The sequence below is a fragment of the Gobius niger genome (genome assembly GCF_951799975.1).
Source record: "Gobius niger genome assembly, chromosome: 15".
Classification (NCBI taxonomy): Eukaryota; Metazoa; Chordata; class Actinopteri; order Gobiiformes; family Gobiidae; genus Gobius; species Gobius niger.
In genome coordinates this window covers 16,908,587-17,017,516 of record NC_136866.1, presented here as the reverse complement: position 1 = coordinate 17,017,516, position 108,930 = coordinate 16,908,587, and the positions used below count along the sequence as shown (strand labels likewise).

At 44.8% G+C, this 108,930-nt stretch overlaps 5 protein-coding genes across 6 annotated transcripts in view; 3 read left to right on the top strand and 2 right to left on the bottom strand.

Annotated features, from left to right (window-relative positions):
* Positions 1 to 19,961, top strand: part of capn3b (calpain 3b) — a 25,657-nt gene extending 5,696 nt beyond the window's left edge. Inside the window, exons 2-22 of the mRNA XM_079572871.1 lie at positions 1,527 to 1,596; positions 1,719 to 1,837; positions 2,750 to 2,883; positions 2,968 to 3,136; positions 3,413 to 3,496; positions 3,568 to 3,659; positions 4,988 to 5,065; positions 5,163 to 5,323; positions 5,426 to 5,595; positions 5,673 to 5,684; positions 8,300 to 8,508; positions 8,587 to 8,623; positions 9,043 to 9,132; positions 11,159 to 11,236; positions 11,316 to 11,373; positions 12,178 to 12,242; positions 12,526 to 12,594; positions 19,154 to 19,232; positions 19,370 to 19,486; positions 19,551 to 19,609; positions 19,825 to 19,961. Of these exons, the coding sequence (XP_079428997.1) occupies positions 1,527 to 1,596; positions 1,719 to 1,837; positions 2,750 to 2,883; positions 2,968 to 3,136; positions 3,413 to 3,496; positions 3,568 to 3,659; positions 4,988 to 5,065; positions 5,163 to 5,323; positions 5,426 to 5,595; positions 5,673 to 5,684; positions 8,300 to 8,508; positions 8,587 to 8,623; positions 9,043 to 9,132; positions 11,159 to 11,236; positions 11,316 to 11,373; positions 12,178 to 12,242; positions 12,526 to 12,594; positions 19,154 to 19,232; positions 19,370 to 19,486; positions 19,551 to 19,609; positions 19,825 to 19,851 (1,977 nt within the window). The 3' untranslated portion in view covers positions 19,852 to 19,961. The remainder of the gene's footprint in view (positions 1 to 1,526; positions 1,597 to 1,718; positions 1,838 to 2,749; positions 2,884 to 2,967; positions 3,137 to 3,412; positions 3,497 to 3,567; positions 3,660 to 4,987; positions 5,066 to 5,162; positions 5,324 to 5,425; positions 5,596 to 5,672; positions 5,685 to 8,299; positions 8,509 to 8,586; positions 8,624 to 9,042; positions 9,133 to 11,158; positions 11,237 to 11,315; positions 11,374 to 12,177; positions 12,243 to 12,525; positions 12,595 to 19,153; positions 19,233 to 19,369; positions 19,487 to 19,550; positions 19,610 to 19,824) is intronic.
* Positions 19,962 to 24,547: 4,586 nt separating this feature from the next.
* LOC306975178 (uncharacterized protein) lies at positions 24,548 to 45,753 on the bottom strand (the record flags this gene model as incomplete). The annotated part of the gene is made up of 22 exons (XM_079572609.1): positions 45,606 to 45,753; positions 45,392 to 45,436; positions 45,190 to 45,307; positions 45,048 to 45,109; positions 42,173 to 42,373; positions 40,754 to 41,764; positions 39,310 to 39,613; positions 39,157 to 39,205; positions 38,700 to 38,833; positions 38,246 to 38,306; positions 36,782 to 37,397; positions 34,824 to 34,873; positions 34,615 to 34,751; positions 32,114 to 32,248; positions 30,272 to 30,388; positions 29,462 to 29,653; positions 29,138 to 29,200; positions 28,592 to 28,711; positions 27,941 to 28,012; positions 27,803 to 27,874; positions 25,490 to 25,633; positions 24,548 to 24,604 (listed from the first exon to the last, which is right to left on the bottom strand). Exons 3-22 carry the CDS (start codon positions 45,295 to 45,297, stop codon positions 24,548 to 24,550), a joined length of 3,705 nt encoding a protein of 1,234 aa, XP_079428735.1. The 5' UTR covers positions 45,298 to 45,307; positions 45,392 to 45,436; positions 45,606 to 45,753.
* A 42-nt stretch (positions 45,754 to 45,795) lies between these two features.
* churc1 (churchill domain containing 1) lies at positions 45,796 to 48,543 on the top strand. The gene is made up of 4 exons (XM_079572866.1): positions 45,796 to 45,949; positions 46,105 to 46,240; positions 48,241 to 48,311; positions 48,379 to 48,543. The coding sequence occupies exons 1-4, from the start codon at positions 45,911 to 45,913 to the stop codon at positions 48,466 to 48,468; spliced, it is 336 nt and encodes a 111-aa protein (XP_079428992.1). The 5' UTR covers positions 45,796 to 45,910; the 3' UTR covers positions 48,469 to 48,543.
* Positions 48,544 to 52,514: 3,971 nt separating this feature from the next.
* ttbk2b (tau tubulin kinase 2b) lies at positions 52,515 to 66,567 on the bottom strand. Of its 2 annotated transcripts, none has more exons than XM_079572678.1 (16): positions 66,379 to 66,567; positions 64,803 to 64,938; positions 63,717 to 63,864; positions 62,708 to 62,781; positions 62,492 to 62,632; positions 61,800 to 61,904; positions 60,557 to 60,622; positions 60,399 to 60,491; positions 60,029 to 60,154; positions 59,401 to 59,555; positions 59,106 to 59,304; positions 58,146 to 58,360; positions 56,247 to 56,493; positions 55,699 to 55,869; positions 54,353 to 54,939; positions 52,515 to 53,391 (listed from the first exon to the last, which is right to left on the bottom strand). In XM_079572678.1, the coding sequence occupies exons 2-16, from the start codon at positions 64,869 to 64,871 to the stop codon at positions 53,103 to 53,105; spliced, it is 2,685 nt and encodes an 894-aa protein (XP_079428804.1). In that variant the 5' UTR covers positions 64,872 to 64,938; positions 66,379 to 66,567; the 3' UTR covers positions 52,515 to 53,102. The 2 variants fall into 2 exon arrangements, with proteins under 2 accessions (XP_079428804.1, XP_079428805.1); XM_079572679.1 differs by having other exon boundaries at positions 52,515 to 53,388.
* Positions 66,568 to 73,990: 7,423 nt separating this feature from the next.
* Positions 73,991 to 99,149, top strand: mideasa (mitotic deacetylase associated SANT domain protein a). Its single transcript, XM_079572665.1, has 12 exons — positions 73,991 to 75,455; positions 89,059 to 89,295; positions 91,769 to 92,114; positions 92,209 to 92,272; positions 92,341 to 92,480; positions 93,533 to 93,636; positions 93,962 to 94,037; positions 95,155 to 95,243; positions 96,585 to 96,725; positions 98,249 to 98,362; positions 98,519 to 98,706; positions 98,885 to 99,149. Exons 1-12 carry the CDS (start codon positions 74,154 to 74,156, stop codon positions 99,078 to 99,080), a joined length of 2,997 nt encoding a protein of 998 aa, XP_079428791.1. The 5' UTR covers positions 73,991 to 74,153; the 3' UTR covers positions 99,081 to 99,149.
* The last annotated feature ends 9,781 nt before the right edge of the window (positions 99,150 to 108,930 follow it).

Sequence of the window (108,930 nt, the reverse complement as noted above, 5' to 3'; positions counted from 1 at the left end):
TGTTGATGGAGGTTTAACTTTTACACGTGATACACACTCAAACAATTGTGAGTAGAAATAAAATGGTAAAAGTGCCACACCCAAACTGATTGTCCAAATATTATATTTAACCACATTGAACATATATAATGAATGAATGTAAATTGGGTATATTACAGCAACACGAACGTCCCAAAGTAAGTCTGAAAGTCCAGTCCATCCAGACCAGGACATTCCACTCAGAGCAGATGACCACTGTTCAGCTGCTGCTCTGGACATGACCTCACATGAGGTGTCAGCTTTCTCCACTCATTACAGAACACTGTGGCAGGGTCACCAGGTGCTCCTGAGGTCATCCCAATGACTTCGATGGATGGGCCAAAGTGCAAGAAACAAGAAATGGCTTTTTCAATCAGTTTTGACGTATAGTACACAAACAATCAACAAAAGTCCATTTCAAGAATTGTTTTTTCATGTTTTGTTCTATAGCAATGCGATCGTATGTTATGATATTTGTAGCATACTTGTGAGTATGTGAGTTACGTGGCGAGCGGGGTTCTGAAGTATGTCAACGTTGTTGTCCAAGGTCGCTGTCCAAGGTGCTGAAAACAAAGCAACGCGTCACACTGATGTAGTTGATATAGCCTGGCCTTAGCCACCCGTAAACTCCGGTCAATTATCATTTCCCTACATGTACGTCTGGGCCTGTTCTCAGTGGCTGCGTTACATCGGTTGAATTTCAACCTACCATTCAGCGAGCGGGGGAGGCGGGCGTTGTAGGAGACGTCAAGCATTTGCACCGGATTTGCTGATTGTAGTTTGGCAATGGCAGCCGATACGAAAGTAAAGGAAGCTCTTCAGTCTGTTCTGGCTCGGCTCCCAAATATCCAGAAATTGAAATTGAAGGCTCCTGTCCCCAAGAGTTACGATAGCTTGCTTCACTCACTCGGGCACATTACATTCGTTGCGACTAAGCGCTAGCGATTGGGTAAAATGAGATTCAATCGTTTTAATCTTTAAAAGGAGTTCACCCCTCCCACTTGAAAACGGAGCTCAATTGTAAAGATCCAGACCCTCTGTACGAAATGAGTGCGAGGGTACCAGGCTATAGAGGACACGAAAAGTAGCGTAACCCTTATGTTTCATTATATGCTTTTTGAGTTTGGGCAGAAATTGGATTTACATTTTAAAACTGCTTTGTGTATGTCAAAGATCAGTAACAGTTTTTTAGTTTTTATGTAAAATTGAGTGTTCATGTTTTCTCCCCAATGTCATGTTAAAGGCATTTTCTGCCCCATTGACTTTCATTATAAAGTCACTTTTTAATCACTCTGCCGTCACACTGTAAAATCATGCATTCAACATTATTTTTGTTTTTTTCTGCTCAGAGGTGGTAACATTTGTGATTTTACAGTTCATAGTGAAATGTGAGTTTTTACAGTAAAAATAGCACAGTGTAAAGAAGGCTCAATTGTCCATTGTTTTCTAAACGCTGTGGTCCACTGGACAGTTGCTAAAGTCTGTTATTAATGTGCTTTGATCGACAGGAGATTTGTGATGACCCTCACTTCATCATCGATGGAGCCGGCAGGACAGACATCTGCCAAGGAGAGCTGGGTATGTCACTGTTTGTCAGACCCAGCCTTTGAAGAAGCAACATAAGTCTTTTGTAGAATGAAGAGGAATATTAGAAAGTGCCTGCATTTGTAGTTGTTCTAACTGGTCGTGTGTGTCCTCAGGTGACTGCTGGTTGCTGGCGGCCATTGCGTGTCTCACTCTGAATGAGAAGCTTCTCTACAGAGTCATCCCTCCAGACCAGAGCTTCACGGAGAATTACGCCGGCATCTTCCACTTCCAGGTCTGTGACACAGAGCCACCATGGTGGGACCCACTAATAGTTGTGTTCACATGACATCCCAACAAGCCTATAACTTAAAACGGAGTTAGTGGGCAAGAATAATAATACTGCAGTAACTATGGTTAGAGTCAAAATGCTGATATATTTTTTGATATATATATATATATTTTTTTCATGTTGTTTTTGGCCTCCGTTATTACTTGGTGTATCCACATGAAACATAAACAGTCTCAGGGCGCGATCTTTCACCTGGGGCAACAACAGTGTTGCTCAAGACGTTGGTATCTTGCGCACAAACAACGATGCGCCAGTGCTTTCACGGGTCGCCTGAGGGCGTGGCTTAGAGATAAAAGGGGTCGGCTGAGGCGTGGTGTGCTGCAAGCAGTGCTGACTACGAGCCCTTCCTCTGTACTCTCCTCTTCTTTACTGTAACATTGCACGCAGTTTATTACGACCTGTAGAAGGTAAAGCTAGGGGAGGGTCGACAGCTGTACATCAGCATGAGATTCCATCCAGCTACTTACTGCCCCAGGTATGAATCTGAAGATTTCACACAGTGCCCTCATCTGCTCAAAACTCTAGTCAATAGTCTGCTTTTAGAAACGAAAGATCAGGCCCTCACTGTTCAGTGTCTTCTATGGCAGCAAATATAAACCAGGGGTTAATTATTTTCTCATGAAGGTGTCCAAAAGTGGTGACAATATTTAGTAGAAATGTGGTAGGTTTGTCAGTCCAATCACTTCAAAAATAATGATCAATTTCAACATTTGTCAATTTTCATTTTGGAGATTTCTTTCCAAAACAGTTCCCTGTTACAAGCCTTTTGTAACAACGCAGCAAAAGTGTTGAATTGCTGACTGTATCTGCTGTTTCATCAGTCCCTTTTAACCTGTGCTGTGTTTGTGTGTTCAGTTCTGGCGTTACGGAGAGTGGATCGATGTGGTGGTAGATGATCGGATCCCCACCTGCAGGGACCAGCTGGTCTTCACCAAGTCCTTCAGAAAGAATGAGTTCTGGAGCGCGCTGTTGGAGAAGGCCTATGCCAAGTAACTCTTAACTCTCACCTGCCACCCTTGGGTGCTAAACTCTCTGTATGTGACCTCCTGCCCCCTCTGCCCTGTGTACGTCAGGCTGCACGGCTCATATGAGGCTCTGAAGGGAGGGAACACTCTGGAGGCCATGGAGGACTTCACTGGAGGAGTGACCGAGTTCTTCGAGCTGAATGAGGCTCCGCAGCAGCTGTTCTCTATCATGAGGAAAGCCCTGGAGAGAGGCTCGCTCATGGGCTGCTCCATAGACGTCAGTACAACGCTGTCACAGCAACAAAGACTGCTGATCATCCTGTGCTTGTTCATAGGTTTCCTCTTTGGCTGAGATGGAGAGACTGTTGATCGGTCTGCGCTTGTTCATAGGTTTCCTTTGAGGCTGAGATGGAGAGACTGTTGATCGTCCTGTTCTCGTTCATTGGTTTCCTCAGGTTGAGACGGAGAGACTGCTGATCGTCCCGTTCTTGTTCGTAGGTTTCCTCTTTAGCTAAGATGGAGAGACTGCTGATCGTCCCGTTCTTGTTCGTAGGTTTCCTCCGTGGCTGAGATGGAGAGCCGTATGGAGCAGGGGTTGGTGCGGGGCCATGCCTACTCCATCATCGCCCTGGAGGAGGTACAGAGTAATAACCTTTACCATGTGGGGATATTAGGATGATCATTAAAATGAAATTCTTCATCTCTTAGTGTGACGAGGTGGACAAGGACACCAGAATCCAGCTCATCCGCCTAAGGAACCCCTGGGGGTGGGTGCTGTGGAAGGGCCCCTGGTGTGCAAAGTAAGATCTGTGTTAATGTTCTCGAAATTAACCTTCCTTTCCTTAGGAGATGTGCAGAAGGCATCGCAATTTCACTATTACGCTGCCCATACACCAGCCAGTGCCTCATAGTACAGCACACGGGCACCAACACATTAAAAAGTGGAATCATCACTCTGTTACACATCTGATCACTGTGTTAGGGGTAGCTTAGCTCATCTGTACTTTTAGAATCTCCTTTGTCCGTGTTCCATTGCCAGTCCATTGCCAGGAGAATGATCCAGGCAAACACATATGCAATAAAACACATTACTTCAAAGTTCAATCAATGATGGAATCCAAAAACTTAGCAGTTGTTTTTGCTAGGTGTTGAGGTTAACCAGAACATAAACCCAGGCTTTTGATTGGCTAGAGGGTCCGCTTGGCCAGCTCATTATTCCTGCATCTGGCAGATTTCTAATTGATTTTGATAATGACAGACTTTTTCCTGAGATGAAAAAATCTGATTCCACTGTATAGTACAGTAAATGGCTGTAAACTGCAACACCTATTGTGATCACTAACATTTAAAATATCCCAACTCACTTCATACCTGTACTCAAGCTAGACTCCTGTAATTGTAGATTGCTCCGGAATTGTTTTGCTGATTAGTGACAATTACAATTTGCAAAGTTGTTGAACAAAACAATCATGTCCAGAGTAGTGCGTGTGGGCCTTCTGACTTAGCCCTCAGAAGGTTCTACCTGGTCCACTGGACTAACATTTTGCCAACTGTTTCTATATCAATGTAAAGTCATTTCTTAAATGTGTTTAAGGTTTGATAGGGTTGTGTGCTAGTTTTGAGAATTGTGTTGGATCAGTGTCCTAATCCTGCTCTCATAGTGTTCACTGTTTGAGTGAAAAGTATGTTCGCAATTGAATTAGTGTCTTTTCGATCAAGAAAAACTGTAAACGTATTCTGTTGTTATAGTGGACAATCTATGTGGCTTAAAAATAGGCTGACAAACGCTATTTTGCAGCATTGATATTGTAAGAAATGTTGTAATTTGAGGTCAGTATCGAATCGATGGACACTGGAAGCTCACCACAGCTCCGCCTTCTTTACGTGGTATCAACAACTGATCAAATATTTGGTTGATTTTAACCAACTGATTAAAATCATAGGAAATCACTGTCATCATCAGAAAAATAACCTGATTTTATGTATGTTGTATGTATTTAGTTTATTCCTAGTGTTTTATAATTGCCTCCCCTGACTGCACGTACAGGTGTGCACTGCAACCCAGAGGCAACTAAAATGTTCTCACTGAAACAACCCTTTCCTGTTATGATTTGGTACATTTTTGTAGTTCAAAGGAGTGGTCCACTATCTCCATCGCTGAGAGGGAAAACCTGAAGAAACAGACAGTGGAGGAGAGTGAGTTTTGGTGAGCAGTTATGCAGATCAATAATGGACATATGTAGATATTTTTTATTACTTCAGTAACCAATGGCATCTGAGTGTTTTTCTTCTCTCCCATGCAGGATGTCTTTTGAAGACTTTAAACGTTACTACACGAAGCTGGAGATCTGTAACCTGACCCCGGATGCGCTGCAGGGCGAGGAGAGGAGCAGCTGGACTGTGTCAGTGAACGAGGGCCGCTGGGTCCGGGGCAGCTCGGCAGGGGGCTGCAGGAACTTCCCAGGTAAAATGTTTCAATCCAAACATTAACCACAATTTTACCCATTTTCACTGTAGCTTCAGTCCCTGATAAAGTCGATTATATTCTTATGGGGTGTCTGCGCAGACTCGTTCTGGACCAACCCTCAGTACCGGCTGCAGCTGCTGGAGGAGGACGATGACAGCGCGGAGGGGGAGCGGCTCTGCTCGTTGGTGGTCTCGCTGATGCAGAAGGGACGGAGGATGCAGAAGAACCAGGGCCCCAGGTTCCTCACCATCGGATTCTCCATTTACGAGGTCTTTTCAGCGCCAATGCACTGCCTAATCTCAGGTGGTGGACAGTGTCATATTGAAATGTGTTTTTGTCTCCACAGGTCCCTAAGAAGGTATGGGCATGAGACAAGTACTGAACGGATAAGTGCCTAGTTCTTCCGTAAACTACGCAAAAGTATGTGATTATATTGTACAGAAACTGATTCAAGATGACCTGGTTTGTTGCTATTAGCAAATCGCTAAAGGTTGCGATTATGCCGCTGACCTCGCACTAGCATGTGAAGTGTTGGAGAGAGAGGAGGCTCTGCTTCAGCGACACACAAAACGGGATATGGCAGAGGTCCAATGATTTACCACATGAGCTACGCCATCAAAGCTCGTTGGGGGCCAGTGGTGCTACACACTCTGCCTCTGTACATAATAGTTTTCAGCATTATTTCTTTGTTCCAAAATTAGACCACAGAAATTCAACCGTGACACTAGGGTTAAACAATTATTATTATTTCTTTTATTATTTTTAGTTCAGATTAGTTTATTTGAGCTGTTTACATCAAGTCATAACTATACAGGAAGCTTAAAGGGAGTAGGCTACCCCATATATACCAGTGTGGTATCAAAAAAAAAAAAAGAAGTTTATATACTACTGGTATCAAAGAAAATAAAGATCGAAAGAAGAACCTATTATACAGTGCCTCTCGTAAGTATTCATACACCTTGAACTTTTGCACATTTTGTCATGTTTACAACCCTAAACATAAAGATTTTAGTTTGATTTTTTTTACTGAACGTTCACACACAAGTAACAGACAACTGTGAAGTGAAAGCAAAATGATACATGATTCTGTTATTTTTCAAAAAATAGAAAAGTGAAAAGTGGGGTGTGTATAAGTATTCATACAGCATTTTCTGAGTGCATTAAATTGCCTTTATAACATTCCTAATGACTCCAGAATGTTCACACCTTGGCCTGACCATTAAATAGTGGCCACCTGTGTGTAATCTACTCTCAGTATAATTTCAGCTGTTCTTTTAGGCCCTCAGAGCTGTGGTCGGAGTGTATTGGTCACTAAACAACATCATGAAGGCCAAGGACCACCAGAGAGGTCAGGGATAAAGCTTTGGAGAAGTTTAAAGCAGTGTTAAGTTATACAGATTTCCCAAGATTTAAACATCTCCCGGAGCACTGTTCAATCCATCATTCAGAAATGGAAAGAGTACAGCACCACTGCCAACTTACCAAGACACAGCTGTTCACCTAAACTAACAGACCGAACAAGGAGAGCACTGGTAAGAAATGCAACCAAGTGCCCCAAGATAACTCTGGAGGAGCTGTGAAGTCCTGCCGCTGAGCTGAGGGAATCTGTACATGGGACAACTATAAGTCTTACTCTACACAAATCTGGCCTTCATGTACGAGTGGAAGAAGAAAGCCATTATTGAAAGGAGGCCATAAGAAATCCCGTTTGAAGTTTGCTAAGAGTCATATGGAGGACACAGCTCCATGTGGAAGAAGGAGCTTTGGTCAGATGAGACAAAAATTTAACTTTTTGGCCCAAATGCAAAACATTATTATTATTATGGAGCAAACCTAATACTGCTCATCGTCCTGAGTGCACCATCCCCAGTGTCAAATATACGGGGGGGAGCATCATGCTGTGGGACTGCTTTTCCTCAGCGGGGACTGGGGAGATTGTAAGAATAGTTTTGAAGATGGATGGAGCCAAATACAGGGACATTTTGGAGGAAAACCTGCTGGAGTCAGCAAGAGAACTGAGGCTGGGGCGGAGATTCACCTTCAGCAGGACAATGACCCTAAACACAAAGCTAAATCTTCAACGGAATGGTTCAATAAAAACATATGAATGTGTTAGAAAGGCCCAGTCAAAGTCCTGACCTAAATCCTATTAAAAATCTGTGGAATATTCTGAAAACTGCTGTTCACAAACGCTCTCCTTCTAATGTGACAGAGCTTGAGTTGTTTTGTAAAGAGGAATGGGCTAAAATGTCAGTCTCTACATGTGCAAATCTTGTAGAGTCAAACCCCAAAAGACTTGTGCTGTTATTACAGCAAAATGGGGTTCCACAAAGTATTCATTCATGCTGTATGAATACTTATGCAAGCCCCACTTTTCACTTTTCTATTTTTTGAAAAATAACAGAATCATGTATCATTTTGCTTTCACTTCACAGTTGTCAGTTTCTTGTGTGTGAACGTTCAGTAAAAAAAAATCAAAATAAAATCTTTATGTTTAGGGTTGTAAACATGACAAAATGTGCAAAAGTTCAAGGTGTATGAATACTTTCGAGAGGCACTGTATCTTCAGAGAGCTGGAATGGTAAATGGTCCCATTTATTCTGCACTTTTCAATATCTCGAAGTGCTTTACCCACTCACACTCTCATTCATCTACCAGTGTCACACACTGGAGGCCAGGTGGGTGAAGCGTCTTGCCCAAGGACACAACGACAGTGTTCACTTGTGGTATTCGAAACCGCTGGGACGACCCGCTCCACTACCTGTGCCACTGTTCCAAACGGGTCCCATCCCTACATGACACAAACAATAGGAAACCCCTGGGTAATAATGTGGTACTGTACTGACATGATGAAATAATGTGAAAATGATCTGGTGAAAATGTGATTGTTTCTTGTCAATGCGAGATACAGCTGAAATATACTTGTGCTTCAGTACAAAGAGACCAGAGCTGAAAACATATTGTGTTGTCCAGATGCAAGGGAAGCATCAGCACTTGGACAAGGACTTCTTCCTGTACACCGCGTCCAAAGCCAAGTGCAAGACCTACATCAACCTGCGGGAGGTGACGGAGCGCTTCCGCCTGCCCCCGGGGGAGTACGCCCTCATCCCCACCACCTTCGACCCGCACCAGGAGGGAGAGTTCATCCTGCGCGTGTTCTCCGAGAAGGACAGCCTGTCGGAGTGAGTGCACGGGGCTCGGGGTGTGGGTCAGAGACGAAGGTTCACTCGTTACTGAGAGAGTGTGTTCTGTCCCCGCAGAGAGGCGGACGACACCATCGGAGCGGAGCAGCTACAGGTTTGGACTCAATCACCTGCTTTCTTACCGTTACTTGTTTCAACCCCGCCCTGAACACAACCATTCTTTTTTCCTGTTCTTCATGTGCTCTCTCCATTCAAACAGTGTCTCAAACATATTTCGACTACTCTTTATTTAACAACATTCTATTAACGTTCATCTCCTGTGTTTCTGGCTCTGTCCCGCAAACATACCTAACCCCACCCTGTCCTTCACCTGTCACTGACCTGTCACTGACCTGCACCGAACGACCGCACAAAGAAAGTCAAGGTAGAGTTTGCATGGGACTAAAGTCTAAAGCAGTGTGTCTCAACTGGTGGATCGAGGCCCAACACCATAAAACTATACCCTCTGACCACTGATGCTCGCACTGTTTACCTAACTACTGTGTCCCGGTGTGTTTTGTCCGCCCTGAGCAGCCCATCGTGTTCGTGTCGGACCGAGCTCACGCCAACAAAGAGATCCAACATGAAGGGATCAAAGGAGAAGTGAAGAAGAAGAAACCAAAGGTTATGCATGTTCCATATGATGAGTGTGTTTACATGCACTGGTGTGTCCCGGTTGTTAGCCATATTCCGTTTGAGGGCAGTTTTGCGGAGATGATGTTTATATGCCACACTCAAATCTCCTGTTTATTATATATATATAACATGCTGGACTTGTGTTTTGCTCATCCACTATATCCTGAGCGATGGCGGACTGTGGGTAATTTGTTAGCACTGGGGGGAAGGTTAATCTGTTACTTGCCATCCCCATGATCAGGGGGTTAGGGTTAGGAACTACAAATGTGATGTAAGTTTCACTCACACAGATCTCTCACATATTTTTAGAAACTAGAAGGTCTTGGCTTTCAAATGAGGTATCACACTGGCAGATAGGCTGTAAGCTCTCCAGTCAATACGCTTTGACGTTTGGATATGCATAATTGCTAACCCTAACCCTAAGGTGGAAGGCAACAGGTTAAAGTCCAGACTCATCTTGAGTTTCGCTTCTTGGTTTTGTGAACGCAGCTGTTGGAAAGTGCGGAGGGAAACCAGACGCCTTTAAACAAAGGGCGACATCATGACATTAAATACAAAGTTTTGTTTACGATGAACGGCACATGAAACTCTGATCCATGCATTTATCACATCCAGACTCGACTAATAGCGTCCTGTACGGTCTCCCCTCCTCTGATTTACAAAAACTGCAATATGTTCAAAACTCTGCCGCCCGCCTCCTCACCCACACCCGCTCCAGAGACCACATCACCCCCGTCCTCCAACAGCTTCACTGGCTCCCCGTACAACAGCGCATCCATTACAAAGTTCTGCTCATCACCTACAAAGCCCTCAACAACCTGACCCCCCCCATACCTCACAGACCTCCCACAACGCCACCGCCCATCCCGTCGCCTCCGCTCTGCCGACTTAAACCTTCTCAAACCCATCACCAAATCAAAACAACGAACCTTGGGGGACCGAGCCTTCGCCATCGCCGCCCCCACCCTCTGGAACTCACTCCCCGTCCACATCAGAAACTCAGACTCACTGGCCACCTACAAAAAACTGCTCAAAACACACATGTTTCAGCTCACCTGCAACCAACAATAGCTCTGCCATCTTTGTTTGTTTGTCTCATCTGTAAAGCGTCTTTGTGTCTCCTGAAAAGCGCTATATAAGACTTATGTATTATTATTATTATTATTATTACATGTGGTTTATAACGGGGAAATACCTGCTGTTTCTATTTTCTTTGGGAAACTGCGTTTGTACGAACAACGACGTAACCAGAATACAACAATGGAGTACATGGAAACACACTCAATGTTCAGTTTAAAGTAATATTCAACAAGTCTGTGTAGGCTCTCAGTCATACAGGAGTTCTTGAGTCATCTTCTGTAGATGAAGTGCAGAACGTTTCGCCTCTCATCCAGCAGGCTTCGTCAGCGTCACTAAAGTTGAGCTCAGCCCACAGCCCAGATACAGACGTTCCACACTTCAACTACAGAGTACAGAAGATGACTCGAGTCAAGCAGATAGTTGTGTGCGATCTTTGACCGGGAGTAGCTCCATGGACACTATTTATGTCTTGCAGAAAGGAGGAGGTTAAAGGAGACATTTCAGAGGAAACACTGTGATTTACTGTCGTCATGTTTACGGTGGTTGTATTAGTTTTAGAGCAGGGGGACACATGGTAGGACTTCCCCAAAGTGGTGTAGAACTCTGCCAGGGCAACACTGTCCGACACACCTAATAAATCAAAGATAGGGATGTTTTATGATTACTGCGATTATAAAAGGACATGGTTCACCATAAGAATTTTAGAAGCTATAGTTTAAACTTTAAAATGTACAAGTAAGCAGTTTTTATACCATAAAGAGTAGATAGTGGCCTAATCATCTCAGCGATAAAGTTTGCTATATTTTGTTTTATTTATTAATTTGGTCAGTAATCATGAATAATTGTTAAGATTTCCTCTCACCTCCGCACGTGAACGTGACTGCATGTATGAACGATCCCGGTCATTTTAAACTTGTTCAATGTTTGTTTCCAGCGTAAACTGCTTGAGCCGGAAGAGGAGACTGAGGAGGAGAAACACTTCCGAGTCATCTACCAGCAGATCTCAGGAGACGTGAGTGGACCATCCCCATGACAACCATGTTGAAATTAGTGCATTTCACAAAGCTCTTTGCCCTCCTCTTCGGCTCCAGGACATGCAGGTGTGCGCCAATGAGCTGCAGACCATCATGAAGAACGTTCTGTCCAGACGTGAGTTTTCTGCATCAGCAGCTGGTTTAGCTCTCTCAGTTAATCACTGACCGAGAGCATCAGAATGAGCTGACACATCTACAGCATAAAGGTGTATGTTTTATGAGAGCTGGACCCCAGCACAGGCCACACTAAGACTCTACATAAAAAAAAAACAAAGATCTTGTGTTTGATCCCAGAGGGATGGATGATCATAGGTTTCCTCTCAGAGGTATTTTGAGTTTTCATAGATAATGCACTAACCTGGAGACACACTGTGTTTCTGCAGTTACTTACGGCTGTATGTTTTGAGCCACTTAAGAATGTATAATAATGATGATACTCTTCTACCATGCAGTGTTGGAGAGTAGAAGTGAAGAACAAGCTGCTGTGTCATAGGTGAACCCCTCTGTCAGCTCTATAGAGTTCATGGGTCCGAGCTTGACTTGGGTGTTGGACAAAGTGCCATACTGAGCCTTGAGATAGGCCTATGTCTGGACCATGGAAAACGAAATGTGTCAGGCATGTTGTATGTTTAGATTTTATGAGTCTTACCAAAATGTACCAGTCTGGTCACACTGAGGTCCTCTGAGCTCTGCGCCCTTTAACCCCGACACGGGACGGGCTTAGACAAAAAATGTCCTTCTGATAAACAACCCCTATAACATGGACTACTGCAGGACTGGAGTACTGTAGTCCTGTATACTGTAGTACGGTAGTCCTGTAGTCAGTGGGCTGCCTGTTGAGGACAGAGATACTATGCAAAACAAATGCTCCCGTTGGTGTAGATCCTTTGGATGAAATAATGTTTGACTGTGTCCACAGACAGTGAGATCCAGTCGGACGGCTTCAGTCTGGAGACGTGCCGCAGTATGATTGCTCTCATGGATGTATCCTTCTGATTGGCTCAGAGCTGGTCGCCCTCGTGTCCTGCTGTGGCTACAATAGGAGCTCACCACCACAGAGTGTGAAATAAGTCAATCTTCATTGTATTTATTTATTTGTCAGGACAATGTTTAAATACATTCATCTGAAGAACAAAGCTCTTTTCCATCTGTAGTCATTATCTCTGCCCTTGGTCAAAAACAAACCCAAGAGTCGCTCCAACAGTTTCACCGTCACGTGTGTGGGACTGTATCGTTCCAGTGTTTTCCGTAACGGCTCCGCACTCAGACAGATGGAACAGGAAAACTCAACCTCCAAGAGTTCAAACATCTGTGGAAGAAAATCAAACAGTGGCAGGTGGGTGTTTTCGAGTCTAAGCCCTTCGTCACATCACGGAGCTCGACCAGCACCGGACACGCCCTCCAAACAACCACCACTGTACTAGGCACAGGCTAAAGAGGACAAACTAGATGTTTCACAGTCTATTCACTACAAAATAAGACTTTGCATAAGTATAGCTACCCTTGATTTGAGTAGGTACATAAAACAAGTATTTTTGCACTTAAATTAAGAAGGGTTTGAGTTCCCAAATTATCCTGGAGCTCTGTTGTCGGGGGCTTCGTGCCCCTGGTAGGGTCTCCCATGGCAAACAGGTCTAAGGTGACGGGTCAGACAAAGAGTAGTTCAGAAGCCCCTTATGAGAGACCAACAGGTCCGGTCAGAACCATGAGGCCGTCCTTCTGTGGACCCACCACCTGCAGGAGGAGCCATAAGGGGCTGGTGCAATGTGATCACGACCCGGAAATGGAAAAGCACAAGAAAATGGATGGATGGAAATCTCTTTACTCCTGTATTAGATAATAAGGGCCCGCCTGGCAAATCAACAGCGTTGCTCAATACGAAGATGGTGTCTGACAAACAGCGGTGCACCAGGGCATCGTCATCCACCTGAGGGCGTCGCTTAGAGAATGAAAGGATCAGCTGAGGCGTGGTGAGCAGGCAGCGCTGACTACAGCGAGCGCCTCCTTTCCTCATCGCTCTCCTCTTCGCTCTCCTCATCGCTCTCCTCATCGCTCTCCTCTTCGCTCTCCTCTTCGCTCTCCTCTTCGCTCTCCTCATCGCTCTCCTCATCGCTCTCCTCATCGCTCTCCTCTTCGCTCTCTCCTCATCGCTCTCCTCTTCGCTCTCCTCTTCGCTCTCCTCTTCGCTCTCCTCTTCGCTCTCCTCATCGCTCTCCTCATCGCTCTCCTCATCGCTCTCCTCATCGCTCTCCTCATCGCTCTCCTCATCGCTCTCCTCATCGCTCTCCTCATCGCTCTCCTCTTCGCTCTCCTCTTCGCTCTCCTCATCGCTCTCCTCATCGCTCTCCTCATCGCTCTCCTCATCGCTCTCCTCTTCGCTCTCCTCATCGCTCTCCTCATCGCTCTCCTCTTCGCTCTCCTCATCGCTCTCCTCATCGCTCTCCTCATCGCTCTCCTCATCGCTCTCCTCATCGCTCTCCTCATCGCTCTCCTCTTCGCTCTCCTCATCGCTCTCCTCATCGCTCTCCTCTTCGCTCTCCTCATCGCTCTCCTCATCGCTCTCCTCATCGCTCTCCTCATCGCTCTCCTCTTCGCTCTCCTCATCGCTCTCCTCTTCGCTCTCCTCATCGCTCTCCTCATCGCTCTCCTCATCGCTCTCCTCATCGCTCTCCTCTTCGCTCTCCTCATCGCTCTCCTCATCGCTCTCCTCATCGCTCTCCTCTTCGCTCTCCTCATCGCTCTCCTCATCGCTCTCCTCATCGCTCTCCTCATCGCTCTCCTCATCGCTCTCCTCTTCGCTCTCCTCATCGCTCTCCTCTTCGCTCTCCTCATCGCTCTCCTCATCGCTCTCCTCATCGCTCTCCTCATCGCTCTCCTCTTCGCTCTCCTCATCGCTCTCCTCTTCGCTCTCCTCATCGCTCTCCTCATCGCTCTCCTCATCGCTCTCCTCATCGCTCTCCTCTTCGCTCTCCTCATCGCTCTCCTCTTCGCTCTCCTCTTCGCTCTCCTCATCGCTCTCCTCTTCGCTCTCTCCTCATCGCTCTCCTCTTCGCTCTCCTCTTCGCTCTCCTCATCGCTCTCCTCTTCGCTCTCTCCTCATCGCTCTCCTCTTCGCTCTCCTCTTCGCTCTCCTCTTCGCTCTCCTCTTCGCTCTCCTCATCGCTCTCCTCATCGCTCACCTCTTCGCTCTCCTCATCGCTCTCCTCATCGCTCTCCTCATCGCTCACCTCATCGCTCACCTCTTCGCTCTCCTCATCGCTCTCCTCTTCGCTCTCCTCATCGCTCTCCTCTTCGCTCTCCTCATCGCTCTCCTCATCGCTCACCTCTTCGCTCTCCTCATCGCTCTCCTCTTCGCTCTCCTCATCGCTCTCCTCATCGCTCTCCTCATCGCTCTCCTCTTCGCTCTCCTCATCGCTCACCTCTTCGCTCTCCTCATCGCTCTCCTCATCGCTCTCCTCTTCGCTCTCCTCTTCGCTCTCCTCATCGCTCTCCTCATCGCTCTCCTCATCGCTCTCCTCATCGCTCTCCTCATCGCTCTCCTCATCGCTCTCCTCATCGCTCTCCTCTTCGCTCTCCTCATCGCTCTCCTCATCGCTCTCCTCATCGCTCTCCTCTTCGCTCTCTCCTCTTCGCTCTCCTCTTCGCTCTCCTCTTCGCTCTCCTCATCGCTCTCCTCTTCGCTCTCTCCTCATCGCTCTCCTCTTCGCTCTCCTCTTCGCTCTCCTCTTCGCTCTCCTCAACTCTCTCCTCATCGCTCTCCTCATTGCTCTCCTCTTCGCTCTCCTCAACTCTCTCCTCTTCGCTCTCCTCTTCGCTCTCCTCATCGCTCTCCTCTTCACTCTCCTCATCGCTCTCCTCATCGCTCTCCTCTTCGCTCTCCTCATCGCTCTCCTCATCGCTCTCCTCATCGCTCTCCTCATCGCTCTCCTCTTCGCTCTCCTCATCGCTCTCCTCATCGCTCTCCTCATCGCTCTCCTCATCGCTCTCCTCTTCGCTCTCCTCATCGCTCTCCTCTTCGCTCTCCTCATCGCTCTCCTCATCGCTCTCCTCATCGCTCTCCTCATCGCTCTCCTCTTCGCTCTCCTCATCGCTCTCCTCTTCGCTCTCCTCTTCGCTCTCCTCATCGCTCTCCTCTTCGCTCTCTCCTCATCGCTCTCCTCTTTGCTCTCCTCTTCACTCTCCTCATCGCTCTCCTCTTCGCTCTCTCCTCATCGCTCTCCTCATCACTCTCCTCATCGCTCTCCTCTTCGCTCTCCTCTTCGCTCTCCTCTTCGCTCTCCTCTTCGCTCTCTCCTCATCGCTCTCCTCATCGCTCTCCTCTTCGCTCTCTCCTCTTCGCTCTCTCCTCATCGCTCTCCTCATCGCTCTCCTCTTCGCTCTCTCCTCATCGCTCTCCTCATCGCTCTCCTCATCGCTCTCCTCTTCGCTCTCCTCTTCGCTCTCCTCTTCGCTCTCCTCTTCGCTCTCCTCATCGCTCTCCTCATCGCTCACCTCTTCGCTCTCCTCATCGCTCTCCTCATCGCTCTCCTCATCGCTCACCTCATCGCTCACCTCTTCGCTCTCCTCATCGCTCTCCTCTTCGCTCTCCTCATCGCTCTCCTCTTCGCTCTCCTCATCGCTCTCCTCATCGCTCACCTCTTCGCTCTCCTCATCGCTCTCCTCTTCGCTCTCCTCATCGCTCTCCTCATCGCTCTCCTCATCGCTCTCCTCTTCGCTCTCCTCATCGCTCACCTCTTCGCTCTCCTCATCGCTCTCCTCATCGCTCTCCTCTTCGCTCTCCTCATCGCTCACCTCTTCGCTCTCCTCATCGCTCTCCTCATCGCTCTCCTCATCGCTCACCTCTTCGCTCTCCTCATCGCTCTCCTCATCGCTCTCCTCATCGCTCTCCTCTTCGCTCTCCTCATCGCTCTCCTCATCGCTCTCCTCATCGCTCTCCTCATCGCTCTCCTCTTCGCTCTCCTCATCGCTCTCCTCTTCGCTCTCCTCATCGCTCTCCTCATCGCTCTCCTCATCGCTCTCCTCATCGCTCTCCTCTTCGCTCTCCTCATCGCTCTCCTCATCGCTCTCCTCATCGCTCTCCTCTTCGCTCTCTCCTCTTCGCTCTCCTCTTCGCTCTCCTCATCGCTCTCCTCTTCGCTCTCTCCTCATCGCTCTCCTCTTCGCTCTCCTCTTCGCTCTCCTCTTCGCTCTCCTCAACTCTCTCCTCATCGCTCTCCTCATTGCTCTCCTCTTCGCTCTCCTCAACTCTCTCCTCTTCGCTCTCCTCTTCGCTCTCCTCATCGCTCTCCTCTTCACTCTCCTCATCGCTCTCCTCATCGCTCTCCTCTTCGCTCTCCTCATCGCTCTCCTCTTCGCTCTCCTCTTCGCTCTCCTCTTCGCTCTCCTCTTCGCTCTCCTCAACTCTCTCCTCTTCGCTCTCCTCTTCGCTCTCCTCATCGCTCTCCTCTTCGCTCTCCTCTTCGCTCTCCTCTTCGCTCTCCTCTTCGCTCTCCTCATCACTCTCCTCTTTGCTCTCCTCTTCACTCTCCTCTTCGCTCTCCTCTTCGCTCTCCTCAACTCTCTCCTCTTCGCTCTCCTCTTCGCTCTCCTCATCGCTCTCCTCTTTGCTCTCCTCTTCACTCTCCTCTTCGCTCTCCTCTTCGCTCTCCTCAACTCTCTCCTCTTCGCTCTCCTCTTCGCTCTCCTCATCACTCTCCTCTTTGCTCTCCTCTTCACTCTCCTCTTCGCTCTCCTCTTCGCTCTCCTCAACTCTCTCCTCTTCGCTCTCCTCTTCGCTCTCCTCATCGCTCTCCTCATCGCTCACCTCTTCGCTCTCCTCATCGCTCTCCTCATCGCTCGCCTCATCGCTCTCCTCATCGCTCTCCTCTTCGCTCTCCTCATCGCTCACCTCTTCGCTCTCCTCATCGCTCTCCTCATCGCTCTCCTCATCGCTCTCCTCTTCGCTCTCCTCATCGCTCTCCTCATCGCTCTCCTCATCGCTCTCCTCATCGCTCTCCTCTTCGCTCTCCTCATCGCTCTCCTCTTCGCTCTCCTCATCGCTCTCCTCATCGCTCTCCTCATCGCTCTCCTCATCGCTCTCCTCTTCGCTCTCCTCATCGCTCTCCTCTTCGCTCTCCTCATCGCTCTCCTCATCGCTCTCCTCATCGCTCTCCTCTTCGCTCTCTCCTCTTCGCTCTCCTCTTCGCTCTCCTCATCGCTCTCCTCTTCGCTCTCTCCTCATCGCTCTCCTCTTCGCTCTCCTCTTCGCTCTCCTCTTCGCTCTCCTCAACTCTCTCCTCATCGCTCTCCTCATTGCTCTCCTCTTCGCTCTCCTCAACTCTCTCCTCTTCGCTCTCCTCTTCGCTCTCCTCATCGCTCTCCTCATCGCTCTCCTCATCGCTCTCCTCATCGCTCTCCTCATCGCTCTCCTCTTCGCTCTCCTCTTCGCTCTCCTCTTCGCTCTCCTCTTCGCTCTCCTCAACTCTCTCCTCTTCGCTCTCCTCTTCGCTCTCCTCATCGCTCTCCTCTTCGCTCTCCTCTTCGCTCTCCTCTTCGCTCTCCTCTTCGCTCTCCTCATCACTCTCCTCTTTGCTCTCCTCTTCACTCTCCTCTTCGCTCTCCTCTTCGCTCTCCTCAACTCTCTCCTCTTCGCTCTCCTCTTCGCTCTCCTCATCGCTCTCCTCTTTGCTCTCCTCTTCACTCTCCTCTTCGCTCTCCTCTTCGCTCTCCTCAACTCTCTCCTCTTCGCTCTCCTCTTCGCTCTCCTCATCACTCTCCTCTTTGCTCTCCTCTTCACTCTCCTCTTCGCTCTCCTCTTCGCTCTCCTCAACTCTCTCCTCTTCGCTCTCCTCTTCGCTCTCCTCATCACTCTCCTCTTTGCTCTCCTCTTCACTCTCCTCTTCGCTCTCCTCTTCGCTCTCCTCTTCGCTCTCCTCAACTCTCTCCTCTTCGCTCTCCTCTTCGCTCTCCTCATCGCTCTCCTCTTCGCTCTCCTCTTCGCTCTCCTCTTCGCTCTCCTCATCGCTCTCCTCTTCGCTCTCCTCATTGCTCTCCTCATCGCTCTCCTCATCGCTCTCCACTTTGCCATTGAGACCTACACATTTCTTCTTCTGAAACACTGAAGTGGCACCAAGAGCCCTCCACACCTGCAGCACAGTGGAGGCGTCACAAGAGGCGCAACAGGAAACAAAAAAGAAACAAACAAGGAGGTATCCAGGCAAGACTCTCAGCTAAACCACAAGCCTCTAACCCGACGTTTGTTCTGGCTAATGTTCGTTCACTGGAGAATAAGATGGATTATATTGGTCTACTACGCTCTTCAGAAGATGGTGAACGTTTCACCAGCGCGAGGGAGCTGCGCAGGAGGAAGGGGAAGGAGGTGGAGGAGCTAACCAGTGCAGAACACCATGCTCTGAAGCAGGGACAGACCCAGGTGGCACTGCACCGTTTCAGAGGAGTTTTCCCCGACATCCAAAAACATGCTGCTCAGGACTAACTCAACACCTTAACCACAATTAAACAGAAGCACTTACTTATTTACTTGAAGTCCCAGGCAGGGCGCTGAAGATTTCACAGAGCTCCATCCGTCTGCGTTTAGAAACAAAAGATCTTATTTTAAGTGCAAAATCCTTCTTTCTCTGGTGACTTTCTTTCCTTTGTCAACTCAAAACCACTCAAATTTAACTCAAATCTTAGTGATTTCAACTCTCATCAAGATATTCTTTCCTTTTCTTCTTATTTGCCCAAACGTGGATAGTGTAACAGTAAGAACTCAAACTTAACACTTTGCATTATCTGGAAAAGGTATGTTTCATCATTAAAAGTGGTCCGGAGTCCAGAGATTATTCCAGGGAAAGGCTGCGTTTAGAAGTGCTCCAGTAAAACCATGTTGTGTTGAAGTTACTCTTTCACTTCAGGCCATCTTCAAAAAGTACATGAAAGACAAGCAGTGGAGCATCAGCAGCCTCGAGATGAGGAACGTGGTCAATGAGGCCGGTGAGGCGCGCAGAACCTCAGCTGGACAATTACTGTACCTTTACTGTACCTTTACTGCACCTTTACTGCACCTTTACTGTACCTTTACTTTAACTTTACATTACTTTACCTTTACTATCTCTTCTATCTCTGGGCAGGATTCCACCTGAATAACCAGCTGTACAACATCATCGCCCTGCGTTACGCCGACGACAAGCTCAACATCGACTTTGACAGTTACATCTGCTGCTTCGTCCGCCTGGAGGGCATGTTCCGTAAGTCACACGTGTTCTTGTGATCTCAGTGTTATGAAACTACAGTGAACACGTGTGTCCTCAGGGGCGTTCCAGGCCTTCGACAAAGACGGAGACGGACTCATCAAACTGAACGTGCTGGAGGTGAGGGACAAGGTTTCTCTTTCTTTCTTTGTCCCTGTTAGGCAGGGTCTGTAGTAGAGGTCCACCCATATGTCGGCCCGAAATATGGGAGGAAAAGGGTGCAGCCTGTGCAGAACTTTGAATTGGAGCAGTCCATGATGAATACAGACTGAAGATAAGTAGACTCTGTTGACCAACATGTTTTTAACAAAAGCTGTATCTTTCCCTCTCCACAGTGGCTTCAGCTGACTATGTACTCCTGAGCCCCTCCTCCTGAGTCCCTCCACTTGAGCCCCTCCCCCTGATTTCCTCCTCCTGAGCTCCTCCTCCCGAGCTCCACCTCCTGAGCTCCTGATCTCCTCCTCCTGAGCTCCTCTTGAGCTCCTCCTGAGCCCCTCCTGAGCCCCTCCTCCTGGATTCTCTCTGTGAACATTTATTCACAGAAACTGCTGCTCCACTGAGATGAGAATCAGAATCGTTGCACTTTTTCTTTATAAGAATTCTAATTAAAGGTGATGTGGTATGCAAAATGGCTTTTTGTGAGTGCGGTTTATTATGGACTTTTGATTTAGTTGATGAGTGATTTACGCATGCCCGGGAATCCTGCTGTGCCTTGGTGCTAGTTAATGTAGAGTAAATGCAGAGGACGAATATCCCTACGGGGACAATAAAGTAAACCTTAACCTTAGTTATGTGCAACTGCAGAACTTACACACCAACTTCCAATTTGATTTGGTGCTGTAATTTATTTGGGGGGAGTTTGGGGGTATTTTTTTCATTTCTACATCATCAATACAAACCATTTAAATGCACTAATATTCCCGCAATTTGTATTACAGCTGTTCCAGAACCAACAGCAGTGAGTAAAACTATGGTGAAATGGTTCCATTTGGGTGTGCACTGAGAGGCTCCAGTAACTTCTCAGCCACTAAGCCTGATGTTACACTAACATTACACGTCTCGGAAAACAATCCATCGCTACAAAACCCTCCTCATGAAACAGGGCGGTGCTTTTCTCTCCATAGCGACATTTGCACCACAGTGTTTTTGATTCGAACCCCTGACCTTCTGATCATGAGATGACCCGCTCTACCATCTGCACCATTGTGAATGCTCACTCCAGCCACTAGGGGGCACCGACATAAAAAGAAATCAGGACATAAACAACACATTGTAGCCACGTGGTAAATGGTAATGACTAAATGAGATGAAGTATTGAGACAGTATCTATCACAGAAAGCAACACCTCGGTCGAGCTGTGTCACAAGCGAATCCTTTTAAGAAAAGTCAGGTGACCAACACTTTCACTGTGTTTTTGGGGGTGCCAGTTGAACCAAAGCAACAACACCTGGCTCATTTTGTGAATCTGACCCGATATAATAGGCGGTTGTGAGTTTGATTCTGATGATGGTCTATGGTGGTTTAGTCATTTGACATCCACTGGTAAACAAAAGCAAAAAATATGCCTGCTGCCCATTATTGTCACAAGCACTATCCTCTATCATGGTCCGTGACGTCATTTTCAGATGTTTATCACTGATACTTCTCATTAATTGTCATTAATTTGTTTCTATTCTCATTACCCAGAGCAGTTTTCCTCTTTCTAAAGGATCACTCTCAGTCCTGACGATTTGGTTCACAATCCTGAACGAGAACAAGTTAGCTCAGTCAGTGTTGAGTTCACTTTTTTCAGGCTCACTGCTGCACTGCTTTTTCACCACCAGGTGGCGCCTATCCAATGAAGCCCACCAACACAGTGTGATACAGTGTGACACAATTTTGAAAGTGTGTGACATACACTTTGAAGAATCCCTTACCCATCACTAGCACATGGTCAGTCTGCCCCAGGGCGGCTGTGACTGCAGTAGTAGTGAGTGAGTAATGACTACAAGCTTCTAAAGTGCAATACAAGTGTAAGCCGTTCTTATAACTTATGAGGCCACAGTCCTGTCTTTTATTTTAACAGCTCATTATAATCATTCATTTATTCAAACATGTTTTCTCTAAAGTATTTTCTGTCGGAGCTAAATTTCGGCCACGATCCAAAATGTATCTGTTTCAGCACCTTGGACAGTTCCTTTTTGGTCCACTTCACTGTAAAACTCCACGGACACTATATTAGAACATTTGCATGGTTTTGAAGCAGCACATCGTGAAGTGAGGAACAAAGAAATAATAATGTCAGGTTATTTCACAGTTTTAGGTCTTTTAGGTCATTGAATTAAATGTGATGTTATGTCGTGAATAAAAACTTCATATTATTGAGGTAAAATGTCCATGTCTGCGCCATGACTAATGCCAACACTAAACAAAAGGGTTTGGACTGTGTCACTTACAAAGTTTTTCGTAGAAACTTTCATTGTGTCCACTTGCACTAAAGCATTCATATTCATATAATTTAGTTTTTTTTATAAAGATTCCAGTCTTCACGATCACTGATTAGCACTGCTTAACACGGTGGCACAGTGGTTAGAGCTCGTTCTTCACAGCTATAAGGTCCCGGGTTCGATTCCCACCTGACGGGACCTTTCTGTGGAGTTTGTATTTTCTCCCCATGTCTGCGTGCGTAGGTTTCCCCAACACTAAAAACATGTACAATAGGGGTGAATGCGATAAGTGCGTGAATGAATGGTGGTGGTCGAGCTTCTGTCGGCCCACCGGCCCAGCACCATAGCGTGGGGCCGGGGGGACTGCATAGACAGGATGGATCAAGATTAGGACAGAGGGCAGACGCGGCGTCTTGTTTACTGCATACTTGCTCCAACACATTAAACATGCTTATAAATGTGTAGTAGCAGATGGGACAGTGCTCCTAGTGGAGACACATAGTATTGCACATTACAATCTTCTGCCAAATCAAATTGTAATATGAATGACATTTCTCACGGTCATGCTGTAATGTCCCGCGCTTACAGGCAATAACCGGCCGACGTGTAACTTCAAGGGCTTTTAATGAAGCTGCCAAGAGTACAGGCTGCTGTTCTGGCCGATCGCTCAACACACACCGGACACAGCCAGAAAACATGCAGAACTAACTTCTCCAAGAGCACACTCTCACACATGCTCACAGCGCATAGCAGGTAAACGACAGCAGAACAACAAAGTACTACAGCTATTACAATATGTTTGATGTAGGCCTACTTGATGTAAACTGCTGTTTGTTTACCATGTAACTTTCAAGGCCTGTTTTCATACTGAAAGTCAAGATCAAGCAAGCCCTTCTGCTCCACGGGAGGTTTCGTCCTCCCCGAGCTCGCCTTAGGACACCTGCGTTACTGTTTGACAGGTGTACCGCCCCAGTCAAACTCCCCACGTGCCTCTCTGTTGCAATCTAAATGCAGATCTCAGCTAAATAAAAAGACTATGACTTAGGCAAAACCCAAGGCGATTCAGTTTGTTGATTGATGATAGAATGAATTTAAGTATGTGTGTGACATTAGGAGTAGTAACTAGTTAGGGCTAAATATCACAGCAAGCCAAACAAAAATAGGTAAAATAATCAACATGTGAGTAATATTTTCATTGAAGCCATCTTGAGCTATTGTGACCCTGCCCGGGCGGTCTGGTTGACTAGAGAGGCGTCCCGCTGTCATCCACCGATCCCCGCGCCACCTGCAGTGCTACCTGCAGTTCTGTTGTCACTGCCTCAATGATTTGACTGTGAGGAACTGTGGTTTGTCTGAAATGGTATACTGCTACTTCAAAGACAGAACTCACAGCTGATGTCAAAAAAAAAAAAAAAGCCCCACGATGAGCTGAATGAGTGAATAAACATGCAACAAATAATAATCCCTTTATTTCCCTTTTTAACCGGTGTGAACCTCAGCTATTTACAAAATCAGAATCTTTTGCTCCAATTCGGCCCAAATCTTCTTTTTGGAACCTGGTTATCCCGGGGCTTTGTGGCTTTTTCATCATGTTTTTGTCCGTTTTTTATTCACTCTTTAGTTGTGTTTTCGTCCCTTTTATCGCCCAATTATTTCTCACATTTCCAATTTGCTAGCTTTTAAATGAGGAGTGGCCTGCTCACATTTAGCCTCAAGTTTAGTTTAGTATATATTTTTTCACCACATTAAAAGAAGACATGAAACAATGCACGGCTGATGAATGCATTTTAATGGAAATAAATAGACTCCTCTTCCACCATCACAACCTATCTGTACATTCCAACAGGAAAAGACATGATTTAACACAACCATGAATGAGGATTTCTCCAAAAATACTTCCTAAAAACAGTGGCACTTTGGTTTGCCCTGAAACGTTTGACAGGACTTAGGGTTATACGCTTTAATTTGATGATGGAGCCGAGTTTTCTCTCATAAACACACAGGAGCAAAGGCAATCCAGCGTTCATCTCCACCGAGGAATGTGCCACGATTCAGTCAGGACTTTCCGACAGCAGAAGAGCCTTCAGTGGATGTTCTCTTAATGATCGCGTTGGGGAAATTCATGGGGGAAAAAGGCAAAAAGACCGGGAAACGCTAAGGACCAACTTGGGCCTGATCCGCCGCAACATGAATGATGTTTTTCAGTAAAAGTAGCACATAACATAACACTCTCTAAAATACTGAATAATCTAGGTTTAGTCTCTCACTTTGTTCATATTTTGGCAGGATCCTGGTGTAAACATGGTGCGAACATATTAACGCCTCAAGGGGAACGTGAGACAAAAAAGGTTGGGAACCACTGATTTAAACAATCACTTTGTCACTTTGCCATAAATGCAGTGACAGTAATAGAATGGGAGCATAATCTGTCCTTTAAACTGGCTACAATTCAGACCTCACTGTTAAATGAAGTGGAGATGTAGCGCCTACTGTGGGCCACTGAGATCTTTGCTTCTCCAAATATAGCGTTCTCTGCAGTGACGGAGACGTTCAGATGCACTGAATGCAATGAATGAATCCACAAATCAAAATGAAATGAAGAAGATCACGTCCACAGCATGTGAGGTTTCTGTCACTGTTGGATCTCGCTGTCGTCCTCCACGTGGCTCTTCATGTGGCCTGGCAGCTCCTACAGCAAAAACACAGACAACCCTCATTATGTTTCTGACAGAGCACTTTTCACACACATGAGACTGGGCCGGTCTTTGGAGGTCAAAGTTCAAAATCTCCTGGTTAAAAGTGATTCATTTTATCTGTGGTATGAAATCTTCAAAACTGACGCAAGGCAAAAAAGTAGATTCAAAATAAATTGTACAATAAAAAGTGCTTCTTTGGCCTCATAAGTTGGAGGCCTTTTGTTTTGTCCACAGGCGTCCGTCAGTGGGTCAGTTGTTTCAGAATAAACCGGTCAAGATGACTCTGGGAGTGTATATCGGCAATCCACACTGTGCTACATGTGAACACTTTATTATGCTGTAATGGATCTAACAAAGGTTATTAATTATATTTTTTCAGGGTTTACACAGGCAGATCAAATCAAATCCAATGCCAAAAGTGGCACAAATTTCATTTTTTAAGATTTGACAACAGGGGGACTGGACAAAACGGGAAAAATGTGGTCAATATCAGTAAAACTGCAGTTTTGTTTTCAAGGGGGACCACAACATTTAAAACTGAACACACTACAGTACAACACAGGACAAACGTTGTATCCATGAGCCAATTTCCACCTGTTGTCCCTCACTCGCTCTCACACTCTCATTCATCCTGGCCCATTGTACATGTTTTTAGTGGCAGGGGAAACCGAGGGAAACCTACACAGAACATACAAACTCCAGGGATCTTTTTATCAGAACAGGCTGTGAAACCCACAGCCTGGGTTTCAAAGTTTGGTGAACATTTTAGTCCTGCCTGAATACGCTGATGACCAAACCAGCAGCGCTCGGTGAGTACGGCGCAGGTATTTACTCGAGGGCAGGAGGCAGGGAGGATGTTGTAAAGGGGGGCTAGTTACCTGTTGTATGGTCTGCCTGCAGAAAAAGGCTGAACAGTTCCTCCAGCGGCACTTGACCGTCTGCAGACCGGGGTGGCTGTGGTCCCTCAGCAAGTGGTCCACCAGATGCTCCGCCACGCCGAAGATCAGACTGCAGTTCTGCCACTAGAGGGAGAGACATAGGATGAACTTGCTACAGAATAATCCATCTCAAAATCAGTAGTATACATTTCTTTTAGAGGAATTTGGCCTCCGAGTTAGTTATTTGGCATCACACTTTTTAATGTTGAAGGCATCATGATAACTGTTCCAGCATTTTCTGCTTTAAAAACCACAGTAGCAGAAACAGAACTCACTGACATGATTTCAGCCAGATCAGCGTCAACAGGGCTTTCCAGCTAAAGTGTATTCTTTGAAAGCCTGACTAAGCACATGGCTACTTAGTATGCTTTACAAAAGGACGTACTTCAGCTGTTGGAGGGATACTACCAGAGAGTTCTGACGACACTGCAAAGGTAATGATGTTTTTAGCAGGTGCACAGCCTCCTCCGTGAGAGGATGAGCATAGCCACAGTAGCTTTAGCGGAGCGTTATGAAAATGATGATCAGAATTATGTTTACAGATTGTTTGGTGGGCCAGACCTGGCCCCCAGGCCGCCAATAGGCCTGCTTTATTATTTTCTAGGGCTGTAACGGTATGAAAATTTTACCTCACGGTTATTGTGACCAAAATTATCACGGTTTTCGGTATTATCGCGGTATTTAAAAAAAAAAAAGTGTGTTAATATGTTTAGAAAACATTGATAGTCCTACACAAACTGAAATAGTTTCAAAAAAGTTTAACAGTGCTTATTACATTTAAAAAAAAAATACAGACAAAGCTTTATCAAAAGTGTAACTTTTAACATCAAAGTAAAGGAATTATAACGATGTGTTGTTGATCGTTTCGAGGGTCTTCCATGTGCTGTTTATAGCGCCATAAACGAAGAAGAATATTTTTAAACAAGATAAACCCTCTATATCAGGAAAATTGTTCTCAGTTTGTGTCCTTCCAGTGAGCTTTCGCTTTGCATATTTGGGAAAATGCCATCAGACAGTGATCATTGTTAAATTCATAATACTGCGGCGAGAGTGAATCTATTGCAATCGGCCACTGGGAGCCCCGTAATGCATTGTGCCATTGTGCGGAGGTATCCGGACAAGGCTTATGCTGGCGGTGGCGCTGCAGCCACACTATGGGGCGACTCGTTACATTCTCCCTCAAAGTCCCACATCAGCATTTCAGCTAAAACGCTAAGTAACGTTAACTTACTTGCTATAGAGGGAGACGGTCACGCACGTGAGTCAGAGGTTCATTGATGCATTTAGCAGACACTTTTTCCTGCACGTTCCGCAAACAGGAAAACTGTCTTTTATCAACTGTCCTTCAGCTTTCTTAAAATACCCAAAATATGCCCAGAATTCAGACTTGGTCCTCTCTGAAGGCTCATAGATCCTGCGCGATGTCGTCTCGGACATGATTCCAGCTTCGAGAAAGTTTTGTTTTGGTTGTGAGCTACAGAGTGCGCCTCTGTAGCTTCAGCAGAGGAGACGGCGGCTCATAAGGCTCACTTTGCCGACACCGCGGGCGCGGTAATCCACAGCGGTAAAATATTTTTTCAAAAACAAGACGGTAATTATTATGGCCAACATTTTTGCCGGGGTTTACCGCTACACCGGTAACCATGACATCCCTATTATTGTCTAGTCAAAAGGTAAATTTATTTAGATGATTATTTATTTAATTTATTCTTATTTGTAGCTTTTAGCCAAAGGGTGGTTGTTCACAGTTATGAAAGGATGTGTTGACATACCAATGGGACTGACTTTCCTAACTCTCCAAACATATTTGGAACATCTCTGTTTTCCAGAAGCAGGAGTTTATAAGCACTTTCAGTCATGTAAACCAGAGCCCTTTGACCCTTCAGTGGTGTCTGTGCAGCCCTTGTTGTATTTTATTTGAAAGTAATCACTTAGAGTATTTGTAAGTGAAAAGACATCGTTGTGTTCAAAATGAACCTAATATACTAACAAACCTATACATTTTATTGCAAAAATAATAAAAACAGTTTCACCTTCTTTTTCAATCTGAAATAGTTCTTCCTAGCTGCGAGTTCACCCTCAATAAAAGGCTTGAGATGCTCGGCACAAGTTCCATATTACACTGAAGGACAAAGCTCATTTTCTTCCACTACTAGACAAAACCTTTGAGGTTTGGTTTCACATTATAATACAAATGTGAGCCGTTTTAGTCTTGTAATCACAGCCATATTTAAAGTATTTAGCAGTACTTACCCAGCAGCGGAAGTTCTTCATGAGGTTGAGTTTGACGGCGTGGATAGATCCGTTGTAGCTGCCTGTGTACATCTGCAACACAAGCGTTTCAACACGTGACCATGAGCTTCACTCACTTCAGCATCATCAGACACTCACCACACTCCTGTGAATGGCCAAGCACATGACCATGTCCCGGTGTCCTCCATACACCTGCAGCCGGTCGTGAGACTGGACACAAGACACACATGTACTTCAAACAGACATGTCCGCCATGTTTGGGGCTGAGACTCTTTCTTTTGGATAAAACAGTCATACAGTCTATGTTTTGGAACAGAGTGGAGTGAACACTTTTGGGCAGGATTGCAAATTGGCCTGGAGCGCCCTTGGCAACAACGAGAAACGGAAAAGAAAATATTCAATTTAATTTTTAGCTAAGGGCATCCTGGCAAATCAGTGTAGCCATAATGAACACACAGAGGTATCACATGCTCAGAACAGGTGATGACTTATGGACAGTTATAGGTTCATCATGAAACTACCAGAACTCCAAAACATATAACTCCAAGGAACAACAACCTGACGTGCTGTTGAGCTCACACCATCCGTCCCCTTTAATCACTGGCACAGTTAGTTTGGCAGTTGGAGAAAGTATCTAATTCTTCTATGTCCCAAATCAGCTCAACTTGAACCACAATAACATTTCAGTGCAGTGTACTGTAGATTTAAAGATAGATTAAAAAATAGATTTAGAGTAGACTAGAACAGCACTAAATAAAAGACCATTTCGCACAATGGCACAGTATGTACCTGTAGTTCGTAGACTCGCACCAGTTTGTCCAGACAGGCTGTGACCATCACTTTGCCCAGGATTACGATGGAGGTGACTGCGTGGCCGTGGCCTTTGTAGATCCGCGCTAACTCCCCGCTCTGAAGGCAAACAGGACACGGCACTAATTGGCTTAACCCACAAAAATCCCACTCTCACACTGTATCACATCAAATAATCTACGATAAAGCTTCAGAGTTGGTAATGAGCAGACATCCATCGTGGGGAAGACAATCTGGTCACTGAGGTCACAGACTTCAGTAAGATGTACACAAACGTATGACATTGTGCAGTTTTACGTAATTGAAAAATCATTTCTAGCTGACTTTGTAGTGTGGTCTGCAGAGGCGGGTCGATCTCCAAGACATTACTCAGATACAGCTTTTTGAAGTCATGTACATCTTTGAGTAGATTTAAGTAGTGCATCACTTTAACTTGAGAAATTATTACTTTTTACTTGTACTAGTGTACTAGTGCTCTTACTTGAATGTTATGGTCCTATAACCTGGACAAATGAGAATACTCACGTAGATGTTATGTGCATGGACAGAGGTATCACTGGAGCCGCTGAAGACCAGGTCGTTCACCACCTGCAACAGCATTTCATTAGACACACTGTCCTGTTCTCCTGAACAAACCAGCCGCCTGGATGATAGTATACTTTAGCTTTAGAGTTACATTTCCGTCTCAAGATTAAACGGTTAACCGATGAATATAAACCATTAAATTAGAAAACGTGCATCCCTATTATAAACCAAATCCACTCGACAAGAGTAAAGACAGTAAAGTGCTTTACAACAGAAAAGTGTCGGCTTACATACAGTGAAGTCAGAACTTTCTTTCCTCCATACCTTTAGGCACAGCACAGTTTTGGAGTGGCTCTGCAGTGTGCGCAGCAGCAACCCGCTCTTGGCGTCCCTCACACTGATGGTGCTGTCGTAGGAGCCCACCAGCAGCACCCTGCGGGCCCCCTCCTGAGCTGAGGCCAGGCAGCTCACTCCCCGGGGCCCGTGGCACTCAAACACATCCAGCTCCTTCAGGCTCTGCACAAAACACAGCTGTCCTTAGAGACGAGGCCAGGGCAAGCTGGCAACACACAGGGGTTCATTTCCACATGTTGTGCTACACTAACAATTAATGTGGTGACAAAGTGGGGGGGTCGGCGTAAGGCTTGCTACGTACTAATGTTATACTAACACCAGCTTAAGTTGGGCTAAATCAACTTTTTCAACAGCATATGATGTTGTGTCTGTTTTAGTGAGGGCTGTGCTCTCTCCTCTGGCCAATCAGAGGCCAGCAGTCTATTCATGTCACATTAGCACCAGTTCAGCGCTTTGGCCAGGGGCTGGTCAGCCCAGATTAGTCCTGGCCTGGTCAGTGGGGACGCTCGCCAAAACAGGTAGACCAGGCACTTCTGTGAGCTATTCTGCCATCCAACCATCACTCACAAACACCTGGCACTCCCTCCCCATCTCCCACCCTGGCACTACCCAGGCCCACCCGACTCAGCCTCACAGAGCAGATGAGGAAAAGATGAGCGACATAAGGGGGAAATAGGCCGACCGAGCTAACCTAGTGCTACGCTTACTGTTTGAACTGTAACCACACACTTAATCTCTTACTCATTCATCAATCGTGCGCTGGAAACTGTTGCTGCTGACCTTTAAATCGAAGCTGGTCACGGTTCCGTTGGCGAGGCCGGCGTACAGAATCGTCCAGGACACGTGCAGACAGAGGACGCGGTCAAGTAGAGACAGCTGCTGCAGGCACCTCTTCGACTGAGCAGAGGACAAGACACATTCAGGAGGAACACTCTGAATCATCCTAGACTCCAGAGAGGATCCCATTATATATGTTTTCAATGGTAGGTGAAACCAACACAGACAAGGGGATTGGACACTGGAAAATCCCTGTGAAAGTGGGGAGTCTGTAGGAGCTACTAGTGGAGATGTTGTTCCAAGAGTGGAACGGAAACCTCATACGGTTTTGTAATGTCCAACCTGTGTGTGGATATGCTTGGACTTTGGGATAGTACTTTTTCTACAAGCTACATACAGTACTTTTACACAATAACAACCTCAAAAACTAACATTTTATTGTGAGAGCGAGATGGCATTAAGGTTCCAAGCGCAAATAAAGGAGTGGGGCACGATTTAAACCTCTCTTGAATGCACTGGAGTGAATGTTTCACTGCACAGACCAGACGATAATTACTATATCGACTTATCACTCCATAAGTACAATGAAGGACGATAACATTTTTAGTCTCGATAAATGCATGATAAATTCACATGCTGTGTGTGCGCTGTGTGTGCGCTGTGTGTGCGCTGTGTGTGCGCTGTGTGTGCGCTGTGTGTGCGCAGTATCCATCGAACCCGCCCCCCTGTGCGTAAAGAGAGAGTTTGGAGAGAGGCGGGGTGTAAACAAAGTGCCGTGCTACTACGGAGCGTCGCTGATTCCGACACTTTCTGTGAACTTTATCGCGGAGCAAGAGGGACTCGTGTGAAAACACTTGGAATTCCAGCAAAAAAGAACTCATCACAGAGAGAAAAACAACATGAATGCAACTGCGGGTATGACCAACGAGATTGAAGCGAAACCACTGCCCAGTCAGTGCATCAGAGCTAATCAGAGCTACTGTTAGCGAGAGGAACCCGACCGCTTTAGCCTCTATCTAAATACAAGCGCGATTGTCCTGATGACTTTACTCTGTATGTAGGTGTTCAAAGGTGTTCACAGGTGTTCGCCCTGTTCAAAGTGCGAACACGCGGTTTGACAAACAGGCAACAAGCGCCTTCACTCCCACAGCCATGTGTACATATGGCTACTGTAGTAATACATCTGAATCCATACATTTAATATACATTTTATTCTAACCAGGTTTAATTTAACTCAGAAGTGAGTTGCAAGGAAATATTTAACTAGAATAATGTAGATGAAATAGCAATATTAGTTTTATTGACTATTTAAAAAATCGTGACAGGCCTAGTTCAAACACAAGACCTAATGAGAGTGATGAGTGATAGGTTATGCAAAAGGTTGAGAAGCACAGACACATAGAATGTCCTAGAATATTTCAGCCCTTCTAGTTTGCACTTTGTTTGGTATAAGGTGTTAATACTGAATGCCAAAAGTTAAATTAATTTCAGTTAAAATAGTTGCTGACATTTTTATTTTTATTGCCTACTGTATTTGCATTATACTCAATATTATCGTTTATAGCGATATTTTCTGAGACGACATATTGTCCTAAAGAAAAATGTATCGTGGCAGGCCTCCACAGACCACCAAACTTTGGCCATATACACTTTGATATGGCCCTTGATGAAAACACTCCTGACCTTATAGGGAGGCAACCAACCACTGCAAAGCACAAGTTCTACATAAAGAATCACAGTCGAGCATTAGATAAATGGCAACTACTGAGGAAATTAAGAAAAAAAACACAGATGAGAGTCATCTATTTGGTCTAAATCTTTTGGTAATTGAAGACGTTTGTGGACCTTGATGCTGAAACAGCGGATGGTCTGGTCACTGGAGCCCGTGTAGAGCTTAGGAGGTAGCGACAGCAAAGTGGTCACCAGCAGACAGTTGATTTTACTGGAATGGCCTTCGAACACGCCCACACACTCGTTGGTCTGAAAAACAGAAGGGGAATTAGGGAGTTTACTCAGGGCATTCCAGGACAAAGTTTACTTTTCATACAAAAGGGCTAATAAGAAGGGGCTAATCTAGAGAATGGGAACGATGTCAGAAACAGAAATGGCTACATTACAGAGGCTATTATGTCAGAAAACCCAAACCTCACTCCTCTGCAAATAAAGACACACTTACACAATCGTTACAAATGTTTTATAGATGAACCCTGACCTGTTCATGTGTGATCAGAGCAGCAGATCCCGGAGCCTGTGTCTCCTCTCACTGTGTTGGTAAAACATACTCCAGACCGGCTCATGTTTAGAGAAATCGAGTGCCGTGAGTTAGTTTTGCATTTGCAGGTAATCTAACACTTTTTCAAATCAGTAACGTGGTTAGTTTGGGTCCCGATCTCTCCTCTTTTCATTCCTTCTTCTGCTGCTCAGACTCAGACTGACAGACTGTGCCCTCCAAAACTTTACAGCAAGTCAGCAGATGGCAGAGTTTTCAGCGAGCGCGTTCACATCGTGGAGGTACTCACATTATTTTTAACTTACTGAGAGGAGGAAAGAGGAAAACCATGATGAAGCTAGCCCTCATAAACAACAATGCTTGGCTTTGGCAGGATCTGTCCTTCCAAAGTAATTAACAAGCTCATAGCTTTATGTTGTTGAATCAAGATGAGTATCTGTGGTAGTAGTATCTGTGTTTATTATTACTAATTCAATGCACTTTGTAATGCGTAAGTTTTTAAGAGCTCCGCTGTTTACATAAAGCGACCGAAGCTAACCTTTTATAAGTCGACTATAAGATAAGATAAGATAAGAACTTTATTGTCTGTCCCCAAAGGCGACAGAAATTCGTCTTTGACAGGCTCAAAAACATGCACACACACTTCCATAAAAACACAGGCACATTTAAAATCAACATAACAATAATGAACAGCAGGACTATGATTTGTGATCATTCAAAGTGGAGATTGCCTTTGGAACAAATGACTTTTTATAGACGCCTTTGTGGGCCAGTGGGACTTTAAAACGCCTGCCTGATGGAAGTAACGTGGCCTGTAGTTCAGTAAGTAAGTAAGTAATCTTTATTTATATAGCACCTTTCACAGGCAAAGGCCACAAAGTGCTTCACAACACAGTTAAAAGCAGAAATTACATACAATCTAAAAAGGGGTCAAAACAACACAGAAATCATAGCAGCCCAAAAGTAGCTAATTAAAAGCTTGAACAAATAAATGTGTCTTAAGTTCGCTTTTGAAAGAATCAACAGAGTCAATAGAGCGCAAAGAGGGTGGAAGATCATTCCAGAGCCTGGGAGCAACAGCCTGGAAGGATCGGTCACCTCTAGTGCGAAAACTCGTACGTGGAACCTTTAGCAGATTCTGATCCACAGACCTCAGAGCCCGCGCAGGGGTGTAAGGCTGGACCAGAGCACTGATATAAGAAGGAGCCTGACCGTGCATGGCTCTGAAGGCTAGAACCAGAACTTTAAACTTGATCCTAACAGCAAGTTCATGCTCATTATTGTTGCCTTTTGCTGTAATTTGTCAGCACAAAATAAAGCTCAGAAACAAATTTATTGTGCTATTATTGAATACATTTACTGGTATCGGCTTTTTTAGGTGGATCAGTTTGTAAAATGGAGAATTCAGAAAAAAAGATATAAAAATGAACGCTATTATAGATGTTTATTATTGGTAGCACATGGGTCTCTAATGCATTGCTTTCATGATAAAGTAACGCAGTAATGTAACAAGCTACTTTTCCAGAGGAGAAACGAGCTAATCGAGTGACTTTGAAAAGTAACGTTACCCAACACTGGTCGTGACCAATGCCCGCTGGCTGCTCTGCTTTATGCCCACGATAATACAGGCATTGCTGTAGTACCTCCATATCGCCACTCGTCCCTCATTGAAAATCATTGGACTTTAGTGTTTAAAAAGTAGAAACCAGGCGTTGAAGTTGTTTTTAACATGTCTAGACTAGGCTAGATATTCCCCCTGAGACAATTACAATTAAAGAAACCAGGCTGTTTTTCGTAGAAGAATTTTAGAAATCTCGTACTTAATGAGGGTCGGACTGTTAGCATTGGAGCAGCGCGAGCTACACGTCACGCAAGGGCCGAGTCTACAGTGAAGATCCCGCCCTTATGTCCTTTTTAGGAACATGCTCAGTCAGACCTGGGGAGGGGGAGTCTGTAAATCCACCATGATTTCCCCCACGAACGTGGTCATTGTGGTAAACGGGGAGGAGTGAGCAGAAGCTGTCTATTATATATACAGTCTATGGTCGTGAGAAGGGGTTCACGAGGGCGGGGTCAGATGTGAATGTGAGAAGTGGGTTTGGCGTCTTGCCCGTACCTTGAGGTCATAGGCCCGTGCGGTGCCGTCTCCTGAGCAGGTGTACAGCCGGCCCTCGTAGACCTGCAGCCCGGTGATCGGACCAGAGTGCTTCTGAAAGGCTGCCAGGCAGGGCTCCTCCTCCTCATCAGCAGGGCCTGAACACAAGGGAACTAAACATAAAGGCATTCAGGGAAGTGGACAGCGGGGAGCAGTACTGCCAGGCTTACTTTGCTTTGCACTGGTGTCATCTCTGGGCAAAGAGGCGGCTTCAGAGCTCCTAATATTTAGAAAGGTCAGAGTTTATACAGGAAACAGATTCTTAAAGCCATTTTCAGACCTAAACACTACATTTTAAGACAAATGAGACAAATGCTCACAAGTTGTGTAATTTCTCAAGATTTGTATCCATTCCAGTTGACACAGTAATAGAAAATATGGGCAAAACTTTATAGCAAAACCTGAAGCTGAAATGGTTTTGGACCAAGAAATGTAGACTCATTTTTTCAATTCATACTGTGCTCAGACCATCCGACCAATTGCTGACAAAATGGTAGATTTAAATCACAATGTGCTCGTGATATTGTACTATACGTCATGACTCTGAGTCTCGATCTCAATCCGACGCCAAACAAGCCGTTCACTTAAGTTGCAGCTGCACTGATAACGTGAAGAACTGAAATGCGTTATTTATTGAATCATTTTGCGATCAGGGCAAATTCACCTGAGTGCCCAAAGATTTAAGTGAGTGCTGAAGCCCCGCAGCATTCACAGGATCACTGCCTAAGCATACAACCACATTTTCATCTAGTTACTCAATTATGAGCAAATTAGTTCTCAGAGCTCCCATCTGGCCCTTAGATGGTCTCCAATTTTATTTTTACTTTAAAGGTCCTATATCATGCAAAATCGACTTTTTGGAGCTTTTAGCCATGTTGTTATGCTATTTCCTTATCAAAAACACCCCCAGAGTGGTTTGTGGCTTCATTCACGCAGCTCTCAGTAATCGTCCTGAATTGTGCTCTCTGAGCAGCTGCGTCGCCCTCTCCTGGTGAACGACTCAGTGTTCAGTTGTGTCGTCACAGCGGAACGGAAGCGCTCGACGTCTGTAATGTAATGTCTTAATTCTATGCTTACGGCCTGATTTTAATTTGTAAAGCACCCTTTTCATTATTTCTGTTGTAAGAAATAAATAAATAAAGGAAAAGGAAAAAAAAGAAAAAGAAAGGATGTGCCCGAGGTGCTTCCAGGTCAGCTGTGGCCAAAACAAACACATCCCCTGAGCGTCTGAACAGATCAGTAATGTTTGCGCTGCAGCTGTGAAGATGGAGCTCGTTGTCATCTATTCTGGACACACCTGTTCTTTATTCTTACCTAACGATAATGTCACGGAGAAAAAGAAGCGCGTTTGGCTACGTGGACAGGAGTATATACAGTCTATGGTTCAACCTTCCTAAAGAAGAGGCCACTCCCGTCAGAAGTTGTTTTTCTCTCCGGGATTCAGCGACTATCACCAAAATATTGTTTTTCTGTGACTGTCTCTGATGGATGTTTGGTGAACCTTCACCAGAACCAAAGTGGATTAACTTTTATAACCAACGCGAGTCCCATAATGTAAACAGCGATGGACCAGAGCGGTGAGTCAATCCAAACGCGGGTTAGCTTGTGTGTTAGCATATTAACATGTGTGTTAGCCATTTATGAAGCTGTGTTGCAGATGTCAACTCCTTATAACTGCATTGTGAAGTATCTTCACTTATTGCTGTTTATTTATATTACGGTAACGTATGTGCGGAGAGAGGGGCCGGAGTTAACTGAATCGAAGCATTGTGTCTTCCGGGTTTGAAAAATACCTCCAGAAAACACTTATATTTATCACAAAAATGAGTGCTCAGTAGCGGTAGAGGTACAATCATTCATATAAATGCCTATACTTAATTTTGGAATGGCTAAAATAGCATGATATAGATCCTTTAATGAAAAGAAGTTGATTGTAAAAACATGCTTTATGTACATACATGGTTGCACATTATAAGATGGACCCAAAAATATAAGACATTGTTTTTAATCTAAGCTTTTTAATTTGATTTGAAGACTTGCAGGCCCTCACATGTCGAGATGAATTTGGGCACTTGGGAAAACGTCACCAGTGAGCACTGAAGTCTAACCTAAGCGTGTGCTGACTCACCTGGGCTCCTCGCTCCTGCTTTCGGCTACACCCCCCTCCGCCACGGCCTTCCTCTCCTTAGGAGACGCTACATTCCCGTTTGGTGCTTCCTCTTCTGATTCAGACTCCTCTGCGGAGGAAGAGTCCTCTGAGGAGGACGCCGCACACTCATATTCATCCAGGTTGATCACCTCGGCCTTCCTGGGCTCCACCACTTCCAACCCGTCGCTGTCATTGCCCTCCTCTGTCACTGAGCTTTTGTTCGCTTCTTTAGCCGATGTATCCAATGGTGTGGACTCAGAAGGCCTGTGAACTGGGGCTCCTGCTTTCCCTACCAGTTCAACACTGTCATTTGCAGCCACTGAAGACTTTTCTGGAGTCTTAGTGTCCGGTGTAGCTGTGTTCTCTGGCTGTAGCGGGTTGGGTAGAGTGGTCTCTGTGGGGGGAGCAGTGGAGACGGTTGGTTGTGGCATCTCTGGGGGAAGTTGAATTGTAGGAGCGGCACGTGGCGTGGTGTTCTGAGGAACATTGGGCAGGGTTTGATTAGCTTCCTGTGTTGGATGGAAGGCGCCGGCGAAGGAGGGAGTGGTGGAAGGCGGGGGGCCAGTAGAGGTGCTCAAAGGTCCGACAAATCCATCTGCAAGAGGAAAAAAACACAAACTGTAAACTTTCGTTCATCTTCTTTGATTCCAGTCTCCTGAGCACTTATTTATTTGACAGGGACACTGTACATTAATCAACATTTCTGTAAATGTACCGGAATTAGCCAAAAGGCTATTTTTCATCCGTGGTCCCTGGACAGATGTAAATAGTCTCCCTAAGACAATAAAACTTTCAAAGTCAGTGCAATAAAATACAAAGTAGGACACAGTCATGACTATACAGGTTAAATACAAATACAAAACAGTGCAAACAATAAAAGAATCATATGATACATATACAGACAGGGGTTAATGACTGCATGATGTAGTTCCAGTCTTTGGCCACAGTTACAGAAAAGGCGTTCTGACTAAAGGCACTTTTCCTAAATGAGACTATACAGTCTCCTCGAGCTGCTCCTCTGGTAACCCGCTGTGAAGATGTGGGGTTTCGGATGCTGACAAACTGACTGAGTGGAGGAGATGATTAGTTGTGGATTAATTTATGTATGAGGCAGAAGTTTAAATACTTAATGAGATTTTCCCAGCTTAGAGGTTTGTGCTTTTGAAGGATGTTGCAGTGATGATACCGGATTGTTTTTTTGTCCAGAATTTTTATTGTCCGTTTGTAAAGTGACTAAGGGTTTTAGTGTTGTTTTGTTTGCTTGGGACCAAGTTGTTAAACAGTAGGTTATGTGTGATAGGACCATGGAATTCAGCTTTTTCCTCAAGGCAAATCATATAAACTCCATAAATGAGATTTTCGCAGTTTTGTTTTAAAAATAGTTTTTCAATAAAATTCTTATTTTGTTTGGTTTTGTTAGTTTTTCCACATGGCGACTTTTACCTTTCATTCCGTGCAGGATGTCGATGCGTTGAGCTCGGAGACTGTTCAGTTCAGAGACGTACTGCAGCCGAACAAACAGAACAAAGGTAGTAGTCAAAATATTCACTCAGGTATAAGTACTGTGTAGGTACTACTTGGGATGCAACACTCATGATATCATATTGAATTCTTTATTTAAAATATGATGATGAAAGATTGTAGATGTGCCGCTAATAGTATGACAAACCTAAGAACGGGGGGGACAATTATTCATTAACAAAATAAATAAATTGTAAGGTATTTTTGCTTGTTGAACTTGTATTTCTTGTTCAGCACATTAATGTATTGAATCGAATCAAAATCGCGAATGGTGACAAAAGTGAATCATTGCATCCCTAGTTACAACTATAATAATAACAATATCACTTTAGCTGCCTTTCAGGAGTGTTCTGTTTGCACATTTGTATATAGTGACCTTTTCTCTGTGGATTATATAGGCCTGGAGGGTGTTGCGGGTTTGGACGATGGCTTGGTCCAGCTCCTGCAGACGGAGATTCAGCTCCTCCTCCTTCAGAGACACCGAGTACAGCTGGTCCAGAGGGCACGGGTCTGCACAAGGGAACGGCACACAGAGCAACTGGTTCAATAAGACCCCACCATTCACAGAACAAAGTACAGCAGTGGAGAGGGACATTCATGAGACAAGAAAGTCTCTTGATATTGTTTAATATCGGATATTGGCAGATACTCAAACCCTCAGAATCTCTACAAAATATGACCTCAGAAAATACTTCCAAGTACCACCAGAACTAAAGCGGGTAAAGCACGTCTAAACCAGAAAAGCACATTAATCATACGATATACAAGTCTAGAACTGCAGATGAGCCTAAGTACCACGGTCTGAGAACCAGTGGACGAGGAAGGTCATTTACCTGCATTTTGGGACTTCAGCTTTTTCAAAGAGGGACCGTGTTCTTCTGTCTGTGAAAGGACATAGACATTACTCCTCTCACATGGTGTAAAGCGGAAACTGAACAAAAAGCAGAAGAAAGTCTTTGGAAATGTGTTCATTGACATTGACTCACCTTATAGCTCCGCTTCCCGGTGGGTCGGTTCCCTTCAGGAGCCTCTGCCTCTGGCTCCCTCTTGATCGGAAGCTGCCTCTCGGTGTGTGAGGTGGAATGCTGGTCTAAAGGCTCGTCTGCTCTGTCTGGAGTCTCCAAGCTCCAAAGAGCAGGGAAAGGTGGAGCAGGAGCTGGGCCCTGAGCCCCAGGGAATATGTCAGGGAAAGATCCCCACTGAAAGCCCTCTAACAGCGGAGACAAAGCACCCTCTACAGGGGGAAAAGCGCCTTGAGCAGGTTGGGGTCTGGGCAGCTCAATGCCAAACCTGAAATAACACAAGTCAGTAAAAGGGAGCATGTTTACTCCTACGAGTGCTCAGCTGTCACTGGCAACATGTTAAAAACATTATGTTGGACGTACTTCACTGGAGGCAAAAATGTGTTCATTAAGCCAGAGCTGATGGCTGATGTTAAATAGGAATCAACAGAATTGGGGTTCTGTTAAGCCCAGTCACAAGCCACGCGTCGCTTCTGTGCATATCGCCACAGAATAAATTAAACAAATGAAGGGCATTGATAATAATAGCTTTGCGCTGATTAGTCTGACAAAAGGAAAAAGGCAGTTTTTTTCCCATGTGTCTTTGCACTGTCAGACTAATTAACATTTGGCTCATAACGTGTAACTTTTATGTTCATTATGTATTGCAATACCGCAGTATCGCAATACAAATTGATGCATCGTCATGACAACAGCTTTATCCCCCTGATGCATTTGGACCGGTCTTCCTCTCATGCCATGGGAAAAATCCCAAGGTGTGTACTATGTTATCCCATCTATGTATTGTGTCTGTGTGTATTGTGTTATGCCTTGCTTTAGCTTCACTGCAACATCAAAGAAAAGAATGGGACACACTAAGTTTGCAGCAACTGATGCTCTTTCTCATCCAATGTACTGTCGTGCAATTTTATTGTATAATGACAAATAAAGCGCGCCTACCTGTGTAAAGGCTGCGTTATATGTAGCTGGTGGTGACTTATTTTGTGTTTTCATGTGATCAAGTGGAGCTAATCTTGGCTGCGTCTCATGGCCCAAAACACATTCTCCAAAGTTAGCTCCTCTCATCCTCATTGTAATGGTCATGCACAGCTTTGTTGAACAGCGGCAGTAGTCCATTATAAGCAGCTAACATGATGTTTTCTGATGATAATGTTGGCGTTTTCTGACACCCTGACAGTTTCCGAGGCAAGGACAGCATGCGCAGTTACTTAAACCCTATCCCATTTACATGGATGGTTACATGCAGCTCTAATCGGACTGCAATGGGCCCAGACCAGTCACTGATCGGCTCAGAGGGAAGGTCAAATCTGTCGGTTTACATGGGTTTGGACGATCCTGTTCTAGTCTGAATAGGTGAGTGATGCGACTTTCCCTTCATCATGTAACCGCAGTGAGTGTTGGTACTTACCTGGGATGCCCTCTCTTCCCGGTCTTCACTGAAGAAGCCGCCCTGGCTGCACCGCCCCTGGCTGCTCCGCCCCTGGCTGCTCCGCCCCTGGCTGCTCCGCCCCTGGCTGCTCCGCCCCTGGCTGCTCCGCCCCTGGCTGCTCCGCCCCTGGTTGCTCCGCCCCTGGCTGCTCCGCCCCTGGTTGCTCCGCCCCTGGCTGCTCCGCCCCTGGCTACTCCGCCCCTGGCTGTCCCGCCCCTGGCTGTCCCGCCTCTGGCTGCCCCGCCTCTGGCTGCCCCGCCTCTGGGCGCCCCGGCTGCTCCACCTCCGGCTGCTCCACCTCCGGCTGCCCCACCTCCAGCTGCTCCACCTCCGGCTGCTCCACCTCTGGTTGAGAAGGCTACATTCAGTCCATCCACTTTGGAATCTTGTAGTCCTTCCCCACCTCCATTCTCACTGCACACCTCTCCCCTTGGCCAGTGGCTCACACCGGTCACGCCGCTAGACCAAGGCATTTCTCCATTTCCATTTGCACTCACGGCTTGGCCGCCTGTTTCCCCATTGCCACTTTCCTGTGCCTGGAGATTTTGCTTCCGAGCTTCTCGATCTGCTCTGCACGGTTCCCTCAAACCCAGCTCCTTCCGAATTTGCCGGATCATGACGCTAACATCCACCTTGCGTTCTGGAGATGTACTCTTTTCCTTTTTTACAGGTCCATTGTGACATGTTTGAGCACCTTGGTTTGGCCCTGACTGAAATACAATAGCCCCGTGTTGAGAGAGGTAATCACTGGGGAAATCTATGTTTGCTTTTCTTGGTTCATGGTTGTAAAGATTGTTTCCATTATTGGCAAATGGGGGCGCATGCAGAGGGACAGACCTGTCGGGCTCCTGCTTGCTTTCCACCTTGATAACTTTCTGCAGCGTGTTGGTCGCAGACTCTACAGTTTTGATTTTGAAGTTTCCTTTTAACTTTTTGCGTTGAGAAGACATCTGCTTTTCCTTCTTCTTGTGCTTTTTTTGAGCCTTCTTCCTGTAAGAAAACAAACAATAACAAAGATAAGGTAGCAGGTAACAGCATATACAGCATCACAGATAGATAAAGTTGTCACGTTGAGGTAGCGTGGCACTGCTAGCATGGAGTGTGACCTTTTTCCAGAGTGCTACACATCTTCAATGTGCCACAGTTTGAGAACCACGGTACTACAGATACACATAATATTATTAAGATATAATAATACATTTTTGTGTGTGTGAGTCGTTCTGACTGTTCTAGAGTCTAGTTTCTGGCTTGAAGTGTGTCTTGAATCTAGACGAACACTTCAAGGCGGGAACTAATTTGTTCAAACGGGACATGGAGTGTTAGTATTCCGACTTTATATGACACAACATTCCAAGGTTTTAAAAGTTCAATGTAAACAGGCCTTTATGGACAACTCACTGCTGTCGTTTGAGTTCCTTGTTGTGCTGCAGGATCATCTTTACAGTGTCTGGGCTCAGGCTCTTCAACATTTTAACTTGCTTGACGTTCCGATTCACCAGCATCTTCAGCTTCTGGGAGTGCACCGGAGAGGAGATGTGCGCAGCAAACTCATGCAGGTTCATGGGAGAAGATATGCACACCTGGCACGAGTGACCCGCACTTGGAAAACAGGATTTGGTTCACATGATTGACATTTGAACTGCTAAACAAGAATCACATGCACTTCTGGGTTAGCAGAACCCAGGGAAAGTCAACCAGACAATAGAGGTATAACTATTAATAACTACTAATAATTATTTCGACATTATACACAGAGCTTAGATTTTAGGCCTGAGCCCGAGCCTGGCCAAGCCCGACCTGTTGGGCTGAGATTTCACGCATGACAGTGATTTTTAATGACAAATAAAAATCTAAGCTTGGATACAAAATGTGAGTATACTTATTATAAATAGTGGAGTTCTCCCGTAGTTCAGCCTTTTTCCTGTGGCGAGGGGATTGATGCGTACACGTGTGCCGTGCGCGCACCTCTCACACACGGTGCTGCTGAATGAACTGCACAGAGTGCGCTCTGACTCAGCATTACAGAAATAATTATTGAGGTTGGGTTTGTTTTGGGCTCAGGCAGACAGTTAAAGTTAATTGCTCGGTTGGGCTTTATGCCCGCTGGCCTGGGTCGGGCTGGATTTTTTGGGGCCCAATCTTAGCTCTAATATGCAGTAAGGCCTTCAATTATAGTGTATAGAAGAGTGCATCTTCTTAATACTGCATTATTTTTAAGACATTCAAGACTCTTTATATTGCTTTATCCATTGTGGCATTGGTCTCTTACAACGCCACAAACAACTAGGTGTCAATCAAGGTGGGTGAAGTGTCCTGCCCAAGGACACAATAACAATGTGCACTTGCGGGGCCAAATGCCTCGTGACTGTGGATACTTAGTTGGAAAATTATTTTATGCAATGCAGTGCTTGCAATCTGCTAGTCTCAACCATTCAAATTGAAACCTTGATAGGATTACGATTACAGGCTCAACCTATGACCAAAGTGTGGACATATTCAGCAGATCAATGTTACATCTATTTTCAATACGATATGATTGCTGCACAATGTTTTTCATTTTGATTTGAACATAAACACAATCTACAAACATATAGGTCAATATAGTAAAGAATAAAAGAGGACACGAGCCATTGTCTTAACTGGTGTTGAAATATAATCGTGGCTTTAACTCTCCGGGGAGAACTCCTAAGGGCAATAGTTGTCTTTAAGAACATGAGGCTTTCTGCTATTTCAGGTTGGACACACATTTAGGCCCCGTCTACACGTAGCAGGGTATCTCACAAGCCGAAGATATTTTCCTACGATCTGGCCTATCATCCACACAAAACCGGAGTTTTCTGTCGATAAAAACGAAGGTGAAGATTTGGGAATTCTCCGGTTACGCGTTTGAGTGTGGACATAAATAACCGGAGTATTCGACCACGTCACTGCCAGCATGCTGCGCATGGCCTGTGTTTACATCAGAAACAGCAGGTGTGTTTGAGATGAGCCAGACGGACGCCGTTTTTACAGCCGACTGCAGACGCACGGTGCATGCCGGTTAGATTTCTGTCCGACTTGCTCCAGACGGGCTCTGATGTCACGGGCACGTGGGGCACGGAAAGATCGTGAGACCCCAACGAGAGCAGCCGACTTGATCAGCCGCTGCATCTCTCCAGAGGCAACTGCAGCGGCTCCACGGCCGCGTGCATGACGGGAAAACGCCCACCTGTCCGCGGCTCACGCTCAGGTGATTGGATACAGGTCTGCTGTGATCAGAAACGTGCTCCTCGCCCCCTCCCCTCTTTAGATCTGCACAAATAAACTATGACTGAAACTATTAAAGTTATGCATCGCCCCCTAAAATAGAGCTCATGTTTGATGCTTTTCAGAACAAACTAATGATTTAAAAGGACGTGTTTTATCTCACGAACTTGAACAAACAAACATATGGGAAAGTTTTCTCTGATGAAGAATGATGTCTCTGGAGAAAAGGAAACAGAGCAAGAGGCGAATTACTTTTATTTAGGATAAACTTTAAATGAACGCGATATCTGAACGAGACGCTGCGTGATCTGAGGCCACTCTCGTTGTTCTCTGCATGTGGAGGGTCAGATTGGCTTCAGACTTTTTTCTTCGCCCCCGTTGCGCCGGCTACTCCCGCCGATCATCCAGGCAAGCCGCAACGGCATCTTAAACACACCTAGTATCTGACGCCTCCAAAGCTCAAGTACTGCTTCCTGTCAAAGCGCGCAGGTGAAGGAGCACTTAACAGGCAGTTATTTTACGCCAAATAACCGTCCGACATCCGACATGTTCCTCGAACACATAACAGCGCGGGTGCATTTCTCGGCATGCAGTTTGCGGCGTAACACCGGGACGCGCTTCTGCAGAACTTTGAGATAAAGTTGTGAGACCAATGCCACTGTCGTGTTTGGAGTTATAACATGCCAGGTCAGCGATCAGCGGTGAGTCTGGTCAAGAAAGTTACTCGCTGTACTCGCCTATTTATCTGACGGAAGATTACAAAAATGTCAAATGCCTTTGTATTTGTCGTCTCACAATTGTTCGGCAGGTCTGTAAAGCTATAACGGTGAATTTGGGACTACAGTGTATAGCTGCATAAAAAAGTAATGTATGTGCTGTGCAGAAACATGTGGAGCGATTTGAACAATTTATGATGAAAAAGAATATTTTTTCTAGGCGGAGGGCGGATTTATAAATGCCCTGCTACGTGTGGACTAGGCCTTAGACTCTTACATCAAGCTGCAAATCAAAGTGGTTATAGACTCACCTTCCCAAAAAATTATCCAGTGCTGTGTGATGGCACATGCTGTGCAGATGTTGATGAGATTCCTGGAAAAAAATACAACAAGAGCCCCGATAAGCCTAAGATACCATAAATAAATCTATAACATGAAACAGTGGAGACTCACATGTTTTAAAAACCAGTTGCGACACAGGGGACAGAAGACCTTTTTCTTCTTTTCGCCTGGGCTTTTCACAGGGGCCTCCATCTCAGCTCGAGGTGGAACTGTGGCCATATTTCCACAGCTGAAATAATATAGTTTTGTTATCAATAATAATTGCAGTTTAAAAAGGAGAACGGGCCAAACAACGATAGGATTGAGCACTAACCTGCAACATATAGCAGTTCAGCCTGTCTTCAACGTCTGTCAAATGCTAAAAATAGGGGAAAAAAACAAATGCACATGTGTGTCATCTTTACTACTACCGGGAGTCTTAGTTGGCAGAGCTCTATGTTACCGACAATACGCGTTTAACACGTACAAGCTGTAGCAAACGAATAAAGTGTACACTCCGAAAGTTTTTAATTAGGAGAACAACATACAGTTCCAAAGTTCCAGGAGAAAATTCACATGTTTGCAGGACTTCAACGCTGTTTGGGCGCCATGTTTGTGACGTAAATCACGTTACTGGCCCACGCTCCAGCGCTAGCCAATCGCAGGCCTCAGAATATAACGGAAGTCCGATTTCGGCCATTTTTACAGATATATAAATAAACATGCTCGGATAAATCAACAAGTGTGGGGCTCCATGGTTTATATATACATCTGCTTCTCCGCATTTAGGCACTTCTCGTTGCGGAAGAGGAGCGTTTGGCCAATTTAATATTTTTAAACCTAAAATACAACAATGTGCAACGGCTGTGTGCATAAACAGTATCCAGACAGGGTAAGAACGAAGAAAAGAGTAGAGATCTGTGGTTGTTACTCGTGTTTACATTTGCTGTTATGTCGTTTGTTTACTCCATCATGTGATGTTTCATGCACACGTTTAAAACAGTGTTTAATGTTGATGTGTGGATTGTTGGTGGTTCTGTGTGCCAGGGGAACACGTGCCTGGAGGACGGCTCTTACCTGATGAACTACCAGGGCTGTGCCAACTGCCACCAGAGGGACTTCGTGCTCATCAGCAACAAATCCACAGAGGACGAGGATGGAGAGGAGATAGTCACGTATGACCGTAAGAACCTTGGATCAGTGCTTGATTTCGGTGTCATTTTTGGAAATCATACATAAATATTGAACCACCCATTTAAAAACTAATACATGGATTCTGATACTGGTCATGTTAGTTTTGTGGTTGTGGTGATAATGGTCATAACCGAGCACATTTTCTCCAGTTCAGCTTTACCCAAATCTAAAAGCTTCTCGACTGGAACTGACAGCCTATAGGCCAGTGTAATGCCTCATTTGAAAGCTAAGACCAAACTGATTTCTTTTGTCTCGTGTTTTTTGTCATGTTTCTGTAACTTTATGGTGCATTTTATTGATGGCATTTTGAATAAACATGTACAATAGGCCCATTGTTGTGCCATTCACCAACAATCGTTGCCTCATGTTGCGGCGTGACAATGCTCCATGTTGCAAGGATCTGTGGACTACTCATACTTTGCATACTCACCGGGCATGTCACCTATTGAGCATGTTTATGGAAATGTTTATGATCATGTAATGCTATATACACAGTAATGCTACTAAAAACTAGTCTGCAAGCTCACAATCCATAAAAAATGCTTACATTGACAAACAAATAAATGTCACTACTATAATAGAAACAACAAGAAAGAGCTGCTGCACCAGTTTATTGGCACCACAGTGACAGGGCTGAGCGGCCGCCTGTGTGGATCTTTTTTCTTTGTTCAGTTTTTGACCCAGCGTGCAGATTTAGGCTCAGGATGTGCATGTGTCCTCACTAATTTTGCACTATTAGCATAATAGAAACTGGGTAAAGGGCCTGAGTGAAAATAAGTCGTAGTAGAAAAAGTAGTGCCTAAACTAAAAGAAGAAGAAGATCTTTATTTATATAGCGCCTTTCACAGACATAGTCACAAAGCGCTTTACATGAGACAATTGTACATTCACTCCATACTCGGTGGTGGAAAGCTACGTTTGTAGCTTCAGTTTCCCCTGGGGGAGAGTGTCAGAGGCGCTTTCGCGACTGCACATGTCTGCGCCAACGGACCCTCTGACCACCACCATACATTCACTCACACACATCATTCATCCTGGCCTATTGTGCATGTTTTTAGTGGTAGGGGAAACCGGAGTGCCCGGAGGAAACCTACGCAGACACGGGGAGAACATGCAAACTCCACACAGAAAGGCCCCGTCCCTGGTGGGAATCGAACCCGGACCTTCTAGCTGTGAAGCGAGAGCACTAACCGCTGCGCTACCGTGCCGCCCGATCATTAACCATTGACAACCGTCCAAATCGATCAGTTTAATACGTTTGATTATAAATACAGTAAAAATTGTAAAACAATAAGAGTTGATATTTAGAAGTTTGTTATCTTTCTGCACATCATTTAAACTTTGCCTGGTCCCATAATTCTGACCATTTTCTATCCAGAAGGCAGCGGCCATGTTGTTTTTGGTAATACATTGGGCCGGGATAGTGCATGTTAATAAACACACATGGTGAATGGTCACATTTATATATCAAGGAACGACCCTCCCATTCACTCTCATACACCAGCGTCAGTCAGTGAAGTGTCTCGCCCAAGGACACAACAACAGTGCGTCTCTGCACCACTGCCATACATTGTCCCACACTCACACACTCATTGTACATGTTTTTGTTGGAGTACCTAGAGGAAACCTATGCAGACACAGAGAGAGCAACACAGAAGGCTCCATCAAGCACAAAATCGAACCTGGGACCTTCTACCTGTGAAGCAGGAGCACTAACCGCCGAGCCACCGTCCTTTCAAAGCTGACGGCTGTTTTCTTCAAATGCCGACAGGACAAGCCACAACATGTCTGTCACTGCAGCTCCTGTCGGCTGAGCTCAGGAGCGTCGTCTGCATTCTGAACACACAATGTTCTTCCATACCCAAATATTGGGTCCTCTGATGAGAAAGGCATCCTAGTATATTCAGCCAGCCTTTATTGGGAGATATTTGTTTGTAATATTTCTGTTTTCTAAAAGTAACATAGTATTTTGTGGTCCTTTTTCAACAGATGTCTGCAAAAACTGTGAGCATGTGATCGCGCGGCATGAATACACGTTCTCTGTGGTGGACGAGTACCAGGTAAATGTGAAATGTGACTGACAGCGTGTGGAGTAACGTGTGGTGTAACCGCGGTGTCCTGTTGCAGGAGTACACCATGCTGTGTCTTCTTTGTGGGAAAGCAGAGGACTCCATCAGCGTGTTACCAGACGACCCCAGGCAGTCCTCTCTGTTTTAGAAAAGACTTTTTGGATAAACACCTACAGTATTTTTCTAATATTGATTTGTTTTAGGACTAGGGGTCGGCCATATTCTCAAAAATTAATATCTCAACATCTTTACCATTTAAAAAAAAAAAAAAATCCAAATTTTTTCAAACAACCGTCCCCCATTTTTCCATATTTTGTCCCTATTCTTGTTTTCCCCATTCTTTATTTTTTACACTTTTACTTATTTCCCCCCATTGTTTTTTGTTACTTGGAATGACCTCCGATTAAAAAAAAGGTGAAACTTCAGTAGAATTTCAATATTACTTTCAAAGTAAAGTTAGTTTTAATGATGTTTTTCAGTTAAGGTATTTTTGTGATTTTTACACATAACATTTGTCTAAATACTGAATCATCTATGTTCAGTCTCTCGCTTTGATACAGTTTTGACAGGATCCTGCAGTTAGGGGGTACTCTGAGTATAAATTAATCTTCAAGAGGTACTGGGACACAAAAGATTGAGAACTACTTTTGTAGACCAGGGGTTCCCAAAGTGGGGGTCGGGACCCTTTGGATGTTTTAAAGATTTTTTTATATTTTTTGTTTCATAACAGTGAATTTGATGTATTTTTGATTGAAAGCAGTATTATATTGTATATTTTAGTGAAATCAACCCAAATGTTAAAACAAACTAGATCAGAACAAACAAGAGTTCACCAGATTTAGTTGGTCTGGTCATTTTGGGGGTAGCAGTGGAAAAGTTTGGGAACCGCTGTTGTAGACGATATATTGTCCACCTCTAAATTTATATCTGACTTATAAATCACTATTTTTCAAGTATTGATATTTTTTACTATGTATGTTTTTAGAAAATATATAGTAGTGGGTAGGGCTGCAACTAACGATTATTCCGGTAATCGATTAATCTACCGATTATTTTTACGATTAATCGATTAATCGCTTGGCTGTGAAAGGTGCATGGAAATGGTATTTTTTCAATTTTTTCAATTTTTTTTTATCACATAGAGCTAAAGTGGCGGCGCTTGAGGACATGTTGATGGAGTAAACTTAAAGTAAACGTTTGTAGGAGGCTCTTTGTGCTAATTCTGCTTTCTGATTGGACGAGACAAAGACAGATATTTATGAAATTTACAATGTACAAAACACTGCAGACCCTAACTTAAAAAACAAAGTAGGTTTTCATCCACATTACATAATTTTCATGTCTTTTTTGCTCTATTTTAGTCTGTGTTTACTAGAAAACGATTAATCGATTACTGAAATAGTTGACAACTATTTTAGTAATCGATTAGTTGTCGATTAATCGATTAGTTGTTTCAGCCCTAGTAGTGGGGTGTTTTTACATGAGAACTGGGACACAGCATTTAACTGTAGATTCTGTGAGAATTTAAGAAAAGGCATTTGAACTTGTGGAATCATTGTGAAGATTAGGCTTTTGTTTCGATGTTTATTCGTTAAGAGAGAAAACTGTCCTAAAGCAGGAAAACGAGGTTGTTCAGTGTCTTCCCTTTAATGTTCACATTTATCTTCATTTCGGTTTGATTTCTGTTTTGAAATAATAATAATGTATCATGTGTAAGAGCTGATGTAAAGTGTAAATGGTGTTGAAAGGAAAAAGCACACAGCACACGTGGTCTACATTATCTTGTATTTTCAGGAGCAGTTAATAAAAATACAGATGCCTCAGCGATTTTTAGAAATGATCAAATAAAAAATAATTTAAAAAAAACATTGCGATGACACCATGCATAGCCTACGATATAAAGTATGAGTGCAATACATGTCCAGACTACGATTCCTTTTGCATGAGCGGTAAAAGCAGACAAAGTGATATGGAAATGAACCGCTCACTTTAATCTTAAACCCAGTGATACAGTCGACATGCCTGGGCTGTCAGTGCGCTCGGGTCAGAGCGCTAAATAAAGCATGTGCACGTGTTACCGACTTCTAACAGAGTTTAAAGAGTCCTTGTTCTAACGATCTAATCCTAGTTTAGTCCACATCCGAGTCCCGTTTTAGACCAGACTGATATTATGAAAGTAGTCGGGCTCGGTATCGCAATACTTGTGTTTGGCATTTTTTATAATCACTCTTTTGTTTTCCAGTCAGTTACACAGCACTTTGTTACATTTTGTGCACTTTTCAATCTTAACACTTCAATAACTGTCAAATGGCATTTTGTTAATCGATCATGATAAAAGTGTATCGTCCCAGACTTTAAGTAGTCAGAGTTTCCACAGGGCATTAAAAGTCATTCAAAGGATTGTGTCGAAATCAAGACTTTAAAAGAGATGTAAAAGCATTGAATTGGATTCAAAATTTCGAATTTTTTACAGAAAATGATGCTCTAAAAAATATACAGTTGCTCAAAAGTTTTTTTTTCTACTGCCTGGTGAAATATTTGCACATCTTAAAGGAACAGGCCACCATTTTTACATACTGAGATATGTTCTTACCTGAGCTTAGACGAGTTGATGCGTACCTGTCTGGTCGTTGTGCGTGCACTCAGTCACGCAAAACAACCAAAGCTGTTGTTAGCATTTGGCCTCTGCCAGCATATTCCTAAAGCTCCAAACGGGGGTGAAGTTGGAAGCTACCACGCTTTTCCACGGGGACGCACAAAGACCAGACAGGTACGTATCAACTCGTCTAAGCTCAGGTAAGAACATATCTCAGAATGGAAAAACGTTGGCCTGTTCCTTTAAGAAATGATTTTTTTCTGCGTTTGTGGCATTAAAGTGTAGTATTTGAGCATTAAAAAAACATTAAAGCCTGTATAAGCCCTGATGTAAAACCCGCCCACCATCACTGACAATGTGAACTCAGAAAGATCAGCTGAAGCTGCAGGAGATGACTTCTTCATTTGTGAACTCCACAGTCCTCCATCATGCCGCTGCAGCACAAGGTAAGGGCTCTATTGCTTTTATGCTTGTGTTTTTACGCTTTAAGATAAAGATTTGTGTTCAGGAATATACACACATTTCAAAGAAAACAACCGTCAGACTCGGACACACGACATGTTTCAGAAGTCTAGCAGCTTTTAGACATGGCATGTACAGGAAACCCACTTTGTATTACTGTAAATAACTGCCGTTTCCATTCAGTTTGGAATAATCGTACAGCCCTAATCCTCACCCACTTAAAACAGATGGAGTTTCCGGAACGTTTAGTGTCAAGAGTTTGACGAAGCACTGTGAACTTAATCTTAGCCTTTAGTGATGTCTTTATTTTATTGTCGGCAACACGTGGACACCGGATGGTTCTCTACTGTACTGAGTGCTATTGCTGTGATCTCAAAGTTTCTAATAGTGTTGTTGTTCTAAATCATTGTCTATACAAATCTACATTGAGTGTTCCTTCACATGTTTTTGGTCTTGCTTTAGGCCTAAGTGGAGTGTTCTAGTGAAATGGGAGGTCACATTGGCAACATCAAGTTTTTTTTTTTTTTGTTCCATCCAGTTCAAAAGCTGCATTCATGTGACGTCATGGACACGTCAGGAGCTGCCAGGGTAAAGATAGCACTTCACAAAACAAATCCACATGTGTTGTAACGTAATATAGTTCTATGGTAAGAACGTAGTCAAAGTTCCTGTTCTGGTCAGTGCGAGATGAGGGGATTTACTTTGTCCGGATGATGTTGTCGCTCTTTCCTGTGAGCCATGGAGACTCTGACGGAGCAGAAACAGACTCGATGTCCACGGAGCCTCTCGGAGCAGAGAGGAAGCTGATGATCCCTCCTCAGTAACTACAGGAGTCAGGGCTGGGCAAACAATCGAAATCATGGTTTAGGTTTACAGCTCCTAGTTTTGGAGTTTGGGGGTGAGACGATGGAAGATTTTTGTGTGTGAAACTGCAGGAAAGAATTTGATATTGTACCAAGTTTCTCAAAGTGCTACACTGAAGTCATTATTCAGTCACTCCATACTCAGTGGTGGTCAGCTACTGTTGTAGAGGCTGCCAGTCTGTGCCATCGGCCCGTCAGTCCCACCAACCACTCACCCCAGGATTCCACATCTCCCGCCTGCTCGCTCAGCTCCGCTCCTCGAATCTGGAACACGGAGTATGTGGAATCTGGGGGTCACTCCCTCACTCATCCTGACCTATTGTACATGTTTGTAGTGGTAGGGGACAGACACGGGGAGAATGTTTAAACTCCACAGAAAGTCCCCGTCCAGGAATCGAACCTGGGACCTTCTAGCTGTGAAGCACGAGCGCCAACCGCGGTTTGAGCTGAGGTTTGTATAAAAGATATATCTGAGTTCATGAATCAGCCACATTTGTATCATGAAAACTAAAATTGAATTAATTGAGATGGATCAATATGATGGTCCAGCCCTGACCGCAGCGCCTCGTTTACAGCAGTGTGTGGGACGGGGCGAACACGCGGGGTGTGAACCCGGCCACAGTCATCGGTTTCCTTTGTTCTGTATCAGTCGCTAAGGCTCAGTGTGTGCTGGGACACGCTATGGACACAACAGTAAGTGATGATTGTTCCACGCTGTGATGTCCGGACAGCACATGAATGCAGCACATTAATACAGCTGGAGCTGGGATTGTTCAGAGACAAATAAATAAATAAATACATTTTATGATCCATTTACATTACATACAGTACATTCCCGTACACATGCCGTACTCTGCTCCATCATCGCCCGGCTTTGGCCTTCACCTCCACAGCGGGACTCCTGCCCCACTGTGTGCCCGCCGCGGAGCCTCTGTCCTGGGGGTGCGGCGGCGGGGAGCCCGTGTAGGAGCGCCCCGTGGCCGGTGGAGGAGGGGAGGAGCTGAGAGAGCGCTGCAGGCAGGAGGAGGAGCTGCGAGGGCGTGGAGGCGGGCTGAGCAGCAGAGCGCCTCGGTCATGAACCAGAGCCGTCAGACTGGACAGGAAGTCAGCGTCACTGGTGCTCGAGGCGCGGATCCGGAGGCGACGCCTTCTGCAACAGAAGCACGCGTCATTCCTTTCAGTTACTCTACAGCACAGTCATGGAAGGTGAGAGCAGGAAAAAGACTGATACAGGAGTGAAATGACAAATGACCTGGGAATGTGACGCACACAGAGCTGGCATAGGGCTACGGTTAAACCAGTCTGGTTTCAGATAAACAGTTTAGCTTCTACCGGTATCGAAAAAAATGAAAGTATCCAAAGCAGGAACCGAAAAAAATCTATCTTTTGATCCAAGTTTTGATGCTGTTGGTCCAGGGACAGGATTAAAGGAAGTGACTTGGTTGTTTCAGCTCAAAAATGATTTAAATGATTTACCCCCAATTTTTCCCATTCCAAATAGACAAATCTGATGCACAGACTTTTTCTGATGCCGCCAACGAGGGCGTGGGTCCCAGACTGATATAAACAGATACAGAGGGAGATCATTCTGGTCGCACCAAGCTAAGCCCTATATCTTCTGTTCAACTGATACTGATTTGGAATTTCACATTATGTAGAAATCCTTTCTTGTCCAAGATGGAACTGAAGCATAAGTCATTTGTAGAGCTAAGGTTCGAAAACAAAATGAAAGCCTAAGTTTAGTGATTCTGATTGTAAAACCCCAAATCAATCAATCATAATTGCACTATAATAAGTGGCATTAATCATAAAATCTTCATGTGTTCTGTTAAAAAATGTCTGAAAACTGCCACGTCCCGTGAACTGTTACCTTGTTTGCATGCCTGAGTGTACCAAGACTCCTGGGGGTACTTGAGCACTATTTCAATATTTGTGTTCAATAAAAGTTATTTTCAGTAAAAGTTTGAATGTTCGAAATTTAGACTATTAGAGCAGGTATTTTGCTTTATTTTGAACACATCACTCGACTAATCATTAGTAATCTGGAGGTGGGGGCACATGGAGTAGAAATGACTCACAAAGGATTGGGAACCACTGCTCACATGCTGTACCTGAAGTTGTTGTCGGCCCCGGGCCTCACTGGGGGCCTGCCTGGAGGAGGTCTGGGCATGAACTTGGTGTTGAGCTGCTCTGACCCGAAGGTGGCGCTGACGGGCCGTGGGATCTTACTGCGGCTGCCGGAGCTGGAGCTGAGGGACAGCGGCTCCTCCCTGTCCCGGGGCAGGGCGGAGGGCAGGTTGTCACAGGACAGAGAGGGTGAGGGGGAGTGCGTGGGCGAGCCGTGGAGGGGGCTGCTCCAGCGCTTGTGCAGCTCCTTCGTGGGGGAGTCCAGCGGCGTGCTGGGGTCTCGCACAGGGATACGGCTCAGTCTGGGCGAGGTGAGCGAGTCTCTCCTCCTGAGCAGAGCCGGAGGAGGGGACGAGGACACGGTGCTCTCCACAGCCAGAGGATGCAGCTGGGGTTCAGAGGAGCGGTCAGGGAGGCCAGAGTCGCTCTCCGGGTCCCGCTCTGTGGTCAGGTGAGCGGGGGTCAGGTCCGGCCTCCTGCCCCGCTCTTCTTCAGGCTGGGCCAGAGGAGCCTCCAGGGGGATGGCATCGCTGCGGTCCTGCACCGGGGACTGGGACACTCCGCTGGACGACTGAGACACAGATACAGGATTAGGACGACAGCCGCGCCGCAGGGACATGCACAGTACGCTTTGAAAGAGAATGTGCTCCTACACTGGAACACCAACATAAGGTCTTTTATTTCTTTGGAAAAACACAAAAAAAGTCAGCAGTTTACAGATTACAGAAACTATATCAATCACAGTTCATCTTGGATAATTCGAATCAATATAATATCTGTTTTACATTTAACAAAAACATATTCTTTTTTGTTTGACCTCCCCCAGAGGGAAACCTATTGTACATGCTTTTAGTAGTAAAGGGAACCGTAAGAATGCAAAGTCACGGGACCTGTTTTTAAAGCTGGGGTACCTGACTTTTACTTTTGTCACCACAGACCATGTTGCATTGTCTTCACCCACATGTTTACTAAGCGATGGAAGATAAAAGTAGAATGAGTGCACTTTATGGTCCTGCTTCACTTTGACACGACTCAAAGCTGAACACAGGCGTGAAACAAACATACAATTACTTTTCTTTAACAATTTGGGTATGCAGGAGGGATTGTGAGAGCATAAAACAGCTCGGGCAAAAACATAACAAAAATCACAGTTTGTACAGAAAACAATCTGGTACCCCAGCTTTAACAAAAGTGCAAAACTTTATAAGAAAACATGTTTAAATCTCTGTCCGATTTGTAGCATTAAGGATATTGCCTCAGCTGATACAATATTACAATTTCCTATTACAAAGTCTATCTATCTGATTCCCACAGTGATGGAGTCCTGTACCTGCTCTTGGCTCCGGCCCATGACCACTGCAGGGAGCTGGCCCAACAGGCCGGGCAGCCGGCGGTGGCCCAGCAGCCAGGTGCCGGGGACAGCCATGGGGGACAGGAGGGGGCTGCAGGGGGCGGCTAAGGCCTGTCCGTCTGCAGCTCCCGTCTCTGCTGCCTTATCCTCCTGCAGGAGCCAACAGAGACAAGTGTGGTTTTGGATTATATTTTTTGACAAATATTATTTTTATTCCATTTGCAATTCCTATTACCTCACATTAGAACCAGACACAATAATCTAGGGGGCTCAGGGGACACACTCCAGCATTTTAAATAATAAAGAGTTGATGAATTAATAAAATACTGTCCCCGTTCGAGTTTATTTAATATAAATTGATTGCAATCTGGGTAAGGAGTAAAATCATGAAATCTACTATAATTGGTTGTGAGCAGTTGGACATATTTTACAATATGTCAGAAACTTTTATTCTGATTAAATATTAATCAGAATAAACTTTTCACAGGACGAAGGCTGACTCCAGAATGGTGTTCGTGGTGACGTACCTTCACACTGTTTCCCGATGGTTTGGCTGCAGATCCCTGCTCCAGCTCCAACACTACCCACTCCTGACTGTCGCCCTCTTGTGGCACGGGGCTGAGGTTGAGAGCCACAAAGCCACTGCTGGCCGCTCCCCCCTCCTCTGGGTCTGGGGTGGCTGTGCCCGAGTGCTCTTCTACCCCGCTCTGAGGAGCCCTCTCTGGGATGGACTTCTCTCCCACATGGAACAGGACGGGCCGCTGCTTCCCCAGGCTGAAACAGAACCACGTTTACTTCAGGACTTAAGTAATGTTCTGACACTGCACAACATTCCTCGGATGGCGCAGTGGTTAGCACTTGTGCTTCACAGCTAGAAGGTCCCAGGTGGCTCTCTGGTGTCCCCTACCACTAAAAACATGTACAATAGGCCATAATGGGTGACTATGGTGGTGGTGAAGAGCTGATGGCACAGATTGCTTCCAGTCTACACCAGGGCAGCTGTGGCTACAATAGTAAGTAGAGAATGAATGACATTATTCATAATAAGACGGGAGCCTCCCCTGCCTCTATCTAAACCATGTGGATTACCAGGTTATACTGTTGAATGGGCATATCAAGTTGGAAGTGAAAGAGGGAAGTTTGAAGAGCTCTAAAAGAGACCGGGGCTTTCGTCACAGAAGCATTGTGACTGTAGCGGTTTACAAGATTTTCTACATATGTAGCTTCACCTCTGGTGGAAAAAAAAGCAGTCATTTGGCCTGCACTTCTGTATTGTTCAGATATTATTGTGTGTAGTTTGTGTGGAGCTAAAAACAGTCAGTTGTTTGTTGTTTGTGGCCAAGGCTCATTTCTTACAAGCAGATCTGTTTACAACACTTTGATTACTATGTCCACTAGTAACACGTTAATTAACTCTACTTCTACTTTGTGTAGAAGTAACGAAAGTAAATAAAGTAATGATTATAGAGTAGTGATTATAAAATGATTGTGCCCAATATCACTGAGACGGGTCCTGCTCCCAGATAACATGACATGTTTTTAGAGGTAATCTCCGCAGAGAGGACGATTCTAAACTAACTAACTAAACTATTCATTGCACAAAATGTTGTGCAGTGTGGCTTTAAAGCACAACTTTGGCGACGGTGGCGTCGTCTCATAATAGGAAGATCGTGGGTTCGAATCCCAGCTCCCACAAATGCACACTGTCGTTGTGTCCTTGGGCAAGAAACTTCACCCTAATTGAATCCCGTGTCTGCGCACATTGGTGTATGCATGAGAGTGTGAATGGGTGACTTACTGTAAAGTGCTTTGGGCCTGATGAAGGTAGAAAGTGCTATATAAGTTGAGACCATTTACAGTGTGGAAAAAGTATTTGGTCATTTCCCCATGGACTTTCTAGTGGATTTGAATTGCTTTTTTCCCCACTATAACTAAGTATATATAACTTGTGCACCCGAGAGGCCATAAGCGCCACTGCAGGTGTCCTAGCATGCTACGGTTTTTTACTCATTAATTGTCCGTGAGAGTAAATACTACACTGACAGAAAAGACACAGGGAGAGAGGGATATTGTACATCCAATGACACAACAAAGATCATTTATTTCACTCAAACTTGGCTGTAAACACTGTTCAAGTGGTGCTAGCCCGCAGTTAGCTTCTTCTTCGTGATTCCATTAGTGGTTATTGGTTGCTCCGACCCGGAGGCAGCAGAGTTGCAATTGTGGTTTTCTGGCCAGAGACACCAGGGTGAGATCATCCCCTTAACACTTGTATTACCCCCAGAGGGACTACAAAAAGGATTTATTAAGGTAAACACGTTACTTATTTATTTCTTAAGCAAAGCAGTGATTGAGCTATTCTACAGACCTGCACATTGCCCGTGTAAATGAGAGATTTAGCGTGTTTAGAGAGTGGAGATACTGACTAGGCCTCCAGGAAGCGCTCAATGGTGGGTTTGGGCTCCGGGGCCAGTCTCTTCTCGAAGGCCAGACTCTGACTGTGCCTGATCCTCCTGAGCAGGGGCGCCGCTCTATCCAGGAACATGGTCTCAGAGCGGACCCGCCGCGGGGAGCTCTGGATGGAGCCCGTGTTGGGAGACTGGTTCCCCTGATTCTGACTGTGCTCGTCCTCGCTCACCACCTGCACCGGAGCACACAAGAGTTACAGCGTACAAACAACCACATCCTGAACATTCTCTGGTCATAAAACACAGACAAGAGGCAAAAATGATCATTCTAGGTTCCACTGGGTCCAGTGCAGGCGTGCTCAGCCCATAGATCACGCAAACAGTGCCGGTATATCGTGGTACTGTTTCTACTTGTTCCCATCCTGCTTCTGACTCCATAAAAGTGTTCTTTGGATCAACATGCTGCAAAATGCTGTTAGTTAAAAGAAAATCCATCTCATATTTATGTCACAAACTGATATGTGACATAAAAATTATACAGTGAATAATGACTGATAGGCCTGTCATGATATATTTTTTTTGATAGCCAATATGTCATCTCTAAACTTCTGTGTTCAATTAAACCTAGTTATAGCCACATGGCATAAACAGAGGTTATGATTTACCCAGAACTCTTATCGAGCAGCTTTCTGCAGGTATTTGGTAATAAAACACATCTTTATCACTATCTTGCACTTTGATGGTAGGACAATGCAACGTTAATCTAAAGCAGCTGAAACTAAATGTACAGTAGTTTCACTTCCTGGTTATTCCCCCAGCGCAGCTGTTTCCATGAACAGGAAAAAGAAAACAATACCGTGCAGCTCGTGTGGCTATAGTGAAGCTATGCAAATGTTTTTTACTCTACTATGAAAGGATTATATTGCATGATTTCAGTTGCAGTGCTGTTCTGCAGGAGAGCGAGCCCAGGACTCTCACCTTCCTGATTATGGGCTGCTGCTGCGCTGTGAGCTTGTGGTTGCGGTCAGTGTGATCCCACGTGTCTGCTGCGGGGGGCGCTGTGGTGGGAGTGGGGATGGGCAGACAGTTATCTGCATCGCTCAGCCTCTCTCCCTGCAGCACGTCCTCGGTGTTCTCCCGCTGCAGCTCCCCGGGCAGCACGGACGCGTTGGCCATTCTGAAACAGGACAGAGGTCAAACACTCAGGTCAGGCCACACCGGGCTGCCAAAGCTGCCCTTTCCGTGTATCAGGGTTGACTTTTTTCTTCCTTACCCTAAATATGCCGGAGTCAGCCTAGTGAGCTGCTGCGTGTTGGTGGCTGCGGTGATGTTGAGCACGTCTTCAGCCTCACACTTCTCCCAGTCATAGGGGTCGTTCTCCAGCACACTCTGGCTCTTCATGGCCTTGTCGAACACCGAGGTTAGGAGCTGTAAGAACAGAGCACACGCACGGCAACACGGGGTTAGTACGTTTCACACACATAACAAACACCTACGGCTACTTTGTGTCTGCTTTGATCGGTAAAAAATATAAAGTTTGTTCGTTTTTTTTGGAAAAAGAGACAACATTAAAATTGAGAAGCTAAATAGCTAAATGCATAATGTAGGCTTCATAGCAATCAGCTTAAAAAATGTATTATTGCGGCTCTGTCATGTCAAAAGGTCAAAGGTTATCTCATCTCGGGCATCAAAATCATTTTCCAGTTTCCCAGTGAAGTGGCGTTCATGTGCAGTTATCCACTCGTCAAGTGGTATTTACCATAACTAGGAGAGAACATGGCCCCAGATGAAGCCAAAGAAAATGGATGGATGGCATTATTAGCCTCTCTATGTCCCGGACCGTGTTCTCAATAAGACTGGGACAGAATCAGGCCACAATCGGCCAACAAGTGTAGTCGGACCTGATAGTCCGGCTTGGTGAAGTAGTCCAGGACGGAGATGTGCTCCAGGAAGGTGCTGAACTCAGAAGGCAGGTGTTTGAGCATCAGCCGGTGGTCATACGTTTCCTTTAGGTTTCCTACTTGTTCCTGTCAACAAAGACAATGAAGTAATGAATGATCTGTAGTCTACAAACTATGTATTTTAAATATCAGTTTGAGTTCTCAGTAGTGCAAATTAAACATTGAGAAAATCAGCTCAATCAAAGCTTTATTCCAATGTTGACCAGCTCGAGGAAAATGAAACAGTGGAGAAAAACATTATAAAACTATAAAGTGGCAGAAGTGACCAGCGGGTAGTGGAACATAGAGCGGAGACACTCAGAGCTTGTACCTTGTCTTTGATTTTCCTCCAGGGCAGCTGTCCCACCATGAACTCCACCAGCATGTAGAACAGAGACCACAGGTCGTCATGGCGCCCCATTTCCTGACAGAGCACACAGCTGTTAGCGAGTTCTTCAAAGGTATAATCTGACTGAACTTTGGACTTACTTTGTTTTTGTGAGCGTTGATGGAGGCGTAGCGGACCGTTCCTCTGAAGCCCGCCACAGGACGAGGCTGGACGAGAGAGACTCAACATTAGCTCCACTACAACAAGCTTTTATAGTTTGGCCTGTACCTCACAGCAGCCCATCAATAATCACAATAATAATGTCTGAATATACAGGTCACAGAGCACATTTTAGAAACGTTCATGATCAGGTCAGGGGCGCAGCGTTTAGCACTCTCGTCTCACAGCAGGAAAGTGTTTCCTTCTTTAAGATGCACTGCCCCGACCAAATAAATAAACAAGGAGTATTAGCATTCGAGAGAGGACTGAAACATGAACTGCTAAATGAATACAAGGATTTGTAGTGGCTCAGCATTAGGCGTAAAATAAGTGCGCGAAGTTCAGCAAAGTTCAAAGTGCACAGCACAACTGTCTGCCTCCGCCATCCGCTCACGGGTGGAGAGGGAGGGAAGCGCAGCGCTGGATGGTGCAACATCTCAGGGCGGAGAACAGATCAGATACTGGGAATGCTACGAGACTCAGGGGAGAGGGCCTTTCCGTACCATTCTCGGAGATATTTTCTCTGAGATATGTGTTGTCTGTAAGTAGAAATCTTATTACCTAAACTAAGCAGCCTTTGACACTTCCAAATTGCACCCATTCAAATTAAGAATTCTATTCATACGCGGTTATGGCGGCACAATTAATCCCAACTGAATCAAAATGACAGTTTGAATTTTTGCAATGAGCAAACTGCAGACTGTGGTTATTTACAGAATACACCGTACTCTGAAAACTGTCTCCATGAGCGAAAGTGTAAAAGCTGCTAACCTCTAAATCTCTAAGTTTAGAGATCTACAGACATGTTCTGAGTTGCATGGGATTCTTGTATTAGTTTAGCAGTTCATATGTCAGTCTTCTCTCAAATGCTTGTTGTGTTAATTGCGTGGACGCCTTCTCAGCCATTCCAACCTGCAGGTTTTTTATTTTACAACATAAATCACATCTCATCTTGAGCTCTAATTAAGTATTACAATTGCAGTTGAGATTGAGGTATATGTCTGGATTTGATGCTCAAATGTAGGTACTGTGAGATTTAAAGCTGTACACACTTATATGATTACAGTGCAGCTGGAGCAGATTTATATTCCTGCCTATTGGTGATCCAAGATCAGGGACATGACTAGGCGCACTCTGAGTACAGGGCTGCAGATTTGCGCTGAGTCAGGCGTCGGCTGCTCTTACCGGCCGAACCTCCTGGCTTGAGTTGGTGAACTGCCGCGCCAAACCGAAGTCCAGCATGTAGCAGCATCGGCACGTACTGGCCAGCCTCCCCATGGCAAAGTTAGACTGCAATAACAAAAGCACAGAAGAGTGAGCAGCAATAATCCTGCTCTACTTTCACCACATAACGCATTGGAGAACCAGCAAACATGTTTTTTCCCCAAATGAGAAATATGCATTTGTTGTCATTTTAAAAGGTTGCCCACATAAATAGAGTAAAGTTACTAATCACAGTATTAACGCCATCTTTATTATGTTTATAGGCAATAAACATATAATAAAGACCTGGGGGTCAAAACATGTTGGCTAAATGGCTTTGCCATCTAAATAAAGGTAAAGTACTTCCTTGTCCTGTTTGTGTTTGCAGCTTTTTGCCAAGATAAAATACACAACTTTAATTAGAACATTTATTGGAAACGTTATAAACCAACACATTAATAAAGGTATATTGTCGTATTTGAGTAATACAGTGTTTTCTTTCATTTAAACTATTTGTGCTACTGTCAGTGGTTACCATGGAGCTTGTTCTGAAATGGAGCTACGTTGTTGTGAATTAGAGCTCAAGGTCGTGAGCTGTCAGTCACACTCCACATGTAAAAAAGTGAACGGGCTTGGACCGGTCAGACTGGACTCTAATTCTGCAGTGTACTTACAGGCTTAATGTCCCGGTGCAGGAAGCCCACAGAGTGGATGCTCTCGATGGCTTCTAGAATCTGTTTGCCCAGCCTCAGCGTGGTGGACACAGAGAAGGTTCCCCGGGTCATGGTCCTGCGCAGGTCTGCCAGGTTCCTCCCCTTCGAATTTCAAAACAAAAGACTTCAGGCATAGGACAAGGTGGTCACTGAAACACAGCAGGGTAAAGTGCCAACCTGGAGCTCCATCACTACGTAGTTGAAGCGGTCATTTCGGCCACAGCCCACAAAGCGGCACACGTGGTCTTTACCTGCAGGCAGAAAATAATTTCATGATGAAGTAGATGAAACATTGAAAGACAAGCTAACAGTAAATCCTAAAGCGTGGCCGAGAGGCTGGACGTAATCCTTCTGTAGCATCAACTCTACAGCCATATAACTCAAAGCTAAGTTTGGAGACCTGCCAGCACTGTGCAAGTGCAAATAACATTTATTTCAAACATCACATTTACTCAAGTTTGTATTATATGGTTAAAGATCATAATCAGCACAGTTAGAATAGAAAAATCTATCATATCTAAGGCTTTGCGTGAGGATTTAGTAGTAAAACTACTACAACTAAACTCGTCATATATTTGTATGAAGCACCAAGGGCTTTGAAAGTTAAAAGTGACTTCTGTTTGAAAATACAATAAACTCATGGCCAGTGCATGGCTTTATGAGACGCAGATTTGATAAGGCTAAAAATAATAATGGTGAGCTGATGTGGTCCATTTAAATGTGGTGTAAAGGGGGGGTATTATGCAAAATTGACTTTTTCAAGCTTTACATCATGATATTATGTCATTCCCTCATTAAAAACATGCCTGACGTGTTGCCTTGGCACATTCACGTATTTTTGAGTAATCTGTAAAAACTCTGATGGCAGCCATTTTAGGGATAGGTTTGCCTGAGTCCTCCTAGGAACGCCCCCACCTCCTGGAGACGCCTCCAAGCTTTCGTCACCAGCCGAGTAACCAACCACTGCTCCTCAGCAGAACCCCCTCCCCACTGATGCCACAGCAATTTTATACAAGGCAGTTATTTTAATTTACTGCATTTACAGACCAACAGAAGGTTTCATCATCATTGTAGTGTGCTATAGACTGGTGCTATGTGATTGAAAAAGCATAATACCCCCTCTTTAAGAGTTTGTTTCTCGTGCTGGGAGCACTGCTGAGAGCAGTAGGAGCTTGTGGAGACTCACCCTGGAGCTTCTTGAGCACAGCCACCTCCATCTTCAGCACCTGTTTGGGCTGCTGCGCCGACTCCACCTTCAGAGCCACTGTGGCCTGGCTCAGCTGGTCCAGCACCTCGTAGATCTCCCCAAACCCCCCTCCGCCGATCTTCCTCATCTGCACACACACGGGTACAACTCGCTCAGGGCTGCCGTCCTTCACATGTTACATCTTTGTTTTTTATTTCATGAAAGGGCTGCCTAAACTTCTACCCCACAAGACCAAATAAACTGCCCAAAACATCAATATGCCAGTGATACTTCATTAGAGTTTCGCAGTGGGTCATCAAAAGCTTTTGTAACACATTTTTATGTTTTTTTGAATGTTTTTTTCTGTTATTATGTTTTAAAATGCCATTTTCGGTGTCATAAATGCTTTCAATATCATTTTGGTGTTTTTAATGCAATTTTAACACATTTTAAAACCAAAGCACCATTTTTTAAATACCATACAGGAAAGAGATGCATGCATTTACAATTTCAACAGATTTGATCCATTCCAGCAAGAATTTTTTTTTTTTACAAAGCTCTGTAAAAGTGTAAAGCAATGCTACCATTTCTGAGTAATGTTGATTTAAAGTTGGAATCAAATTTAAAAGGGTTCATTCAATGAACTACCATCGGGTCTGACACTCACAGGAGACACAGGTTTTCTTCAGAAAACCAACTAGAATAAAATAACCGACTCTTTAGGGGTCTCGCGTGTGATCAAATCTTTGTAAAACGGGGAAGTGTGTGAGTAAAGGTTTTCAAATCCTTTACACTTTATTGTCAATCAAACTGAATATTCCATCTCAGTCTAAGTGATCCTTTGATTGGCCAATTAATTAGTCAAAAAACATTGTTTCTATAGAGGGCAGAACGACTTGTGTGAAAAACTCCCCCGGTTCACACATTACTAAGCTACAGGGTTAGCAGGTTTGGACACAAAACACATAAGTGCACCCTCATTAGTGCCACTTCAAATGCAGTTTCTGTTGAAATAATATTTTTTACATGAGGCGAACACGTGTTGATATAAAACGATGTTGCTAAATGCATGTAAGAGACACTCACGACTTTCCATCGGTCCCTGACCACATCTGACACTGACAGGATGTCCGTGTGCTCTGCAGCTCCACTCATCCTGAGAGCTCCGGGCTACAGGCTGCAGCAGGCATCAGCGACCGCCATCAGCAACACGCGGCCGAGGCTGCACAGACAAACAAGACAGTTACAGTTACTCAAGTCTGCAGGCAGGAGACACGTGCATGTTTGTTATAACAGATATATGCCTGCCCTGTCCTGCTAAACTGTCATTTTATTAGGTGTAAAGCCATGATGTAGACATTGCAGCGCTGGAGAGAGCCCAAAACATTTGCCTTATATCAGTGGTTCTCAAATAGTTCACACCAAGTCCCACATAAACATCTGAGCTTCCAAGAGATGGGGTGAGGAGCTCAGTCACCCGGGAGGAGCCCGGAGTAGAGCCACTGCTCCTTCATGTCGAGAGGAGCAGCTGAGGTGGCTTGGGCACCTGCTTTGGATGCCTCCTGGTCTCCCTCGGGACTGAGGTGCTGAGAGTGCTTTAGGAGGTGTACCAGGCATGTTCCATCAGGAGGAAGCCCACAGAAACATCACCTAACCTGATGACCCAGAGAACTGTCCGAAGAAGCTCTAATAATACCACCATGGTACATGCACCACAGTTTGAGAACCACTGACTTCGAGGTAAAGCAGGTGACATCACAGCAACAGAAGCCAAATCACTGTTAATTACACAGTATTTATTTTGATTGTAAAGGCTAGAGCAAACACCTTAGCAAGGTTTTGACCCAGCACACTTTATCTGCAGTTTCCTGAAAGACAGAGCACTTCATACAGATTTATGAAATATGTATTAGCTTGTTAATGAAATGTGAGCAAAGGCTTCTAACTGAAGTATTCTATGTTTACTAATGACATAAAAGTGCAACGTAATCAAGCGTGATTCATCTCATTTAAAACATAATAATAATATGCATACAGTTCATATATAAAAGTAGAGGAAATTGCATTAGCAGACGCTTCACCACCGGTAAATCCAACTAGCACACTGTAGTGTCCAGATGCTTTTATGTGAACGATAATTTACGTTGTTTCACATTCTAAAATCCCCATTAGCCAAACTATCATCCCATCATTTCAATCCCAGAAATCAGGAAATCGAACTGCTAGAAGTTAGAAAAGACCCCCAGTTTATCTAAAGCTCTCGTACATCCGTGCACCAAGTGTTATCACGGGGAAATCCAGCTTGTTTTACCTGACAATGTCCCAGATGCACTGATCCAGCCGTAACAATAATCATCATAATGTTGGCTAGTTACGCGGCTGGTCTCCAAGGCTCCGCGCTGACGCTAAACACCGTCCTCTGGATCACAATAACCGGGAGGAAGGAGGGGAGGGATTGTTTGGCTCTTCCTCCCGTTGCCATTGCTCTACGGTCTCCCGGTGAGGCGACAGTTCACGGGGGCGGGTTAGGGAAGGCTTATAATCAGCTTTGAGGAGGCTAATCGGGCTAACTTAACCAACGCTGCAGCGGCGAAGGTCCCTCTCTGTCCTAGCTAACCCGCGCTAGCGTGTTTACAGTTGGATAACATTTGTCTGCGCTTACCTCGGCCGGTCAAACTGTTCCGTTTGCAGCTGGGGTGAATAAAGCAGGCAGCCTCCATGGTCCCGATGTGTTCTTGTGGATGGCTCGTGTGTATTTCAGGGGATAAGGCAGTGGCGGAGGGGCATGGCTACGCGCGGCTAAAGCTAATGGCTAAAGGATGGAAAGGATGGATGAGGGGGCTCCTCTTCTCCCGAGGACTGCAGCAGCAGACCGGAGCCGCAGCACATCCACGACACTCTTTTTTTTTTTTTTTTTTTCAAAGACAGCGCTAGGCCTGTCACGATAACAACTTTGAAATTAGTTATATTGAGGCAGGAAAGTATCGCGATAAACAATATTTTTTGAATCTAACGATACTGGATACTGTCGACTCTCAACGCTCAAAATGACAGTAAAATTTGTTCTAAAAGTGCATATATCCTAAAATACCACACAAGATGCAATAAATATGAAGTAATAATAAATTAATTTGCTTCAGCTAGAAATCAAAGTTTTACAAAGAAAAAATGGAGGGAAATGCTAATAAATGTACACACGATAAATATCGAGCCCAAAAATAAATCGTTTATCTGTCATTTATTGAACGATAAGTCGATATAGTAATTATCATGACAGCCGTAGACAGCGCCATCTACGGTTTGGAATGTGTGAAGATGTAACAACATAGAATACGCACAGAATGAGAGAATTCACAGCTAATACAATAATAATAATAAAGAATCCTATTAAACAGAAGTCATGCTGCCGGTGAACAGATGTCAGGCAAAAGTATCGTCCTTGTAAAAAATGGAAAAATGGTTCCAAATGTTTGGTTTACACATCAATCAATCAATCAATCAATCAATCAATCAATCAATCAATCAATCAATCAATCAATCAATCAATCAATCAATCAATCAATCAATCAATCAATCAATCAATCAATCAATCAAAGTTTATTTCTATAGTACTTTACTATGACGAAGACCAGGAGGCGGGACCACATTACACCGGTTTTAGAATCGCTGCATTAGCTCCCCGTGTGTTTCAGGATCGATTTTAAAGTTCTTTTAATGTTTTTTAAATGTCTTAATGGTCTTGGTCCTTCTTATCTTTCTGAACTGCTTTTACCTTACAAACCTTCACGGCCCCTTCGCTCCTCCGGCAGGGGTCTCCTAGTTATTCCTAAAGTCAACAAAAAGACTCATGGTGAGGCGTCTTTCCCATATTACGGCCCTCGCCTCTGGAACGACCTGCCGGAGGAGCTCAGGGCTGCAGAGAACGTTCATGTTTTTAAGAGCAGGCTCAAGACCCACCTTTTAAGCTTAGCCTTTAACTGACTAATCTATTTATTTAATCCTAATATATAAAATGTATATATATGGGAGGTTGTGCCAAGCGTATTGTTTTAAATGTTGTAATCTGTAAAGCACTTTGTGATACCTTTCGGTATGAAAAGCGCTTTATAAATAAAGTTTGATTGATTGATTGATTGATTGATTGATTGATTGATTGATGACACCAGGAAGACCAAAGTGCTTCACAGAAAGATAAAAGCACAAAATTATTACATTCTAGACATAATTCTGTGTGTTCTAAATATTAAAAGCCAGTTTGAAGAGATGAGTCTTGAATCTAGACGATCACCCCATACCTGATGTATGGTCAACATCTCAGTTAAACATTAACACAGTGACAACAATTTGTTGTTTGAAATTCAGTTCACAGTCAAAGACAACTCCCAGGTTCCTGACTGCATCGCGGACAGGGCCCATGACCTTGGTCTGAATTTGAGGGACATCTCAGAAGCCAAAAGAACAACCGCAGATTTTGTTTCATTCAGGTGGAGAAAATTCTGGGCAAGCCATAATGTCCGAAAGGCTGCTATGAAGGGAGTCAAGAGCAGAGGCAGTGTTAGGGAGCACAGGTAAATAGACATGGACCTACTGTAAAACAACACTCACTTTGTATTCATTAATTTACTTTCTGAATGGTTTAGCTTGTTTGTATATCACTATTTGTTGGAAAAAACTTCCAGGTTCTGGACCTAAATAAACAATAAGAGAAAATAATGAAAACTAGCACACACATTAACATGGGCTACAGTGGCTCATGGTCGTGCAGGTTTCTCATGTTCTTGAAACATTAACCTGTTATTAACATTTTACCGTGCAGATGTAAGAAAATAAGAATGTACTACTTTTGCATATGATAAAAGTTGAAGTTAAGATTTGATGGAATGGAAGCTAATTTGTAAAGTGCTTTGCTTCACAGTGTCAGGGGTTAGTTCTTTCTCTCCACACACGGTGGAGGTAAACTTGCATACAGGAGTTTCCCCCGGGCCAGATTGACAGAATCGTGACTGCGCACATCTGACCACCACCATTCACTCATGCACACACATCACTCATCCTGGCCTATTGTACATGTTTTTAGTGATAGGGGAAAACGGAGGAAACTCAGACACGGGGAGAACATGCAAACTCCACAGAAAGGCTTCCTCCGGGGATCGAACCTTAGTGTTAACTACAAGTGCCAAGTTACTGCTGAGCCACAGTTTGTGCAGGTCAGTACAGTAAAAATATATATACTGAAGGAACATTACTTTGATATATTTGCTCAAATAGCCTACATGTCAAAACTCGTGGTGGGCAGTAACTACTAAGGACTAAGTAACTGAGCATAAATGCCTGATTTCTGTTTTTGTGTTGGTGTCATCGGACTGTTTTACTCAGATATGTGGGAGTGCTAGACTTTCAAAATAAAGGTCAAGTAGTATAAGGCATTGAGGATAAAACTACACAAGGAAGTATAGGCTATTTAATAAAGTTACTCATGGACAAGTACCTCTGAGGACTTGTTATCTGAAAACTGAAGAAAAACAACTGTCGCGGATCTGCCGGAGCTCCTCTGTGCAGGTCCATGTCTGAGGAGTCTCCGTGCCGCTGTGACGTCAGGCACAGGGTGATCCTTGCTGCTGATAGGTCCGCTCACTCCTGCAGCCTCAGCACTGTGCAGTGTGCACCGTGCAGGCATGTGTGGAGGCTGCTGCAGGGACAGGAGGGACAGGATGGCAGGGGACAGGAGGGACGGGGGACAGAGGGGCAGTGGGGCAGGCGCAGATGGTAGAGCGGGTCGCTTCCTGATCGGAAGGTTGAGGGTTCAACAAGCTCCTGTTGTTGTGTCCTTGGGCAAGACACTTCCCTCACCTTGCCTCCAGTGTCTGCGTACATTGGTATATGAATGAGAGAGTGAATGTTAAAGATTTTGAATGACACTTTTGAATGAAACAGTGAAACAAACGTTTAGTTTCATCGGGGCATGCCACCAAACCCTCTTCACCGTAAAGAATACACTTTGAGCGTAGAACGGCTTAGACCTGGGCCCAGGGAATATGAGTGCGTCTTGCCCAAGGGCACAGTGACAGTCGAGGACACAGTCTCACAGTCTGCATCGGTCAGATTCAAAGCTCAAACTGAGCTGTGGGTCCTCACAGTCTCTCAGCTTCATCCTCTGTCCAATCACTCACTCCAAACACATAAAACGAATACCTGAGTCGTGCCACAATCTCAACCATATAACACAGTGTAGCGCTTTGACAAACTTGGTAATACAGGCTTGTTAAGCACAATACAAGTGGAAGCCATTGTTATGTAAGACACAGAAAAGGGAGAGAGTTCAGCTTCCTGACAGCCTGGCGGATGACTCTGTTCTTCAGTCAGCTGGACTTGGCCTGTGGACTCTGCAGTGTCCTCCCTGAAGGCAGCACACTGAAGAGATTGATGACAGGTGTTCGGGGCGTCACAGCTGTTAGTGCTCGTGCTTCACAGACCAGAAGGCCCCTGGTTGGATCCTCTCCATGGAGTTTGCATGTTCTCCCCCTTGTCTGTGTAGGTTTCCAACAATACTCCGGTTTCCACTACCACTAAAAACATTGTTGTACAATAAGTGAATCCACCTTTCGTCCCAGTGTCATCGAAGGATGGGATGCAGGGGACACATTTCTCTATGGGACAATAAATATACCATAAAGGTGCATTATGCAACTTTTTATGTGAAAAAAAAGGTTATATTACTGCGTCTTGGGCCTTGTAGTCCGATCACAGTGGTCTCCAGGACACTCCACAATCAATTGTTTGGAAAGTTTTCTCTGCTGATGGAGCCTCTCACCAGAAAACCTATTAAAAAAATTGATCCTGGAGCGTTGTAGAGACCACTGTGATGGAAAGTAAAGGCGCTATGTTAACCACTCATGTCGCCGCTGGGTCACTACATGGCCAAATACGCAAAAACATCTACTTTTTTTGCATAAAAAGTTGTATACTGCACCTTTAAAACTACACATGAATGATTCATACATTATTATTAGTAGTATTATTATTTTGCTTCAAAATGCTTGTGTTTTCCATTTGCTCTTTTCTTTTCTTTTCTTTTAAAAAATTATTTTATTTTATTTTAAAATTGTATTTAATACAATTTTATTTTATTTTATTTTAAAGAATTATTTAATATTTTATTTTATTTTATTTTATTTTATTTTATTTTATTTTATTTTATTTTATTTTATTTTATTTTATTTTATTTTATTTTATTTTATTTTATATCATATCATATATCATATCATATCATATCATATTATATCATATCATATCATATCATATCATTATCATATCATATCATATCATATCATTTCCTTTGGTAGTCGTAATGAATTCTTCTGCCTCTGTTTCCTTCAGTGTTGGGTCAGCTGTTTTCCTTCTGCATAACCAGCTAACCCCGCCCTCCGGGGAGCTCCGCGTGAGAGAAACCAAGCGCACACGGATACAGTGACAGGAGTGGCCCCTGATCTGGATTGGACAGGACGTGAGTCGGTCTGTTTTGGGGTGAGGCGGTGTGTGCGCTTCGAGGGGGGGCATGCACAAGTTCGTGGAACATTTTGTGGGGCATTTTTTTTATCAGGCCACTATTATCGGCGTGCAAGTAAACGTCTGCACTTTGACGGGCATTGCATCGCCGCCGCCGCGCGGTGTTTGTGTTGGAGCTTTTGCGTAAACGGCTGGACAGTAGCAGTGACGCACACGGACGGACGGTCTGGGAGTCGCTGCTGATTCGGGAGGAAAGTTGTTGTGGCTTTTCCTGGAAGTGCATGTTTTTTTTCTTTTTTTCTTTTTTTACAAACACGGCGTGCAAAAATCGAATCTACGCATTCGTGCACTTGGACTTTGGAGTGTTTCGTTGCTGTTTTTTTTTTTTTTATCCCGTCCGCTCGTAAAAACGCTCCTCTCCACGTCTCCTTCTTCCACCATATTGTCGCGCTGTGAAAGTCGGAAAGAAAGTTGTCAAGAGCGCGCTGACATACATGGGGAGCAGCAGCAGCGGCCAGGCGGGGGTCGACTTTGGGCACGGTTGGGGTGACTTCTTCTTTTCCACCTGGTTCTATGCACGGAGCCCCGCGCGCCACCACCACCACTGACCGACCAACCGAGGTACGAGCTGTCACTGTCACACACACACACGGCCCTGCACCCCTCTCTCACACACACTGACGGCAACTTCACGCTCCTCATCGCTTCCTTATTGCAGCTATAGTTCGCAACATGAACGCGAGCGGCTAAAAGAAAGCGCCCCTTGCACAAGCCCCGACGTTTCCTGTAATTCTTGTTCAGGCCAAACGGCAGCTCCGCACCGCGAGAGCCAACCCTTTTCGCCTGTTCACACCGAGCCTGTTCCTGTTTGCAACGATTATTACTGTGGAGCTGAACTTTGTCTGACTGGACGAGAATGAGCCGAGAGTTTTGCAGATCGTGGTAAAAGCTGCCGGAGCTTTACGCGCAACAAAGGTCCCTGAGCACTGGACCTTGGTATAGTTTTGTGAATCTTAGAGTCGCAATTAGAAAGTCTTAAATGCTGCTCATTTGATTAGGCAATACAAGGCCCTCTGCAGACTACACAATATGCGTCTGTTGTTGACGTAAAGCCTTCTAACCCTGCAGTTTAGAGCTTTACAAACATGCTCTGAAACCAGACGCATGGGATTGTTGTTGTAGGTTAGTTCATGGGTCAGTTTTGCAGGAGCATTACATGTCGGTGTGTTTGTTAACTGCATCTGGTTTAAAATCGCAACGCTGGTCAGGGTAAATACCACTATTGTTACTGCAGATATGCTGTGTCAATGGCCCCTGTGAAGACCCCTGTGAAGCTGTGCACTAATATTAAGAATTTTCATTTGACCTTGTGATGTAATGGTTACAAACAGTACGTCTGCTCGTTGTTTACCCTGAAGTTTTAGAAATTCTGTGTACTCTAGAACAGGGGTTCCCAAACTTTTCAGGCCGCGACCCCCAAAATCTCTCAACAACTCAGAACCCCCTTCTGTAAAATGTAATTAGCATTTATTATCATTTAGGTACAAAGCATTTATAATGATGTTAGTTTGGGCACTGTATATAATTGACCTACAGTAATTCGACTAAAACATGCTGTTTCCAACTAGAAATACAAATACATCAAATTCAGTTATGAATAGAAATGCCAAAAATGTTGTCTTAAAATCATCATCTCGTGCATTACTAACCACTGCTCTAGAACTGTATATTCGCTAGTATACTGTGTTCTTTCCGCAGTTTGAACGGTCACAATAAGCAATTTGCTGACTGTCCGTTATTACGTTATAAACTACTACTACTCTGCCCTCCAAGGGATGCGTGTTTTGACTGCTACAAAAATGTTCTGAAACATTGACTTTTCTTAATTTAGCAGTTCAGAATTGCATATTCTTCTGTCAAAGGTATTCTGCTTCTGGCCAAAGTTTGCACCGTGTGCTGAACCTGGGTTTAACCTAAGGAGCAAGTCTAATCACTGTTTCAGAATTCATGAGAAAAATGGTAAATGGTCTCAACTTATATAGCGCTTTTCCACCTACATTAGGCACTCAAAACGCTTTACAGCAAGGATCCACTCACTCGCGCTATATAAGTTGAGACCATTTACCATTTACCATTTACCATGAGAAAAATCTCAACCAGACAATTTGTGTAAAACACAAGAGCGGAGCAAGTGAGGAACAGGAAAGTAGACCTTTCCTCTTTACATAAGTGCCCCTTAAATTGTATTTTGTAACATATTAGTTATTTGTCCAGTCATGGTCTTGTACCTAGAATACTTTGACATCCATGTGCAGTATATTTATGTATAAATATGGTTAGATTTAAAAACATGTTGACTGCGCTTGTTGGAGCAACTGTTTTGAACTAATTAGGAATGAAAAAGTCACATGACGCACATTTGTGTGTGTTTTCTTGGTCGGGAATATGAATGTTAATGGACATACATGACTCATGCGTGAAAAATGTCCCCCACTCACACTCTCATTCATCCTGGCCTATTGTACATGTTTTATGTATTCCTTTGATTTTAGGAAAGTACCTGTATATTAAATAGTAAATACCCACTAATGAAATAGTAACTGTACATTGCATGCACAGAAACATATTGTAAATACATGTATTCCATTACTCCCCAACCCTGGTTAAATGTCAAATTAAAATATAACGTGCAAATGTGTGTTATAGTTCTCTCAAAAGCTGTTTTTATTATGTTTTGATCTGACTTATTTCTCTTCTCCTTCAGGGACTATTACCCTGTGGACCTCCACGCTCGCTTCTGATTGGACAACGGCTTCCTAACTTGTCCTGAGTTGTTTATATTCCCCTCGGATGCTATAAAACACAAGAATTCCTCCGCCTGACTCAACTCCCCGATCCGGATTTTTCTTTTGCGAGCTCCAGTTTTGGGCCATGAGTCTCCCTCCACAAGTGAACAAGGCGGCGAAGCACAGGCCCCCTGCACCCATGAAGGAAATAGTGCACCAAGCCGAGGCATACTACAGCCTGGGGCCTTCTTCTTTGGATCCCGGACTCTCTGATATGAGCGCCGGCACTTCTGGAGTGTACAATGCCGAGAAAGTGCCTCAGAATGTGGGACACTACCACCAGCAGCCCGCGCCGGTAAAGTGGCTGCACCAGGACACGCCACTGCAGGGCTCTAGCTGGGCCCATGAGGCGCAGATACCGGGATGGGGGCAGAACTTTGCTTCGTACATGGGCGGGGTGAATGTCAGAGGTTTCCACAAGGGAATCCAAGAAGGTCTCTCGATGGGAGCAGAGAACCAAATGCAAGACGTTTTTCGGGACAGTACGCAGTGGGACCCTATGCATCAGTTACAAAGCTATCAACATCAGCCACAGCAGCAGCAACAGCCGCCGCAGCAACAGCAGCAACAGCAACACACGCAAACCCTGCAAGCGCCGATGCTGCAGCCTTTCCAGACTTTTCAGCAGAACAAGCCACAGCAGCCACAGTTCAATCCGGGGTACTACACAGGGTTCGCGCAAAAACAAGCCCCCATGCAAAGTTTAGGCTACACCGAGCAACCCAAGCCGCAGCAGCACCAGCAGCAACAGCAGCAACAACAACAACAGCAGCTCTTACACCAAATTCAGCAGCAGCAACAAATCCATCACCATCAACAGCATCATCAACAACAACAACAACAACAACAACAGCTTCAAATACATCAGCACCTCCAGCAGCAGCAGCAGAGGCAAATGCAAATGCAAACGCAAACACAATATCATCAACAGCACGTGCAGGAGAGGCACATGCAGCCCGTCCCGCAGATGACCCAACAGACTGGGCAACAGGACATCCAAGTCGCACCAAAGCTGCATTTTGTGAGCTACGAACGTCAAGATGAGCCAGAAGCCAAAATCGCGGAGAGCATAGAGCCGACGCTGCAGGACGCGCCCGAGAAAGAGATGGTTTTGGAGAAGGCGGATCAAGCAGAGACCGTGTTGAATCCGGTTCCGGCAGCGCAGCCCAGGAGGTCACGGAGGCTGTCCAGGGAGGGCCAGTCGCCAAACACAGACCAACCCCACAATGGGTTAGCGGCAGCGGGGCAGAGAGCGGGCGAGGGTCAGGGGCCCACCGGAGGGGTGATCCAGAGCACGCACAGGAGGAGGAGAGCATCCAAAGAGATCAACCTGGAGACACTGGCGCAGCAGGCGGCCAAGAGGGAGTCGCTGCCCGCCAAAGTCAAGGTGAGTGTAGAAATGAGTTCAGTACATCTAACTAATGCTGGAGGCAGATGTGCAATCTAACCACAATGTGAAGTCCTCTGGAAACAAACCAAACTCCTATCTTCATGGGGTCATATTGTGTGTTTAGACCTCCTCAGTCTCGTCTCTCCTCATGTCTTTGCCCCTCAGTTTGGCAGTATGACACATGTTTGTTAATTGTCATAGCCTTAACAGTTATCTCAAAGCCAGGGCCCTTTAGCCGGGTCAGTCACTCCTGCCTTCTGTTCAAATGCAGGTGTGAGTCAGACTCTGCCCACAGCCACGGATGGAGAGAATACTTTGAAATTGTATTTAGTCTTTGAATGTATTTTGTAACACATTTCGTTACTTTGTCCACAATGTCCAGGCAAAGTAGTGTATTCTGAATACTTTACAATGATTTGCATTATAGTTATGTATAAAATAAACAACTTATTTACCACTAATTATGAACATAAAGAAGCTCTGTGCTTGGTGCACATGTGCACTGTGGGATGAAGCTGAAATAGTCCAATATTTTCCTTTGATTTGAGGAAAGTAACTGTATTCTAAATACTGTCAAAGAGTAACTATACCAGAATACAGTTGCACCCGGGTGGCGCGGTGGTGCAGTGGTTAGCGCTCGTGCTTCACAGCTACAAGGCCCTGGGTTCGATTCCCACCTGTGTGGAGTTCGCATGTTCTCCCCGTGTCTGTGAAGGTTTCCTCCGGTTTCCCCTTTTACTAAAAAATATGCACAATAGGTTTCCCTCTGGCGCCAGGACTAAAATGAGATTCCTAACCTAAGTGGGATTTTTCTGGTTCATTTTCATTTCATTTATGAATTTATTTGAATGGGACAGTGCATATTAATGAACAGACAACTAGTGCTGTAAATATGCCGGATTTAGCTCAAGGCTAATTTCCATCCGCAGTCCCATAAAAAACAAGACAAGAACATACAAAATACAAAACATATAAGCCACAACACACAAGCTGTACATTAAATGGTTAAATATTGGTCAAAGGTCACACAAAATGAATGTTTTCCGTAACACTGCCCGCAGGAAACCCCAAAACATGACACATGCACATTTGTAACGTGTCACTCAAATGCAGAAGACGTCCTTTATAATGATAAATGACATCTCTGTTGAGTTAGCCCTATTGCTCAGTCTTCTGCATGATTTTCAAGACTTTGTCGTGCAGGACAGTCGTCTCTCTGATTGGTCCAGCACGGCCCTCAGAACTGGCAGCGATAACAGGGACCCAGACTCCATGTCTTTATATAGAGTGGTCTGGCAGCTAAAAGAGGGTCAAACAGGTGGAGAATAATAAAGGAATGGCATAATGATGAAAGGATGTTTCCAGACCATTTAAATGTTGTAGAAATATCTTAAATATCCTGTGAAACAAATGCAAATGATAGAATTTCCCCTAAAAATACAAACGTTTGTCAGGTGGGGGGATTTCATTTGAACGTGTGATGTGTCCACAGGTTAAATACAGCTAAAGTGAGAATGCACCACATATAACTAAATATGATTTAATTTCACTTTATTTTGTGGTGACTTGGTGAGGTCCCAGATTCTGTCTCAGATTCATCAGACCGTCACTCAAATGATAGAGCGCACTACGACCTGAATCTGGATGTAAGAAACAAATCTAATTGCAAACCAATACTTCTAGATACTTCAAAGTGTGCAGTGTGTTTTGAAAATGTGTCAACAGTCACTAAAAATATAGATTTGACAGTGGTTCAAAGACCTTCTTAAAATGTAAAAACCTCACAATCTTAAAGCGAAATGCTATTTATCAAACAAATGTGGCTCGTACAGTGGACATCTTTGGACACAGTTGGTGCTGGAGACGGAGATGATTCCGATCCTCCTCTGTTGTACCAGGCTGTTACATAAGAATTATTCAAAAGCACATTTATGTAACCGCTCACTGTTATCACCAAAATAACAAGTCAATATAGATGTCTTCTCTTTGCCGTTTGCTCAACAATAAGAATATGGCTTTGGAGGATTGAAAACGACCGGAATGCGAGTGTTCTTCTGAGGAGTGTTGCGATCGCAGTTAGCTTTGTGAGCACCGCTCTCAGCAGGAAGGTCCCAGTTCGGGCCAGGTGTGTCTGCGTACGTTTCCCTTTCCAATAAAAACATGAACAACAGGCTTTCCTGGTTACACAAAGGTCGAAGAAATACATTTGGCGTTTGTGTTTTAAAATCAAGATTCAGGTCACACGTTCACCTTTGAGAGACGGTGATGCACTTGTGCATTTGATCCATCCTTCATTGCTGCAAAGGAGCCCCTGGGGACCCATCTCTTATACAGTGTGCTTGGTTTGGGAGGACAATACGGACTGCTAAAGTAGTTCAGAACATGTTTGTAGAGCTCTCAACCAGTGATCCTCAAGAGTGATGGGATTCATGGCTCTCTATGTGGAGACCAATCTTTAGGGAGGAGTCATTTCAAAGAGCTGTTCAAAAGAAGAGATTGCCATGGTGGTTCACGTGCTTCACAGCAAGAAGGCCCTGGGTTCGATTCCCACCTGGACGGGACCTTTCTGTGTGGAGCCTGTTCTCCCTGTGTCTGTGTAGGTTTCCTCTGGATACTCCGGTTTCCCCTATCACAAAAAACATGTACAATAGGTTTATCCAGTCAGGAAATTCTGACCATCTGCCTGGCTTCACATCTGGAGATAGTTTGGGTAGTTTTCATTTACCTACCATCCCGATGGCTTGTAGGACGCTCCAGGATCAATTGATATTTAGGTTTTCACTGCTGATTGAACCATATCCATGGTTACATACATTCCATTCCGAAAACCTACCAGAACCCTAAGAAAAATCTAAATTACATGGAGCCACCGGGATGGAACCACTCACTCTAGGCTTCCTGGTGTTCCCAAACGGTCTCCCATCCAAGGGAGCCATAGCAGGCTTTCAGGCATAGGAAAGGCAGTATGGCCTTTGGGTCGATGCCTTTACATCAGGGGTCTCACCTTTTTTACCCGGCGAGCTACTTTTGCACAACAAGAACGTCGGAGAGCTACTTACGCTTCACAGACGCTTGTGTAAAATGCGACTTAGGTGGACTTCACCCTGGAGAATTACTAGTTTAGTCCTTATACTTTACAAAATTGACCAAATTTGTTGCAGATTGTATTCAGGAAGTTCAGAACAAACAGAAAATGCACCTAAACTTTGAGTTATCAAGCGTGTAGAGATGTAGAAAGTCTTTGGCGAGCTACCTAGAAAGACCTGTCGAGCTACTGGTAGCTCCCGAGCTACCTGTTGGAGATCCTTGCTTTACATAAACAGTTACATAGTGCACCTTAAGGCTGGCTCATTTTTCATTTTACGACGTCAGCCAGAAAACTGAAATGTCCATCACAGCAGAGATGTAAAGTCCCAAAGAAATCGGTTTGTGTTCATTTTAAAGTCATCAAGGCAGAGTTTCTATGTTATTGTTCTATCTTATATATATTAAATATTGTTTTAAAGAGGGGGTATTATGCTTTTTTCAGCCACATAGCACCAGTCTATAGCACACTACAATGATGACGAAACCTTCTGTTGGTCTGTCAATGCAGTAAATTAGAATAACTGCCTTGTATAAAATTGCTATTTCAAAATGGCGTTAGCAAATGACTTGAAATAGGCCTCTGTCTCTTTAAGAACCTCTGACCCTTTGCGACACGCCCCCTCCACACGCTGTCTGTGGCATCACAACAACACTGCGCTTGTCTCAACAGTATTGAAACTACGATCGGTGCATTTTAATTTTTATTGTTGGAAAGGAGCTACTGTTTATCACTTTGTGAACGATGGCCACACAGGATATTATTTGGAAACGAACCTTCCACACCGGACGCTTGGAAGGGGCTCTTGCCTGAAAAATAACTGCTGTTTGGAGGCTATCTCTTTGCATCTGCCATGCCCTATGGATCTCTAACTATACCCCCATGGACGACACCAGGATCTGCAGGAGCCCATACGATTCAAAGACGGACATTATCTGTGCAGGTGGACAGTGGTTTTTCGAGGTTACCCATTAGCTTGTTATAATCGACTACAGCTCATTGTTGATGAAAAGTCTGTAATAAACCACAAATGTGTAAAGCCAGGCTCATTGTGTGATCATCGTAAGGGCTGCTTCAAGTAGTTGCCGGCTTTATTGACGTTATTTGTGCATAATATGCTGCCTGTTTTCAATGAATGTTGTGAAGGTGAAGGTTGTTAGCTTGTCGCGGCTAATAGTGCCTTAGCTCCGGGAGAAAACCACTCGGCTACGACTCACTGTAGATGAAATGTGAGCAATAAACTACGAAATCAACAAGCCCGGCTCAGTGTGTGATCATCATAAAGGCTGCTTCAAGCAGTTGCCTGTTTTAGTGACGTTTTCAATGCATAATATGCTTGTATTCAGTGAATTTTCCCGTTAGCTTGTCGCGGCTAGCTTGTTAGCTCCGGGAGAAAACCACTCGGCTATGACCCATTGTAGATGAAATGTGAGCAATAAACTTCCAAATCAACAAGCCTGGCTCCGTGTGAGATCATTGTTAAACGGTTCTTTATGTGTGTGGTGGTTTTATTGACTTTATTTGTGCATATTTTTCGTTTTCACGTGATGACTCGAGGTTTAGCTTAGCATTAGCTTTCTCCGGAGGCTCTGTGCATCATCAAGGCCCAGCGCAGAATCAGACACTGAAATAAGCGTTCTTGTCACCGGTTTGAATCCTGGGTGTTTCGGTAACAGAAACACTGATGTGTGTCTTTGTAAAAGTCTGCTGTGGCTCCGGTTCACAACACATGGAGCTAATCCTCCATGATGACTCTGTTTACGTCTTAGGGCTAGACACTGCGGGGAGGGGGTTCTGCTGAAGAGCAGTGGTTGGTTACTCGGCTGGTGACGAAAGGTCGGAGGCGTATCCTGGAGGTCGAGGGCGTTTCCTAAAGGAATCAGGCGTTTTATCCCTAAAATGGCCGCCATCAGAGTTTCTACAGATTACTCGAAAATACGTGAATGTGCCCAGGCAACACTTCAGGCATGGTTTTAATGAGGGAATGACTTAATAACATGATGTAAAGCTTGAAAAAGTCGATTTTGCATAATAGGCCCCCTTTAAAAGTCCATTATTTAGATCAGCTTAGTTTAATACAGCTCTGTGTCAGACACAGGCCCCGTCCACTCCTCTTATTGGTCAGAATCTGTTGGGATTTGAGTTAGAGACAGTTGAATTTAACCAATGCAGAATGATAAAACAAATCATTATATCAAACTTTGCTGTTTGTCCTAGCACTTATTAGAACGAGGATTAAACAGAATGTAGGTTTAGGAAAGGTGTGTAATGTTTTGATGATATGAGCCGCTCTCTACTCTATTAGTCAGGCTGTGACATCACTCAAATGCATGTTTTATGCTCGTCATATAATTAGAATATCATGAAAAAGTGCATTCACTTCTGTTATTCAACTTAAACTGTGAAAATAATATATGATAGACTCATTACATGCAAAGTGACATATGTATAGCTTTATTTGCTATCATTTTGATTAATATGGCTCTCAGCTTGCAAAACCCCCCAATTAAAAATCAAAATGTTTTTATTTGCTTTATTTTTTTTAAAATGGACTGTAAGCCATAACATCAAATTAATAACAAAGGCTTGACATGACATATATTAGTTTCACATATTAGGTTGAATAACAGAAGTAAATTCACTTTTTTATGATATTCTAATTATATGACAAGCACCTGTATAAAACAATGGGTAGCTAATACTTCACTAATTGTTTATTCAACAAAAATGCACTCTCTGCGCTCTCAGATCTCAGAGGACACTATGCTGGACACAGTGAGTTAAACGCTGTCCTGAGAGGGACAACATCCTGATGGTCCAGCTCTGTCGATGGTATTGAAGTGCTGCAGAAACATGACCAAGTCAGCAGCGTGTGCATGCTGTACATCCCTCATGCTTCCCAACGCCTAATGTACGCTTCAGAAAATCACATTGCATCTATTTAGTGAAATCTATCTGGTAGCGCTATTGCTGGGCCTTTCAAAGAAAGCGAAACGCAGGAAAGCACGCAACGCTGCCAGGGTGAAAACGCTTCCAAAACCGTGAATGTGTGTCCCAGGCCTAACTACAACAGAGAAGTGCAGAGTGGAGACACACTGGAGCTGTACTCCAGCCTTACTTCTGCTTTACTCCAGCTTTACTCCAGCCTTACTTCTGCTTTACTCCAGCTTTACTCCAGCCTTACTTCTGCTTTACTCCAGCTGTACTCCAGCCTTACTTCTGCTTTACTCCAGCTTTACTCCAGCCTTACTTCTGCTTTACTCCAGCTTTACTCCAGCCTTACTTCTGCTTTACTCCAGCTTCACTCCAGCCTTACTTCTGCTTTACTCCAGCTTTACTCCAGCTTTACTCCAGCCTTACTTCTGCTTTACTCCAGCTTTACTCCAGCCTTACTTCTGCTTTACTCCAGCATTACTCCAGCCTTACTCCATCTGTACTCCAGCTTTACTCCACCTGTACTCCAGCCTTACTCCATCTGTACTCCAGCTTTACTCCACCTGTACTCCAGCCTTACTCCATCTGTACTCCAGCCTTACTCCATCTGTACTCCAGCTTTACTCCACCTGTACTCCAGCCTTACTCCACCTGTACTCCAGCCTTACTCCATCTGTACTCCAGCTTTACTCCACCTGTACTCCAGCCTTACTCCATCTGTACTCCAGCTTTACTCCAGCGGAATAAGGTGAATACTCAGCAGTGGAGCCCCCTGGTGCTTTGTCTGCTTATTGCTGTGGGCCCTGTTGTTGTATCGAGCCTGTCTCCTCACACACTGCTGTGAGTGGACCAACCTGAAAGTCCTGATGCTGCTGATGTCAGAGCTGGTGTCTGTGCTTAAGCCGTGTGTAAACGGAGACTCGTAACCTCCTTATTCAGAATCCCACACCCTCTGAGCCAGATTCACTGTTACAGTGATAATATCGATTTATGACACTAGTTCTTTATGTCTTATTAAAGGTATTCTTTCATTAAATTATGCTTTTTTTTTTTTTTTGTACATTTTTACCAAGCTGTAATGTTCATCCTCAAAACATGCCTAGATAGTATTGTCCTTCATTCACATGTAATCCTGAGTAGTTGTTTATATTTATCTGTATTTGTTTCTTAGTAGAGTGGTGGTGTAAGTCAATGAACAATCTCAGGATCCGCTCTGAAGCGCTCTGCATTCAACCTGCATTTATCACGGCTCTCTCATTTGTTAGAATGTCTTGAGCTCCAAATTAAAGTTTTATCACATAATTTCCAGTGTTGCCACCAGGGGGCGCTGCAGACCAAATGAAGTGTGCAGGTGAGACAGTTTCATGGCAGTTCTATCAAAATAAATGTTTAGTACTTCATTTGACGGGAGAGTTCAGGGTTTAGGGTGAACCCTGCAGCAGATTTCACCACTGGACTAACAGCTGCACCTTTATTGCACATTTGAGAAATCGAAGCCTCCCATGTCCCACTTCGGGCTCCCCTGCTTCAGACAATGCTTATTGTTGTATACTAGAAGTCCAAATCAATGATTTTGTCTCAAGTGTTTCGGATCCAAAAACAAGCTACGAAAGCTTCCTCTCCAGCACAAGAGTAAAGCTGATGTCAGCTCAGAGGCTGCGTCAGGTGGAGCGACGTAGTGAGGGATTGGACTGTGCTCTGCGTGTCTGCACACCTCCACATTCCTCTGCTGCAGCGTGGACAGGGAGGGGCCGCACTGACAACCTGCTGACACACACCCACTCCCCCACAACCACAGCACCTCCACATGACACTTTTCATAATAAACACTGAACTCACATTTATCCTTCATTAGCACCAGCTACCCGTTGTGGTAGCTGGTGCGCATGCGTTGGCGTCTGGGTGGTTAGCAGTGACGAGCTCTTTTACAACTCCAGTTTTAACTGTTTTAACATCACTATAGATTAAATCCCGGATTGCTTGTCCGTTTTTAACATTGTTTTACTTGGATTTTACATTTTTATACACTTTTAAAACGCTTTTAACCTCATATTGGACTAGTACGTATGCTGGGGGTGAGCCATGGCCCTACTCACCTCCACGCCCAGTTGCGAGAGCTGCTCCGGCCTCAGCCAAAAGGTCGCGGATCTTGAACACCGGATTTCAATCTTGTTTAAGATCCAAGAGGAACGGGACTCCGAAGTAATTGTGGGCAAAACTCGAGCCAGTCCCACCAGTGCCCAGCTCGCGGACACGGCGCACTTTTCCCGGAACGCCGCGGAGCAGGTCCAACGCTACAGTCACCTGTCCGGAGCAGTCTGTGTTGTCCGGTCCTGGTGCTGGACCGATGAGCTCGACCCCGTGGAAGTCAGACAAGTGGACTACTGTTCCAGCCTGCAAAAGTCACCGCAAGTCTGCCCCCAAGCAAAGTGAAGGAATACCGCTGGGAAATAGATTCACCACCCTGAACCAGGGGCTCACTCAGTCCGGAACGCCAACTCCACGACTCTCGGCTTGCAGCGGACCCCCAGCCTCAGCCACACGTCGCGGTAGTCTGCACTATACCCCAGCTCCTGGCTGTAAGAACGGATCACCACCACCTCTTGGCATATTCCATGAGAGCGAGTTCCCGGACCTGGGCTGCCCACTATCACGCGTGAGTGAAGAGACCGCGGCTCCTCCTCGTGCACCGCAAGTCTGAGCACTCGTGGTGAGCCAGAGGGTCACACCGCCTCTTCCTCCCTGCGCATGCCGGGAACGAGCGCCCGGGGTGAGCAGGGGGGTACCTCCGCCTCCCCCTCGCACACGCCGTGCCATAGCGTTCGTGGTATGCCAGGGGGTCAGTCCGCTGTTCCGTCCAAGCGCAGGTCGGGCCGCAGGGCTCGGCGTGGGCTTAGGCGCTCCTCCGCTGTGAATGTCGGTCAGACCCGGAGCTGGCCTCGTGTCTCTGCGGCACCGCCAGGCAACATTTCCACGCCAGACCCGTCCGTCCTGGTCCCTGGCACGTCTATGGTCCGTCACGTGAAAGTGATTAACAGCCTCCTGCCACCCAGGTGCTCGCGTGCAGGACATCAAGAACTCCGCCCCAGCCATCCTCCATTATCACCCGTCAGTCTCTACAGTTGTCATTCACGCAGGTACCAACGATCTCAAATTTCAACAGTCAGACTCAGCCAGGACTTCATCTCACTCATCAACACTATCAAAGACAACAATAAAACCTGTATCATGCTCCCTTTTATGCTCCCTGTTTTGGGGATGGGGAGTACAGCAGAGTGAGGCTGCTTCACCTGTTTTTAAAGAAATACTGCAGAGACAGTAACATCCCATATGTGGACAATTTTTTTAACCTTTTTTAACAGACCCGAATTTTTTAAACAAGACAGACTACACCCCAACCTTTCCGGATCCCGTCTCCTCTCACAGAACATTGAACTCACCATAGAATCATCATGAAGGTCCCCCTCCACACCCACCAGAATGAATATTCCAGTTTTAATGGCAGCAGAGAGCGGAGAGCGGATCAAAGGTAATACCACCACCCGCAATGTTAACACCAATAACCTCAGACCTGTTCCCAAATCACAACCACCACACACTTCTGATAATATCCAATCCCCTATAACAGTAAACATTTAAATGTCCGCTCTCTGCTGAATAAGTCTTTTATTGTAAATGATTTGATTTTAGATAATAATCTTGATTGTTTGTTTTTAACTGAAACTTGGCTGGGTGCGGATGCAAAACTTGTTCTCGCTTTTTAGCAGTAATTTTTCTATCAGAAATGATAAAAGGGGAGGTGGCACTGCCTCTATATGTACAAATACTTTTGCCACCAAACCTATTTTATTTGATCATTACACGACTTTTGAGCACCACGCAATTGTTTTTCGAAACCCCCCGATTTTATGTGTCACTATTTATAGACCCCCCAAAAATTGCTTGCTTTTTATCAGTGAATTTTCTGAATTTTCATCAATTTTAATATGATCATTTTAATCTGTGATTTTAACCTACACATAGACAACCTTTTAGACCCCATTTCAACAGAGTTTTTAAATGTTCTTAATATATGGATTTTACCCAACACGTCACGCAGCCAACTCACAACAGAGGACACAGTCTGGACCTGGTCATCACGTATGGCCTGTCCACGACTGTGTCCTCTGTCGTCGACTTGGCTGTCTCTGCCCACTACTGTGTGTTTTTTAATGTCACCGGTTTTATTCAACAGGAGACCTCTGTGAGAACTGTCAGGAAACGTTATCTTACCCCTGAAGTGGCTGCAAATTTTATTGATGTTTTAGAGAAATGTCCTCCTCTTTTTTTACCTGCTCCCCCTGATTTTATTGTTGAATATTTGAACAGCAAACAACAGTTCGCCCTGGACACAGTTGCTCCACTTAAAACAAAAAACATTAACATAAAACACATTCCTCCATGGGGAAATGAAAAACTTAAACGAAAATGCAGGGTGGCGGAGAGGAGATGGAGGAAGGACAAAATAACTATAAATGATCAAATATTCTCTGAGCATCAAAAAATATACAACAACGCAATAAGAAACACACGCAATAACTACTTTTCAAATCTAATCAGTATCCATAAAAACCCCCAAATGTTATTTTCCACCATCAACCATTTATTCAACCCGGAACTTAACAAAACCCATTTCAAAGTGTCTGACTCCCTTTGCGACACGTTTGCAGACCAGACACTATCAGATGTAAAATTTTATCCTCCTTTATCCTAAATGCATCTGGGTGTCTGCCTTCAGAAGAAACGCTGGACAGTTTTGTCCTGGTTAATGCTGAGATGCTTGATAAAGTTTTCTCCTCAGTGAGGCCCTCCACATGTCTTTTAGACCCGGTCCCAACGCCGTTTTTTTTAAACATTTTATGGATCTTTTAGAGATGAGCTTTTAACCATCATGAATTGCTCTCTTCAGACGGGGGTTTTCCCTGCTGCCTTTAAAGGGGCGGGGGTGAGGCCCCTGCTAAAAGAAGAGCAATTTGGATTTTAATGACCTGAACAATTTCAGGCCGGTATCCAACTTACCATTTTTGAATGGTAAGAAACATTTTAGATTTTTTTTTTAGAAAAACTTGTTTTGAATCAACTTAGTGATTTTATTACTGCACAAAATGTCCTTGAAAAATTTCAGTCTGGCTTTAGGGTAAACCACAGCACCGAGACCGCTCTCTTAAAGATTTTAAATGATTTTAGATTAAATTATGATTCTAAAAAGTTGGTTCTACTGGATCTGAGCGCTGCTTTTGATACAGCCGACCACACTATTCTTTTAACTCGTTTAAAACACATCGGCCTCTCTGGTGCTGTACACAAATGGTTTACTTCCTACCTCACAGACAGGACGTTCATGGTAAGTGTGGATACCTGCTCCTCTAAAGTCCATAAAATCACATGTGGTGTGCCCCAGGGTTCGATTTTAGGCCCAGTGCTTTTTAACTTGTATATGCTCCCTCTTGGTGATGTCATCAGGAGACACGGGGTCAACTTTCACAGTTATGCTGATGATACACAGTTATACATCTCCATGTCTCCTGATGACACCAGGCCAATAGATGCACTTTTTAACTGCATTTTAGATATCAAATCCTGGATGGCAGAAAACTTTCTCCAGCTTAACCAGGACAAAACTAAAACGTTTTAGTCATCGGTCCTGAGGCCCAGAGAGAGAAACTTTTTCACAAACTACTGTCATTGGGCCCGATCTTGTGCATCAAAACGGAGACAATAGCGTGACATTTTGCACCCAGTAGGAGCGCACTTTGTTATCTTGCCACTCCAGACTTAGCGCATTTAAGTGGGTGGAGACACACACATCTTCCTCCAAACAGAACGACTCCGCATCCAGGAGAGTGGTTGTGTGGGGTGAACATGTGCTTTTGTTTTGCTTCGCGTTCACGCCAAGCGCGGGCTGATCCGCGCCACAGCGGCCGCTGTAGCTCTTTTTCTCTCGAGACGTGAACATCGTTTAGCTCACGATGGGGTAAATAAAGTTTTTAGTTTGACCTGTGAGAGCCTAAGGCTTAAGAAAGAACGCAAGACAGCGCAATGTAAACGAGGAAGTGAATGTCAGCCGTGTTTCCATCAGTGCAGTCACCTCCTCTTGTGACGCCCCCTCACAGGTGGCGGGGGCGAATGGCACATATAGCGCCGCCACTCGGAAAATAATTCGCCAAGAGCCTGCGCCGCCCTGTGGGCCGCCACAAGATCTTTTGATTGTCTTTTAATCCTTCCTCACAGGTGAAAAACCTTGACTCTGAGCTGACTTTTATTCCACACGTTAAGAACATCACAAAGATAGGTTTTTACCATCTAAAGAACATAACCAGAGTCCGCCCCATTCTCTCTCGGGCCAACACAGAGACGCTCATGCATGCTTTTATCACCAGTCGTATCGACTACTGTAATGCCCTGCTTTCTGGTCTTCCCAAAAAGAGGATCTCAGGTACAAAATTCTCAGGTACAAAATTCAGCAGCTCGTGTCCTGACGAAGACCAGGAGGCGGGACCACATTACACCAGTTATAGAATCGCTGCATTGGCTCCCCGTGTGTTTCAGGATCGATTTTAAAGTTCTTTTAATGGTTTTTGAATGTCTTAATGGTCTTGGTCCTTTTACCTTATGAACCTTCACAGCCCCTTCGCTCCTCCGGCAGGGGTCTCCTAGTTATTCCTAAAGTCAACAAAAAGACTCATGGTGAGGCGTCTTTCCTGAGGAGGAGCTCAGGGCTGCAGAGAACGTTCATGTTTTTAAGAGCAGGCTCAAGACTCACCTTTTTAGCTTAGCTTTTAGCTGATATCTATTTATTTACTTATTTATTCAGTTGTTTTTATTATAATTAATGTTTATAATTATCTTATTATACTAGTTTCTAGTTAGTTTTATAGATATGTTTTTATTATTATAATGTTGTTATTTGCATATTGCATTTTTGCATTTTTAGAATTTCCAGTGTTTCCTCTGAGGGAGCCCTCTGCCCCGGGAGTGGTGGTTGGCTGTGGCTGTGTGGGCGCTGTCCTCTGGGTGCCCGGATGGAGGTGTGGTGTTTCTGCTGCACCTCCGCTGGGTGTCCGGTGGTGGTGTCCCGGTGGTGGTGGCACCACCGGTGGCCGCCACATGTACCGCATGTGGCGGCCACATGTACCGCCACATGCGGTACATGTGGCTGATGTACCGCTCCCGGTGCAGACGGCTCCTCTGATGGCATTTCCTTACCTGGTTCATCTGTACCCAGACTCAGTACTACGTCCATAATCTCATCGTGTGCGTCTGTCCGGGAATGTGTGTGTGCCTGCGTGTGTGTGGCTATGGGGAGGGGGGTGGGGTGAGCAGTGTTGTTGTCTGTCTGGAAGAGTGGGTGGTTGGGTGGGCAGGAACTGCTTTTAATCTGTAAAGCACTTTGTGTTACAACTTTGTATGAAAAGCGCTTTATAAATAAAGTTTTGATTGATTGATTAATTGATCACATTCATTCACCTAACAAAAACCTGTGGAAATGTCCTCAGAAAGCACATGTAACAGATGACAGTTCATGTTCCTCTTTCCCATCAGGAGGAGGCTCCGTCGGGGCGACAGTCCTCCATGGCACCCCTGGTCATGCCCGTGTCCGTGCCAGTGCCTAGAACCCAGCAGCAGGGTCCCCCAGGGGGACAGGAGACAGAGGGAGGCTGGAGCCCAGGGCGGCCCAGGACAATTGACCGCTGCGGGGGTCAGAGCCTCCACAAAGCTTCAGTCATCGTGGCCCGGAAACGCTCCCTCAGGAACTCTGTCCATGACAGACTGGTGCAGGTGAGGCGGCAAGGGGATGAAGATAATAATAACAATGCATTAATATTGCACTTTACATTTCAAGGGAGCCTCACCGTGCTACAACAGCTGAATTCAATCAGATAAAAACAAATGAACTTTCACGTAGTGCAACAAAGAAGCACAAGAAAAAAACAGTCTAAAGACTACAGAGAATCAGAGAAGATAGGGACGGATCGTATTATAACACTGGTCCCTCCTCCAGAATCACACCAGAGCTTTTAACCATGTTATAACGCATTTATAACACTGCTCCCTCCTCCAGAATCACACAAGCTTTTAACCATGTTATAACACATTTATGACACTGGTCCCTCCTCCAGAATCACACCAGAGCTTTTAACCATGTTATAACACATTTATGACACTGGTCCCTCCTCCAGAATCACACCAGAGCTTTTAACCATGTTATAACACATTTATGACACTGGTCCCTCCTCCAGAATCACACCAGAGCTTTTAACCATGTTATAACACATTTATGACACTGGTCTCTCCTCCAGAATCACACCAGAGCTTTTAACCATGTTATAACACATTTATGACACTGGTCCCTCCTCCAGAATCACACAAGCTTTTAACCATGCTATAACACATTTATAACACTGCTCCCTCCTCCAGAATCACACGAGCTTTTAACCATGTTTTAACACATTTATAACACTGGTCCCTCCTCCAGAATCACACAAGCTTTTAACCATGTTATAACACATTTATAACACTGCTCCCTCCTCAATTTTCCTCTCCCCACCTCGGGAGGCGTGGCCCAATTAGGATTTATCCAAAATGCTCCTCTTGTGTGAGGTGTCAGTGCGATTGTGTTACCACTATTTGTCAGGTCGCAGCCTCCAAAACCTCAAAACAAATATGTTTGTTGATTGATTTTTAAAAGTCATTTTAGTGACCCCACTGTGGGAACAGCCAATCTGGCGTTCCTCACTGCACACATTCAGCCAGAGCTGGTCTAGTCATCAGGACTGACGTACTTTTGAGGACAGTTCACGCTTCATGTCACACAACAGCCTGTTCGTTACTTCATAGTCTATGGGTCTCTAATCCTGTGGTCCCAGTTCGGGCTTCAGTCACTGGGGCTGACCCAGGACAGAGTGGTTCCACAGAGTGGGTCACTCTCGTTTTGTGACAAATAATTGCGTGACACAATTATATCCAGAAAACAGGAAGTTTGTGTCTCGCATTTACCAGAATCATTTAGTCTGTGGCTTCATACGAGCGAGAGATTATTATTGATTTATGTGTGTGGTTTGTGCACTTCGTATGGCGTTTTAAAATCACAAGAGATGAAAAAACCCTCTAGTACAGGGGTGGCCAACCCGCGGCTCTCGAGCCGCATGCGGCTCTTGGCCAATCAGAGTGCGGCTCTTTGCATGATTGGAGATGTTTAATACAATGCGGCTCTTTGCAAAATAATTGGTAAATATTTCCCATAAACTGTAACAGTCTTTGACCAAAAATCCAACCATCGTCCTACAGACCCTGTTTCCATCTCTACACATGAATGAGAGTCTGAATCTCTCTCCTTTTCGAGGCAGCGTGTAAAAGGTGCCCGTGCGGCAGCCTCAGTCAAAGCGGGATGTAGGTTAAACAACAGGCAGGCAGGTCGTGGCACTAGGATTAGCTTCTGTGCTTTTCAGATTTCTGATCAGCTACTCTTTATTTGATGCAATTTGGCCACATATTCACAGAAAAAGATCAAAATTAGGAAATGGAAAAAAGCGGAGCTCTTTTGAAGCGTATGATGCGAAGCGCGACATCGTAACGCGGAAATACGCAAAGTCATGACTTTTCTTTCACATGTGACAGTAGCTGTAACAGATGCAACTTAAAACACAATCTCAGATCCTCCAGAGGCTCCTGGTTAAAGTTTATGAACTTTGTGCAGCCTAGAGTGCGTTCTCTCTGCACAGTCCAGTCAGGACGAAGCTGCAGGCACAGAGCGCACAGGCCAGGGGCGAATCAGAGAAGAGGGCTCAGTGGGCAGAGCCCCACATACAAACACACCCCAGCATTAAAAAAAATTAAATAATATAATAATCTAATTCTGTCTCAGTCAGAACAGGAAACACAAAATGTCATTTAATATACATGTATTTCAATCTTGTTGAGGAGTAAAACCATTCAATCTAACACAATTATTAAAAAAAGAAAGAAAAAGGCATAAAGTTATAGTTTACTGTGATTAAATAAAACGTTCACATTCTATTTAATTACAATAAACTACCGCCCTGGAATCTCGCTAATGGTCGGTGCCTTTGTGGCTCTTCACAGGATCAAGGTTGAAAATTTCGGCTCTTGGTCTCTGACTGGTTGGCCACCCCTGCTCTAGTATGTGCCAGGCAGGCCGGGAAAGAAGCCATGATCACAGAGATTGTTTTTGTAGGGATGTGTTTTGAATGTATGGTCATTTCATATCTTCATATCTTGTTGTTGTTTCCAGGATGGTGAGAATGACTCAGGGACAGACGAGGAGGGCAGGCCCAGACCAAAGCGCCGCCCTCGACCCGAGCCTCTGATCATCCCCCCGCCACGGCCCTCCTCCTTCATCCCACCCTCCGTGTACTCCAGCATCACACCCTACCAGTCTCACCTGCGCTCCCCTGTACACCCGCTGGAACACCCGGTGATGTTGCCTCCCTACACGCCCCCTCCCATCCTGTCTCCGGTCAGGGCAGGGTCAGGGCTCTACTTCTCCACTTTCCTCTCCAACATGGCCGCTGCCGGGGCACAGGTGTTGCCCCCATCCTTCACGCCAAAGACAGTGTCTGTCAGCCTGCTGCGCCTACGTAAGTTTGAGCTGACCGCTTTACCTTTGACACATCAGTCCTCTTCTATCTGAGCACATGGGTAGGTCAACTGTTTCTGCTCTCATCTTTTCAGCCAGTTCAGAAAGCACTCCTCCTGTCCCCATCGTCACTGATGCCACTCCAGTGAGCCTCGAGCCGTAAGTGTCATCTCCATGGCTGACTGTGATATACTTTATTTGCGCTGAGCCTCTGGTCCTGTGTGCAGTCGGATCAACATTGGGCAGCAGTTCCAGGCGGAGATCCCCGACCTTTTGAGTCCCAGCTTCTCCCAGCTGGACCAGCACCGGGCCGACTTGCTGTGGCAGCCCATGGAGCAGGAGGTCCAACATGGAGGACAGGACAGCGGTCTGTGCTCCGCATTCCCTAACATGCAAACTGATTCTGTCTTTGATGTATTTTGCTTCTTGTCATTTTGAATGAAGGGCAGACACTGCTCCAAGTTTAGTCTACGCAAAAATAATCAATTTACTTAATTGACTGTCTTGTTACTCGGGCATCTCCTGCAGCCCAACATCAACACCCATTGCTCCTGACAGGCCTGTTCTATGTACTGGGTGAAGGATAGGTCAAATGCAGAGGACACATTTAACTAAATAACTAGTTTGCTAGTTTGCCACTAGGGGGCAGCTTAAATTAAAAAAAGGAATGGATTCCACAGCAGAGGGCACTGACATAATAAGGAAATGAACAGCATATTATAGCCACGTGGTAAATGGTCAGTCTGCCCCAGGGCGGCTGTGGCTACAATAGTAACTTGCTGCCATTGAGTGTGGAGTGAATTAATGTAAAGTGCTCCTTTTGTAGCACTTTGAGAAACATGTGACACAGGCTGATAAAGCACAATAAGTGTAAGTTCTTGTTATTTATTAGGCCACAGTCCTGTACAATATATGCGGCCCGAGACCCGCCGTGGGGACTGAATTTCGGCCCTCGACCCAAACAAGCTCGACACCCCTGCTGGACGGAGACAATAAAGTCTCCAATACAAATGGACAAGCGTGAGGTACAGCCCGAGACAGAGTGAGGAGAGAGACCACACTCGGTTAGCTTTTACTGTTTTAATTACTTTACTCCAGAAGAACGAGTAAGAACGAGTAAGAAGTGTTTATCTAGTCTTATCGTCTCTTCTTTGGTACTGGCGGCACAGTGCTCTTGCCTCACAGCAAGAAGGTCCTTGGTTTGATTCTCAGACTGTGTGGTTTCTCTCCCCGTGTCTGGATGGGTTTCCCCCATCAACTAAAAACATGTACAATAGGTGATACCTACAGCAGGTGATTCTGACTATTAGCCTGGCTCCACATCTGGAGATAGTTTCCCCGCTTCTCCTGAAAGGTCGCCTGTGTCAAATAAAGCACCATAACCTTGTGTTTGATTGTGTATCTCTTGTCCCTGTGCAGTGCATGACCTGATGAACTTGGCCTGCTCCAGTGTTCTGAGCGGAGGAGGCACCAACCAAGAGCTGGTCCTTCACAGTTTTTTCCAGAGCCGAGGGGACGTCCTGGTAAGACTTCATCTTCTAAACTTGACCATTATTCACCGATAGCCCATTGTGACACCATTCTGACACAGTGGAAGCCTAACTCTCTGATGGACTGGCTCTGGAGCTCTGTGGAGGCTCATAAACAGTCCACTTCCCGCCTTTTTACCCTTTTAAGCAACAGGCTTCGTAGGAGGAGATAGAGCAGCCACTCGGGATCATTACTATGAATAGGGCTGAATGGAACACCAATCTGTTTTTTATAAAATATGTGTATATATCTTTATTTTGAATCAGAGGTTCCACACCTGTGTTTATTCTGAACAAGTGCCGTCCATGTTGTGTTCAGGAAACATTGGAGCATCTGATGCTGCAGGATGTGCTCTTCCCTAAAGGCCACACTCTCTCCAACTATCACTACTCAGGTGAGTAAGGCCATGCCCTCTCAGGTCAGTAAATGTGTAAAATGTGTAAAAAGTGCTGATATTTTCTGCGACAAAGTCTAAATAAGGGACAAAGCCAAAGCTTCAAAGTCTGAATGAAAATGATTTGGCCAATCACAACGAATGAATAGTATTTTATTATTGTGTGTATTCAGACCAGAAAAGTCCTTTGCTCCGCTTGTTTGTTCCGGATCAGAAGTGGACTTTTTTTTTCGTTTGGTGCAGTTCGTATTCAGACTGCACTTTTTGCAAGAGAACTATATTTCGTAAACACATACACGTGTGTGACGATCGAGGCTCCCATTGGACAGCAAGGACCACAGCAAATGAAATAAAAATGAAAATTTGACGCTTACTATGATAATAAAAGAAACGTGAAAGGCACCATTGACCTCAGCTTCACCGGAGTAGCTGGAGGAAGAGGTGTTTTCTGTGTTTTCCATTATGTCCACGGGACAAACTGTTGGTCTTGATGCTCCACTCTTCTTTAATGCGTCTCGTACTTACTTAAGTTTGGCGAAGTTTTTTCCACTTTGACGTCGCGGCTGTTTAGGAGACGCTCGAAGCCCCTCTCCTTCATTTTCTCGCTAAACACGAAGAGCATTTTTGTGTGTCTTTTCTAGAAGTTGGGTCAGTGCATCTGCCCAAATATCCAGGAGCTCCAGGTCTGTCCACGGCTCATTGTTTGTAGTATCCATCCAGTGTTAGCGTTAGCAGCCGCGAAGGGATAACTTTTGCCACGGTACCTTGCTACGGTGGCTTGTTAAGCCCAAAAAGGCGCATGTATCCCGCAGTTGTTTTGGATCAACAGTGGTTTATATTCACACCTGGAGCGAACTGGACCAGAGTCCTTTTGGAAGCGGACCGAGACCACCTGAAAGAGTGGGTCTCGGTCCGGTTCTTTGATCCGCAACAGGATTCGTTTATTGTATTCACACCTGAATAAAAAATTAAAGTGGACCAAAGAGTGCTGGTCTGAATACACCAGAAACAGCAATTTGAGAACGTTCCCATAAAGCGTTCCCTCTTTGTGGATGTGGGTTTCCCGTGTTTCTATAGATTGTGACATGTATTTGTTTTGTCTTTCTTGCTGTTTCAGGCTCTGACAGCTGGACTCCAGAAGAGAAGCGGTATTTTAACAAAGGCATCTCAGCGTACAGAAAGGACTTCATCATGGTGCAGAAGCTGGTATGGGCCGGTCCCTAACTCCTCATTTACGCAGGACTACAGTGTACACAGCTCACGGCTTTCTCTTCGCCGCAGATCATGTGACCCTGGTGCTTGGGTACTCCCGTGATCTGCGGCGAAGAGAAAGTAGTGAATCACAAGTGACTACAGTGACGATAAAGTTAAAGCTTTTAACTCGGGTAATAACGCTGGTTTACAACAAATGTGGTGTCTTGTGTTTTGTGAGCTGATTTAGGCTCATTCTGATGTGCTTGATCCAAAAATCATATTGTTTTTTTACTCAACCAGGTCCAATTTCTACTCCTCGGCACTGTAATTCTAGGAGAAGAGCTTAGGGTAGCATTAAGTCAATGTTTCAGGCAAAATCTGGCATCAAATGAAAACTACTCAAAAAATACAGCGACCCCCAATTTAAAAAAACATTTGTGGATGTTTTATTTTTTTAAGTCCACTTAGTACAAGTGCACTTGACCTAGTACAGAACAATGGATGTCATTTTCACATTTTGCTAAATTGTTCTAAATCAGCGTTAAACCAATATAATCAATAAAACAGTTCATATTCATATAAATAGAGTGGAGTGCGAAAGCTTAGACCCCAGATCAAAGTTTCTATGAATGTGAGCAATGAAAAGTCATGTTGCAGAGGGACATTCCCATTGCATAAAAATAATGTTGTTATATTTCCATTTCCATTTTCAAAATAACATAGAAGGATAAAACGTCCCCAGCAGAGTTAATACCTCGTAGCCCCCAATATGTCAAGTATCACAGCTTATAATGCTTTTCTAGGTCACCTAGAGTCTTTCACTTCTAGTTTTTAAAGCAGAACTAAATAACTAGCCTAATAACACCTAGAGGCCATAAGCGCCACTGCAGATGTCGCTGTTTTTTTTACTCATTAATTGTCCGTGAGAGTAAATACTACGCTGACAGAAAAGACAAAGGGACAGAGGGATATTGTACATCCAGTTACACAATGGAGATCATTTTTTTCAGGAAAACTTGGCTGTAAATACTGTTTAAGTGGCGCTAGCCCGCTGTTAGCTTTGCCCGTTAGCCTGTTAGCTTCTTCTTCGTGTGTATTGGTGACTCCGACCCGGTGGCAGGGAAAATTGCAATTGTGGTTTTCTGGCCAGAGACACCAGGGGGAGATTAAAGACCCCCCAATCATCCCATTAACACTTGTATTACCCCCAGAGGGACTACGGAAAGGATTTATTAAGGTAAACAAGTTACTTAGTTGTTCTTTAAGGGTTTGCTACATACAATACTACGTATTTCCGGGAAAAGACCGGAAATAGGAGAGTAAGTGCATATTGTTGTTTTGTTATGTGTGCAGGTGCAGACGAAGTCGGTGGCTCAGTGTGTAGAGTTTTACTACACGTATAAGAAGCAGGTGAAGGTGGGGCGCAGTGGGACTCTGACATTTGGCCCAGCGGATTTCACCCTGCACAGCCAAGAGGAGGTCATCGATAACAAGGTACTAACCGCTGACAACAATGTACTAACCATCGACAACAAGGTACGAACCATCGACAACAAGGTACTAACCATCGACAACAAGGTACTAACAATCGACAACAAGGTACTAACCATCAACAACAAGGTACTAACCATCGACAACAAGGTACTACCTATCAACAGCCAGGTACTAACCATCGACAACAAGGTACAAACCATCGACAACAAGGTACTACCTATCAACAACCAGGTACTAACCATCGACAACCAGGTACTACCTATCAACAACCAGGTACTAACCATCAACAACCAGGTACTAACCATCAACAACAAGGTACTAACCATTGACAACAAGGTACTACCTATCAACAACCAGGTACTAACCATCGACAACCAGGTCCTAACCATCGACAACCATGTACTAACCATCGACAACCAGGTACTAACCATCGACAACAAAGTACTAACCATCGACAACAAGGTACTAACCATCGACAACCAGGTACTAACCATCGACAACCAGGTACTAACCATCGACAACAAGGTACTAACCATCGACAACCAGGTACTAACAATCGACAACAAGGTACAAACCATTGACAACCAGGTACCAACAATCGACAACAATGTACTAACCATCAACAACAAGGTACTAACCATCGACAACAAGGTGCTAACCATCGACAACAAGGTGCTAACCATCGACAACCAGGTACTAATCATCGACAACCAGGTACTAACAATCGACAACAAGGTACTAACCATCAACAACAAGGTACTACTAACCATCGACAACCAGGTACTAACCATCAACAACAAGGTGCTAACCATCGACAACCAGGTACTAACCATCGACAACCAGGTACTAACCATCGACAACTAGGTACTAACAATCGCCAACAAGGTACTAACCATCGACAACCAGGTACTAACCATCGACAACCAGGTACTAACAATCAACAACAAGGTATCAACAACAAGGTACTACTAACCATCGACAACCAGGTACTAACCATCGACAACCAGGTACTAACCATCGACAACCAGGTACTAACCATCGACAACCAGGTACTAACCATCGACAACCAGGTACTAACCATCGATGACAAGGTACTAACCGCTGACAACAAGGTACTAACCATAAACAACAGGGTGCTAACCCAGGCATAAGTGACCAACACTGCTCCTTGAGATTTTGTAGTGTTTTTGTGTTTGTGGGAGATTCTGGAGTGTTTCTGGAAGTTGTAGATCTTACAGTGACACTGGGACAAGATTACAATAGAACTACTCAGTGCCGCCGCTATTGGTACAAGTTTCGGGAAAGTAAGTGTTCTTGAAAGTAACCATTTCCCAACCCCTGGCCTTCAACCTTTAACCTTAGACCGTATTGTCAGTATTATGCATATCAAACACATGTGGTGGAAAAATTGCTGGAAAGTGTCCTATTCAACAGACATATTCATCTGTTAAGGGACACTGTAAATCTCCTCTCCTGCCCGTAATCTGTGTGTGAATGACCTTTTGTTTGTGGTGCTCGTCCAGAGTTCGCAGCAGCCCAGAGTGGACCCGACTGAGGTGGAATCCAAGCATCAGCTGGAGAGCGCGGAGAGCCGGCATCAGGCAAGAGTCGCGCAGTCACTACAGGCACACGACTATGTATGTATTTGCCCTCGAACTCACACCCCACAGTGGCTAGGTTTACACGGTCAGGAAACCCAATCACGGGAGGCATCAGATAACCCAGTAATCACCATTTAGGGATGGCACCATTCATGGAGTCCAGCCTGTAACTCTGTGTTTGTGTTTGTACAGGCGGCGTCGATGACAGAACCAGACCCAGCGAGCTCTCTGCCCCCTCTCCAGACCGGTGCCCCCTCCAGACCCCCACAGCCCACCACTAACCCCAAACCGCGCTCCGAACCCCAGGCCAAGAAGGGCAAGGCTCCCCCTAAAGCTCCCGTAGACCCAGACCAAGTCTTCCCCTGCAAGAAGTGTGGCAGGTGAGGCTTATTCAAAGACTCAACACTGGAAAGAAAATGTCTACAGATCTATCAAGCAAATACAGTGTGATTGTAAAAAACGTGCCTATATTCACCTAAAAGAATGAGTTAATCCAAATAGTTTGACAGGCTCGGATCACAGACCTTTAAACCACTGAACTGCTGCTGTCCTCCGCAGAGTGTTCGGCAAAGTGAAGAGTCGCAGCGCTCACATGAAGAGCCACGCCGAGCAGGAGAAGAAGGCGGCCGCTCTGAGACTGAAGGAGCAGGAGGAGCGGGCCCAGCTGAGGACTCAGGACAGGCTGCACCGGGAGAAGGGCAGCGGGGCAGAGTCCAGTGAGGTGGACGATGTGGAGGATGAAGACTGGCACTAACTGACGGGTGAACAGCCCCCCCCTAAAGGCTCCTGTGGGATATTTGCAGGATTTATCTCACTAAACATCGAACCGTGTTTTTTTTAATTCAAGCTAGAAAACGTAATAATAGATTTCAGTCGGTCATTGCTCTTCTGTCGTTTTTCTGTCGCTCTTTTGTCACTTTTTTGACAAGTTTAGTTGTGCTTTTGTTTACAGCCCAGGTGTAATGTCTCACTTGAAAGCTAAGACCTAAGAAAATATATGTAAGATCTGTGTAAGTGAAGTTACAAGTGGATGGCAGATAACTGTATAACAAGCATTTTGACTGAAACATGACGAGACGTTTGAGTTCACCTTGTTGAGACAGACGTGTAAGATAGTGGTTCGTCAGACGTTAGCAACCATGATGATAAACAGATGGCGCTGTTGAGAAACATCTGGATGATCAGGGGATGAGACCTGCTCACTTATTCTGCCTAATGTGGTGGAATCTGTCAAAAGCTTGATACCACCATATTTCCAATACCGGTACTCATTTTCAATACTTTTTGACCTAAATTTATTTGTTGAAATACTAAACTTCGACAAAAACTTGACTAATACCTTTTTGAGCTTCCGGCGACGAAAACGATCATATTTAGAAATGACAAAAATTTGACTAAAGACATTTTCGTCCAAAAGACTAAAACGACGCTTCCATTCGACCTGTTTTCATTTCTCACAATGAAGCCAGTCACTCCTCCATCAGAGTTTGAGAGGTCGACCGTTGTTTTCCCGGTGATGGAGCATGTTGTCTGAATGGTGCCATTGCAGCATTTATCCTGCAGGGGGCACATGCACCGCGCTCATGCTAAGTGATCTGACTGGACTCAGCACTTTCTCTGTTGCCGCTACACTTTTCCTGTTCGATAAAGTTGTTGAAGGCTGTAACTCCGCATTTTTGAACGGACTAAAACTAGCCCAGAGCGAGTATTCTGATGAAGATTACCGGCAATCTGAGCGCGTCGATGATTGAGCAGATCCCCACTCCTGAGGAAATAGGTCATGTTTTCTTTTGTTTTTCTGCTTCCATCTCCCAAATGTGCATTAACACTTATCTACAAAATCAATAGCACGTCCAGCGAGCATATGATGGGAAATAAGAGCTCTAACTGACAGCTTATACAAATCAAGTTCTGTAAATGCTGCTGATCCCGACTTCAGACCCAAATATCCCACAGGAAGGACCTGAAAGGGGTCAGGGGGTCAGGAATGGGGCTCTTCGGGCCGAGATGATCAAAGCACATAGAAAAAAACACTTGTTTAAGTTGGTATCTCCACGGGTCTCTCCTGCTTCTGCGACTAATCTTTGTTACATGTTTTCACTACACTGCAAGGGATTAGTCCAAACGTCGCCTTTGTCCATCGAAACGTTTCATTCCCTTTATCGTGAAACGATAAGGAAAAGGTGACATCATCTGTTTGATTAAAGTCGGCCTGTTTTTTTTTTTGGAGAGGAGTTTTGACGACTTTACTTTCATTTAAGGAGTGGATGGTCTGTCTTTTGGTAATTCCGTTCTCGAAAAGCAATCAGCTGGACTAGGTATTGTCTGTGTAGGCTCTCAGTCGTACAGGAGTTGAGTTGTCGTCTGTACTGTGTAGTTGAAGTGTCAAACGTTTAGCCTCTCATCCAAAAGGCTTCGTCAGCAACACTAAAGTTCCAGCTCAGCTCAGATAAAGACAACAGGAAGGAGCTCAGCTTGGCTTAGTCCTTCCCCTCTATTAACAGCTACTCTCACCAGTTGGTAAACATCTTTGTAGTTCTAAGTCCTAATGACTGAGCCAAGCTAAACTCCTCCCTGTGGTCTATATCTGAAACTTCAGTGTGGCTGACGAAGCCTTTTGGATGAGAGGCGAAATGTTCGGCACTTAAACTATAGAGTACAGAAGATGACTCAAGAACCTTCATTGGGGATGGACTCCAGATGTTCCGACCAGAACTGACAGAACACATGTGATACATTATTAACTCCAAAGAAACCCAGTCCAGGCGACTATTTTTAAAACCGCAGACAAAATGTCCCCCCCCCCCAAAAAAAAAGGCAAATGAATCGAAAGTCGTCAAAACCACTCACCTCTAAATATTCTGAATGATAAACTTTATCAGACATTTTGATTTATTATGCATTTTCATGTCATTGAGAGCAATCTCTTTTTATCTACTTAAAATTATTATTAAAGTGAACACAAAACAATCAGGGGCAAATGTTATTGTTAGCTTGAACATAGACGTTATTTTTGCAGTCAAAAGTTTTAACACACAAAAAAAACTTGTATTTATGATCATATTTGAAAATACTTTATGGAATGTTGCAGATTTTATATATATTTTTAGATTGATTGTGTGTATTTTTTACAGCGATGAGGGACCTTTATGAATTGTACAACGGTTTGTAAGAAAATGCCATATATTTATGATGCAGCTTTTTGCTCAAATAAAGACAAATGTTGTCCACTGCAATATCAAACAGATCCAAATCCATCTGTCTGACTGAGCGTCGTCTGTGAGTGAGGAGCGTGGTGTATTGTGGGCTTGGTCCAGTAGAGGGAGCCACAGCAGTGTCCAAAAGAGATTAAAGTAACTTTAATTGAGCTCCATCTCACACTCAGGTTTTAATCGTGTTTTACTCTAGTACATGTGCCTGAGTAACTTTTTGAGGTAATTCTACTTTTTACAGTAGTTTTATCATAAGGTTTATATTTATACATTTATTTTACTTCTACGTGAGTGAAATTATAATAAAGTGTCTGTTTATAGTTACTTGTTCCTGTTTTCTCGTGCTCCTTTATCTTTAGAATTATTTAGTTACTTTCTTAAGTTTTGTTTCACACTTTTTCACTCAGTTACTCTCAGTACTCAAGTAACATTTTCTGCAAGTACTTTTTTTTTTAACTTTTACTTGAGTAGATATATTTGCTCCATTATCCACCTCTGGGGATTATTATCCTCTTAACCCCCTCCTGAACCGAGCACATTTTCTGCTTTTGCAACTCGGGTAGAAGTAAAAAGTACTACAAATAAAACTACTTAGTAGAAGCTACTCTAACTGTAAGTGAGTACTACGCGCCTCTGAATATGATGTTGATGTATGGAGCTCTACTGTGTGGAGCTCTACTGTGTGGAGCTCTACTCTGTGGAGCTCTACTGTGTGGAGCTCTACTGTATGACAATCTACTGTATGGAGCTCTACTGTATGAAGTTCTACTGTGTGGAGCTCTACTGTGTGGAGCTCTACTGTATGACACTCTACTGTGTGGAGCTCTACTGTATGGAGCTCTACTGTATAACACTCTACTGTGTGGAGCTCTACTGTATGGAGCTCTACTGTGTGGAGCTCTACTGTATGACACTCAACTGTATGGAGCTCTACTGTATGAAGTTCTACTGTGTGGAGCTCTACTGTATGACACTCTACTGTATGGAGCTCTACTGTATGAAGTTCTACTGTGTGGAGCTCTACTGTATGACACTACTGTGTGGAGCTCTACTGTATGGAGCTCTACTGTATGGAGTTCTACTGTATGACACTCTACTGTATGGAGCTCTACTGTATGACACTCTACTGTGTGGAGCTCTACTCTATGGAGCTCTACTGTGTGGAGCTCTACTGTGTGGAGCTCTACTGTGTGGAGTTCTACTGTGTGGAGCTCTACTGTGTGGAGTTCTACTGTGTGGAGTTCTACTGTGTGGAGCTCTACTGTGTGGAGCTCTACTGTGTGGAGTTCTACTGTGTGGAGCTCTACTGTGTGGAGTTCTACTGTGTGGAGTTCTACTGTGTGGAGCTCTACTGTGTGGAGTTCTACTGTGTGGAGCTCTACTGTATGGAGCTCTACTGTATGGAGTTCTACTGTGTGGAGCTCTACTGTATGGAGTTCTACTGTGTGGAGCTCTACTGTGTGGAGCTCTACTGTGTGGAGTTCTACTGTGTGGAGTTCTACTGTGTGGAGCTCTACTGTGTGACGCTCTACTGTGTGGAGCTCTACTGTATGGAGCTCTACTGTATGGAGTTCTACTGTATGACACTCTACTGTATGGAGCTCTACTGTATGACACTCTACTGTGTGGAGCTCTACTCTATGGAGCTCTACTGTGTGGAGCTCTACTGTGTGGAGCTCTACTGTATGGAGTTCTACTGTGTGGAGCTCTACTGTGTGGAGCTCTACTGTGTGGAGTTCTACTGTGTGGAGCTCTACTGTATGGAGCTCTACTGTATGGAGCTCTACTGTGTGGAGCTCTACTGTATGGAGCTCTACTGTGTGGAGCTCTACTGTATGGAGTTCTACTGTGTGGAGCTCTACTGTATGAAGTTCTACTGTGTTTAGCTCTACTGTGTGGAGCTCTACTGTGTGGAGTTCTACTGTGTGGAGTTCTACTGTGTGGAGCTCTACTGTGTGACGCTCTACTGTGTGGAGCTCTACTGTATGACACTACTGTGTGGAGCTCTACTGTATGACACTACTGTGTGGAGCTCTACTGTATGGAGCTCTTCTGTATGACACTACTGTGTGGAGCTCTACTGTATGACACTACTGTGTGGAGCTCTACTGTATGGAGCTCTACTGTATGACACTACTGTGTGGAGCTCTACTGTATGACACTACTGTGTGGAGCTCTACTGTATGGAGCTCTACTGTATGACACTACTGTGTGGAGCTCTACTGTATGACACTACTGTGTGGAGCTCTACTGTATGACACTACTGTGTGGAGCTCTACTCTATGACACTACTGTGTGGAGCTCTACTGTATGACACTACTGTGTGGAGCTCTACTGTCTGACACTCTACTGTGTGGAGCTCTACTGTATGGAGCTCTACTGTATGACACTCTACTGTGTGGAGCTCTACTGTATGGAGCTCTACTGTGTGGAGCTCTACTGTATGACACTACTGTGTGGAGCTCTACTGTATGACACTACTGTGTGGAGCTCTACTGTATGACACTACTGTGTGGAGCTCTACTGTATGACACTCTACTGTGTGGAGCTCTACTGTATGACACTCTACTGTGTGGAGCTCTACTGTATGACACTCTACTGTGTGGAGCTCTACTGTATGACACTACTGTGTGGAGCTCTACTGTATGGAGCTCTACTGTATGGAGCTCTACTGTGTGGAGCTCTACTGTGTGTTCTACTGTGTGGAGCTCTACTGTGTGGAGTTCTACTGTGTGGAGCTCTACTGTGTGGAGTTCTACTGTGTGGAGCTCTACTGTGTGGAGCTCTACTGTGTGGAGTTCTACTGTGTGGAGCTCTACTGTGTGGAGCTCTACTGTGTGGAGCTCTACTGTGTGGAGCTCTACTGTATGACACTCTACTGTGTGGAGCTCTACTGTGTGGAGTTCTACTGTGTGGAGCTCTACTGTGTGGAGCTCTACTGTATGGAGTTCTACTGTATGCTCTACTGTGTGGAGCTCTACTGTGTGGAGCTCTACTGTATGGAGTTCTACTGTATGCTCTACTGTGTGGAGCTCTACTGTGTGGAGCTCTACTGTATGACACTCTACTGTGTGGAGCTCTACTGTATGACACTACTGTGTGGAGCTCTACTGTATGACACTCTACTGTGTGGAGCTCTACTGTGTGGAGTTCTACTGTGTGGAGCTCTACTGTATGGAGCTCTACTGTATGGAGTTCTACTGTATGGAGCTCTACTGTATGATACTCTACTGTATGGAGTTCTACTGTATGGAGCTCTACTGTATGATACTCTACTGTATGGAGCTCTACTGTATGACACTACTGTGTGGAGCTCTACTGTATGAAGTTCTACTGTATGCTCTACTGTGTGGAGCTCTACTGTGTGGAGCTCTACTGTATGACACTCTACTGTGTGGAGCTCTACTGTATGACACTACTGTGTGGAGCTCTACTGTATGACACTCTACTGTGTGGAGCTCTACTGTATGACACTACTGTGTGGAGCTCTACTGTATGACACTACTGTGTGGAGCTCTACTGTGTGGAGGTCTACTGTGTGGAGCTCTACTGTATGACACTACTGTGTGGAGCTCTACTGTATGACACTCTACTGTGTGGAGCTCTACTGTATGACACTCTACTGTGTGGAGTTCTACTGTGTGGAGCTCTACTGTATGACACTACTGTGTGGAGCTCTACTGTATGACACTACTGTGTGGAGCTCTACTGTATGACACTACTGTGTGGAGCTCTACTGTATGACACTCTACTGTGTGGAGCTCTACTGTATGACACTCTACTGTGTGGAGCTCTACTGTATGACACTACTGTGTGGAGCTCTACTGTATGGAGCTCTACTGTGTGGAGCTCTACTGTATGACACTCTACTGTGTGGAGCTCTACTGTGTGGAGCTCTACTGTGTGGAGCTCTACTGTATGCTCTACTGTGTGGAGCTCTACTGTGTGGAGCTCTACTGTATGACACTCTACTGTGTGGAGCTCTACTGTATGACACTCTACTGTGTGGAGCTCTACTGTGTGGAGTTCTACTGTGTGGAGCTCTACTGTGTGGAGCTCTACTGTATGACACTCTACTGTGTGGAGCTCTACTGTGTGGAGCTCTACTGTATGACACTCTACTGTGTGGAGCTCTACTGTGTGGAGTTCTACTGTGTGGAGCTCTACTGTGTGGAGCTCTACTGTATGCTCTACTGTGTGGAGCTCTACTGTGTGGAGCTCTACTGTATGACACTCTACTGTGTGGAGCTCTACTGTATGACACTCTACTGTGTGGAGCTCTACTGTGTGGAGTTCTACTGTGTGGAGCTCTACTGTATGGAGCTCTACTGTATGGAGTTCTACTGTATGGAGCTCTACTGTATGATACTCTACTGTATGGAGTTCTACTGTATGGAGCTCTACTGTATGATACTCTACTGTATGGAGCTCTACTGTGTGGAGCTCTACTGTGTGGAGCTCTACTGTATGGAGCTCTTACTGAAGTAGAAATAAAAAGTGTATGAAAAAACTTCATGCAAAAGTACAATTACTTCTAAAATGTACTTAAGTAATTGTACTTGAGTAAATGTAGCTGAGTACTACCCACCTGGAACAAAATGTGTGAAAAGTGAAGAGGCGTGAATACTTTCTGGATGCACTGTATGGAAGCGTATTGGTCTCTTTATTTAATTTGTAATATAATTGTCTAATGGCTTTACATTATGTCATTTTAGTTTGCATTTTAGATTTGTATTTGACAATAGGCTATACAATCTTTAATTTCACCGTGCAGTTTGTCTTTGCAATATGTATTATCAACATTTTGAAGATGTATTTTGCATTTTCATGAGTGTATAATGTATTATATATATGCATTTTGCCAATACATATTTTATTTATGTTTTAGATTAAAAGATTTTGACTGCATTACATATTTACAATGGGATTTAGTCTCTTTATTCATTTTACATTGATTTGATGCATTTGACAATTGCATTACAAATTGAATAAAGAGACCAATACGCTTCCATAGCACTGCACCCGTGATGTTTATATTCATCATCTCCGTGAAAACATGTAGAGTGTGGTCTCTGTAATAAAGGAATTCAACTCGTCATCATTCTTCATATATTTTGCAAGTTGATGTGTTTATCTGTATGATTTATAAAGTCTTTCACTCTTGTATTGTATTAAAAGTACATAGCTCTGGCTGTGAGCTTCATAGAAACTCCTCAGTGATAAATCCTTAGCATTAGTGGCCCCTCCTCTGTGCGGACTCAGCGCTTTGTATCAGTGCAGTGATGAAGAGTGATGCAGAGGAGGTGTGGGCCAAACTCCTCTCTCTCTAAGTGCTCCGATTTTCTGACTCCTGCCAATCCGTCCCCGGAGACGCTTCAGGCTCAGCCGAGCACGCCGGCTGCCACTCACCGGGGTATTATTTAAGGCTTAGTCTGCCATAAAACAAGAGGAGAGAGACAAAGAGGACGCACGTGACCTGAGGGGTGTTGGTGAAGCTTCAGGACAGTTACAGTATGTGAGAGCCCGGGACGGGACATGTTCATCAACAGAGAGTCACATGTGCTCGTGTTCATCCATCCTGACTCTCATTCCTCCAGGACAAACTATTGTACAATTTTAGAGGAAATCTACCCAGTGGGGTGACCGTAAACTCAGACACACAAAGGGGGATAGAACCGGGGATCTTTCGGGCGACAGTGGCACAGAGAGGCGGTTCGAATCCCGCAGATGCTCATTGTCGTTGTGTCATTGGGCAAGACACTTCACCCTCTTGCCTGCTGTGGTGCATGAATGGCAGTGTGAGTGGTTTATTGGTAGGGAGAGTGGGGTAAGATCAGACGCTCTTTGCTTTGGTACTTATTGTGCAAAACCAGTATAATATACCGACTAAATTATACCTTTTACATACATTTTGGAATGTTTTCTATTTGTTAAATTCACTAAAGTGAATTGTGTTCAATTTGAACAATTGAACAAATCACCAGATAAGATAAGATAAGATAAGATAAACCTTTATTGATCTCACAAAGGAGAAATTCACTTGTTACAGTCGGCGTTACTTCACAGTCTTATTGTACAGTCTGACAGCAGTGGGGATGAAGGCTTTGCGGTAGCGCTCCGTCCTGCACTAGGTGCTAGATGCTAGGCAATGTACACTCTAGTGATGGGTCGATGATAAATGTATCACACTGTATCACGCAGTGTTGGTAGGCTTATAGGCGCCATCTGGTGGTGAAAAAGCATTGCAGCAATGAGCCTGAATAAAGCAAACTCAACATTGACTTAGCTGCTCATTGATTCTCGTTCAGAAATATGAACCAAATCGTCAGGATTGAGCTGTTTAAAAGCTGGATAGTATTTCTGCTTTTGTTTATCGGCGGATGTGAAGTCAAATGATTTAACCATCAAAGACCATCATCTGACTCGAACTCACGACCCTCTCATTATAAACCTGACGCTCGCCTTACAGAGCTACACAAACTGTATTGCAATTGTTTTATGTACTTGCCTATATATGCTTTTGCACTTCAATATGGACGTGAAAGAGAATTAAACAGATGCTCTTGTGCTCTACACGTTATGTTTGTTGAATCATTTTGTTTTCAGGGCAGAATTGTCTCGTGCCCAAAGTTTTGGGCGGCCCCGGAACAGGCGCTCGAGCCCGAGAGCGAGAGCCGGTGCTGGCCCTTCTGGGGCCCTAAGCAAAAATCCACATGGGGGGCCCTACAGTACACATCCCATGGCTATTCGACGAAGAGTGAATCCATTTATGGTCAAACACGGTTCCACTGTGCATTAGTGCAGGGCAGAAGTGGAAAATAATGACCTCAATTCAGGCCCTGCCCCTCAGTGTGAGAACCACTAACCACTAAGCTACTGTGAGACTGGGATTTAGGACGACTACTCGTCTATTTCCCAACTTTTTAAAATGGCAAATGGTCACATTCTCTCATCTGGTCTCTGACCCACAGTAACACTAACAGTTATTTCTGTCTGACCACTGAGAATTAGTGAGTAGCCCAATTCGTTTTAGACTCAGAGAACCAGAGTTGTTGTAAGTAACTGCGTGCATGAGAACCATGTGGATTTAAGTCATGTTTGAGACAATAGGCCTGTAACAACACCTTGATTAATCAATGAAACAACACCATAGTTTGACTGAGATGTGGGGCCCTTGCGGCTGCGGGGGCCCTATGTAACTTGCATAGTTTGCCTATAGGAAAAACTGCCCATGGGTGCTCTCTGCCAAGAGCACCCATGGGATCGGCGTGTGGTCGCCTACATGAATCCCAAAAGACAAAATGAGCCAAGTGGTCTCGTTCAACTAGCGCCCCCTGCTGCTCGTTGTGTACGACACTAAATGATACAAAATGACACAGTGACTGTGTCGGT

Bases quoted from the DNA above. Each gene is read 5' to 3' on its own strand.
- churc1 (XM_079572866.1), top strand. From the start codon at position 45,911: ATGTGCAACGGCTGTGTGCATAAACAGTATCCAGACAGG. The intron at 45,950-46,104 runs GTAAGAACGAAG...TCTGTGTGCCAG, and splicing joins ATAAACAGTATCCAGACAGG to GGGAACACGTGCCTGGAGGA. The intron at 48,312-48,378 runs GTAAATGTGAAA...GTCCTGTTGCAG, and splicing joins CTGTGGTGGACGAGTACCAG to GAGTACACCATGCTGTGTCT.
- ttbk2b (XM_079572678.1), bottom strand. From the start codon at position 64,871: ATGAGTGGAGCTGCAGAGCACACGGACATCCTGTCAGTGTCAGATGTG. The intron at 63,865-64,802 runs GTGAGTGTCTCT...GTGTGTGTGCAG, and splicing joins TCAGGGACCGATGGAAAGTC to ATGAGGAAGATCGGCGGAGG. The intron at 62,782-63,716 runs GTGAGTCTCCAC...TTCTGCCTGCAG, and splicing joins TGTGCTCAAGAAGCTCCAGG to GTAAAGACCACGTGTGCCGC.
- mideasa (XM_079572665.1), top strand. From the start codon at position 74,154: ATGAGTCTCCCTCCACAAGTGAACAAGGCGGCGAAGCACAGGCCCCCT. The intron at 92,273-92,340 runs GTAAGTGTCATC...TCCTGTGTGCAG, and splicing joins ACTCCAGTGAGCCTCGAGCC to TCGGATCAACATTGGGCAGC. The intron at 93,637-93,961 runs GTAAGACTTCAT...TGTTGTGTTCAG, and splicing joins AGAGCCGAGGGGACGTCCTG to GAAACATTGGAGCATCTGAT.